This window comes from Hevea brasiliensis, chromosome 4 (genome assembly GCF_030052815.1).
Source record: "Hevea brasiliensis isolate MT/VB/25A 57/8 chromosome 4, ASM3005281v1, whole genome shotgun sequence".
NCBI classification, from domain to species: Eukaryota; Viridiplantae; Streptophyta; class Magnoliopsida; order Malpighiales; family Euphorbiaceae; genus Hevea; species Hevea brasiliensis.
In genome coordinates, this window is record NC_079496.1 from 38,459,941 (window position 1) to 38,604,119 (window position 144,179).

Below are 144,179 nucleotides of genomic sequence, written 5' to 3' on the forward strand. Positions count from 1 at the left end.
TTGCAGGAGGTCAAGAACGACCCCCTTCTGTGCTTGGAGCAACTGGAGGAGGTGGAGGCGGCTCTTCTCATCGAGGAGGAGATCGGACAGCTTCTGCGATCGGCGGTCCCGAAGGTCGAGGTGGGTCCCCTTGTATCTCCCCAGGTTCATGGCCGGGTGTTTGAAGTAGTGCCGAACGCTTCATCTCCTTTATTTTCCAGGAAATCTCTCTTTCTTTCTTGCGCTTCCTGGAACTTTCACCACCCGCCATACCTGCACAAAAAAGAGGTCAGTGAGATCGCTAAGGTCCAAAGATCTGAGAAATAGAAAATACTGATGCCAAGATCAGAGAGCTGAAGCCCGCGATTTTCGCCCGTGATGAACTCCATCGTCCAATGATGCAGCTCGGCAGTCACCACATCTAAACAGGAGTACTTTTGAGTGGCAGCTTGATTCTTCAGTTCCATCACTATTAGGCTTTCCTCCTTGTTCAGGGTAATACGCTTCGGAATCAAGGGCCCCTGATGCCACCAGCTACGGGGGAAGTCCTCAAAGCAGGTCAGATTTTTGCTCCTCAGAATGAAGAAGCGGTTCTTCCAATTCTTAAGGGAGGAGGGCAGGTCGGTGAAGAGCCCACAATGAGGCTTCGCCTAAAAGAACCAGTGCTCGTCATCCTTTCGGGGAGTTAGCCTGTGCAGTTCGGCGAACACCTTAGCCGTAGGTCTAATTCCCTTAGCTCGGCACAGGCCTCGGAAGGCTACCAAGATCCACCACGAGTTAGGGTGAATTTGGGCAATGCACACTCGATGAAATTTTAGGACCTCCTTGAAGAAGTCGTCCAGAGGGAACCAAAGACCGGCCTTTAACTGTTCCTCGTATACCATAACCATGTCATTCTCTTCAAAGAAGTGATCGGCTCGGTGATCGCCGTGACACCGGATAAGTTCATATGAATCGAGCTCAATGTTGTACTCCTGGCTAAACGACTGCAGATCGGTTTCTTGCAAGATCGATGGCAGCTCGTCCATAGGAAGATTCTCCCTCCCTGAGGATGGTACAAGCCTCGATGGTGCGGTTCGCCCCCGAGCTGGAACGGAGACCCTAGAAGGTTCTGGTCGTGCGCTTGGCCCAACCACCTCTACTTCATCAGACGACCATGAAACATGGACGGAAGGTGGGCTTGCCGCTCTCTGACCTTCGGTGCCGCTCATTTTTAAGGAAAACAAAGAACTTAAAGCTAAAAGAAGGATTAAAACCCTTACCGGAGCTTGAACGGAGTCGGAAGAGCTTGAAAATCGGGAGAGTTTTGGAATTGCTTGCGAGAGATAGAAAATGGCATAAGTAAGAAACTGGCTAACCCCTACCCCTATTTATACTCGTCTGAGCATTTAATGCTCACGATGTCCTAGGTAATGCATCGGTTAACGGGATTCGCCAGCTATTCTGACACGTCTCTCAAACACTCCAAATTCCATAAAGAGAACGGCTAATTAGAGATCGGCATATTAAGATAAATGTTTCGAATTGCGGATCAGTTAAGGGTTGTTCAGTTAGGAACCAGATCGGATAAACACATCAGAGATCGAAAAATAATCAATGCAATAATAATAAGATGATAATTGACTTTTATTTCCAAAAGATCGGATTACATCATTTGGGCAATCTCTAGGGATCGGAATAATAGAGATCGGAAGATGAGAGATCAGCATAAGAGATCGGAATAGGAGCGTGTCAAGAAGATCGAAAAGGGGGAGAGATCGGAAGACAAAAAGAATAAGACAAATCCCAAATAACCGTCGTCAGAATCAGAGCCGAGGTAGTTAAAGCGTGGCAGACAAGATCTCCACCGCACGCCTAAGAATCGCCCGCAATCTTTGACAGTGCGGTATGTCATGTGATCCTGTACATCCCAATCTCCACCGTTGATCTCACTTGTAAGGACAAACCCGGAACCCTTGGATTAAGAGAGAAGACGACAAGACCAGCGTCTTTCGCTCTTAGCCCTCAGATCACTCCGGACAAGAGGATTTGAGACCGTCAGATTGAAAGACGAAAAGGACGAATATTCTGAAGAATAATCTCAGCCGTTCATTTTGGTTCTCTTTAATTCTCAAGCATCAGATCATGTCCTTCAAAATCCAGACCCTCCATCTCCCTCAAAATAAATCCTGACCCTTCATGGGGAGCACCCGATTCCTATAAATACCTGCCTGAAAACTGTTCAAAAGAACGAAAAAAAAAAATATACAGACAAGAGGCAGTAACTATAGTGGAATAACTCTGAAACTTAATTCAGTTTGTTACTCTGCTATTTTTTGGAGTTTTCGTAGAAAAACTTTTGAAACTAGTTTTCTGAAGTGTTTTCTTGCAAAAGGGATTCTTGAATACTGAAATTTTTCATTTTCAGTTCGTTCATTATCCTGTGGCACTCTCACTTTCTGTCTTTGTTATCCTCTATTTCCCTTCATATTGTCTAAGCTCAACTCCACTCAAGCTTGGTTATTTTGACCCGTTTACATGTTAATAAAGAATACTTCATTTTGAGGCGAACCATAGTCCTCCGGCTGCCAACCTGTAATCTTGCTACTTTTTGCGATTCTGTAGTTAGTTCAATAGACTCGACTCCCTACAGGTCAGTGTTAATATCGTCATTTTATTAAGTGTAGTTCTCGTTTCACGTATTTCCTTTGTTCTTTTTCTTATGCCTGTTGTTTTCTTTAAGTTCATGTCACGCTAAAAAAAAATACAAAGAAAAGATATGCTCTAGTATACCCCCGTGCTGGCTAACCCACACTTTTGTTAATCGTTATTATTTCTGAACGCAAGTCATCTAGCCCCGAGTTATGTAGAAGCAGCTAGACAAAATGTAGGCAACTGTGTTTAAAGTGTCTCTTTGAAAAAAAGAGGGTCTAAATAACACGTCAGGAAAATAGCAAAATTGGATCACTAGGCTGACATGGGAGGCGATCCAGCATAATGCCATAAGGCGGAATAAAAAATCAAAACTCAGATAAGTAAAAGGGTACAGATAGGATACTGGTAAAGTGACCTTAGGGGAGGTCAGCAAAATTCAGTCCGGCGTCCCTTATTTAGTCTCAAAGTACCAACGAGTTAAAAGAAGTCTTATTTCGACCTTTGGCGCCTTTAAATACTAGAACTCTTAAACTTAGACTCCTATGATATATGGCTGTGTCCAAATTTCGAAGAGGTCGGAAGAGAGTCTTTATCCGTTCCTCAAACAAAATTTTTAACAAATAGTTTAAAAGAGATCGGAGGAGAGTTCTTATCCAGTTCTCAATCTAAAATTTAAAATAAATACTTAATAGAGATTGGAGGAGAGTTCTTATCCGGTCTCAACTCAAAATTTTAATAAATATTAAATAGAGATCGGAGGAGAGTTCTTATCCGGTCTCAACTCAAAATTTAAAATAAATATTAAATAGAGATCGGAGGAGAGTTCTTATCCGGTCTCAACTCAAAATTTTAATAAATATTAAATAGAGATCGGAGGAGAGTTCTTATCCGATCTCAACTCAAAATTTTAATAAATATTAAAGAGTTCGGAGAAGAGTTCTTATTCAATTCTTAAATTGAATTTTAATAAAATATTTCTTTCAAATAAAATTAACATACAACAGTAATTCACTAAGGTTGTCTCATTTACTTATGTATCTGGGTGATCCAAATTTAGTGAAAAATCAAATGTTCCTTTAGTCAAAAGGATTAACATGTCCATTCAAGCCCTCCTAACTGTTTCAAAATAAAATCTACTTACCCTTATTAAGGGACGAGGTGGGGTGCCTAACACCTTCCCCACCCGTTTACAGACCCCGAACCTAGAATCTCTGCCTAGAAGTGGTTTCATTTCAATCTATTTTCACAAATGGTTTTCTTTAGTTTCCCTCACAACTAAGGTGGTGACTCCTCACTCTTTCCCACTTCGGTGAGGGTTCGTTCAGGCAACCACAAAACTCCTTGCGACATACAGTACTGACTTGAGATTATTGTGTAGAGTTACATACTATCCGATAATGCACTAAGATAAGGATAGTTGCCAATGGCATCTATTTTTGATATAGTTATGTTAAGACAGAATTTTATTATTGGAAATGAGTTTGGAAATCCTACTTAGGGGTTTAAAACTCTAAAGTTAAAATATCGAAAGGTTATAGTTATAAGATAGCTAGAGTCATTGACTCAGTCATCTAACCCGAACTATGATACGTCAAGAATTGTTATAAGACTAGAGATTTCAGTATAGTCATAAATTAAAGATAACATTGATAGTGTAAGGTCATCCGATCTCGAATATGGGGTTATAATTATTTGATATTATCATGGATTTTTCACCTAAAGTTTAGCGAAAAATAGTATTATAATAGTATAACAGCAAGACACAAAGCAAAATTTTGTTCCCCTGAAGGAGACAGGATGCCATGGATGGAATAAATTGTGAAATGATATTCTAATTAAGACAAGGAAGGATGAAGATGGTAAAAAGGAATGGCATTAGGAAAAATATTTATGGTATAAAAGCGCAAATATCAAAATACGTTAAACAAAAGCAAACAATATGGTATAAAATGGCACATAGGCCTAGATTTAAAATAAGTGGCAAGATAAGATAACAGTTATGAATCTATGGCAAATGATAGATAAGTAATTCTAATACGACCTCAATGGTCATTCGATAAGGAAACATGAATCGAAATATTAAATAGAATAATAGTAAGAGAAGATTAGTGTTATACACACAAATTAAACGTTGTATTAGATTGTTAGAAGTCTTATATAGACTCAAAGATAAGAAGATTGCAAGAGAGAAAAACTAAGTTCTAACTTCATAGGATTATATGAGGTCTGAGAAAGAGTGGACCCGTCAGCACACAGAATTGCTTACCTCTAAAATTGAAAAGAATTCAAATTTAACTTATGATAGAAGCTCATAAGGAATTGGGCACATGAGGTGAGCAATCAATCCATAATATTATTGGCTAAAGTGCTACGGACCATCATTTAGATTATGAGGCTACATGGAAATGTGGGAGAGACATAAGAAAAAAACACATACGGATGATTAAGGACTGATAGTGGGCAAAATTTTGAGGTCAAAATTTCTTTTAAGGGGGGGGGGGGGGGAGAATTGTAACACCCCTATATGCATAGTCTTGTGCAAATCATTGTTCCGGTGACTGGTGTCTGTCCAGACAGCTGGCATGTCTGGAATTACACTTAAATGATATTGAGAAGACATAAAATGATGAAATATAAGATAAGAAAATACAATTAAAATTAATAGAAAATAAAAGAGATGAAGTGCAATTAGGTTAAACGAGTCAGAAACCGTAGCGATGGGTGACCGCACTGGGAAGTTATGGCGAAGGCAAATGCCAACCTCAGGACTGCGGGGAACCCTCGAAAATAATTTTCGAGACATAATTAAAGGCCTATAGAGGTGTAATTAACATTAGAAATGTCAAAGAAAATTAATGAATTAGTACAAAGAAAAATGAAAAATCAAGAAACCTATAAAAATTGGTGTTACCGAAAAATCGGGAATACAACTCGAATAGGGGCATTTTGGTCAACTGACACATAGAGTTGACTTTTGACCTCAATGTTCATTAAAAATAAGTGGCATTACACTTTGAAAATATCATGAAAATAAGAAATATGGTACATAATGTAAATAGTAGAAGAAATGAGGCAACTTTGCAAATTAAGTAACTTTAATTAATTAAGTCATTAATTTAGATGTTTAGGTTAAGGGAAGTTGATTGGTGATGAAATTTGAAAGAAATTGTTGAGTTAGCAAACTATCCAATTTTGGCAGGCATTAGAGGTGAAATTGCTTCAGTTTTTCTTACATTAAAATGATGGGAATTAGTGTTGATTGGGTGAATTTGATGTATTGGTAAATTATTTCCCATGTATGTATATTGAACAGATGAAGTTAGGAGTTTGGAAAGTGTAATGGAAAGCCTTAGTGTAACACCCCTATGTTCGGTAATGCGTTCTACTGTTCCGGTGACCAGTGTTGTCCGGACAGCTAGGATGCCTAGAACTACACTTCGATATGAGTAAGGAGACATTAAATAATGAAATACAAGAAAAGAAAATACAAGAAAAACAAAGGAAAAATAATAGTAAAGAAATGCAACCAAGTTAAGCGAGCCGAGAACCCTAGCGATGGGTGACTGCACCGGGAAGTCACGGCGTGGACCGTTGACTAGACCTGGACTGCGGGGAACCCTGGAAAATATTTTTAGGACTTAAAGAGACATCAATTGAAGTATAAATATCATTAGAAATATCAAAAAAAAAAAATTAAATAATTAGTATAAAGAAAAGTGAGAAATCGAAAAACGGACAAAACCCGGTGTTACCGAAAAATCGGGAATGCAACCCGAACAGGGGCATTGTGGTCATTTGACACCCCGAGTTGTCTTTTGACCTAAATTTCCATTAAAAATAAATAATATTACACTTGGAAAATGTCATGAAAAATTAAATTGGTGGTACCTAATGTAAATAGCAAAAATTGGGAGTTAAATGTGGAAAAATGAAACCTTAGAATAAACAATGATTTAATTCTTACATAGTGGTCCACTAACTCATTTAAGTGGACCACTAAAGCTTCATTTGGGCAGAATATACATCTTCATCTTCAACCTTAGAACCAGCAGAAAATTTGCTCCCAAAAAACTCCATTGACGCATGGTTGAAGCTCCATGCATATGAGATTCAAGCTTCTTTCCTTCTACCTTCCTTCATCAAAGTTAGTCTACACCACTTGGGCAGTAGATTGGCAGCAAGAAGACCAAGTTTTGGTGAAGATTTAAGAAGTCTCATCCATAGGTAAGTTTGTGTTTTTGAATGTTGCTTTGTTAAAGTTTGTAAGGGTGTTATGGGTGTTTGATTTCTGGAGAAAATTTTGAGTTTTGATGTGGAATGGGAATGTGCACTTTTAGCAGCCATGGGAACACCTTGAAGGCAGTTTAATTGTTCTTGTAAATGGTGAATTAAATGATTGATTAAATGTATATTGTGTAGGAAATTGTTTGGGTGATGTATACTTAGTATATGTAAATGTAAAATGAAATTTAAAGCTTGGAAAGTAATGGAATGTAAGTGTACCATTGTGGCAGTTTGTTAACTCTTGAGGAATGTTGGAATTCATGCTTGGTTTATGAAATAATGGTGTTGAAATGTGTTGGTTGTTATGGCAGTTTGAGTGTATGTATGGTGGTGTAAAGTGGGACATGTAAATGGGCATGAATTGGTGATTGAATTGTTGTAAATTGAGTTGGACAAATTCTGCACTTGTTGGTGCACATTGAATGTAATTGTAAGCTGCCAAAATGACCTATAATATGTTATAAATTATGTTTAGGTTGTGGTACAACCAGAATTGGTTTGAAGGTTAAGTTTGGTGAGTGTTAAAAGTGATGCTTGATGTGTATGCAAGAATTTCAATAAGGCAGTTTGAGTTTTAGGCCTATAACTTTAAGTGTGTGACTCCAATTGGTATGGGACCAATTGGAGGTGAAACTAGGCACAAAATGTGCCAACTTTCATGAAGAAAGCTTGCCAAAATTCTACTTGCAAGGTAGCTTGAAAAATGACCAAATCCGGATTAAGTGCAAATAAGGCCTGAAAATTGACCATTTGGGCAGCAGTTAGTATTTAGGCCATAACTCACTCAAAACAGGTCCAATTAACCTGAAATTTTAAACATGAATAGTTAAGACCCATATCTATAAGTCTTATGAAGACACCAAAGCCCAGATATGACCATAAGCAAGTCAAACAGCTTGCACAAGTTCGGGTCCAAAAACTGGCCGAACCTAAAATGACCTAAAGTGACCTAAAATGACCAATTTTGGTGCAATTTGACCAGCAATAGTAAAATGACCATAACTTGGTCTACATAACTCAGAATGACCTGAAATTTTGCCTCGCATTCCATAAGACATAGATCTACAAGTTTTTAGTTTTGACCAAAACCCGAAAACCGAGGGAACTAGGTCGTCCGGCTAGGTCAAACTAGTATCCCGGAATCCAGCAAATTGCAAAAAAATGCAGTATACACGGAAATGAACTTGGTAACATGTACCAACCCTAGAAGACTATCGAATGTGACATATTAGTAATGTTAAAACCTAATTTACCTAAAACGCATCGAGGGTCAATATATTAGGTTGTCTAAGCGAATAAATGAATTTAGTGAATTAATTATCAAGCATTATTGTTAGAGACAGTTTAAATGAGTACTGAAACACTTCAAATTATGTTTCTCAGTTAGCAAAGGCTCAGGGAGGGGAAGGAAACACTGAGTCAGAGCCAAGAGACAATTATCAGAGGTTTGTGCATAATAAGTATTTCTTTTGAAATTTTCAATTGAAATAAATTATGATTATTTCTATGTTTTTATTTTAAATTGTGTTTGTGCACAATAAGTTTGACTTCTCATTTTCTACTTAAAAATTTAATTCAACATTATAGTTTTAAATTGTGTCCGTGCACAATACTTTTATATTCACTGCTTTTACTAGCAAATTTATGTAGAGAAATGAGTTATGAATAAGTTTTGATTACTTTAGTTTTGGGAATATTATTTGGAACTTATTGTATTGCCAACTTTGCAAATGGAAATTTTGAGATAAAATGTGATTTATGGTTTGTATGAAATATTGTGATTTGAAATTGTTTTGATTCACATTTGGCATGACACTGTTGATATATTCCTTCCTCTTTGACTTATCAATCTGGGGTGAGTGTGATTATGTTCCTCCCTCTTTGACTTACCAGTCTTAGGTGAGTGTTGATGAGTACTCATTATTCAGCTAGCTTCCTCCCTCATTGATTTCGATTATTTGGGTGAGTGTGTCTTGTCGTGGTGTACAACACGACATGTGTGGAAAAATTATGTCATAGCCTAAATTGTGTTATTGATTGGCAACACTATATTCTTCAGTTATTTGATCGAATTGAGTTATTGATTGGCAAAACTGTATTATTCAGTTATTTGATCAAATTGTGTTATGGATTGGCAAAACCGTGTTATTCAGTTATTTGATCAAATTGTGTTATTGATTGGCAAAACTGTGTTACTCAGTTATTGGATCAAATTTATGTTATATGAACTTTGTAAATTGTGAAATGGAATTGTGAATCATTTGATTTGTGAACTGTCAATAAAAGATTTTTATATCGCATTTCAAATTGTTATTGTGCACCACTGAGTAAATTTTACTCAGCGATAGCTTTTCATTCTTTATCACAGTAGAAATGACAGTGAGCAGACTAGGCTGCTAGTACATTCAGCGAGAAATCATCGGGTATATTGAGTATACCATATTCTGCATTTTATATTGTAATGTATGTTCACTGTATGTATATAGTGTTCTTGGTTTTGAGCAGTTGTAAATTAAAATTGTAAATTAAAGTTGTAAAATAAATTATGAGTTATTTGGACTTGTAAAAATTGTATTACATTTCTTGTATCTCAGTCTTTGAAAAATTATTGTGGATATGTGTTGAATTATGCTAGAGTTTGAGATTGAGAAAAATATTGAAGTGTTTTTTACAGGTTTTTGAAGAACTGTTTTATCCAAATTACGGAGGGCACTCTGCCAAAATTTTTTTACAGAAATTACTAATAGTCTAAATGTGTTAGTTAATTCACCTCAGTTCAAAAAGGTTTTTAACACCTGTAAATAGTGCTCACCACTGTAAAAGAAGTAAGAAAAGTTTTTGAAAATCCCTTGTAGTGTATTTAATGGGTTATCAGTAGGTGAAGTTGGTAATTCATTAGGTATACTACGGGATCATGTTATGCCTTACAAAGGGGTAGGGTGTGACACTTAGCATATGGCCAATTTTGGTAGCCTTGAATTTTATGGATTAATGTTTGATTTCATGAATTCAAATAATGAATTATGGTATTGATGGATTAAGGGCAGTATATGTAAGTAATGGTTGGAATTATATGTAGTAAAAGTAAGTGATTTCATGTATATGTGAATGTTGAATTTAACCTTGAGAATTAGGGTTGTAATATGTGCTTTGAATACTTGTGTATTCTACCAAAATTGACATAATTGAGCTGTGATGAATGGTATAGAAGTGCCATGAATGCAGTATTGTAGTATTGGGAGGAGGAGATTTGTCAATTGGAAGTGCCTTGTTATGTGCAGGTTGTGTTTGTTGTTGGCAGTAGCTAAATTGACCATAAGTGAAAAATTATGACCCCAATTGGTATAAGGCTAATTGAAGGCAAAACTAGACATAAAATAGGCCAACTTTTATGTAGAAATATTGCCAAAATTCTGCCTAGAAATTGACATAAAAATCTACCAAATTCGAAATTGCCTAACATAGGAACCCATAATTTGACCATATGAACAGTAACCATTCAATTGGCCATAACTCACTCAAAACAGGCGCAAATGACCTAAAATTTATATCGTTGGAAAGCTTAGATATAGGGCTACAACTTTGGTAAAGACCATAGAGCACATAAATGCCATTAACTAAGTCAAATTGCTTGCATAAACTGAGGTATCAAAACTATCCGGAACCATTGCAACCCAGAATTTGCCAAATAAATGTAACTTGACCAGTTTTGGTAAAAAAACCATATCTTGGTCTATACAACTCCAAATGACATGAAATCAGTACCAAAATTTCAATAAGACATAGACCTACAAAATTGGTGATTGGACCAAAACCCATAAACTAAGAGAAATAGGTCAATTAGCTTGATCAAATTGATGTACAAAATCTAGAAATGGTATAATTGACCATTAAATCCAGCATATTCGTTTAAGCATATCTCCCACAAGAAGTCTTCAATTGAAAGGTGCTATACTATTCTAGAAAGCTAAGAAATAGAACTAAAACATTGCTTTAGACACTCTCCTCAAATTATGAATGCAAGAAGTCGGAATTATATGTCAATATTTCTGACCTAATTGAAGACTATGCCAATATAAGACCTTTGAGTCCAGCCCAATAAGTTGACCATAAGTAATTCTACAAGACTTGAAAAATTGCAACTAAAATTTTTAAGTGACCCTAAGACATAGGAAAACAAATCCTATGAAGGATACTAAGCCTAAATATTACTACAAACTATCCAAATAAATTTGTAAATTCTATACCCAAATTGCCTAGTAAGGAAACTAAAATTCAGATTTGACCTAGTTATGGTTAATTGGCCATAACTTGAGTTATACAACTCCAAATGGAGCGATTCAAAAAGGGAACTAAAGAAGACACAATAAGAAATTGATGAAGAGAATTTTGTTAAATTTTCACTGTAACATTGGTCCAATGGATAGTAAACATTGGCTATGAATTTGAAAATTTAAAATAACATACTCTGAGCTTTGAAATATGATTTGCAATTAAGGCCAACATGAGTTAAACTCAAATTGAGGGACCATAGTGCAACTAGAAATAATTATTAGCAATGGTTCGAATGGATACTGAAACACTTTAAAATTGTGTGCTTCAGTTGAAAAGGACATTGAGAAGCATAAGGAACATTGAGTCAAGGCCTAGAAGCGACTCAAATCAGGTTTGTGCACAACATTTTAAATTCATTGTTTTTACTAAAAAGCTAGTTGAATAAGAGTTATGAATAATTTTTTATTGTTTTGGTCTTGGATATTTTATTTGAAAAATTATGTGTTGCCTATGTTGTAAATAGAAATTTTGAGATAAAATGTGATTTGTGGTTTGTATGAAATATTTAAATATTGTGAATTGAAATTGGTTTTGATTCACACTTGGCATGGCAATATCACTATGTTCCTCCTCCATTTATGGGGTGAGTTTAACTATATTCCTCCCTCTTTAGTTGCCAGTCTAAGGTGAGTTTGGATGAGTACTCATTAGCTAGCCAGTCTGAGGTCTGCACCCCAAGTTATGGCCCAAAAATCGGGACTGGTTCAGACAGACTGTCCAGCCTATAGTGACGACTTCATTGCCATTTTTGACAATTTAAATGGCCTTATCTTGCTTCTAGCCCTTCATAGAAGTTGTAGAGGTGGCTCTAAAGGTTCAATTGGGCTTGGGCTTACTTCATTTGGATCTCTGGAACTCCAGATACAAAATAAATACTTAAATTGGTCGTGACAATCAAGTGTGGGATTTTGCTATAGATCCATAGCTCATTTTGTCAACCTTAGAGACTGATTTGGGCTTTGGTCCCTCTTTATCATTTGAAGTTCTCTATCTTAGCTTTTCAATGGATTAAACAGCAATCAATTTGAAGACTCACAACTTTAGAAACCTGAAAAATACAGCAAAGGTCAAATGCTAAAAGTTTCTCCATTTAACACAATTATTCCAACAATTATCTAAAAATATGCCTAAATGATAAATATACTCTAGTCAATTGAATTATGCATAAAAACATACTAGAAACACTAAATATTATGGGAGTAAAATTAATAAATTATGCACTTATCAAATTCCTCCACACTTATTCCATGCTTATCTTCAAGCATGACTTAAATTCTCAATCAACTCCAGTTAGAAGTTCATTCACTTCACCCTATCACAACATTTTCTAGCAAAAGATTAAAAGTTTGAAAGAAAAGGCAAGTAAGGTAATAACCATCACAACAAATTCCATCAACACTATACCAATATATCAACAATTTTTCTAACATAAAACAAAAGACTTGAAATCAATTAAGCTCACACAATTAAAGTTTCATAAAATTTTAAATTAATACACACCAAAACACAAGGCTAATTTATGAAGGCACAACAATTATAGCTCTTTGCAAATCATAGGGGAGATTTTTTTTTTTTATTTTGTAATTGGTACTTCTCTCTTGTCACAGTTACTACTTTTTTTTTTTTCAATCGTCACCTTCAGAAAAGTACCTTGCTCATACTTTAGCTAGCTTTTGGCCTGAGAATCGACATGGGGTTCATGAAGACCCCTGGTTAGTTTGCTTAATTAAAATAGCAGACTAATTTTTAAGTTCAATATTGTATTTCCCTCAATTTATGCATTTACATATTATAAAGTGCCTGATAGATTAAACAAAGTTCTGAATATGCATGATACTAGTTTAAAGCACACATAACTAATCATTTCACCATCAAATCAAGCCTAAATGATTTATGTAGAAAAAATTGCTATATGGTATGGAGAAGAGGGAAAATCCATCATTAAAGTTACTATTACCTTGCCTAAAATCTCAATAATTCAACCTAAAATAGAAAAGTCATTTCAAAGACAAAGCATTTTTCTCCGAGAGTTAATATAGAATCATGAATCCAGCTTATAAGAATAATTTTTTTTTTAAAACAATTAAAAAGATTGCAGCAACAAATTTCTCCTCCCCCACACTTAAAACTTACATTGTCCCCAATGTAAAGCCCAAATGCAAAAGAAAAGAAAAAATGCTAGAAAATAAAATAAAATAAGGAAAAGAAAACAAATCTGATTGTGGCTAACAAGCCACCCATGGGTTGCCTCCTAAGAAGTGCTTTTGTTTATCGTAATTAGCTCGACATGGCAAAGCTCCTTAATCCACTGAATACTCTTTAAACCCCTCATAAAATGCCTTGAGTTCATGACCATTGACCTTGAACACTTTGTTAGTTCCTAAACTTTGAATTTCAACTGCACCATAAGGAAACACATTAGTAACAACAAAGGGTCCAATCCAACGAGAACGCAACTTACCTGGCGTTAGCTTCAATATGGAATTATACAATAAAACTTTTTGCCCAATCACAAACTACTTTCTTAGTTTGTCATGGAATGCCTTTGTCTTTTCTTTATAGATCCTAGAATTCTCATAAGTCTTAAGGCGAATTTACTCTAATTCATGCAATTGTGATTTTTCTTTCTAACTCATCCTCCATGCTTAACTTAAAATTATCCTACACAAATGTATGAACAACATCAATAGAAAAGATAGAATAATTATCAGCAGGATACTTCATGGCATCAAAGATATTAAATATGACAGTCTTTCCATCAAACTCCATAGTTAAGGTACCCTCATCCACATAAATTTTTGTCTTGGCAGTTTTTTAAGAAAAGTCTTCCAAACAAAATCAAAGCTGAATTTGATGAGAGAGCACTATCATCCTCCATATCCAGAATGTAAAAATCTGTAGGAAAAATCAATCCTCCAATCTGCACCAACACATCCTCAACTACTCCCAATGGGTAAGCATTAGAATGATCAGCTAATTGAATAATGACACTGGTTTCTTTCAAAGGATCCAAATTTAAAGTTTGAAAAACTATATTTGACATAACATTAATAGATGCTCCTAAATCTGCCATTGCATATTCAAATTTAGAATCACCTATTATGCAAGGAATAGGAAATGAACCTGGATCCTTACACTTAGGGGGTAATTTTCACGGAATTAATGCTGGCACATTTTTCCTCAAACTGATCTTCTCATTATTCCTCAACTTGCGCTTTGTAGTGCATAATTCCTTAAGGAATTTAGCATACCTGGGGATTTGTTTGATCGCATCAAGTAAAGGTATATTGACCTCTACCTTCCTGAAAGTCTCTAAAATTTCTTTCTCTTGTCCTTTTTTCTTCGTCCTGGCTAACCTGCAGGGGAATGGAGGAAGAACAAAATTATTAACCTTATTTAGTTTAGGTTCAGTATTTACCTCAACTTTAGGAACTTCAAACTCTTTTTCTCCTTGCTTTTTCTATTTCATTGCCTCATGTGGAGTCTGGTTATCAACTTCTTTCCCACTCCGCAACACTATAGCACTCGCATTTTCTCTGAAGTTCATGACTGTTTGTGATGGAAGCTTTCCAGAACCTTGAGCTTCAAGTCTGCTCACAGATGAAGGTAATTGACCAATCTACCTCTTTATGTTTTAAATGTTATTTCTAGTCTCCTGTTTAAAATTTTGGGTATCGTTAGCCAAGGCCTTAACAATTTCATCAAGTGATATACCTTGATTTCAGGGAGGCAGAGGTGGTTGATTCACTTGTCTCTGCTATTGGTATCGGTTTTGTATAGGTTGATTCCCATAACTCAAATTGGGATGATCTCGCCATCCTGGATTATAAGTTTTATAAAAGGGATCATACATGCATTGTGGCTATCCATAATTTCCTACCGCATTAGCATGTTGCATTGATTCATCCTCTTGTAACGCAGGACACATGTCAGTAGTGTAACACCCCTATGTTTGATAGTGCGTTCTACTGTTTCGGTGACCAGTGTTTGTCCGGACAGCTAGAATGCCTAGAACTGCACTTAAATATTAATGAGGGGACATAAAATAATGAAATACAAGAAAAGAAAATACAAGAAAAACAAAGGAAAAATAATAGCAATGAAATGTAACCAAGTTAAATGAGCCGAAAACCATAGCGATGGGTGACCGCAATGGAAAGTTGCGGCGTGGACCGTTGACTAGCCCTGGGCCATGAGGAACCCTGGAAAATATTTTTAAGATATAATTAAAGACTTATTGAAGTATAAATATCATTATAAATATCAAAGAAAAATTAAATAATTAGTACAAAGAAAAATAAAAAATCGAGAAATAGACAAAAATCGGTGTTACCGAAAAATCGGGAATATAACCCGAAGTGGGGCATTTTGGTCATTTGACACCTAGATTTGCCTTTTGACCTCAATGTCAATTAAAAATAAATAATATTATACTTAGAAATGTCATGAAAAAAAAATTAAATGGTGATACATTATGTAAATAGTGAAAGAATTAAGCTAAATGTGCAAATTAGGGAAACTTTAAATCATTAAACATTAAATTATTGGTTAGTGCTCCACTATCCTTAAAAAAAATGAGATATACCAAAGTGGAAATGGGCAGAAACATCTTCTTCTTCAACCTCACTCTCACCAGCCGAATTGAATCCACCATGGAAACACCATGGCCAAAGCTTCCTAACCTCCATGCAAGCATGAAGTGAGCTTCTTTTCCACTTGATTTCTTCACTAAAGTTTGTCTATACAACTTGGGTAGTAGATAGGCAGCAAGAAAGTTAATTTTTGGTGAGGTTTTCAAGAATTTCAAAAGTGGTAAGTATGTATTTTTAATTCTTGTTTCATTAAACTTTGAATGGGTGTTGTGGGTAGTTGATTTGTGGAAGGATTTTTGAAGTTTGATGAATTAGTGGAAATGTACATTTTGGCAGCCATGGAACCTCAATAAGAACAGCTTATTCTTGCATGTAAATAGTGGTTTGAATGATGATTTAAATGTTTGGTTGTGTTGTAGTTGAATTCGATGTGTAAGGTTTGATTGGAAGCTTGAAAAATTGTTTAAATGGAAATTAATGGGTATGTGTAAACTTGTGGCAGCCTCATGAAGAAGATTGAAGTGTTTGAGTTCATGAAATATTGTTGAATTATGTTGTCATGGATGGCAACATGTGTGTGTGTTTAATTATTAGAATTTGGACATGGAAATGAGGTATGTTCATGTGGTTGAATTGTGGTAAATGGGACTTTAATTGTTGTAATTGGACTTGGAAAATTCTGTATTATAGTGTGTTTGTTGAGAGTGGTTACAAGCTGCCAAAATGACCAAAAATGTGTTGCTAAATGTGTTAATGTTATGGTACAAACCAGAATTGGCATGGAAAAGTGAACTTGGTAAGCATAGGATGTGTAATTGGTAAAGGATGAACAAAATGTAATAGGGCAGTGTATGTTTTGGCTTAGAACCTTAAGTGCGTGGCTCCAATTGCTATGAGACCAATTGGAGGTTAAACTAGGCACAAAATGTGCCAACATTCATGAAGGAAGCGTACCAAAATTCTGCCTAGAAGGTGACTTGAAAAATGACCAAATCTGGATTAGTGCTTTGAAAACCTGAAAATTGACCATTTGGACAGCAGTTAGTGTTTCGGCCATAACTCACTCAAAACAGGTCCAATTGACCTGAAATTTTTACCATTAAGAGTTGAGACATATATCTACAATTCTTATGAAGACACCAAAGCCCAAAAATGGCCAGAACCAAGCCAAATAGCTTGCACAATTTCAGGTCCAAAAATTGGCAGAACCAAAAGTGACCTAAAAATGACTTAAAGTTACCATTTTTGTACATTTTGTCCGGCATTGGTTGATTGACCATAACTTGGTCTACACAACTCAGAATGACCTGAAATTTTGCCCTGCGTGCAATAAGACATAGACATACAAGTTTATAGTTTGGACTGAAACCTGAAAACTGAGGGAACTAGGTCATCCGGCTAGGTCAAATTAGTATACTGAAATCCAGCAAATTGCAAAAAAATGCAATATACTTGGAAATGAATTTGGTAACATGTACCAATACTAAAAGGCTACAAATATGACATATTGGTAACATTAAAACCTAATTCACCTAGAGTGCATCGAGGGTCAACATCTTAGGTTGACTAAGGAAATAATAGAATTCAATAAGTTAATTATTAAGCTTTATTCTTAGAGACAGTTTAAATGAGTACTGAAACACTTCAAATTGTGTGTTTTTGTTAGCAAAGACTCAGGGAAGGTGAAGGAAACATTGAGTCAGGGCCAAGAGACATTTATCAGAGGTTTGTGCACAATAGTTATTTCTTTTGAATTTTCAATTGAAATAAATTATGAGAATTTTGTCAGTTATTATTTAAATTGTGAAAAATTGTCTTAATGATATTTGATGGATACTTATTGCTTGAAAAACATTGTAAATGGTTTGAAACCACAGCTATCATGTATATTGATTGAATTCCTCGCTAGCTTGTCTAGTGGGATGAATTGACTTTGAATTCCCTCTATGGCTGAAGTGTTGAGGTGTGTGCCTGTTGAGGACGAATAGAATGAGTACTCACATTTTTGCTAGCTAGCTATGTTATTCCTCATTAGCCATCGTCTGTTGGGATGAATTGGACTTTGGAACATGATTAAGCTGTGTGTGTGATTTATTGATAATTATTGTGATATTGTGAAATGGAGTTTAAATTCTTTATGACATTCACCGTCTTATGAATTTAACTATGGTTTTAAGTATCCATTATTTATATGACTTATGATTTGTGATTTAAAGTTGCATTTTGTTAATGTTGTGCACCACTGAGACGTTGGCTCAGTGATAGCTTTTCATTGCTATCGCAGGTAGACAGACTGATAGGATAGCAGACTAGGCTGCTAGTGCTACAATGAGAGATCATCGGGTATATTGAGTATACCATATTTTGCATTTTGTATTGTAATGTATGTTCACTGTATGTATATAGTGTTCTTGGTTTTGAGCAGTTGTAAATTAAAATTGTACATTAAAGTTGTAAACTAAATTTGTAAATTATTTTGGTTTGTAAATATTGTGATATATTTCTTTTATCTCAGCTTTTGAAAGCACTAGAAAATCATTGTGGATTTGAGTTGACAATTGTTGAGAAACTTATTCTGTTGATTAAATATTGGAGTTTGGGGATTGAACAAAATAATTGAAGTGCTTTTTTACAGGTTTTTGAAGAACTGCTTTATTCAAAATACAGATGGCACTCTGCTAAAATTTTTGCAAAAATTATTAATTATTCAAATGTATTAGCTATTTCACTTCAGTTCAAAAAAATTTTTAACACCTGTAAATTGTGCTCACCACTGTAAAAAGAAGTAAGAGAAGGTTTAAAATCCCTTGTAGTGTATTTAATGGGTTATCAGTAGACGAAGTTGGTAATTCATTAGGTATACTACGGGATCATGTTATGCCTTACGGAGGGGTAGGGTGTGACATGTTTAAGTGGTATCAGAGCTAGTTTTTAAATTCTGTTTTCACCTGGAATTTGAATATTCTTTCTTCATAGTACAACTGCTCAATGTCATTGTTTGATACATACAGTACATTACATTATAAATATGCACTAACGGGAGGAAATCTCCTTGTGTTATTGTTTAGGAGGTCTAAGATCCTCAAATTGACTATGGAAGAGGGTGATCGTTCAGTCTATCAATCTATAGAGGCTGAGGTACGAGGGGATGCCCCAGCCCTGCATCATGTCAGTGGATCAGCCATGCCAGCCCCCTTAGCACTGCAGTTTCCTGCTCAGTTCGCTCAGCAGATGGCTGGTAACATGCCTACTCAAGTCCCATTACAAGTCCCACTACAAGTCCCACTACAGACAAAAGAGATGCAACCACAGTCTTCTGCTAGGTAGTATGAAAAATTGATGAAATATGGGGCTACTGAGTTCAAGGGGACAGTCGATCCTCTAGAGGCAGAACAGTGGTTAGAAAGAATGGGTAGGGTATTCAAGAAGCTACAATGTACATAGGAGATCAGATTCAAATATTCAGTATCTCTGCTACAGGGGGATGCATATGACTGGTGGAAAACCATTCCCCATAGTCTGGTAGAACCTTCAGTACTAACATGGAATGATTTTCTACGGGAGTTCAGACAAAAATATGTCCCTGATGCTTATGTGGACCAGAAGTTGCAAGAGTTCCAAAGTCTGAAACAGGGGAGTAGATCGGTAGCTAAATATGTAAGGGAATTTTCTCGCCTGAGCCATTATGCAGTAAGTCTACTTTTTACTAGCAGGGAGAGATGTAAGAGGTTTGAAACCAGCTTAAAGCCTAGTATCAGATTATAAGTGGTCGGATTCAAACATACTAACTTCTTTGAACTTATTTCTTAAGCACTAGAATTAGAAAGAATTGAGTTAGAAGCAGCCCCAAAGAAAAAGAAATCAGAGAAGACAGAAAAAAAGGGAAAGTGAGTAGAACAGAGTTGTAGTGGTCCTACTGGAAAGAGGAAGAACCATGGGGGACACAGCAGAGGTGGTAAGAAGTCTGGTAGGTGAAGATATTCAGGACAGAAACCTCCTCTATCTAGTCAGCAGAGTACCAGAAGTTCCTACCCTCCCTGCCAATGTGAAACTTGTGGAAGAAATCATGGAGTGTGCTACAAGGCCATAGGAGCCTGTTATAACTGTGGAGGCACAGGGCGCTTTGCCAAAGACTGCACCAGTACTCGTAGAGTTGGACTACCTTCTACTACTGCAGAAGGTTCAGTTCAGAGTCCTGCCACCAGAGGTTCACAACCACCTAGCAGAGGTAGAGGCAGGGGTAGAGGTAGTCCAACAGGCAGCTAAGGCACTATGAATCAATCAGAGCAAGGTAGTGCTCCATTCAGAGTCTACGCAATGAGACAGATAGAAGAGGCCGAGACATCTGATGTTGTGGCTGGTACCTTCTCAACTTTTAATCAAGATGTATTTGTGTTATTTGATCCGGGTTCTACCCATTCTTATGTGAGTACTAGCATCATTGATTGCATTGCTATTCTGTGTGTGAAAATAGACCTTGAGGTGCTAGTAACAAGTCCGCTAGGATAAGAGGTTAGGGTTAATAGAATGTATAGGGATTGTCCTTTGGTGATCCAAGGACATACCTTTCTGTTTGATCTATTTGAAATGCCCTTCAGAGATTATGATATCATCTTGGGCATGGATTGGTTAGCCAGGCATCACGCCATGATTGATCAGAGATCAAGATCACTTTTGGTCTCCTCAAGCATGTTGATGTGGTATTACATGGGGAGAGGCAGCTATTGCCATCAAACATCATTTCGGCTACACTAGCCAGAAAAATAATCAAAAAAGGGTGTGAAGCATACTTGGCACATGTGGTAGACACCCAAGTGGGGAGTCCAGCATTGAGGGACATCCCTATAGTATATGACTTTCCAGATGTGTTTCCTAATGAATTGCCAGGATTACCTCCGGAAAGAGAAGTGCAGTTTGAGATTAATGTTATGCCTAGTGTGGATCCAATCTCCATAACACCATACAGAATGGCACCAGCAGAGTTGAAGGAGTTGAAGGTATAGTTACAAGAACTACTTGAAAAGGGCTTCATCCGCCCTAGTGTGTCACCTTGGGGAATGCCAGTATTGTTTATTAAGAAGAAAGATGGCACCCTCCGCTTATGTATCGACTACCAGTAGTTGAATAAGGTGACAATGAAGAACAGATATCCATTGCCTCGCATTGATGATCTATTTGATCAGTTGAAGGGTGCAGCTATATTCTCCAAAATTGATTTGCGATCTGGTTATTATGAGTTGAAAGTACAAGAGCAGAGTATTCCAAAAACTGCTTTCAGAACTCGGTATGGCCACTATCAGTTTCTAGTGATGCCATTCGGGTTAACTAGTGCTCCAACTGCTTTTATGGATCTGATGAACACTATCTTCAGACTATATCTTGACCAGTTTGTGGTAGTGTTTATTGATGACATATTGATATATTCGAGGAATGCAGAGGAGCATGACAGACATTTGCGGATTGTACTGCAGACTTTAAGGGAGAAACAGCTATACGCCAAATTGTCGAAATGTGAATTTTAGTTGAAAGAAATCTCTTTCTTGGGACATGTTGTATCAGCTGAAGGGATCAAGGTAGATTCCAGCAAGGTGGAAGCTATCCTTAATTGGAAGCCGCCCTGGAATATCACAGAAATTCGCAGTTTTCTGGGTTTAGCTGGATATTATCGTTGGTTTGTGAAAGGATTTTCTATGTTAGCTTCTCCACTAACCAAGCTGCTTCAGAAAGATGTAAAATTTCAGTGGATAGATAAATAAATGTCAGTAGAGTTTTAATGAGTTGAAGAGGTGTTTGACTGAAGCTCCAGCCCTTACTTTACTTGCCCCGGGTAAAGCATACACAGTTTATAGTGATGCTTCTCACAATGGGTTAGGCTGTGTACTGATGCAAGATCGAAATGTCATTGCTTATGCATCACGCCAGCTGAAACTGCATGAGAGGAACTACCCAACACATTAATTGGAGCTAGTAGCTATTGTTTTTGTTCTAAAGATCTGGAGACATTATTTGTATGGAGAGAAATGCTACATTTACACAGATCACAAGAGCTTGAAGTATTTAGGCACCCAGAAGGAATTGAATTTGAGGCAGAGGAGATGGTTAGAACTGATTAAAGACTATGATTGCTTAATAGACTATCAGCCAGGGAAAGCAAATGTGGTGGCTGACGCCTTAAGTCGCAAGACTATGGCAAATCTCAGAGTTTCTCCTTTGCCCATGGTACATGAATTGAAAGCACAACATGCCAGTTTGGAGATTGATGATGAGGGACAGACAGTAGTTGCATGGCATGTACAGCCAGTGTTGATTAATCATATTAGAATGGCTGTTCAGAATGATGAAAAATATCAGAAGCTACTGAAAGAAGTCCAGCTGGGCAAGAAACCTGAATTCTCTGTGAGGGATGATGGTTTACTACTACATTAGGGCAGAATGTGCGTTCCTAGTGATGTGGAATTGAGACAGATCATTATGAAGGAAGCACAAGAGCCTCCTTTTACTATGCACCCTGGTGGAACTAAAATGTACAGAGGGCTGAAAGAGCATTACTGGTGGATGGGTATGAAGAAAGATATAGCTGAATTTGTTTCCAAATGCCTAACTTGTCAGCAAGTAAAGGCAGAACATTAAGTACCAGCAGGTTTTTTACATCCATTGCCAGTACCAGAGTGGAAATGGGAACGGATAACTATGGATTTTGTGATGGGACTTCCAAGGACACAGAATAGTCATGATGCAGTATGGGTTATAGTTGATAGACTAACCAAATCTGCTCACTTTTACCAGTCTGGATGGACTATAGCCTAGAGAGATTGGCCAGATTGTACATAAATTGTCACACCCTACCCCTCTGTAAGGCATAACATGATCCCGTAGTATACCTAATGAATTACCAACTCCGTCTACTGATAACCCATTAAATACACTATAAGGGATTTTAAAAAAAACTTTTCTTACTTCTTTTACAGTGGTGAGCACTATTTACAGGTGTTAAAGACTTTGGTGAACTGAAGTGAAACAACTAACTCATTTGGTTTATTTGGAATTTCTGTAAAAATTTTGGCAGAGTGCCATCTGTATTTTGGACAAAACAGTTCTTCAGAAAACCTGTAAAAAGCACTTCAATAATTTTCCAAATCTCAACTTCAATACATTTCTCAACACAACAATTTATCAACTCAATTCCATATAAATTTTTCAAAGTCTGAGATAAGGAAATATAATACAATTTTCACAAGTCAAATAACTCATAATTAGTTTACAACTTCAAGGTACAATTTGAATTTACAACTGCTCAAAACCAAAAACAAAATGTACATACAGTGTCATACATTACAGTACAAAATGTCACATGTGGTATACTCACTATACCCAAAAATCTCTCGCTGGCGGTATTAGCAGCCTAGTCTCAGACTGCTTGTCATCTACTGCGACAAAGAATAAAGCTATCATTTGAGACAATGTCTCAGTGGTGCACAACATTAACCAAATACAATTTAAATCACAATTCATAAGTCATGTAAATAGTGGATACTTAAAATCATAGTTAAATTCAAGACAATAAATGTCAACAAGAATTTAAACTCCATTTGTCAATATCACAATAATTTTCCATAAGTCAGATCATGTTTGCATTCAAAAGACAGTATATGTCAATGAGAGTTTAAATCAATTTCACAATCTCACAATACATAATAACGCAATTTAGTCGAATAATTTAAGAATACAGTGTTGCCAATTCATTCACAACTTAAGCCATGACACAAATTTCCGATCAATGCCGTGTTGTACACCACGACAAAGCAATCACAACCTCACTAATCGAAATCAATGAGGAAGGGGAGCTAGCTATATAATGAGTACTCATCCGATCACCTCAACTGGTAAACCAGAGAGGGAGAAAAATAAACGATCACAACTCCATAAATGGAGAAGGAAAATAAACGATCACAACCCCATAAATGGAGAAGGAATGATACGATACTGTCATGCTAAGTGTGAACACAAAATCAATTCCAAACATTTTATTCAAATGATTCGTGAGAATCCAATAAATTTCAAAACTCATAGTTTCATTCATAAAATGGCAACCCAATTCATAATTAACTTCAATTTCCACAAAAACCATTTATAGTGCTTTTCAATCAATAAGTTTCCATCAATATCATTCAAACAATTTTTCACAGTTTCAAACCATTCACAATATTTTTCAATCAATAAGTGTCCACCAAACACATTTCCACAATTTAAAACAATGATATGCAAATAGTCAATATTTATTTCCATTGAAAATAATTCAAAAGAAACAGTTGTTGTGCACAAACACAATTTAAAACAATAATATACAAATATTCAATATTTATTTCAATTGAAAAATTCAAAAGCAATAGCCGTTGTGCACAAACCTCTGATGACTCTCTCCCTGGTCTGGACTCAGTGTTTCCTTCTCTTTTCCTGAGTCTTTAGTAACTGAGAAACACAATTTGAAGTGTTTCAGTACTAAATTAAATTGTCTCTAACGATAATGTTTGGTAAATAATGCACTGAACTCAATTTTTCACTTAATCACCTAATATACCGACCCTCGTTGCGTTTTAGGTACATTAGGTTTTAGTATCATTAATATGTCACATTCGATAAGGTTTTAGGTTTGGTATGTTTTACCAAAGTCATTTCCTTGCTTAGTGCATTTTAATGCAAATTGCTGGATTCCGGGACACTGGTTTGACCTAGCCGGACGGCCTAGTTCCCTCGGTTTTCGGGTCTCGGTCGAAACTACAAACTTGTAGATCTAGGTCTTATTGCACGCGGGGCAAAATTTCAGGTCAATCCGAGTTAAGTAGACCAAGTTATGGTCATTACACTCTTGCTGGTCAATTGGTATCAAATTAGGTCATTTTTAGGTCAAATTGGTCAATTCTGGTTCGGCCAGTTTTTGGACCCGAACTTGTGCAAGATTTTTGACTTGCTTCTGGTCATTTCTGGGTTTTGGTGTCTTCATAAGACTTGTAGGTATGGGTCTTAACTATCCATGGTTAAAATTTCAGGTCAATTGGACCTGTTTTGAGTGAGTTATGGCCTAAATACTCACTGCTGCCCAAATGGTCAGTTTTTAGGTCTCAAGTGTACCTAATCCGAATTGGTCATTTTCTTAGGTCACCTTGCAAGCAGAATTTTGGTATGGTTTCTCAATGAAAGTTGGCACATTTTGTGCCTAGTTTCACCTCAAATTGGTCTCATACCAATTGAGGTTACACATTTAAGGTTATAGGCTAAAATGTACACTGCCCTTGATTACTTAGCTCAACACACATCAACTACACACATTTACTTTGCAATTTGTTTACTTCCCTACCAATCTGTTTTGGTACATTAACCACAGTATAATCTACTTTACATTGACATTATTTTGGGCAGATTACCATTACCCTCAACACACCAAATATAATTCACATTTACAATATCTCAATACCATTACATACACACCTAAACACCACTAATTCTCACATACACTTTACACAATAATTTCGTACACATATCCTTCATTCCTTAATGCCACAATTCTGCCAACACTCCCATGAATATACACATTTATTCAAGTGTCCCTAAGGCTGCTGAAATTTGTCCTTCAACACCACATTGCCCTACAATCCATCAATTCTCATCCAAGTGCCAAAATCACCATGTATATGTGAAACAATTCATTAGGATATTAATTTACCATGATCAACATTATTTCTCATCAATTATATGCATAATAAATCATCAAATGTGTGACCCCATGGCTGTCCAAAATTGGCTATCTTAATAACTATTTAAACTTCAAAATTTCCTTCACAAAACTAACACCCATAACATAAACATAAAGTTTAACAAGAAAATCCTCAAAAATGCAAACTTACCTTTAATTGTAACTTGCTAAACCTTCACCAAACTTCTCAAAATTGGTATCAATATCTTCCTTGTGATGTGTAGACCATTTTTTGTGAAGGAACTTAAAGGATTGGAGTTGAAATGGAGAGTTAAGAAAGCTTGCATGAAAAATGGCTATGGAGTTTCCTCTCACCTCATTCACGGCAATGTTGAATGCAAATGAGGAAGATGAATTATTCAGCTTCATTTTAAGTGTACACATGTCCCACTATGTGTTTAATTAATTCCCTTAGTGGTCCACTAAAAATTAAATCATTTTATAAGTTAAACTTTCACTTAATCCCACATTAACCCATGATTTTAGCTATTTACTTTAGGTACCACCAAATTAATTTTTCATTTCATTTTCTAAGTGTAATATTATTTATTTTTAATGGACATTTAGGTCAAAAGACAATTCGGGATGTCAAATGACCATAATGCCCCTGTTCGGATTACGTTCCCGATTTTTCGGTAACACCGTATTTTGTCTGTTTTTCGATTTCTCACTTTTCTTTGTACTAATTATTTAATTTTTCTTTGATCTTTCTAATGATATTTATTCTTCAATAAGGTTCTATTTATGTCCTAAAAATGTTTTCCAGGGTTCCCAGCTCAGTACCAACGGTCCACGCCGTGACTTCCCGGTGCGGTCACCCATCGCTAGGGTTCCCGGCTCGCTTAACTTGATCACATTTCTTTGCTATGATTTTTCCTTTGTTTTTCTTGTACTTTCTTTTCTTGTATTTCATTATTTTATGTCTCCTCACTCATATTGAAGTGTAGTTCTAAGCATCCTAGCTGTCCGGACAACACTGGTCACCGGTACAGCAGAACGCACTACTGAACTTAGGGGTGTTACATAAATGAGATTATAAGACTGCATGAAGTGCCAGTATCGATTGTATCTGACAGAGATCCTAGGTTCACTTCTAGATTTTGGGGTAGTCTTCAGAGATCCCTAGAAACTAGATTGAACTTCAGCACAACATTCCACCCACAAACAGATGGTTAGTCTGAAAGGGTAATTTAGATATTGGAGGATATGCTACGGGCTTGTGTGATTGAGTTTGAAGGTAATTGGGATACACACTTGCCTTTGATTGAGTTTGCTTATAACAACAACTACCAATCAAGCATTGGGATGCCTCCATATGAAGCTTTGTATGGCAGGAAGTGCAGAACTCCCCTATGTTGGGATGAAGTAGGTGAAAGGAAGATGATTGGATCTGAAATTGTTCAGCAGACAGAGGAAAAGATCAGATTGATCAAAGATCGATTCAAGGGTGCATCAGACCGTCAGAAGTCCTATGTGGATCTGAAGAGAAGAGATATTGAATATGCAGTGGGTGATAAGGTATTCCTCAAAGTTTCTCCTTATAAGAGAATTATGAGATTTGACAGAAAGGGTAAACTGAGTCCTCATTTCATCAGACCATATGAGATTCTGGAAAGAGTGGGTCCTTTGGCATATCGACTAGCATTACCTCCAGAGCTAGAAAGGATACACAGTGTCTTCCAAGTGTCCATGTTAAGGAGGTACAGATCTGACCCATCTCATAGACTATCAGTTGAAGAGATTAAGGTAAATCCAGACCTCTCATATGAGGAAGAACCCATAGAAATTCTGGCATATGAGGTGAAGCAGCTGAGGAATAAACAGATACACCTGGTTAAAGTGCTGTGGAACCATCATTCGGGCCCGGAACCTACTTGGGAACGTGAAGAGGACATGAGAAGACAGCACCCACAGCTGTTCAGAAACTGATGCCAGGTAAAATTTTGAGACAAAATTTATTTTAAGAGGGGAAGAATTGTAACACCCCTATGTTCGGTAGTGCGTTCTACTGTTTTGGTGACTAGTGTATGTCCGGACAACTAAAATGCCTAGAACTACACTTAAATGTTGATGAGGAGACATAAAATAATGAAATACAAGAAAATAAAATACAAAAAAATAAAGGAAAAGTAATAGCAATGAAATGTGACCAAGTTAAACGAGCCGAAAATCATAGCAATGGGTGATCGCACCGGGAAGTTGCGGCGTGGACCGTTGACTAGCTCTGGACCACGGGAAACCCTGAAAAATATTTTTAAGACATAATTAAAGACTTATTGAAGTATAAATATCATTAGAAATATCAAAGAAAAATTAAATAATTAGTACAAAGAAAAACGAAAAATTGAAAAATAGACAAAAATCGGTGTTACTGAAAAATCAGGAATATAACCCGAAGTGGGGCATTTTGGTCATTTGACACCTAGGTTTGCCTTTTGACCTCAATGTCCATTAAAAATAAATGATATTACACTAAGAAATGTCATGAAAAATAATTAAATGGTGATACATTATATAAATAGTGAAAGAATTGAGCTAAATGTGCAAATTAGGGAAACTTTAAATCATTAAACATTAAATTATTGGTTAGTGCTCCACTATCCTTTAAAAAAAAATGAGATATATCAAAGTGGAATTGGGCAGAAACATCTTCTTCTTCAACCTCGCTCTCACCAGCCGAATTGAATCCACCATGGAAACACCATGGCCAAAGCTTCCTAACCTCCATGCAAGCATGAAGTGAGCTCCTTTTCCACTTGATTTCTTCACTAAAGTTTGTCTATACAACTTGGGCAGTAGATAGGCAGCAAGAAAGTTAAGTTTTGGTGAGGTATTGAAGAATTTCAAAAGTGGTAAGTATGTATTTTTAATTCTTGTTTCATTAAACTTTGAATGGGTGTTGTGGGTAGTTGATTTGTAGAAGGATTTTTGAAGTTTGATGAATTAGTGGAAATGTACATTTTGGTAGCCATGGAACCTCAATAAGAACAGCTTATTCTTGCATGTAAATAGTGGTTTGAATGATGATTTAAATGTTTGGTTGTGTTGTAGTTGAATTCGATGTGTAAGGTTTGATTGGAAGCTTGAAAAATTGTTTAAATGGAAATTGATGGGTATGTGTAAACTTGTGGCAGCCTCATGAAGAAGATTGAAATGTTTGAGTTCATGAAATATTGTTGAATTATGTTGTCATGGATGGCAACATGTGTGTGTGTTTAATTGTTAGAATTTGGACATGGAAATAAGGTATGTTCATGTGGTTGAATTGTGGTAAATTGGACTTTAATTGTTGTAATTGGACTTGAAAAATTCTGTATTATAGTGTGTTTGTTGAGAGTAGTTACAAGCTGCAAAAATGACCAAAAATGTGTTGCTAAATGTGTTAATGTTATGGTACAAACCAGAATTGGCATGGAAAAGTGAACTTAGTAAGCATAGGATGTGTAATTAGTAAAGGATGAACAAATTGTAATAAGGTAGTGTATGTTTTTGCTTAGAACCTTAAGTTTGTGGCTCCAATTGGTATGAGACCAATTGGAGGTGAAACTAGGCACAAAAATGTGCCAACTTACATGAAGGAAGCTTACCAAAATTCTGCCTAGAAGGTGACTTGAAAAATGACCAAATCTGGATTAGTGCTTAGAAAACCTGAAAATTGACCATTTGGGCAGCAGTTAGTGTTTTGGCCATAACTCACTCAAAACAGGTCCAATTGACCTAAAAGTTTTACCATGAATAGTTGAGACATATATCTACAATTCTTATGAAGAACCAAAGCCCAGAAACGGCCAGAACCAAGCCAAATAGCTTGCAAAATTTCAGTACCAAAAACTGGCCGAACTAAAAGTGTCCTAAAAATGACCTAAAGTTACCATTTTGGTACATTCTGTCCAGCATTGGTAGATTGACCATAACTTGGTCTACACAACTCAGAATGACTTGAAAATTTTCCCTGCATGCAATAAGACATAGACCTACAAGTTTGTTTTTTGGACCGAAACCTGAAAACTGAGGTAACTATGTCATCCGGCTAGGTCAAATTAGTATACCAAAATCTGGCAAATTGCAATAAAATGCAATATACTTGGGAATGAATTTGGTAACATGTATCGATACTAAAAGGCTACAAATGTGATATATTGGTAACATTAAAACCTAATTCACCTAGAGTGCATCGAGGGTCAACATCTTAGGTTAACTAAGGAAATAATAGAATTCAATAAGTTAATTATTAAGCTTTATTCTTAGAGACAGTTTAAATGAGTACTGAACACTTCAAATTGTGTGTTTTAGTTAGCAAAGACTCAGGGAAGGGGAAGGAAATACTGAGTCAGGGCCAAGAGACATTTATCAGAGGTTTGTACACATCAGTTATTTCTTTTAACTTTTCAATTGAAATAAATTATGAGAATTTTGTCTGTTATTGTTTAAATAGTGAAAAATTGTCTTAATGATATTTGATGGATACTTATTGCTTGAAAAACATTGTAAATGGTTTGAAACCACAGCTATCATGTATATTGATTGAATTCCTCGCTAGCTTGTCTAGTGAGATGAATTGACTTTAAATTCCCTCTCTGGCTGATGTGTTGAAGTGTGTGCCTATTGAGGACGAATAGAATGAGTACTCATATTTTTGCTAGCTAGCTATGTTATTCCTCATTAACCATCGACTTTTGGTATGAATTGGAATTTGGAACATGATTAAGCTGTGTGTGTGATTTATTAATAATTATTGTGATATTATAAATTGAAGTTTAAATTCTTTATGACATTCACTGTTTTATGAATTTAACTATGGTTTTATGTATCCATTATTTATATGACTTATGATTTGTGATTTAAAGTTGCATTTTGTTAATGTTGTGCACCACTGAGACATTGGCTCAGTGATAGCTTTTCATTGCTGTCGCTGGTAGACAGATTGACAGGACAGCAGACTAGGCTGCTAGTGCTACACTGAGAGATCATCGGGTATATTGAGTATACCATATTTTGCATTTTGTATTGTAATGTATGTTCACTGTATGTATATAGTGTTCTTGGTTTTGAACAATTGTAAATTAAAATTGTACATTAAAGTTGTAAACTAAATTTGTAAATTATTTTGGTTTGTAAATATTGTGATATATTTCTTTTATCTCAGCTTTTGAAAACACTAGAAAATCATTGTGGATTTGAGTTAACAATTGTTGAGAAACTTATTGTGTTGATTGAATATTGGAGTTTGGGGATTGAAGAAAATAATTAAAGTGCTTTTTTACAGGTTTTTGAAGAACTGCTTTATTCAAAATACAGATGGCACTCTGCCAAAATTTTTGCAGAAATTGTTAATTCTTCAAATGTGTTAGCTATTTCACTTCAGTTCAAAAAAATTTTTAACACCTGTAAATAGTGCTCACCACTGTAAAAAGAAGTAAGAAAAGGTTTAAAATCCCTTGTAGTGTATTTAATGTGTTATCAGTAGACGAAGTTGATAATTCATTAGGTATACTACGGGATCATGTTATGCCTTACGGAGGGGTAGATGTGACAAGTAGCATGACCCGAACCCGAATAAATCCCACATACCTTAACAATTTGCATATTCCCTACGGCTAACTGCCTCACCAAAGAAGTTAAATCAAAAATCTGTTTCTCAAGGTTAGATGTACTTACCTCATTACTTTCTTCGGTGCGTGATCCATTCTCATTCCAAAGTGCTGAGTGTTTGCTGCCATGTTAGCAATCAGCCTCCTTACTTCTTCTGGTGTCTTGTCAACCAAAGCCCCTCCACTGGCAGCATCTATCATATTGCAGTCCATTGGTAGAAATCCCTCATAGAAATACTGAATCTACAGCTGCTCACTAATTTGATGATGGGGATAGCTTGCACACAGTTTCTTAAATTGTTACCAATACTCATACAAACTCTCTCTATTGTACTACCGGATGCCACAAAATTCTTTTCTTATGTTGGCAACACGGGAAGCAGGAAAATACTTCTCCAAAAATATCTACTTCATCCCATTCCATGAGTTGACAGATCCGAAAGGAAGGCAATACAACCAATCCTTAACTGCGCCTTCCAGTGAGAAAGGGAAAGCTCGAAGCTTGATTTGATCCTTTGAAACTCCTTGAGTTTTCATGCTCGAACACACAACATGAAATTCTTTTAAATTCTTATGTGGATCCTCACCTGCAAGACCATGAAACTTAGGCAATAAATGGATTAGTCCAGATTTCAACTTAAAAGCAATATTTAAAGCAGAGTATTGAATACACAAAGGTTGTTGGTTTAGATCAGGAGCAGCCAACTCTTTCAAGGATCTAGCAACCATGGTTTCATTTTCAGAATTTGAATCCAAATCTAAATCCGAACTCAACTCCCTTGGAAACTAGACTCCTTCAGATGTACTCAGAAACTGCTTAGCCTGCTTAGCCAATTTTCTCAAGTGTTTAGCTGCTTTTTCTACTTCTGGATCAAAGATCAACTCACCAGATTGAGAAGTTCTTGTCAAAAACAAAAAGAATTCAAAGTAAAAATAGAAAAATGCCTCAAAACCCTAGAAAACAATGGAATTTGGCCTCAAGAGGGTGGGGCCATGAATCCTCTTGATCAGAACATCGTTTCCTTCAAAATAGGTATGGGCCACCCGCCTAATTCAACCAAAATTCTAATGAATAGTAACACCTTAATTTTTTTTTTCAAAAACCTAAAAACAGCAACAACTGACAAACAAACTTAATAACAGAATATCCTAACACCAAAAATGTGAATTCCAATAAACTTCAGTTCCCGGCAATGACGCCAAAATTCTTAATGGTTGTCAATTTCACCAGAAATTAAATTAACTGAAATTACCAGCTATAAAATATTTTCTGCAATAAGTGGTAAATCCAGGTCGAATTTGTGTAATGGAAAAAAAAAGCAAAGGATATGGGGGGGGGGGTAATTCGCAGTCTAAAGAAGAAATCAGAAATCAGAAATTAAGAACTAAAATTAAATATGAAACTCTTAAATTAAACAAACTTCAGTCTAAGGTAATTCGCATTGCAATGCATTGATTCGATCATAGACAAATGAAATACAATTATATCTTATTGAATACTTAACGTAGATTTACCAAATAGCAAGGTAAACCCCTGACTTTCCTATACTCATCAATTCGAGCCCAGCACTCTTATTGACTCTAATTATTAACTGAATTGATATTAAGCAATCCTCATCAAATTAATAACTGCTTTAAGAATAGGAAGTAGTTAAGCTGAACAACAATTTATAAAGCATAAATCATTTAATTCACCCTATTATTTCCTTAGGTTATTATCAAAAACTTGGATTATAATCAATAAAATCTAATTGCTACTCCCGTTCAATCTTACACAATAATTACAGATTATGAAGATGAACTAGCAATTGATCACATCAAACAATTAACTAATAGGCCTTTTTAGCAAATCATTAAATAGATCAAAGACAATGAAATAAAAAAATAATAGATATTCAAAAAGACAAATTAAATTAAGAACCTAGTCTCACAAATCACGCATAAGAACTAGAATTCCTTGAACCGAATTAAAAACGTAGCCACTCATGTTCATGGCTTACAGAAAAATAAAGAAAAATAAAGAAGAAATCTAAAAAGAGAATAGAGAACGAAGGTCTGAATTGGATGTGTTTTAGCTGCTGCCTAATAACGCATTTATAATAAAAAAAAACCTAATCCCAAAGATAGGAACCAAACTAGGAAAAGTTTTGAAATTCAAAAGATAGATTTTCAGTATGCATTCACATCTCTGAAATCAAGGCCAATTTTCAGTGACTTCATTTCCGAATCTGTCTCTGCCCTCTTCAAGAAAGTTGTAGCCCTATTTATTAGGTTTCCAATGGGTACTCATTTGCCCAAGTTATGGCCCAAAAATCGAAACTGGTTCAGATAAACGGTCCAGCCTATAGTGACAACTTCATTGCCATTTTTGACAATTGAAATGGCCTTATCTTGTAACACCCCTATGTTTGGTAGTGCGTTCTACTGTTCTGGTGACCAGCGTCTGTCCGGACAGCTAGAATGCCTAGAACTATATTTAAATATTAGTGAGGAGACATAGAATAATGAAATACAAGAAAAGGAAAGACAAGAAAAATAAAGGAAAAATAATAGCAATGACGTGTAACCAAGTTAAACGAGCCGAGAACCCTAGCGATGGGTGACAGCATCGGGAAGTTGCGGCGTGGACCGTTGACTAGCCCTGGACCGTAGGGAACCCTGGAAAATATTTTTAGGACTTAAATAAAGACCTATTGAAGTATAAATATCATTAGAAATATCAAAAAAAATTAGTTAATTAGTACAAAGAAAAAGTGAGAAATCGAAAAACAGACAAAATCGGTGTTACCGAAAAATCAGGAATGCAACCCGAACAGGGGTATTGTGGTTATTTGACACCCCGAGTTGTATTTTGACCTAAATTTCCATTAAAAATACATGATATTACACTTGAAAAATGTCATGAAAAATTAAATTAGTGGTACCTAATGTAAATAGCAAAAATGAGAAGCTTAATGTGGAAAAATGAAACTTATGAAAAAACTAATATTAAACAACCCTTAGTGCTCCACTCACCCACCAAAGTGGACCACTTATTCATCAATTTGGACAGTAGATTCAACTTCATCTTCAAGCTCTCAAATTCAGCCGAAATTGCTCACAACAAACCTCCGTTGCCGCATGACTTGAAAGCTCCACGCAAGTGAGATTCAAGCTACTTTCTTGGCACTTTCCTTCATTAAAAGTTGTTTATACACCTTGGGCAGTAGGTAGGCAACAAGAAGACCAAGTTTTGGAGAGGTTTTGAAGAGTTTCCTAAGTGGTAAGTATGTGTTTTTGGTTATTGCTTCATTAAAGTTTGTAAGGATGTTATGGGTACTTGAATTGTGGAGAGATTTTTGTGGTTTGATGTTTAAAGGGAGATGTGTACTTTTGCCAGCCATGGAAACTCCTTAAGGATAGTTTATTCTTTCTTGTAAATGGTAGATTAAAGGGTTGATTATGCGTTTATATGTGTAGGAATAAATTGGGTGATGTATACTAAGTATATGTGAATGTATACTTGAATTTGGAAGCTTGGAATTTTATTCAAAGTGAGGTACAAATCGGCAGCTTGAATTGTGAACCATAAAAATGTTGTTTCATGATTTGGTTTATGGAATATTATGGTTGAATTATGGCACTGATTGTGGTAGCTTGTACATGTGTATAAGGGTTTGAGTTTGGACATGTGAATGAGATTGGTTATATAGTTAAATTGTTGTAATTTAGACTTGATAAATTCTGTACTATAAGGAGCATATTGAGTGTGACTATAAGCTGCCAAAATGACCAACAATGTGAAGTATAATGTGTTTAGGTTATGGTACAAACCAGAATTGGCATGAATGTTGTGACACCCCTTACCCGTGTACAGTATACCCGAGTAAGTAATGCCACACGGTGTACCGGCACACTCTAATATTCCTTAATTAATTTATATCATGCTTTTGAATATAACTTGTAAAATATAACTCATTTAAGTCATTTATTAAAATCATAATTTATTTGAGGTTCCGTAAATTTTAAAGAAAATTCGGCAGAGTACCGGCTAAAAATGGAGAAAACAGTTCTTCGGAACCTGTTAAAAACACTTCCAATGAACAAATTCATTCATTCTCAACTCCAATATCATCACAAAGCTCAATATCAAGATCTCAACATTTTTTTCAATTTCAGGTCTCAACAACCTTTTCATTTCTCAAACATCCATTTCTCAAGGTTCTCATATATATACAACAATTAAATACTCAAATTATTTCCATACATAACCATAAATCTTTATTATTTACATGAACCTCAAAATACATTACATAAATCTCAAATACATATGAGAAAACAAATATTTAATTACAAAATGACAAAATGACATCTAATGTCCTACCAATGCACTGCAGGTGATGAGGTGACACGGACACTGTGCAGAACTGCAGGATGGACTCACCCAGTCTGCGGTCTACTGGGCTCACGATCTGTATCTCCAGTACCTACGCGTGGCAAAAGCAACGCGCTAAGCAATAATGCTTAGTGGTGCAATAATATAATAAAAGAAAATAGCAAGAAATTAAATGTGTAGTGAATGTATATGTTTCATTTGCTTGGTATTTGTATATTATTTACTTTGTCCACTTTTATTCATTTGGTTGCCCCAAGTAACCTACACTAGACGACTGGGCTGGATAACGGGTAAACTGGCACTGGGTATCTAGTACCTCGGGCCGTCACACCATCGGTCACATATGCATCTCCCGGCAGTAAATGTAAGCCTACCAAGTCAGAATAATCTCAGGCACAAGGCCAAATCTCAATGCAAAGTCAGAATGGCTAAAAGCCATGAAATCATAGAATGGCATATTGCCATATGCGATCGCTAATCGAACCCTATTGGCATGCCAAACTATCCAAACCAATCATGTTAGGTATACTAGGGCATTTGAAACTTTTAAATTCTTCAATTTGTGCATTTCAAGTTTTGGTGTCACTATTCACCTCTTTGGTCAACAAAAATGTTGACTTTTGGATAGAAAATATGTACATTGACTTTGGCACTCCCAACATACCACATTTTACATTTAAAACTTGTTAGAATTGGTCACCATTACCATTTCTAACTTAAAACCAAGAGGGCAGAAAATTTCAGTTTTTGAGACCCAACTTCACTGTTCCATTAGACACTGTTGCAGTGAGAATTTGAAGAAATGGAAAACATGAAAGTTGTTCCTTATTTTGTCTAGTTGAATTTCCTTTTTTGAATCACTCCATTTGGAGTTTTGTAACTCCAGATATGTTCCAAAAACCACAGCTGGCCGGATTTGCATTCTGCAGAAATTACCATATCTACAGTAACATGAACAGTGACTTCCACTGCCATTTGGGTTAGGTTATGGCCATAATTTGGGGTAGGTTGCTTCATGAAAGTTGTTTGTCTATGTCCTAACTTGTTGCTGTAAAACTTTCAGGTCAATTGACCAAATCTACAGTGAGTTATGGCCAAATGAACAGTTACTGTTCATTTGGTCCATTCTGCAGGGGCTGTTGCAGAGTGTCCGGATTCGGGCCAATTTTTGGTCCTCTTGCTTTGGTCTTTTGGGCATGGTTTCTTCAGCAAAAATGTGCCATTATAAGCCTAGTTTCATGTCCAATTGGCCAAACACCAATTGGACCAACACATCCAAAGTTATGGTAGTGCAAGTGGACTGAATTTTCAGTCCTTCTGCTGCTGTCCTAGGGCAGCCTGCAACTTCACTTTGCAATCCTATTTTTCAGTCCATTTGATGGTCAACTTACCTAAAATGGTCACTAATTGACCATTAAAATGTGCTCTAACAATTTCCTAAGCCAAGTCAATTTTTCACCCTCAAAACCCTAGTTTCCATTCCAATTTACCCATGCACCTTGGTTAAGCACACTAAATCATTATCTATGTAAATATATAGCTTAAACATAATCTCCAATTCATTCTAAGTCCATTAAAATCATCAAGACACTCCATTATTGTTCCCTCATTAGGGCTGCCGAAATTCAAGGCATGCATAAACATAAATTTCATTCATTTAAGTTACAAATTCTTGCTCACTTTAAGGCTTTAACATGGAATAAAGGAGATTTAAGTATATATATGCACTAACCTTGAATAGGGCAGATTTTTCCCCACTTAAAACTTCACTTTCCTTCACTTTCTAGGCTGCCAAACACTTCCCCAAGAGGTGTGATTAAGTTTTAATGAAGGGGTTTAGGGTTTAGTGGTGGAAACAAAGGAGAAAGGGAGCTTGGGAAGTGAGGTTTAATGGAGGTTGAGAGAGAGAGAGATTTCGGCTGGAATTGGAGAGGAAGAAGGCAGCTGCAATTTAATTATTTTTGTCTTAATTTTTTCTCTTTTAAGTATTTAAGAAAGTTTATTAGCTTGTGATTGGTTGGTGAGTTTTAAATGACATCACAATGATGTCATAAATAAGTTTTTCTTTGATTTTTCTTTTCTTTTCATCACTACTCAATTTCAATTTAATTTCTAGTAATGTTTATTCATATTTTATGTCATATTAATTATTTACTCAACTGGACAAGTCGGCCAAAAATCACCTCTGAAGGCGAAATGACCAAAATGCCCTCCGTTTGGCTTAACGGGTCAAAATTGTCTGTACCGATTGAAAAAATTTTCTAAGTATTTTCTTGGCATTCTAATGCCATGGGAACCTCAATAACCCTTCTCTGGAGTCCCAAAAATTATTTTCTAATTTTTACCCCTGGTATAGGGCTCCTCGTTATAGAACCGCAACTTCCTCCTGCTTACCCATCGCTTGGGCACCGGCTCATTTGACTTGGTTGTATTTTATTTTTAAAATTTTTACTAAGTGTTTCTTATTAATATTTGAGTTAATTATGATCCCTCACTTAAGTTTAATTATTTTTCCGGACGTTCTAGCTGTTCGGACCGACACCGGTCACTGGAATAGTAGAATGTACGGAGTTGTTATCGGGAGGGTGTTACAACTCTTCCCCTCTAATTTAAATTTCGTCCTCAAAATTTACCTGATGCAAACAGTTGAGGGAACTGTTGCCTCATCGTCTCTTCACTTTCCCAAGTTGCCCCCTCAGTGTTGTGGTGCCTCCAAAGCACTTTCACCAGTGGAATCTGCTTGTTCCTCAACTCTTTTACTTCCCGAGCTAGGATTCGTAGAGGTTCTTCTTCATATGTCAAATCCGGTTGTATTTCAATTTCTTCTCTGGAGATGACATGTGAAGGGTTTGAGCGGTATCTTCTGTGCATGGATACGTGGAACACATTGTGGATCTTGTCCACTGTGGTAAAGCTAGCCTATAGGCCATCGGACCCACACGTTCAATGACTTCATATGGGCCAATGAACCTAGGGCTTAACTTACCTTTCCTTCCAAACCTCAATACTTTCCTCCATGGTGACACCTTGAGGAACACCTTGTCACCAACCACATATTCTATTTCTTTTCTCTTCAGGTTGGCATAGGATTTCTGTTTGTCTGAGGCAACCTTGAGATTTGCTTTGATTAGTTTTACCTTTTCCTCACTGCTTTCACTGTGTCCGCCCCACTAATTTGTCTTCGCCAATTCAATCCAAAGACACCGAGTTCTACATTTTCTCCCATACATAGCTTCATACGGGCCATTTGGATACTAGCTTGGTAGCTATTGTTGTATGCAAATTCCGCGCTGGGAGGTATCTATCCCAACTTCCTCAAACTCAATGACACAACTCCTCAAAGATATCCTCAAGGACCCGACATATATTTCACGTTATTGTTATCATTTTAATTCAATATTTGTATCAATTTCATTGGTTTCAATTGTTTACCCGATTACTCTTTATGATTGCCCATCCGTCTCGAGGATGGAAAGTCAGGCCGAAATGGAGTTGTGTACCCAAGGACTCATGCAACTTCTTCCGTAATCTCGATGTAAACCTTGGGTCTCGATCGATATGATGGAAAGTGGAATTCCATGTAGTCTAACTATCTCACCGATATACACTCGCTAACTTCTCCAAAGGAGTAGTCACCCTAATCGGCAGAAAAGTGTGCCGACTTTGTCAATCTATCAACTATCACCCATGCTGCATCATGTTTCTTCCGTGTGAGAGGTAGACCACTTACTAAATCCATGGTGACCCTATCCCATTTCCATTCATGTATGCGTATAGGATGTAGCAAACCCGATGGAACTTGATGTTCGCCTTGACTTGCCGACATGTCAAGCATTTAGTCACATAGTCGCCTATATCCTCTTCATACTGTGCCACCAATATCAAGCTTCAGATCATGATACATCTTTGTACTTCCTAGGTGCATAGCATATACACCGGTGTGTGCCTCTTTTAGAATACTGGTCTTCAATTCCCCATCATCCGTACACACGCCTTCCTTTGTAGTACAGCACCCATCCGCTTTCACCCCATAATCGCTTGCTTTTCCTCCGAGATCTTGCTCATAATGGCCATTAACTTTTCATCCGCTTTGCCCATCTAAAATCTGGCCAGAGCAGTTTGGCCTCACTTGCAACTCAGCCAAAATAGCTCCATCTCGAATCAAAGATAGACGGGCATTCAATGATCTCAAGGTCGTCATGGATTTTCTCGCTCAAAGCATCAAGAACTACATTTGCCTTCCTGTGATGGTAGTCAATTACACATCATAATCCTTCAGAACTCAATCCATCGCCTCTGTCTAAGGTTGAGCTCCTTCCGGGTTGGCAAGTATTTCGTGCTTTTGTGGTCCGTGTAAATGTAGCACTTTTCCCCATACAAGTAATGCCTCCATATCTTCAGCAGAAGATAATTGCCGCAAGCTCTAGATCATGGGTAGGGTAGTTCTGCTCATGTGGCCTTAGCTGCCTGCAAGCATAGGCGATCACTTTCCCTCTTGCATCAATACACACCCTAACCCATTATGAGAGGCATCACCAGAGACCACAAAGTCCTTTCCTCGACATGGTTGTGTTAACACACCGGTGCCTCACAACATAGCCTTCAACTTCTCAAACCGGTCCGACACTTGTCATTCCAGTCAAATCGACATTCTTGTGTAATAACTTGGTCATTGGAGCGGCTATTAGGAAAATCCTTCACAAATCTTCTCAGAATACCCACTAGCCCCAAGAAGCTTCGACCTCGCTTTATTCCCGGGAGGCTTCCATTCCAAAGATCGCTTCTATTTTCTTGGGATCCACCCTAATCCTATCACCGACACTACGTGTCCAAGGAATGCAATCTCATTCACCAAAAGTCACACTTGGACAACTTAGCATACGCTTTATTTTCTCTCGTGGTTTGCGTAACAATCCTCAAATGCTCATCATGTTCTTCCTCGGTCTTGGAATACACCAAAATATCATCAATAAAGACCACTACGAACCGATCTAAGTGTGGATGAAAGATACGGTTCATAAGGTCCATGAATGCGCTGTGCATTTGTTAGGCCAAAGGGCATCACTAGGAACTCATAATGCCCATACGGGTCCTGAATGCGCCTTGGGCACATCTACATCCTTTACCCTCAATCGACGATACTCGACCGAGATCAATCTTAGAAAATACTCGCTTCCCTTCAATCGATCAAACAGATCATCAATTCTAGGCAACGGATATTTGTTCTTCACTGTCACTTTATTCAACTGCCGGTAATCAATGCATAGCCTCAAAGTCCCATCCTTCTTCTTCACAAATAGCACTGGAGCTCCCCATGGTGACACACTGGGGCGTATGAACCCCTTATCTAGCAACACTTGCAACCGAAGTTTTCAACTCCTCAATTCTGGGTGACATCCTATAGGGAGCAATGGAAATGGGTGCTGTACCCTGCAGTGTCTCAATAGCAAATTCAACTTCCCTTTCTGGTGGCAAACCAGGCAACTCTTCAGGGAATACCTATGGTAAGTCTCTCACTGTGGGTATGTCACTGTGTTTGGCTTAGCTCGCCTAGTATCCACCACATGTGCTAGGTAGGCTTCACACCCTTTTCTCATCATTCTTCTTGCAATCGTGGTCGAGATGACATTGACAAGAAATCGCCCTTTCCCCCACAACTGTGATCTCATTACCCACTGAAGTTTTTAGAGAAATTCTCTTCAATTTGCAATCAACTATTGCCTGATGACGTGACAACCAGTCCATTCCCAAAATCACGTCAAACTCATGGAAAGGCAACTCAATAAGGTCTGCCAAGAATTCATACCTCAATCCTCAACGGCAACCCTTGTATACTTTGTTCTCTACCACACTGTGGCCCAATGGATTAGTGACAATCATGTCTTGGTCACTCTCCACTACCAAAATCCCCCTTTCTACGGTAAGGTTGATGGAAATGAAGGAATGAGTTGATGCTGGATCCACCAATGCATGCACAGGTGTAGTGTAGACGTCCGGGGCATCTTGCTCCTCCTGAGCTCTCAAGGAATAATTTTTGGCAGGTGGTCCGTTATCCGCCTTCTCTGGCTCGATGCAGCCTCGAGATGGTCCCACGCCGGGATTTACTGCACCTTCTAGCCCTTGGTGGTGCAGGAGTAGGTCTGTCTGCTTGTGTTGGAGCAGCTGTAGTAGTTCTGCGTGGACAGTTCTTCAACTGATGCTCTATTGACCCACACCTCAAGCAAGCACCGCCATTACTCCAACATTCCCTTGTGCCATTTCGTGCAATGCGACATGCAGAAGATGTTGGGGCTGGTCCTCGAACCCCATCCTCGAGAGCCGCCACCGATGGTGTGGACCGACCTCTCCTAGGGGTGAATCGTGGCTCGCCTCGAGATCGACCACGACTCGTGGTTGACCCAACTCGTGCAGAGGACCCTTGAACTTCTTCCCAAATGCAGGGCGAACTAGACCGACTGGTCCCCTCTTCTCGCTGTCTCTCTTCTAGTCCGCCACCGATTCTTACTTTTTCCACCTTTATTGCAGCCTTCCACTAACTTGGTAAATTCGTGATTCCCAAGGCGTGAGCTGGATCTTGATGTTGTCATTTAGTCCTCTTCAAATCTCTTGCACCTTTCAGCTTCATTAGGACTATCTCCTTCCATAACGGCTTAATCGAACAAACTCCTTCTCATATTTGGCCACCGATACTGTCTCGCCTCAGTTAATAAACTCTCTTCTTCTCTCTTCCGTATATACAAGACTACATATTTCTTCTTAAATTCTCAAAGAAAGAAGTCCCAAGTTACCTTCTATTTGTACTTCATCGACACGGTGTCCCACCACTCATATGCATCATCTTGCAAGAAAGAGATGGCACTTTCTGTGTTTTGCTCGAGTGCAGTGAAGTTGTTTTAGTACTCACTGCTCTATTCAACTAATTCTCGATCGCAATGCAGTCATCTTCTCTCTTGCCATAGAAGTCCACACTCCAAACTTCCTTAGCCTTTCCAGTGTGATTTACTGTGGAGCCGGTGGTGGTGGTGGTGGTGCTGCATTACCCGGCCATTTGTCCAAGAAGTCGGCCATTTGTTGGAACATGGCTCGTGAAGGCCGAGCAGCTCGCTTGAATGGCGGAGCAGATTCTCTCATGCCCCGCCTCACCGCCGCAGTGGAGCATGACTCTCCACTTCCTCCTCAACGGCTCTCTGAGATAAAGGATCCATATCCTATTCAAAATAAGAAAGATAAACAGATATGCGTTAGTGTCACCTCGACTCTTACAAATGCAATGCATGGTATGGACTCAATCTAGGCCCAAAAACGCCTAAACCGTGCTCTGATACCACTAAATGTGACACCCCTTACCCGTACAATATACCCGAGTAAGTAATGCCACACGGTGTACCGGCACACTCTAATATTCCTTAATTAATTTATATCATGCTTTTGAATATAACTTGTAAAATATAACTCATTTAAGTCATTTATTAAAATCATAATTTATTTGAGGTTCCGTAAATTTTAAAGAAAATCCGGCAGAGTACCGGCTAAAAATGGAGAAAACAGTTCTTCGGAACCTGTTAAAAACACTTCCAATGAACAAATTCATTCATTCTCAACTCCAATATCATCACAAAGCTCAATATCAAGATCTCAACATTTTTTTCAATTTCAGGTCTCAACAACCTTTTCATTTCTCAAACATCCATTTCTCAGGGTTCTCATATATATACAACAATTAAATACTCAAATTATTTCCATACATAACCATAAATCTTTATTATTTACATGAACCTCAAAATACATTACATAAATCCCAAATACATATGAGAAAACAAATATTTAATTACAAAATGACAAAATGACATCTAATGTCCTACCAATGCACTGCAGGTGATGAGGTGACACGGACACTGTGCATAACTACAGGATGGACTCACCCAGTCTACGGTCTACTAGGCTCACGATCTGTATCTCCAGCACTACGCTGCGTGGCAAAGCAACGCACTTAGCAATAAGACTTAGTGGTGCAATAATATAATAAAAGAAAATAGCAAGAAATTAAATGTGTAGTGAATGTATATGTTTCATTTGCTTGGTATTTGTATATTATTTACTTTGTCCACTTTTATTCATTTGGTTGCCCCAAGTAACCTACACTAGACGATCGGGCTGGATAACGTAACCGCACCGGGTATCTAGTACCTCGGCCGTCACACCATCGGTCACATATGCATCTCCCGGCAGGCAATGTAGCCTACCAAGTCAGAATAATCTCGTGCACAAGGCCAAATCTCAATGCAAAGTCGAATGGCTAAAAGCCATGAAATCATAGAATGGCATATTGCCATATGCGATCGCTAACTGAACCCTATTGGCATGCCAAACTATCCAAACCAATCATGTTAGGTATACTAGGGCATTTGAAACTTTTAAATTCTTCAATTTGTGCATTTCAAGTTTTGGTGTCACTATTCACCTCTTTGGTCAACAAAAATGTTGACTTTTGGATAGAAAATATGTACATTGACTTTGGCACTCCCAACATACCACATTTTACATTTAAAACTTGTTAGAATTGGTCACCATTACCATTTCTAACTTAAAACCAAGAGGGCAGAAAATTTCAGTTTTTGAGACCCAACTTCACTGTTCCATTGGACACTGTTGCAGTGAGAATTTGAAGAAATGGAAAACATGAAAGTTGTTCCTTATTTTGTCTAGTTGAATTTCCTTTTTTGAATCACTCCATTTGGAGTTTTGTAGCTCCAGATATGGTCCAAAAACCACAGCTGGCCGGATTTGCATTCTGCAGAAATTACCATATCTACAGTAACATGAACAGTGACTGCCACTGCCATTTGGGTTAGGTTCTGGCCATAATTTGGGGTAGGTTCCTTCATGAAAGTTGTTTGTCTATGTCTTAACTTGTTTCTGTAAAAATTTCAGGTCAATTGACCAAATCTACAGTGAGTTATGGCCAAATGAACAGTTACTGTTCATTTGGTCAATTCTGCAGGGGCTGTTGCAGAGTGTCCGGATTGGGGCCAAGTTTTGGTCCTCTTGCTTTGGTCTTTTGGGCATGGTTTCTTCAGCAAAAATGTGCCATTATAAGCCTAGTTTCATGTCCAATTGGCCAAACACCAATTGGACCAACACAGCCAAAGTTATGGCAGTGCAAGTGGACTGAATTTTCAGTCCTTCTGCTGCTGTCCTAGGGCAGCCTGCAACTTCACTTTGCAATCCTATTTTTCAGTCCATTTGATGGTCAACTTACCTAAAATGGTCACTAATTGACCATTAAAATGTGCTCTAACAATTTCCTAAGCCAAGTCAATTTTTCACCCTCAAAAACCCTAGTTTCCATTCCAATTTACCCATGCACCTTGGTTAAGCACACTAAATCATTATCTATGTAAATATATAGCTTAAACATAATCTCCAATTCATTCTAAGTCCATTAAAATCATCAAGACACTCCATTATTGTTCCCTCATTAGGGCTGCCGAAATTCAAGGCATGCATAAACATAAATTTCATTCATTTAAGTTACAAATTCTTGCTCACTTTAAGGCTTTAACATGGAATAAAGGAGATTTAAGTATATATATGCACTAACCTTGAATAGGGCAGATTTTTCCCCATAAAACTTCACTTTCCTTCACTTTCTAGGCTGCCAAACACTTCCCAAGAGGTGTGATTAAGTTTTAATGAAGGGGTTTAGGGTTTAGTGGTGGAAACAAAGGAGAAAGGGAGCTTGGGAAGTGAGGTTTAATGGAGGTTGAGAGAGAGAGATTTCGGCTGGAATTGGAGAGGAAGAAGGCAGCTGCAATTTAATTATTTTTGTCTTAATTTTTTCTCTTTTAAGTATTTAAGAAAGTTTATTAGCTTGTGATTGGTTGGTGAGTTTTAAATGACATCACAATGATGTCATAAATAAGTTTTTCTTTGATTTTTCTTTTCTTTTCATCACTACTCAATTTCAATTTAATTTCTAGTAATGTTTATTCATATTTTATGTCATATTAATTATTTACTCAACTGGACAAGTCGGCCAAAAATCACCTCTGAAGGCGAAATGACCAAAATGCCCTCCGTTTGGCTTAACGGGTCAAAATTGTCTGTACCGATTGAAAAAATTTTCTAAGTATTTTCTTGGCATTCTAATGCCATGGGAACCTCAATAACCCTTCTCTGGAGTCCCAAAAATTATTTTCTAATTTTTCCCCGGGTCTAGGGCTCCTCGTTGCGAGAACCGCAACTTCCCTCCGGTTACCCATCGCTTGGGCACCGGCTCATTTGACTTGGTTGTATTTTATTTTTAAAATTTTTACTAAGTGTTTCTTATTAATATTTGAGTTAATTATGATCCCTCACTTAAGTTTAATTATTTTTCCGGATGTTCCAGCTGTTCGGACCGACACCGGTCACCGGAACAGTAGAATGTACGGAGTTGTTACCGGGAGGGTGTTACAACTCTTCCCCTCTAATTTAAATTTCATCCTCGAAATTTACCTGATGCAAACAGTTGAGGGAACTGTTGCCTCATCGTCTCTTCACTTTCCCAAGTTGCCCCCTCAGTGTTGTGGTGCCTCCAAAGCACTTTCACCAGTGGAATCTGCTTGTTCCTCAACTCTTTTACTTCCCGAGCTAGGATTCGTAGAGGTTCTTCTTCATATGTCAAATCCGGTTGTATTTCAATTTCTTCTCTGGAGATGACATGTGAAGGGTTTGAGCGGTATCTTCTGTGCATGGATACGTGGAACACATTGTGGATCTTGTCCAGCTCTGGTGGTAAAGCTAGCCTATAGGCCACTGGACCCACACGTTCAATGACTTCATATGGGCCAATGAACCTAGGGCTTAACTTACCTTTCCTTCCAAACCTCAATACTTTCCTCCATGGTGACACCTTGAGGAACACCTTGTCACCAACCACATATTCTATTTCTTTTCTCTTCAGGTTGGCATAGGATTTCTGTTTGTCTGAGGCAACCTTGAGATTTGCTTTGATTAGTTTTACCTTTTCCTCAGTCTGTTTCACCAGGTCTGGCCCCACTAATTTGTCTTCGCCCAATTCAATCCAGCACACTGGAGTTCTACATTTTCTCCCATACAGCGCTTCATACGGGGCCATTTGGATACTAGCTTGGTAGCTATTGTTGTATGCAAATTCTGCCAGTGGGAGGTATCTATCCCAACTTCCCTCAAACTCAATGACACAACTCCTCAGCATATCCTCAAGGACCTGACATATATTTCACGTTATTGTTATCATTTTAATTCAATATTTGTATCAATTTCATTGGTTTCAATTGTTTACCTGGATTACTCTTTATGATTGCCCATCCGTCTGAGGATGGAAAGCTGTGCTGAAATGGAGTTGTGTACCCAAGGACTCATGCAACTTCTTCCAGAATCTCGATGTAAACCTTGGGTCTCGATCAGATATGATGGAAAGTGGAATTCCATGTAGTCTAACTATCTCACTGATATACAATTCTGCTAACTTCTCCAGTGAGTAGTCAGTCCTAACTGGCAGAAAGTGTGCTGACTTTGTCAATCTATCAACTATCACCCATGCTGCATCATGTTTCTTCTGGGTGAGAGGTAGACCACTTACAAAATCCATGGTGACCCGATCCCATTTCCATTCAGGTATGCGTATAGGCTGTAGCAAACCTGATGGAACTTGATGTTCTGCCTTGACTTGCTGACATGTCAAGCATTTAGTCACATAGTCAGCTATATCCCTCTTCATACTGTGCCACCAATCTGAAGCTTGGATCATGATACATCTTTGTACTTCCTGGGTGCATAGCATATACACTGGTGTGTGCCTCTTTTAGAATACTGGTCTTCAATTCCCCATCATCTGGTACACACAGTCTTCCTTTGTAGTACAGGCACCCATCTGCTTTCACCCCATAATCAGTTGCTTTTCCCTCTGAGATCTTGCTCATAATAGCCATTAACTTTTCATCTGCCTTTTGCCCATCTAAAATCTGCTGTAGCAGTTTTGGACTCACTTGCAACTCAGCCAAAATAGCTCCATCTCGAATCAAAGATAGACGGGCATTCAATGATCTCAAGGTCATGGATTTTTCGCTCAAAGCATCAAGAACTACATTTGCCTTCCCGGATGGTAGTCAATTACAGTCATAATCCTTCAGGAACTCAATCCATCGCCTCTGTCTAAGGTTGAGCTCCTTCTGGGTTGGCAAGTATTTCAGGCTTTTGTGGTCTGTGTAAATGTAGCACTTTTCCCCATACAAGTAATGCCTCCATATCTTCAGTGCGAAGATAATTGCTGCAAGCTCTAGATCATGGGTAGGGTAGTTCTGTTCATGTGGCCTTAGCTGTCTGCAAGCATAGGCGATCACTTTCCCCTCTTGCATCAATACACACCCTAACCCATTATGAGAGGCATCACTGTAGACCACAAAGTCCTTTCCTGACACTGGTTGTGTTAACACTGGTGCCTCTGTCAACATAGCCTTCAACTTCTCAAAACTGGTCTGACACTTGTCATTCCAGTCAAATCTGACATTCTTGTGTAATAACTTGGTCATTGGAGCAGCTATTAGGGAAAATCCCTTCACAAATCTTCTGTAATACCCACTAGCCCCAAGAAGCTTCTCGACCTTTTATTCTGGGAGGCTTCCATTCCAAAGATCGCTTCTATTTTCTTGGGATCCACCCTAATCCTATCAGCTGACACTACGTGTCCAAGGAATGCAATCTCATTCAGCCAAAAGTCACACTTGGACAACTTAGCATACAGTTTATTTTCTCTCAGGGTTTGCAGAACAATCCTCAAATGCTCATCATGTTCTTCCCTGGTCTTGGAATACACCAAAATATCATCAATAAAGACCACTACGAACCGATCTAAGTGTGGATGAAAGATACGGTTCATAAGGTCCATGAATGCATTGGTGCATTTGTTAGGCCAAAGGGCATCACTAGGAACTCATAATGCCCATACGGGTCTGAATGCGATCTTGGGCACATCTACATCCTTTACCCTCAATCGACGATACCTCGACCGAGATCAATCTTAGAAAATACTCCTGCTCCCTTCAACTGATCAAACAGATCATCAATTCTAGGCAACGGATATTTGTTCTTCACTGTCACTTTATTCAACTGCCGGTAATCAATGCATAGCCTCAAAGTCCCATCCTTCTTCTTCACAAACAGCACTGGAGCTCCCCATGGTGACACACTGGGGCGTATGAACCCCTTATCTAGCAACTCTTGCAACTGAGTTTTCAACTCCCTCAATTCAGTGGGTGCCATCCTATAGGGAGCAATGGAAATGGGTGCTGTACCCGGCAGTGTCTCAATAGCAAATTCAACTTCCCTTTCTGGTGGCAAACCAGGCAACTCTTCAGGGAATACCTCTGGGAAGTCTCTCACTGTGGGTATGTCACTCAGGTTTGGCTTAGCCTGCCTAGTATCCACCACATGTGCTAGGTAGGCTTCACAGCCTTTTCTCATCATTCTTCTTGCAACTGGTGAGATGACATTGGAAAAGAAATCATTCCTTTCCCAACAACTGTGATCTCATTACCCACTGAAGTTTTTAGAGAAATTCTCTTCAATTTGCAATCAACTATTGCCTGATGACGTGACAACCAGTCCATTCCCAAAATCACGTCAAACTCATGGAAAGGCAACTCAATAAGGTCTGCCAAGAATTCATACCCCTGAATCCTCAACGGGCAACCCTTGTATACTTTGTTCACTACCACACTGTGGCCCAATGGATTAGTGACCAGAATGTCTTGGTCACTCTCCCCTACCAATATCCCCCTTTCTACGGGTAGGTTGATGCAAATGTAGGAATGAGTGGATCCTGGATCCACCAATGCATGCACAGGTGTAGTGTAGACGTCCGGGGCATCTTGCTCCTCCTGAGCTCTCAAGGAATAATTTTTGGCAGGTGGTCTGTTATCTGGCCTCTCTGCTGGCTCAGATGCAGGCCTCTGAGATGGTCCCACAGCTTCGGATTTACCAGACCTTCTAGCCCTTGGTGGTGCAGGAGTAGGTCTGTCTGCTTGTGTTGGAGCAGCTGTAGTAGTTCTGCGTGGACAGTTCTTCAACTGATGCTCTATTGACCCACACCTCAAGCAAGCACCAGTTACTCTCCAACATTCCCCCTTGTGCCATTTCAGGCAATGCGGACATGCAGAAGATGTTGGGGCTGGTCCCCTGAACCCCATCCCTGGAGAGCTGCTCACTGATGGTGTGGACTGACCTCTCCTAGGGGTGAACTGTGGCCTGGGCCCCTGAGACTGACCCTGACCCTGTGGCTGACCCGAACTCTGTGCAGGAGGACCCTTGAACTTCTTCCCAAATGCAGGGGCCGAACTAGACTGACCTGGTCCCCTCTTCTGCTGTCTCTCTCTTCTAGTCTGCTCACTGATTCTTACTTTTTCCACCTTTATTGCAGCTTCCACTAACTTGGTAAATTCTGTGATTCCCAAGGCAGTGAGCTGGATCTTGATGTTGTCATTTAGTCCCTCTTCAAATCTCTTGCACCTTTCAGCTTCATTAGGGACTATCTCCCTTCCATAACGGCTTAATCGAACAAACTCCTTCTCATATTTGGCCACTGACAGCTGTCTCTGCCTCAGGTTAATAAACTCTCTTCTTCTCTCTTCCAGATATACAGTACCCACATATTTCTTCTTAAATTCTGAAAGAAAGAAGTCCCAAGTTACAGCTTCTATTTGTACTTCACTGGACACGGTGTCCCACCACTCATATGCATCATCTTGCAGTAAAGAGATGGCAGCTTTCAGGTTTTGCTCTGGAGTGCAGTGAAGTTGTTTTAGTACTCTGCCTGTTCTATTCAACTAATTCTCGACTGCAACAGAGTCATCTTCTCTCTTGCCATAGAAGTCCACAGCTCCAAACTTCCTTAGCCTTTCCAGGTGTGATTTCTGCTGTGGAGCTGGTGGTGGTGGTGGTGGTGCTGGCATTACCCCGGCCATTTGTCTGAAGAAGTCGGCCATTTGTTGGAACATGGCCTGTGGAGGCTGAAAGCTCTCGCTTGAATGGCGGAGCAGATTCTCTCATGCCCCAGGGCCTCACCGCAGTGGAGCATGACTCTCCACTTCCTCCTCAACGGCTCTCTGAGATAAAGGATCCATATCCTATTCAAAATAAGAAAGATAAACAGATCTGCGTTAGTGTCACCTCGACTCTTACAAATGCAATGCATGGTATGGACTCAATCTAGGCCCAGAAACGCCTAAACCGTGCTCTGATACCACTAAATGTGACACCCCTTACCCGTGTACAGTATACCCGAGTAAGTAATGCCACACGGTGTACCGGCACACTCTAATATTCCTTAATTAATTTATATCATGCTTTTGAATATAACTTGTAAAATATAACTCATTTAAGTCATTTATTAAAATCATAATTTATTTGAGGTTCCGTAAATTTTAAAGAAAATCCGGCAGAGTACCGGCTAAAAATGGAGAAAACAGTTCTTCGGAACCTGTTAAAAACACTTCCAATGAACAAATTCATTCATTCTCAACTCCAATATCATCACAAAGCTCAATATCAAGATCTCAACATTTTTTTCAATTTCAGGTCTCAACAACCTTTTCATTTCTCAAACATCCATTTCTCAGGGTTCTCATATATAAACAACAATTAAATACTCAAATTATTTCCATACATAACCATAAATCTTTATTATTTACATGAACCTCAAAATACATTACATAAATCCCAAATACATATGAGAAAACAAATATTTAATTACAAAATGACAAAATGACATCTAATGTCCTACCAATGCACTGCAGGTGATGAGGTGACACGGACACTGTGCAGAACTACAGGATGGACTCACCCAGTCTACGGTCTACTAGGCTCACGATCTGTATCTCCAGTACCTACGCGTGGCAAAAGCAACGCGCTAAGCAATAATGCTTAGTGGTGCAATAATATAATAAAAGAAAATAGCAAGAAATTAAATGTGTAGTGAATGTATATGTTTCATTTGCTTGGTATTTGTATATTATTTACTTTGTCCACTTTTATTCATTTGGTTGCCCCAAGTAACCTACACTAGACGCATCTGGCCGATAACGGTAACCGCACCGGGTATCTAGTACCTCGGGCCGTCACACCATCGGTCACATATGCATCTCCCGGTGTGCAACAGCGACTACCAAGTCAGAATAATCTCGAGCACAAGGCCAAATCTCAATGCAAAGTCGAATGGCTAAAAGCCATGAAATCACTGAATGGCATATTGCCATATGCGATCGCTAATCGAACCCTATTGGCATGCCAAACTATCCAAACCAATCATGTTAGGTATACTAGGGCATTTGAAACTTTTAAATTCTTCAATTTGTGCATTTCAAGTTTTGGTGTCACTATTCACCTCTTTGGTCAACAAAAATGTTGACTTTTGGATAGAAAATATGTACATTGACTTTGGCACTCCCAACATACCACATTTTACATTTAAAACTTGTTAGAATTGGTCACCATTACCATTTCTAACTTAAAACCAAGAGGGTAGAAAATTTCAGTTTTTGAGACCCAAATTCACTGTTCCATTGGATACTGTTGCAGTGAGAATTTGAAGAAATGGAAAACATGAAAGTTGTTCCTTATTTTGTCTAGTTAAATTTCCTTTTTTGAATCACTCCATTTTGAGTTTTGTAGCTCCAGATATGGTCCAAAAACCACAGCTGGCCGGATTTGCATTCTGCAGAAATTACTATATCTACAGTAACATGAACAGTGACTGCCACTGCCATTCGGGTTAGGTTCTGGCCATAATTTAGGGTAGGTTCCTTCATGAAAGTTGTTTGTCTATGTCTTAACTTGTTTCTGTAAAAATTTCAGGTCAATTGACCAAATCTACAGTGAGTTATGGCCAAATGAATAGTTACTGTTCATTTGGTCCATTCTGCAGGGGCTGTTGCAGAGTGTCCGGATTGGGGCCAAGTTTTGGTCCTCTTGCTTTGGTCTTTTGGGCATGGTTTCTTCAGCAAAAATGTGCCATTATAAGCCTAGTTTCATTTCCAATTGGCCAAACACCAATTGGACCAACACATCCAAAGTTATGGTAGTGCAAGTGGACTGAATTTTCAGTCCTTCTGCTGCTATCCTAGGGCAGCCTGCAACTTCACTTTGCAATCCTATTTTTCAGTCCATTTGATGGTCAACTTACCTAAAATGGTCACTAATTGACCATTAAAATGTGCTCTAACAATTTCCTAAGCCAAGTCAATTTTTCACCCTCAAAAACCCTAGTTTCCATTCCAATTTACCCATGCACCTTGGTTAAGCACACTAAATCATTATCTATGTAAATATATAGCTTAAACATAATCTCCAATTCATTCTAAGTCCATTAAAATCATCAAGACACTCCATTATTGTTCCCTCATTAGGGCTGCCGAAATTCAAGGCATGCATAAACATAAATTTCATTCATTTAAGTTATAAATTCTTGCTCACTTTAAGGCTTTAACATGGAATAAAGGAGATTTAAGTATATATATGCACTAACCTTGAATAGGGCAGATTTTTCCCCACTTAAAACTTCACTTTCCTTCACTTTCTAGGCTGCCAAACACTTCCCCAAGAGGTGTGATTAAGTTTTAATGAAGGGGTTTAGGGTTTAGTGGTGGAAACAAAGGAGAAAGGGAGCTTGGGATGTGAGGTTTAATGGAGGTTGAGAGAGAGAGAGATTTCGGCTGGAATTGGAGAGGAAGAAGGCAGCTGCAATTTAATTATTTTTGTCTTAATTTTGTCTCTTTTAAGTATTTAAGAAAGTTTATTAGCTTGTGATTGGTTGGTGAGTTTTAAATGACATCACAATGATGTCATAAATAAGCTTTTCTTTGATTTTTCTTTTCTTTTCATCACTACTCAATTTCAATTTAATTTCTAGTAATGTTTATTCATATTTTATGTCATATTAATTATTTACTCAACTGGACAAGTCGGCCAAAAATCACCTCTGAAGGCGAAATGACCAAAATGCCCTCCGTTTGGCTTAACGGGTCAAAATTATCTGTACCGATTGAAAAAATTTTTTAGGTATTTTCTTGGCATTCTAATGCCATGGGAACCTCAATAACCCTTCTCTAGAGTCCAAAAAATTATTTTCTAATTTTTCCCCGGGTCTAGGGCTCCTCGTTGCGAGAACCGCAACTTCCCTCCGGTTACCCATCGCTTGGGCACCGGCTCATTTGACTTGGTTGTATTTTATTTTTAAAATTTTTACTAAGTGTTTCTTATTAATATTTGAGTTAATTATGGTCCCTCACTTAAGTTTAATTATTTTTCCGGACGTTCTAGCTGTCCGGACCGACACCGGTCACCGGAACAGTAGAATGTACGGAGTTGTTATCGGGAGGGTGTTACAAATGTGTAGTTTGGTAAGTGTTAAATGTATCCTTTAATGAGTAATGAACAAAATGCAATAGGACAGTTTATGTTTTGGGCCTAGAACCTTAAGTGTGTGGCTCCAATTGGTATGAGACCAATTGGAGTGAAACTAGGCACAAAAAGTGCCAACTTTCATGGAGGAAGCTTACCAAAATTCTGATTGTATGGTAACTTGAAAAACGACCAAATCCGGATTAGTGCATTTAAGGCCTGAAAATTGACCATTTAGGCAGTAGTTAGTGTTTTGGCCATAACTCTCTCAAAACAGGTCCAATTGACCTGAAAGTTTTACCATGAATAGTTGAGACATATATCTACAAGTCTTATGAAGACATCAAAGCCCAGAAATGACCATAAGCAAGTCAAATAGCTTGCACAAATTCGGGTCCAAAAACTGGCTGAACCTAAAATGACCTAAAGTGACCAATTTTGGTACATTCTGATCAGCAATAGCAAAATGACCATAACTTGGTCTACATAACTCAGAATGACTTGAAATTTTGCCCCGCATGCAATAAGACACAGATTTACAAGTTTGTAGTTCTGATCGAAACCCGAAAACCGAGGGAACTAGGTCATCCGGTTAGGTCAAGTTAGTATACCGGAATCCGATAAATTGCAATAAAGTGCAATATACGTGGAAATGAATTTGGTAACATGTACCAATACTAAAAGGCTAAAAATGTGACATATTGGTAACATTAAAACCTAATTCACCTAGATTGCATCGAGGGTCAACATCTAAGGTTGACAAAGGAAATAATAGTATTCAATAAATTAATTATTAAGCATTATCGTTAGAGACAGTTTAAATGAGTACTGAAACACTTTAAATTGTGTGTTTCAGTTAGCAAAGACTCAGGGAAGGGGAAGGAACCACTGAGTCAGAGCCAAGAGGCAAATATCAGAGGTTTGTGCACAATAGTTATTTCTTTTGAATTTTTCAATTGAAAAAAATTATGATTATTTGTATGTTATTGTTTTAAATTGTGTTTGTGCACAATAGTTATTTCTTTTGAATTTTTCAATTGAAATAAATTATAATTATTTGTATGTTATTATTTTAAATTGTGTTTGTGCACAATAATTTTGATTTCTTATTTTCTACTTAAAAATTTATTTGAACATTTTAGTTTTAAATTGTGTCTGTGCACAATACTTTTTATATTCACTGCTTTTACTAGAAAATTTATTTGGAGAAATGAGTTATGAATAATTTTTTTTTATTGTTTTGGCTTTGAGAATCTTATTTGGAAATTATTGTGTTGCTTACTTTGCAAATGGAAATTTTGAGATAAATATGATTTGTGGTTTGTATGAAATATTTAAATATTGTGATTTGGAATTGTTTTGATTCACACTTGGCATGACACTGTTACTATGGTCCTCCTCCATTTATGAGGTGAGTGTGATTATTTTCCTCCCTCTCTAGTTTACCAGTTGAGGTTGTAGATCAGATGAGTACTCATTAGCTAGCTAGCCACCTCCCTCATTGATTTCGATTAGTAGGGTTGTAGATTACTTTGTCGTGGTGTACAACATGGTATTGATCAAAAATTTTGTGTCATGGCTTAAGTTGTGTATGAATTGGCAACACTGTGTTTATTAAATTATTTGACCCAAAATTTTTCTATAATGAGCTTTGATAATTTGTGAAATGTAATTGTGCAGCATTTTAATTGTGTTATTGATTTGCAAAATGGTATTATTCAGTTATTTGATCAAATTATGTTATTGATTTGCAAAACTGTGTTATTAAGTTATTTGATCAAATTGTATTATTGATTGACAAAACTGTATTATTTAGTTATTTAATCAAATTGTGTTATTGATTGGCAAAACTGTATTATTCAGTTATTTGATCAAATTGTGTTATTGATTTGCAAAACTGTACTATTCAATTATTTGATTAAATTGTGTTATCAATTGGCAACACTATGTTACTTAGTTATTTGATCAAATTGTGTTATTGATTGGCAAAACTGTATTGTTCAGTTATTTGATCAAATTGTGTTATTGATTGGCAAAACTGTGTTACTCGGTTATTTGATCAAATTTGTATTATATGAACTTTGTAAATTGTGAAATGGAATTGTGAACTATTCGATTTGTGAATTGTTAATAAAAGATTTATGTATCGCATTTTAAATTGTTATTGTGCACCACTGAGTAAATTTTACTCAGCGATAGCTTTTCATTGCTGTCGTAGGTAGACAGACTGACAGGGCAGCAGACTAGGCTGCTAGTACTACACTGAGAGATCATCGGGTATATTGAGTATATCATATTTTGCATTTTACATTGTAATGTTTGTTCACTGTATGTATATAGTGTTCTTGGTTTTGAGCAGTTGTAAATTAAAATTGTACATTGAAGTTGTAAAATAAATTATAAAATATTTTGGGCTTGTAAAATTTGTACTATATTTCTTTTATCTCAGCCTTTGAAAATACTAAAAAATTACTGTGCATTTGAGTTGAGAAACATATTGAGTTGATCAAATATTGGAGTTGAGATTGTGAAATATATTTGAAGCACTTTTTACAGGTTTTTGAAGAACTGTTTTATTCAAAATATAGATGGCACTACGCTAAAATTTTTACAGAAATTACTAATAATTCAAATGTGTTAGTTGTTTCACTTCAGTTCAAAAAAATTTTTAACACCTGTAAATAGTGCTCACCACTGTAAAAAGAAGTAAGAAAAGTTTTAAAATCCCTTGTTGTGTATTTAATGGGTTACCAGTAGACGAAGTTGGTAATTCATTAGGTATACTACGGGATCATGTTATGCCTTACAGAGGGGTAAGGTGTAACATGTTTTAGTGGTATCAGAGCGAAAGTTTTTAAATTCTATTTTCACCTGTAATTTCAATATTCTTTCTTCATAGTACAACTGCTCAATGTCATTGTTTGATACATACAGTACATTACATTATAAATATGCACTAACAGGAGAAAATCTCCTTGTGTTAATTGTTCAGGAGATCTAAGATCCTCGAATTGACTGTGTAAGAGGGTGATCGTTCAGTCGATCAATCTATAGAGGCTGAGGTACATGGGGATGCCCCAGCCCTACACAATGTCAGTGAATCAGCCACACCAGCCCCCTTAGTACAGCAGTTTCCTGCTCAGTTCGCTAAGCAGATGGCTGCAAAGTTCCAACAGATGGCTGGTAACGTGCCTACTCAGGTCCCACTATAGACACCAGTGGTACAACCACAGTCTTCTGCTAGGCAGTATGACAAATTGATGAAATATAGGGCTACTGAGTTCAAGGGGACAGTAGATCCTTTAGAGGCAGAACAGTGGTTAGAGAGAATGGATAGGATATTCAAGAAGCTACATTGCACAGAGGAGCTCAGATTTGAATATTTAGTGTCTCTGCTACAGGGGGATGCATATGACTAGTGGAAAACCATTCCCCATAGTTTGGTAGAACCTTCATTGCTAACATGGAATGATTTTCTATGGGAATTCAGACAAAAATATGTCCCTGATACTTATGTGGACAAGAAGCTGCAAGAGTTCCTAAGTTTGAAATAGGGGAGTAGATCAGTGCCTGAATATGAAAGGGAATTTTCCCACCTAAGCCATTATGCAGTAAGTCTACTTGCTACCGACAGGGAGAGATCTAAAAGGTTTGAAACCGGCTTGAAGCCTAGTATCAGATTATAAGTGGTCGGATTCAAATATAACAACTTCTCTTAACTTATTTTTCAAGCACTAGAGTTAGAAAGAATTGAATCTGAAGCGGCCCCTGAGAAAAAGAAATCAGAGAAGACAGAAAAAGAGGAAAAGTGAGTAGAACAGAGTTGCAGTGGTCCTACTGGAAAGAGGAAAAACTTTGGGAGACACAACAAAGGTAGTAAGAAGTCCGGTAGAGATAGATCTTCTAGACAGAAACCACCTCGATCCGATTAGCAAACTCAACAGAAACCCAGAAATGCGCTGTCAGATCGACTTTATGAAACTTGTGGTAAACCACATAGTGGGTTATGTTATAGAGCCGTAGGAGCATGTTTTAATTGTGGAGAGACTGGTCATTTTGCTAGGGATTGTATAAATCCATGTCATTCTGAATCATTTACTACACTAAAAGGATCAACCCAAGTTTCTACCCCAAAGAGTTCACCATCAGTTAGTAGAGGCAGAGGTAGAGGTAGGGGTAGTACACCGAGAAGTCAGAGTACTGTGAATCAGCCAGAACAGGGTGATGCTTCAGCTGAAGTATATGCTATACGGCAAAGAGAAGAGGCTTAGAATTTTGACATTGTTGCTGGTACTTTCTCAATTAGTAATTAAGATTGTTAGTAGCATGCCCTAGAGCATATCATTTAGTATGTATCTTGTACATATTTTTATTAATAAAAGGCATTTCCACTTTTCCGTTTACATAATATATTTATGTGTAATAGAAAAGGTCCATTGATATTTTGTTAGAAATATTATTCTTAAGTTGTTAAGAATATGAGCAACAATATTTCTAGCACAAAGTATCATAAATAGGTTTACAATCGAGGATACTTCATAATAAGGACATGACTTATCCAGAAAGATTGTATTCATATTTGTGCCCAAGTTATTTATATGAGATATAAATAAGATGGAAAGGTGAGTCTTATGCCATATAACAAACATGATAGGCACTTATAAATGATAAATAGGCCGAACCAGTGACACTTATGACAAGCACATGGAGTTTACTCTTGTCAATGTTTTGTCATAAATCATATCAGTGCATATAATCTTTAGACCTGAGATAGCACATTTATCTTGTATATAGGTAGTTTGAGTTTGATACTGCTTTCATACTTGTACTATGTATGGGTATATGGGCATCTGTTGGCTCCTACTAGTTATATATGGAGGTAGGTGTTGATCAAGATGGAATCTGTTCCTCTAAGTAAATAGAGATAAAATCCTATGTTCATTTAATTGTTCTTGATGTTTCAAGTTCCTGGCCAGGACAGATAGATTTATTCAGAAAATAGTTTATGATGAGAAAATCGTTTTAATCAAGAACTGGAATTAAAAGAGAACATAATATTTGTAACACCCCTAAGTTCGGTAGTGCGTTCTGCTGTTCCGATGACCAGTGCTGTCCGGACAGCTAGGATGCCTAGAACTACACCTTGATATGAGTGAGGAGACATAAAATAATGAAATACAAGAAAAGAAAATGCAAGAAAAACAAAGGAAAAATCATAGCAAAGAAATGTAACCAAGTTAAGCGAGCCGGGAACCCTAGCGATGGGTGATCATGACGGAAATACCACGTGGACCGTTGACTAGCTCCTGATCGGGGAACCCTGGAAAACATTTTTAGGACTTAAATAGACCCTTGTTGAAGAATAAATATCATTAGAAAGATCAAAGAAAAATTAAATAATTAGTACAAAAAAAAGTGAGAAATCGAAAAATAGACAAAATACGGTTATTAAAAATCGAACGAATCGAACAGGGGCATTATAGTCATTTGACATCCTGAAGTGTCTTTTGACCTAAATGTCCATTAAAAATAAATAATATTACACTTAGAAAATGAAATGAAAAATTAATTTGGTGGTACCTAAAGTAAATAGCTAAAATCATGGGTTAATGTGGGATTAAGTGAAAGTTTAACTTATAAAATGATTTAATTTTTTAGTGGACCACTAAGGGAATTAATTAAACACATAGTGGGACATGTGTACACTTAAAATGCAGCTGAAACTCCATCTTCTCCACATGAATTCAACATTGCCGTGAATGAGGTGAGAGGAAACTCCATAGCCATTTTTCATGCAAGCTTGATTTCCTCTCTCCATTTCAACTCCAATCCTTTAAGTTCCTTCACAAAAAATGGTCTACACATCACAAGGAAGATATTGATACCAATTTTGAGAAGTTTGGTGAAGGTTTGGCAAGTTACAATTAAAGGTAAGTTTGCATTTTTGAGAATTTTCTTGTTAAACTTTATGTTTATGTTATGGGTGTTAGTTTTGTGAAGGAAATTTTGAAGTTTAAATAGTTATTGAGATAGCCATTTTTGGACAGCCATGGGGTCACACATTTGATGATTTATTATGCATATAATTGATGAGAAATAATGTTGATCATGGTAAATTAATATCCTAATGAATTGTTTCACATATACATGGTGATTTTGGCACTTGGATGAGAATTGATGGATTGTAGGGCAATGTGGTGTTGAAGGACAATTTTGGCAGCCTTGGGGACACTTGAATAAATGTGTATATTCATGGGAGTGTTGGCAGAATTGTGGCATTAAGGAATGAAGGATATGTGTATGAAATTATTGTGTAAAGTGTATGTGAGAATTAGTGGTGTTTAGGTGTGTATGTAATGGTATTGAGATATTGTAAATGTGAATTATATTTGGTGTGTTGAGGGTAATGGTAATCTGCCCAAAATAATGTTAATGTAAAGTAGATTATACTGTGGTTAATGTACCAAAACAGATTGGTATGGAAGTAAACTTTGCAAGGTAAATATGTGTTTGAAGTGGGGTGTGAAAGGCATAGTGAGGGCAGTGTACATTTTAGCCTATAACCTTAAATGTGTAACCTCAATTGGTATGAGACCAATTTGAGGTGAAACTAGGCACAAAATGTGCCAACTTTCATTGAGAAACCATACCAAAATTCTGCTTGCAAGGTGACCTAAGAAAATGACCAATTCGGATTAGGTACACTTGAGACCTAAAAACTGACCATTTGGGCAGCAGTGAGTATTTAGGCCATAACTCACTCAAAACAGGTCCAATTGACCTGAAATTTTGACCAAGAATAGTTAAGACCCATACCTACAAGTCTTATGAAGACACCAAAGCTCATAAATGACCATAAGCAAGTCAACCAACTTGCACAAGTTCGGGTCCAAAAACTGGCCGAACCAGAGTTGACCAAATTGACCTAAAATTGACCTAAAATGGTACCATTTGACCAGCAATAGTATAATGACCATAACTTGGTCTACTTAACTCTGATTGACATGAAATTTTGCCCCGCGTGCAATAAGACCTAGATCTACAAGTTTGTAGTTTCGACCGAGACCCGAAAACCGAGGGAACTAGATCGTCCGGTTAGGTCAAACCAGTATCCCGAAATCCAGCAATTTGCACTAAAATGCACTAAACAAGGAAATGACTTTGGTAAAACGTACCAAACCTAAAACCCTATCGAATGTGACATATTAACGACAATAAGACCTAATTTACCTAAAACGCAATGAGGGTTGGTATATTAGGTGATTAAGTGAATAATTGAGTTCAGTGCATTATTTACCAAACACCATCGATAGAGACAGTTTAGTTTAGCACTGAAACACTTCAAATTGTGTTTCTCAGTTAACAAGGACTCAAAGAAAAGGGAAGGAAACACCGAGTCCGATCGGAGACAAATCATCAGAGGTTTGTGCACAACGGCTATTTCTTTTGAATTTTTCAATTGAAATGAATTATGACTATTGTACATTATTGTTTTAAATTGTGTTTGTGCACAACGAGTTTTTAACTGATTTTGTTTTGAATATTTCATATGATTAAATGACATATTTTTCTTATGTATTATGTTTAACAAGCATTGGATTTAATTCAATGATTATTGAAATTGTTATAGTATGTATGAATTTAGCTTTGTGAAATGGTATTTCCACAATTATTAAGCATTGTTATGGATTGAATAAATTATGTTTTGGAAAATTGTGATATAACATGTTTTGAATTGTGATGGTAATTTTCATGGAAAAATGTAAATTATGATTTGAATTGTGATGAGCATAAAAAATTATTGGATATTGGAATTAAATTTGAATCGAATTATATTGTGATTTATGCTCACTAAATGGATTGTAATATTATTTTATATCTCACTATAGATGCTTGACTAGGTTATTACCCGTCTCTCTCATTTGTTGAGAAGACAATGGAGTTAGTTGTGTTTTGATTACCATGGTACGTGCACAGGCTTAGATTTTCCTCTGATTTGAGGTTAGATCTAAGTTTATTTTATCGTTATGGCCCTTGCGGAAGATTCATTATTGTGATGGTATTGTGCACGATGATTCGACCTCCCCGACCATAGGGAGTTAGAATCACATCGAATATGACCCTTTCGGATTAGTCTTGCATGGTTAGTGAGATAAAGAATGATTTTTGAGATAAAGAATGAGTTTTGAGATACAATATGATTTTTGAGATACAGTATGATTTTTGAAATACATAATGATTTTTGAGATACAGAATGGCTTTTGAATGGTAAGGAATTTTGATTTCAATTATGGTTTATGTATAATTGATTTCGTTAGAATTATTTAAATGGATAGTTATGATTTGATAAATTGAATTTTGTGATCAAAGTCATTTATACAAATGATTTACATTATTGGCAATGAGTATTTTGAGTTGTGAAATTTGATCAGTATTCAGATTCTCAAATTATTTACTGTAAAATTTGTCAATGTATATTGTACTATGTTTTAAATTATAGTTGTGCACCACTGAGTTCACCACTCAGCGATAGCTTTGTATGCTGTCGCAAGTAAGCAGAGCATAGAGCAGTGATTAAATTGCTTTGAGGATACATTCAGATCAGGTCCAGGTATATCATAGATATACCCATGTACATAGGTTTTGATGTAAGCATCTAATAATATGTATGTAAATTATTTGAGCAGTTGTATAGAAACTCTTGTAAAATATTTTGGTATGTAATTAAATGTAAATTATCGTGAATGTAAATTTGGGATTTCAATTATCTGAATGGTTTGTAATATAAATTTTGAGTCTTGAAATGAATGAGATATTTCTTTATGATGGGATTAGTTTGAAAATGAATTGATTGTGTATTGAGAATTGAATTGTGAATTGAATTGAAGTTACTGAAGTTGTATTTGAGAAAACATATTGGGAGCATTTTTCTTTTGCAGGATTGAAGAACTGTTTTCTCAAAATACAGCCGGCACTTTGCCGAAATTTTGAAAAAAAATTTTATAACACCAGATTTTAATCGATGATTTAAATTGCACGAAATTGTTTTAAAATCCCTTGTAGTGTACTTAATGGGTTATCAGTAGACGGAGTTGGTAATTCATTAGGTATACTACGGGATCATGTTATGCCTTACAGAGGGGTAGGGTGTGACATGTTTTGTGGTATCAGAGCAATGGTTTTAAAGTAAATTTGAATCGTGAATTTGAAATCTTTTGTCGGTAACTACAACTGCTCAAATGTTTGATACATATAGTACATTTACATCATAAATATGAACTAATGGAGAGGAATCTCCTTATGTTGGTTGTACAGGAATAGAGAATCTTGTAGAAAGATATGGAAGAGAAAAATGAGACCATAGAACAGTCCATGATGGCAGAAGTACAAGTTGAGGCCCCAGCTCCACAAAGTGTCGAAGGCTGTTGTACAGCTTTACCAAGTACAAATTCTTGCACAAATGGCCCAACAAATGGCCACTTTCTTCCAACAAATGGTCGATAATCATGCCCAAGCCCAATCTGCACTCCAACCCCCACAAGGGCTGTGTGAAATGGAAAAGAGGGAGAAACCTATGGGTCAGAGCTCGAACAGTAATTTGAGAAAGAGAAAAGAATTTGAGGAACCCCGAGCTCAGGGATACGATAGAGGTGGATCATTAAGACAGAGACCACCAAGGTCCAGTCGTCAAACAACTAGAAGTTTCTACCCTTCCCGCCAATGTGAAACTTGTGGAAGATATCATGGTGGGATATGCTATAAGGCCTCTGGAGCCTGCTACAGTTGTGGAAAACTTGGACACTTTGCTAAAGATTGTACTAAACCACCTCGATCTGCTCCCCAGATTTCACAGACCGTCAGTCAGAGTCAAGATAGAAATAGAGTTAGTACTCCTCACCACTATAACACAGTGAATCAACCCGAATATGGTAGTGCACCAGTCAGAGCGTCCACTGTGCGCCAAGGAGAAAGAGCAGAAACTTCAGATGTAGCTACTGGTAAGTTCTTAAATTTTGAAAGAAACAATTAGTTATTATTTGATCCCAGCACTACTTAGTTGTGTGTTAGTGTCAGAACTATATGTTATGTTGTTATTCCTTTACATGGAAATGAATTTTGATGTATTAGTGACTAGTCCTTTAGGATAATAACTACAATAACAAGTATGGTTGACATTAATTTTGGAAGAATTGTTAGCTAAAAGTATTTTCTAACATACCATAAATTATAAGGCTAATTGGCAAGCCTACTTAATGTAAGGCAAGAGGACCTAAAAGTAAGTTACAGTAATAGAATTGCTCTAGATGAGGGCAAAAATGTTACTATTAGTAATTGTCAAAGGAAATTGTAATCAGAATCAGTTTGGGATATTAGTGGATTCGAGAAGGATAAGATGTTAGAAAACCTAGTCCATGAGGTTATAACGTAGTGACTATGTAATGTTCTCGATGTTTGTATTGTAAGCTGCAGATTACAGTACCGACACGAGATTATTGTGTAGAGCTACATGCTTCCTCGTGGTATAATAAATTAAGAATAATTGTAAGTAATCTATAAATTGATACAGTTACACCCGAATAGGGTACTATTACTGGAAATAAATGTGGAAATTTTAGTCAGAAATTTAAAACTTCAGAACTAGCCTATCACACGACTACACTTGTAAGGTAGCTAGAGTCAGTGACTCAGTTACATTAGTGTGAATTACCTGTACCACAGTAATTGCTATAAGCTTAGAGATATCAGTACGACTTATTATCCTCAGATGGATGGACAGTCAAAACAAGTGATTCAGGTAAATTTTGAAACTCATTGGATTTCTGTAAATAATGAAATGAAATGATAATAATAACCTGTAAAATGTAATAAACCCTCGAGAATATACTGAGAACTTCTGTCATTTAATCCGTGGGGAGATGGGACAGATACATTCCACTAATAGAATTTGTATACATTAATAAGTGTCAAGCTAGCATACAAGTGGCACCCTATGAAACATTGTAAGGGAACAGATAACTATGGATTTTGTGATGAGATTTCTGAGGACACAGAATAGTCATGATGCGGTATAGGTCATAATTGACAAACTAACCAAGTCTGCTCACTTTTTGCCAGTCCGGATGGACTATAGCCTGGAAAGATTGGCCAGATTATACATATGAGATTGTAAAATTGCATGGAGTGCCAGTATCAATTGTATTTGACAGGGATCCTAGGTTCACTTCTAGATTCTGGGGTAGTCTTCAGAGAGCCCTAAGAACTAGATTGAACTTTAGCATGGCATTCCACCACAGACAGATGGCCAGTCTGAGAGGGTTATTCAGATACTGGAGGATATGCTACGGGCTTTTGTGATTGAATTTGAAGGTAGTTGGGATACACACTTGCCTTTGATTGAGTTTGCTTATAACAACAGCTACCAATCAAGCATTGGGATGCCTCCATATGAAGCTTTATATGGCAGAAAGTGCAAAACTCCTTTATGTTGGGATGAAGTAGGTGAAAGGAAGATGATTGGGTCTGAAATTGTTCAGCAGACAGAGGAAAAGATTAGATTGATTAGAGAAAGACTTAAGGCTGCATCAGACCGTCAGAAGTCCTATGTTGATCTGAAGAGAAGAGATATTGAGTATGCAGTGGGTGATAAGGTATTCCTCAAAGTTTCTCCTTGGAAGAGGATTATGAGATTTGGCAGAAAGAGGAAACTGAGTCCTCGTTTCATCGGACCATATGAAGTTTTGGAAAGAGTGGGTCCTTTGGCATATCGGTTGGCATTACCTCCAGAGTTAGCAAGGATACACAATGTCTTCCATGTGTCCATGTTAAGGAGGTACAGATGAGACCCATCTTATGTACTATCAGTTGAAGAGATTGAGGTAAATCCAGACCTCTCATATGAGGAAGAACCCATAAAAATTCTGGCATATGAGGTGAAGCAGCTGAGGAACAAACAAATACACCTGGTTAAAGTGCTGTGGAACCATCATTTAGGCCAGGAAGCTACTTGGAAACGTGAAGAGGATATGAGGAGACAGCACCCACAACTGTTCAGAGACTAATGCCAGGTAAAATTTCGAGACGAAATTTATTTAAGGGGGGGAGAATTGTAACACCCCTAAGTTCGGTAGTGCGTTCTGCTGTTCCGATGACCAGTGCTGTCCGGACAGCTAGGATGCCTAGAACTACACCTTGATATGAGTGAGGAGACATAAAATAATGAAATACAAGAAAAGAAAATGCAAGAAAAACAAAGGAAAAATCATAGCAAAGAAATGTAACCAAGTTAAGCGAGCCGGGAACCCTAGCGATGGGTGACCGCACCGGGAAGCCACGGCGTGGACCGTTGACTAGCCCTGGACTGCGGGGAACCCTGGAAAACATTTTTAGGACTTAAATAGACCCTTGTTGAAGAATAAATATCATTAGAAAGATCAAAGAAAAATTAAATAATTAGTACAAAAAAAAGTGAGAAATCGAAAAATAGACAAAATACGGTGTTACCGAAAAATCGGGAACGTAACCCGAACAGGGGCATTATGGTCATTTGACATCCTGAAGTGTCTTTTGACCTAAATGTCCATTAAAAATAAATAATATTACACTTAGAAAATGAAATGAAAAATTAATTTGGCGGTACCTAAAGTAAATAGCTAAAATCATGGGTTAATGTGGGATTAAATGAAAGTTTAACTTATAAAATGATTTAATTTTTTAGTGGACCACTAAGGGAATTAATTAAACACATAGTGGGACATGTGTACACTTAAAATGCAGCTGAAACTCCATCTTCTCCACATGAATTCAACATTGCCGTGAATGAGGTGAGAGGAAACTCCATAGCCATTTTTCATGCAAGCTTGATTTCCTCTCTCCATTTCAACTCCAATCCTTTAAGTTCCTTCACAAAAAATGGTCTACACATCACAAGGAAGATATTGATACCAATTTTGAGAAGTTTGGTGAAGGTTTGGCAAGTTACAATTAAAGGTAAGTTTGCATTTTTGAGAATTTTCTTGTTAAACTTTATGTTTATGTTATGGGTGTTAGTTTTGTGAAGGAAATTTTGAAGTTTAAATAGTTATTGAGATAGCCATTTTTGGACAGCCATGGGGTCACACATTTGATGATTTATTATGCATATAATTGATGAGAAATAATGTTGATCATGGTAAATTAATATCCTAATGAATTGTTTCACATATACATGGTGATTTTGGCACTTGGATGAGAATTGATGGATTGTAGGGCAATGTGGTGTTGAAGGACAATTTTGGCAGCCTTGGGGACACTTGAATAAATGTGTATATTCATGGGAGTGTTGGCAGAATTGTGGCATTAAGGAATGAAGGATATGTGTATGAAATTATTGTGTAAAGTGTATGTGAGAATTAGTGGTGTTTAGGTGTGTATGTATTGGTATTGAGATATTGTAAATGTGAATTATATTTGGTGTGTTGAGGGTAATGGTAATCTGCCCAAAATAATGTTAATGTAAAGTAGATTATACTGTGGTTAATGTACCAAAACAAATTGGTATGGAAGTAAACTTTGCAAGGTAAATATGTGTTTGAAGTGGGGTGTGAAAGGCATAGTGAGGGCAGTGTACATTTTAGCCTATAACCTTAAATGTGTAACCTCAATTGGTATGAGACCAATTTGAGGTGAAACTAGGCACAAAATGTGCCAACTTTCATTGAGAAACCATACCAAAATTCTGCTTGCAAGGTGACCTAAGAAAATGACCAATTCGGATTAGGTACACTTGAGACCTAAAAACTGACCATTTGGGCAGCAGTGAGTATTTAGGCCATAACTCACTCAAAACAGGTCCAATTGGCCTGAAATTTTGACCAAGAATAGTTAAGACCCATACCTACAAGTCTTATGAAGGCACCAAAGCCCATAAATGACCATAAGCAAGTCAACCAACTTGCACAAGTTCGGGTCCAAAAACTGGCCGAACCAGAGTTGACCAAATTGACCTAAAATTGACCTAAAATGGTACCATTTGACCAGCAATAGTATAATGACCATAACTTGGTCTACTTAACTCGGATTGACCTGAAATTTTGCCCCGCGTGCAATAAGACCTAGATCTACAAGTTTGTAGTTTTGACCGAGACCCGAAAACCGAGGGAACTAGATCGTCCGGTTAGGTCAAACCAGTATCCCGGAATCCAGCAATTTGCACTAAAATGCACTAAACAAGGAAATGACTTTGGTAAAACGTACCAAACCTAAAACCCTATCGAATGTGACATATTAATGACACTAAGACCTAATTTACCTAAAACGCAATGAGGGTTGGTATATTAGGTGATTAAGTGAATAATTGAGTTCAGTGCATTATTTACCAAACACCATCGATAGAGACAGTTTAGTTTAGCACTGAAACACTTCAAATTGTGTTTCTTAGTTAACAAGGACTCAGCAAAAGGGAAGGAAACACTGAGTCCAGATCAGGGAGACAGTCATCAGAGGTTTGTGCACAACAGCTATTTCTTTTGAATTTTTCAATTGAAATGAATTATGACTATTGTACATTATTGTTTTAAATTGTGTTTGTGCACAACGAGTTTTTAACTGATTTTGTTTTGAATATTTCATATGATTAAATGACATATTTTTCTTATGTATTATGTTTAACAAGCATTGGATTTAATTCAATGATTATTGAAATTGTTATAGTATGTATGAATTTAGCTTTGTGAAATGGTATTTCCACAATTATTAAGCATTGTTATGGATTGAATAAATTATGTTTTGGAAAATTGAGATATAACATGTTTTGAATTGTGATGGTAATTTTCATGGAAAAATGTAAATTATGATTTGAATTGTGATGAGCATAAAAAATTATTGGATATTGGAATTGAATTTGAATCGAATTATATTGTGATTTATGCTCACTAAATGGATTGTAATATTATTTTATATCTCACTATAGATGCTTGACTAGGTTATTACCCGTCTCTCTCATTTGTTGAGAAGACAATGGAGTTAGTTGTGTTTTGAATACCATGGTACGTGCACAGGCTTAGATTTTCCTCTGATTTGATGGTAGATCTAAGATTATATTATCGTTATGGCACTAGCGGAAGAATCATTATTGTGATGGTATCAGGCACGATGATTCGACCTCCCCGACCATAGGGAGTTAGAATCACATCGAATATGACCCTTTCGGATTAGTCTTGCATGGTTAGTGAGATAAAGAATGATTTTTGAGATAAAGAATGAGTTTTGAGATACAATATGATTTTTGAGATACAGTATGATTTTTGAAATACATAATGATTTTTGAGATACAGAATGGCTTTTGAATGGTAAGGAATTTTGATTTCAATTATGGTTTATGTATAATTGATTTCGTTAGAATTATTTAAATGGATAGTCATGATTTGATAAATTGAATTTTGTGATCAAAGTCATTTATACAAATGATTTACATTATTGGCAATGAGTATTTTGAGTTGTGAAATTTGATCAGTATTCAGATTCTCAAATTATTTACTGTAAAATTTGTCAATGTATATTGTACTATGTTTTAAATTATAGTTGTGTACCACTGAGTTCACCACTCAGCGATAGCTTTGTATCTTTATCAGTAAGTGAGCATAGAGCAGTGATTAAATTGCTTTGAGGATACATTCAGATCAGCTCCAGGTATATCATAGATATACCCATGTACATAGGTTTTGATGTAAGCATGTAATAATATGTATGTAAATTATTTGAGCAGTTGTATAGAAACTCTTGTAAAATATTTTGGTATGTAATTAAATGTAAATTATCGTGAATGTAAATATGAGATTTCATTTACTTAAATAGTTTTGTATTATATTTCTTGTATCTCAGTCTTTGAAAAATCACTATGGATTTGAATTGAGAAATATGTTGTGTTGAGAAATATATTGGAGTTGAGATTTGCAAATACATATTGAAGTGCTTTTTACAGGTTTTCTGAAGAACTGTTTTATCCAAAATATAGATGGCACTCTGCCAAAATTTTTACAGAAATTCCAAATAAACCAAATGAGTTAGTTGTTTCACTTCAGTTCATCAAAGTCTTTAACACCTGTAAATAGTGCTCACCACTGTAAAAGAAGTAAGAAAAGTTTTTAAAATCCCTTGTAGTGTACTTAATGGGTTATCAGTAGACGGAGTTGGTAATTCATTAGGTATACTACGGGATCATGTTATGCCTTACAGAGGGGTAGGGTGTGACAATATTCATAGCAAATGAACTTTGACATAAACCATGATTCCAGCTTGAGTTGGGATTTTGTAACAGAGAGATTCTAGTGCATGGTAACATATGATTATAGGTTCATTTAAGGTAAACCTTATTACTAATTGGGTGGCCACGACATGCTATGCTAGGTGTTAACCATGGTCTATGAGGTTCATAAAATGATTTAGAGAAATCATTTATGGTAAGAAAGAGTTCTGATGATATTAAGAGTTGATATCATGTCTCATTGCCAATTAGTGATGAGCCTAGTAAGTCACACACATACACAAGTTATCACCTATTTAAATATGATTTAATTAATTAATTAAAGAGTTTAATTGATTAATTAAATAGGTTTGGTTTGCAATTAAATTGCAAAGTCCCTAGCATGACTTGAAACCAAATCTAGATTATTTGATGTATAGCATAAGTTAAATTTATATTTAAAGTGTTTAAATATGAATTTAATTAATGAGAAATTAATTAATAGAGATTAATTAATTAATTTATTTTTGATATAAATTAGAAGAAGAAAAATAATTATTTTGGGTTAAGAACTCAAAATTAAGACACAGGGGCATTTTGGTCATTTCATAGTGTGACACGTGGCACCATGAGATGGTGACATATGGGATTACACATAAGCTTGCCAAATATTTTTTAATCATGTAAGATGATTAAAATCAAGATTAAATATAGGTTTGACACTTGGCACAATGTGATTGGGTCACTTAAACCTAGAGCTAATCAAAGGGTGATATGTGGCAAGGGTTTAATGTGTTAACCTAGCTATATAAGTGTTGTTATAAAAAAGAAAAACAACCAGCAGCCACTCCTCTCCTTTGTCACGCCATTTTGAGGCTCTCCATCTATTCTTCTTCATCTCTCATCAATTTAAAGAGATTAGCCATCAATCTCTTGAATTAAGAACACTAGAAATTGTTTATAGTGTCCTGTTTACATCTCTAATCTCTTAAAAGGCAGAACTTGAATTTCTAATTAATAGAAAAAGCTTTAGAAGCTGTTCAAGGGCTGCCATAGGTGTTCTTGGTGTGGACAAGCTAGAGGGACAACATTTGGTGTCCTGAAGATGAATCTCAAAGGCGCAAATACGCTGCAGTGCATCAAGAGGTTAATGTAATCATTCTTGATTTAATCTAGGGTTCTAAAATTAATCTGATTAATTTTAAAATCTTAAATGGAAAATACAGATCCAAAAACATATTAAAAGATTTTTAATATGTTGTTTATCATTGAAATCAAATAGATAAAAATAAATCTTATATGATGCATGTGACCCTAGGTAAAAATTTTTGAATTCAATGGTATAAACTTGTGTTTTTCATGCTTCCGTTCCTTCAATTGGTATCAGAGCCACTATATTTGCCATTTAGATTGATGTTTATATGATTTAATTATGTGTTTGATCATGAGATCAAAAGTTCATTGCTGGTTGCAAAGCCAAGGTGGCGGCACAAATGATGAACACCATGGTGCACATGGTTGATGCACCACAATGGTGTGCAAAGGTAAATGGATGGTGAATGTGCAATTGTTGTATGATCTAATATCCATTTTATGTCTAATTAAATTTTTTAATTAGAATTTTTATCACACAATTAAATTATGATTCAAATCAGAATTTTAAAAATTGTTTGAATGTGATTCAAATCTGAATTTTAAAAGTTGTTTGAATGAACTCCAACATGGTGCGCATGGCTTGGGAAGATCATGGTGCACATGGTTGTTATTAAATTCTGCAATTGTTGCATGATGAAAGGTTCATCATATGACTAATTAAAATGTTTAATTAGGATTTTTAATAACACAATTAAATTATGATTCAAATCAGATTTTTAAAAATTGTTTGAATGTGATTCAAATTTGAATTTTAAAAGTTGTTTGAATGTGATTCAAATCTGAATTTTTAAAGTTGTTTTAATCATATTTAAATCTGATTTTTTAAAATTGATTGAATAAATTCATATCTGATTTTTTTAAAAATGTTTGAATGTGATTCAAATCTGATTTTTTAAAAAATGTTTGAATGTGATTCAAATCTGAATTTTTAAAGTTGTTTGAATGTGATTCAAATCTGAATTTTTAAATTTGTTTGAATGAGATTCAAATCTGAATTTTTAAATTTATTTGAATCATATTCAAATCTGGATTTTTAAGTTGAATATGAGATATTGAATTTAATTTAAGTATGTATTTTTATTTAATTGTTAAATAGTGATATGCATGATGGATGATCATGGACTATAAAAGACCAATGTGATTGGATTTATTTCTTTTATGTTTCTTTGGGATTGTAAATTAATTAATTTATTTTAAGCATGTATTATTAAGTTTGTAATAATTTTTGGGTTGTAATTTCATTTATTTAAGTTCTTGTAAATTCGCCTTGGTATGCCAAGGATTACTATGTAATATTGGATTGCAAGAAGTTCAAGGAGGTTAAGAGCATTAGTGGGACCAGTGGGAGAAATTCAAGATCAGGTATTGATTATGTACTCCTTCAGCAACTCTTGTAAAATGAATGAATGAAATGCACCTAGGAATGCCCTGATTCAATTCTTGGTGGCTCAGAATTAAATCCATTAGAAAGTCCATGATCATGCCATATTTATTGCTTATCCATGAATGCATGAGATGTATGGGAATGTATGCTATTATATGATATATGCATACTAATTGGATAATGTGCAAAGTGAGACCTTAATAGTAATTAGAATAGCCATAAAATCTTCCAAACAAATGATTAAGTTGGAAATGCTATAATTAAAATAATTATAATATAGGCCTTCCATTGGGGCAATTATTTTAAGAAATTTTAAATAGTTGCATAAGATGCAATTAATTTAAGAGATTTTCTTAAGAATAATTGTTAAGCATGAGATGTTGTAAATATATAAATAGTTTGGTGGCCAATATTGGATGTACCTGAGGACATTAAAATTATTTGCATAATTACTGGCTCAATGGGATCAACTTAACTAATGCAAGATAAGTCAATAATGGATGTACCTGAGATTTTGAGCATTAGGGGCTAGGTAAATGATTGAACCTCACATGAGATGTGATGGGCAAGGAGTTGCTCACTTATAGTTTATTGTAATTCCAATAATGGATGTACCTGAGGATGATCAATAGAATTATAAGAATTCAATCACCCACTAGAAATCCATCCAACTAGGATTTCCGTTTTCTACTTTGGAAGTATAGGATTCGCTAAGTTAGTGGGAGGACCAATTTGATTAAAAGGCCATAATCATTTTGGTTAATTACATGATGCATTTACTAATTAATCTGGTTATTTTCTGCAGTTAACTTTCTGATAAAAATTAGCACAGAACAACCACCACCATCCAATATCCTTGCAAGCATACTTGATCGTAATAGGTTGACATGACCTAATCTGTCTGATTGGCTAAGAAATTTGAAACTTGTCCTGTACCTTGAACATATAGGATATGTTCTAGATTTAAATGTTTCTGGTCCCTTACCTCTAGAGGCCACTCAAGAGGAACATGAAACTTTGGATAAGTGGAAGGAGCATGATATGAGAGCTAAGTGTTACATGCTTGCTTCCATGAGTAATGAGTTACAAAAGCAGCATGAGAACATATGGAGTGCGAGTGAGATCCTCCTTCACCCACAAGAGTTGTATGGTGAGCACAGCAGGAATGCTAGGTATGAGATATCTAGACAGCTATTCCGCATGAAAATGTCTGAGGGACAGAATGTTGGGGATCATGTCCACAAGATGATTCGGCTGATTGAGCAGTTGGAACATCTTGACTTCAACATGGATTTCCAACTACAGACGGATTTGATCCTTCAGTCCCTTCTTGAGTCTTTTGGGAATTTTGTGACAAATTTCCATTTGACTCAACAGGAATGCACCTTAGCTGGTTTACTCAACATGCTGGTTATTGCCCAAAAGAATATGCCAGGCAATAAAGGAAAAGATGTAGCTTTGATTGCATCTTCTTCTGCTGGAAAGTCCAACAAGAAGAAGGGCAATAAGAAAAAGAAACCTCAGATTTCTGGTCCTTCCAAGAAAATAGCTAAACAAAAAAGGAAGACTAAAGCTGATGGAGGCAAAGGAAAGTGTTTCCACTGCCAAAAGGATGGGCACTAGAAAAGGAACTGCCCAGAGTATCTTGCTTCTCTGAAGGACAAGAAGGATACACCTTTCGAAGGTATGTCCATATCTTATTATTTAGATTCTGATGATACCCATAGTTCATCTACAGCTTGGGTTTTAGATACTGGTGCCAGTTCTCACATTTCTAATGATATGCAGGAACTAGCAAATAGTAGTAGCTTGCGTTCTCAAGATATTAGAGTCCGGATTGGTAATGGCTCAACTGTTAAAGCTTTAGCCATAGGATCTAAATCTTTTTACATGTTTGGATATGTTTTGTGTCTGGATAATATTTTATATGTACCTGATGCTTTTAAGAACATCATTTCTATATCTAGTTTGACTAGAAATGGCTATGAATTTCAGTTCACAGATGATGTTTGCAATATTTATTTTGGAAATAAATATGTTGGTTCGGGTTGTACGAATGATGGTCTTTATTATTTGGATGATAATGACAAACACAAATTGAATGCAAGTGATCAAAAAGAATGCAATGCCATGGTGAAAACCAACTCAAGTTCAAAATATATTTGGCACTTAAGGTTATGTCATGTTGCAGAAGATAGGATTGCAAAACTGGAGAAAATGGGGATTCTATCCTTATTGGGCTGTGAGCCTACTCCAACTTGTGAATCTTGCCTTCAGGGCAAAATGACTAGATCACCCTTTGTTGGACAAGGGCTAAGAGCTGAAAATGTTTTGGAGCTAATACATAATGATGTATGTGGTCCATTTAAAGAAATGGCTAGAGGGGGCTTTCAATATTTTGTTACCTTTACTGATGATAAATCAAGGTTTGGGTATTTGTATTTGATGAAATACAAACATGAATCCTTTGAAAAGTTTAAAGGATTTAAATCTGAAGTAGAAAATCAAACAGGAAAGAGTATTAAAGCTCTTTCATCAGATCGTAGAGGTGAATATTTGAGTACTGAATTTGATGAATACTTGAGAGAGCATGGCATTGTTTCTCAGCTGACTCCTCCAGGAATGCCACAGCTGAATGGTGTATCTGAAAGGAAAAATCATACCCTATTGGATATGGTACGTAATATGATGAGCTATACTGATATGCTAATCTTCTTTTGGGGATTTGCATTAGAATTAGCTTTGTATATTCTGAATAGGATTCCATCAAAATCAGTTTCTTCCACACCTTATGAGATATGGCATGGAAGAAAGCCAAGTCTTAAGCATGTTAAGATTTGGGGTTGTCCAGCTTATATCAAAAAGCTGAACACTGATAAATTGGAGACCATATCAGAAAAAGGTCGATTTGTTAGATATCCAAAAGATAGTTTTGGATATTATTTTTATTTGCCTACTTCACAAAAGGTTGTGATAAGTAGAGATGCCACATTTCTTGAACAACTGTTTGTTTAAGAAGGAGGCAAAGGAAGGCAAATAAAGTTAGAATTGGAGAATTCTGACCAACCAACATATCATATGGATATAGATCCATCTAGTCAACCTATACCCGTTGATGAAACATCTACAGTTGTTCCTCGTAGAACAACCAGGGTATCTCACCCACCAGTGAGATATGGTTTTCTTTATAAAAAAGAACAAGAGTTGTCTATTTATGAAGAAGTAGATCATGGAGATGATCCACTTACATATGAAGAAGCTATATTAGATATAGACTCTTCAAAATGGATTGATGCTGTGAAATCCAAGATTGATTCCATGTATAAGAATCAAGTTTGGGATCTTGTTGACCCACCTGAAGGTATTGTACCTATAGGGAACAAATGGGTTTTCAAGAAGAAAATTGGTTCTGATGGAAAGGTAGATACCTATAAGGTAAGGCTAGTAGCGAAAGGGTTTCGCCAAAGGCAAGGAATCGACTATGAGCAGACTTTCTCGCCTGTTGCCATGCTTAAATCAATTAGGATTCTATTAGCAATAGCTGCATACTATGGTTACTTAAACCTAGAGCTAATCAAAGGGTGACATGTGGCAAGGGTTTAATGTGTTAACCTAGCTATATAAGTGTTGTTATGAAAAAGAAAAACAACCAGCAGCCACTCCTCTCCTTTGTCACACCATTTTGAGGCTCTCCATCTATTCTTCTTCATCTCTCATCAATTCAAAGAGATTAGCCATCAATCTCTTGAATTAAGAACACTAGAAATTGTTTCTAGTGTCCTGTTTACATCTTTAATCTCTTAAAAGGCAGAACTTGAATTTCTAATTAATAGAAAAAGCTTTAAAAGCTGTTCAGGACTGTCATAGGTGTTCTTGGTGTGGACAAGCTAGAGGGACAACATTTGGTGTCCTGAAGACGAATCTCAAAGGCGCAAATACGCTGCAGTGCATCAAGAGGTTAGTGTAATCATTCTTGATTTAATCTAGGGTTCTAAAATTAATCTGATTAATTTTAAAATCTTAAATGGCAAATACAGATCCAAAAACATATTAAAAGAGTTTTAATATGTTGTTTATCATTGAAATCAAATAGATAAAAATAAATCTTGCATGATACATGTGACCCTAAGTAAAAATTTTTGAATTCAATGGTATAAACTTGTGTTTTTCACGCTTCCATTCCTTCAAAGATATATATATGTATTGTTTGACATGGACTCTGCATACTTTTATGTTAGTGTTAAAACTGCATGTTTTGTTGTTATTCCTTTACAGGGGAATAAATTTTCATGCATTAGTGATTAGTCCTTTAAGATAAGAATTGTGATAATAAGTGAAATTAGTTTTAGAAGAGTTTATCGGCGAAAAGTATTTTCTAACACACCATAAATTATAAAGCTAATTGGCAAGCCTACTTAATGTAAGGCAAGAGGACGTAAAAGTAAGTTACAGTAATAGAATTGCTCTAAATGAGGGCAAGGATGTTACTGTTAGTAATTATTAATGGATATTGTAATTAGAATAAGATTCGAATATCAGTAAATTCGAAAAGGATAAAATATCAGAAAATTTGATCTATTAGTATGTATCGTAGTAACTATGCAATGTTCTTGATGTTTATACCGTGTCGCAGACACTGAGACTAACTTGAGATTATTGTGCAGAGCTACGTACTACTCGATAGTACACCTAGATGAGAATAGTTGCTAAGGGCATCTGTTTTGGTATAATTATGCCAGGAAAGAATTTAATTGTTAGAAATAAGTTTGAAAATCCTACTTAGTGATCTAAAACTCAAAAGTTAGAGTATCGAAAGGTTATAGTTTAGTACAAAAGGAGGTAAGTTATAGAATATTGATAGATAAAAAGAGTTATGGAAGTAAAAAATTTGAATAGTTGGTTCAGATATAACAAAGAAATGTTACAAATGTGAGGAAGACTATTGACTAGAATAGTCAGAGGACCAATGACTAGATAAATCATTCTAACATGACCTCAAGGGTCATTCAAGAAGGAACATGAACCAAAATATTAGACAGCATAATAGTAAGAGAAGATTGGTGTTATACAAACAAATTAAATGTTGTATTAGATTGTTAAAAGTCTTATACAAATGCGAGGGAAAGAAGATTATACGATCACATAGAAGCGAGAAAATAAACGTATGACTATTGTAAGATGGTTATTGGGTAAAATTTCGTGGACGAAATTTATTTTAAGGGGGGGAGAATTGTAACACCCCTATGTTCGGTAGTGCGTTCTACTGTTCCGGTGACCAGTGTCTGTCCGGACAGCTAGAATGCCTAGAACTATATTTAAATATTAGTGAGGAGACATAGAATAATGAAATACAAGAAAAAGAAAGACAAGAAAAATAAAGGAAAAATAATAGCAATGAAGTGTAACCAAGTTAAACGAGCCGAGAACCCTAGCGATGGGTGACCGCACCGGGAAGTTGCGGCGTGGACGGTTGACTAGCCCTGGACCGCGGGGAACCCTAGAAAATATTTTTAGGACTTAAATAAAAACCTATTGAAGTATAAATATCATTAGAAATATCAAAGAAAAATTAATTAATTAGTACAAAGAAAAAGTGAGAAATCAAAAAACGGACAAAATCGGTGTTACCGAAAAATCGAGAATGCAACCCGAAAAGGGGCATTGTGGTCATTTGACACCCTGAGTTGTCTTTTGGCCTAAATGTCCATTAAAAATACATGATATTACACTTGGAAAATGTCATGAAAAATTAAATTAGTGGTACCTAATGTAAATAGCAAAAATAGGAAGCTTAATGTGGGAAATGAAACTTATGAATAAACTAATATTAAACAACCCTTAGTGCTCCACTCACCCACCAAAGTGGACCACTTATTCATCAATTTGGACAGCAGATTCAACTTCATCTTCAAGCTCTCAAATTCAGCCGAAATTGCTCCCAACAAACCTCCATTGCCGCATGACTTGAAAGCTCCATGCAAGTGAGATTCAAGCTCCTTTCTTTGCACTTTCCTTCATTAAAAGTTGTCCATACACCTTGGGCAGTAGATAGGCAACAAGAAGACCAAGTTTTGGAGAGGTTTTGAAGAGTTTCCTAAGTGGTAAGTATGTGTTTTTTATTATTGCTTCATTAAAGTTTGTAAGGATGTTATGGGTACTTGAATTGTGGAGAGATTTTTTAGGTTTGATGTTTAAAGGGAGATGTGTACTTTTGGCAGCCATGGAAACTCCTTAAGGACAGTTTATTCTTGCATGTAAATGGTAGATTAAAGGGTTGATCATGTGTTTATATGTGTAGGAATAAATTGGGTGATGTATACAAAGTATATGTGAATGTATACTTGAATTTGGAAGCTTGGAAATTTATTCAAAGTGAGGTGCAAATTCGCAGCTTGAATTGTGAACCATAAAAATGTTGTTTCATGGTTTGGTTTATGGAATATTATGGTTGAGTTATGGCACTTGTTGTGGCAGCTTGTACATGTGTATAAGGGTTTGAGTTTTGACATGTGAATGAGCTTGGTTATGCAGTTAAATTATTGTAATTTAGACCTGATAAATTATGTACTATAAGAAGCATATTGAGTGTAGTTATAAGCTGCCAAAATGACCAACAATGTGAAGTAAAATGTGTTTAGGTTACGGTACAAACCAGAATTGGCATGAATGTGTAGTTTGGTAAGTGTTAAATGTATCATTTAATGAGTAATGAACAAAATGCAATAGAGCAGTTTATGTTTTAGGCCTAGAACCTTAAGTGTGTGGCTCCAATTGGTATGAGACCAATTGGAGGTGAAATTAGGCACAAAAAGTGCCAACTTTCATGAAGGAAGCTTACCAAAATTCTGCTTGTAAGGTAACTTGAAAAATGACCAAATCCGGATTAGTGCATTTAAGGCCTGAAAATTGACCATTTGGGCAACAGTTAGTGTTTTGGCCATAACTCACTCAAAACAAGTCCAATTGACCTGAAAATTTTACCATGAATATTTGAGACATATATCTACAAGTCTTATGAAGACACCAAAGCCTAAAAATGACCATAAGCAAGTCAAATAGCTTGCACAAGTTCGGGTCCAAAAACTAGCTGAACCTAAAATGACCTAAAGTGACTAATTTTGGTACATTTTGAACAGCAATAGTAAAATGACCATAACTTGGCCTACATAACTCAGAATGACCTGAAATTTTGCCTCGCGTGGAACAAGACACAGATCTACAAGTTTTTAGTTTTGACCGAAACCCGAAAACTGAGGGAACTAGGTCATTCGGTTAGGTCAAATTAGTATACTAGAATCTGATAAATTGCAATAAAGTACAATATACATGGAAATGAATTTGGTAACATGTACCAATACTAAAATGCTACAAATATGACATATTGGTAACATTAAAACCTAATTCACCTAGATTGCATCGAGGGTCAACATCTTAGGTTGACTAAGAAAATAATAGTATTCAATAAATTAATTATTAAGCATTATCGTTAGAGATAGTTTAAATGAGTACTGAAACACTTCAAATTATGTGTTTCAGTTGGCAAAGACTCAGGGAAGAGGCAAATATCAGAGGTTTGTACACAATAGTTATTTCTTTTGAATTTTTCAATTGAAATAAATTATGATTATTTGTATGTTATTATTTTAAATTGTGTTTGTGCACAACAGTTATTTCTTTTCAATTTTTCAATTGAAATAAATTATGATTATTTGCATGTTATTGTTTTAAATTGTGTTTGTGCACAATAGTTATTTCTTTTGAATTTTTCAATTGAAATAAATTATGATTATTTGCATGTTATTGTTTTAAATTGTGTTTGTGCACAATAGTTATTTCTTTTGAATTTTTCAATTGAAATAAATTATGATTATTTGCATGTTATTGTTTTAAATTGTGTTTGTGCACAATAATTTTGATTTCTTATTTTCTACTTAAAAATTTATTTGAACATTTTAGTTTTAAATTGTGTCTGTGCACAATACTTTTTATATTCACTGCTTTTACTAGAAAATTTATTTGGAGAAATGAGTTATGAATAATTTTTTTTATTGTTTTGGCTTTGAGAATCTTATTTGGAAATTATTGTATTGCCTACTTTGCAAATGAAAATTTTGAGATAAATATGATTTGTGGTTTGTATGAAATATTTAAATATTGTGATTTGGAATTGTTTTGATTCGCACTTGGCATGACACTGTTACTATGTTCCTCCTCCATTTATGGGGTGAGTATGATTATATTTCTCCCTCTTTGACTTATCAGTCTGGGGTGAGTGATTATTTTCCTCCCTCTCTGGTTTACCAGTTGAGGTTATAGATCGGATGAGTACTCATTAGCTAGCTAACCACCTCCCTCATTGATTTTGATTAGTGGGGTTATAGATTGCTTTGTCTTGGTGTACAACACGGCATTGATCAGAAATTTTGTGTCATGGCTTAAGTTGTGTATGAATTGGTAACACTGTGTTTATTAAATTATTTGACCCAAAATTTTTCTATAATGAGCTTTGATAATTTGTGAAATGTAATTGTGTAGCATTTAAATTGTGTTATTGATTTGCAAAACGGTATTATTCAGTTATTTGATCAAATTGTGTTATTGATTTGCAAAACTGTGTTATTCAGTTATTTGATCAAATTGTATTATTGATTAGAAAAACTGTATTATTCAGTTATTTGATCAAATTGTATTATTGATTGGAAAAATTGTATTATTCAGTTATTTGATCAAATTGTGTTATTGATTTGCAAAACTGTATTATTCAGTTATTTGATTAAATTGTGTTATCAATTGGCAACACTGTGTTACTCAGTTATTTGATCAAATTGTGTTATTCATTGGCAAAATTGTGTTACTCAGTTATTTGATCAAATTGGCAAAACTGTATTGTTCAGTTATTTGATCAAATTGTGTATTGATTGGCAAAACTGTATTATTCAATTATTTGATCAAATTGTGTTATGTATTGGCAAAACTGTGTTACTCAGTTATTTGATCAAATTTGTATTATATGAACTTTGTAAATTGTGAAATGGAATTGTGAACTATTTGATTTGTGAATTGTCAATAAAAGATTTATGTACCGCATTTCAAATTGTTATTGTGCAATAATGAGTAAATTTTACTCAGTGATAGCTTTTCACTACTGTCGCAGTTAGACAGACTGATAGGGCAGCAGACTAGGCTACTAGTACTACATTGAGAGATCATCGGGTATATTGAGTATATCATATTTTGCATTTTATATTGTAATGTATGTTCACTATATGTATATAGTGTTCTTGGTTTTGAGCAGTTGTAAATTAAAATTGTACAATGAAGTTGTAAAATAAATTGTAAATTATTTTGGGCTTGTAAAATTTGTACTATATTCTTTTATCTCAGCCTTTGAAAATACTAGAAAATTACTGTGGATTTGAGTTGAGAAACATATTGAGTTGATCAAATATTGGAGTTGAGATTGTGAAATATATTTGAAGTGCTTTTTACAGGTTTTTGAAGAACTGTTTTATTCAAAATACAGATGGCACTTTGCCAAAATTTTTACAGAAATTAATAATAATTCAAATGTGTTAGCTGTTTCACTTTAGTTCAAAAAAGTTTTTAACACCTGTAAATAGTGCTCACCACTGTAAAAAGAAGTAAGAAAAGTTTTAAAATCCCTTGTAGTGTATTTAATGGGTTACCAATAGACGAAGTTGATAATTCATTAGGTATACTACGGGATCATGTTATGCCTTACAGAGGGATAGGGTGTGACATATCTTGCTTCCAGCCCTTCATAGAAGTTGTAGAGGTGACTCTTAAGGTTCAATTGGGCTTAGGCTTGCTTCATTTGGACCTATGGAACTCCAGATACAAAATAAATATTGAAACTAGTCATGACAATCAAGTTTGGGCCTTTGCAATAGATCCATAGCTCATTTTGTCAACCTTGGAGACTGATTTGGGCTTTGGTCCCTCTTTATCATTTGAAATGCTCTATCTTTGCTTTTCAATGGATTAAACATCAATTAATTTGGAGACCCACAACTTTAGAAACACCTGAAAAATACAGCAAAGGTCAAATGCTGAAAATTTCTCTATTTAACACAATTATTCCAACAACTATCTAAAAATATGTCTAAATGATAAATATACTTTAGTCAACTGAATTACGTATAAAAACATACTAGAAACACTAAATGTGATGGGAGTAAAATTAATAAATTATGCACTTATCAAATTCCCCCACACTTATTCCATGCTTGTCCTCAAGCATGACTTAAATTCTCAATTAACTCCACTTAGAAGTTCCTTAACTTCATCCTATCACAATATTTTCTAACAAAAGATTAAAAGTTTGAAAGAAGAGGAAAGTAAGGTAATAAACATCATAACAAATTCCATCAACACCACACCAATATATCAACAATTTTTCTAACATAAAGCAAAAGACTTGAAATCAATTAAGCTCACACAATTAAAGTTTCATAAAATTTTAAATTAATACACACCAAAACACAAGGCTAATTTATGAAGGCACAACAATTATAGCTCTTTGCAAATCTTAGGGAGATTTTTTTTTTAATTTTGAAATTGGTACTTCTATCTTGTCATAGTCACTACTTTTTTTTTTTTTTCAATCGTCACCTTTAGAAAAGTACCTTGCTCATATCCTAGCTAGCTTTTGCCCTAAGAATCGACATGGGGTTCATGAAGACCCCTGGTTAGTTTGCTTAATTAAAATAGCGGAGCAATTTTCAAGTTAAATATTTTATTTCCCCCAATTTATGCATCTACATATTATAAAGTGCCCTGCTAGATTAAACAAAATTCTGAAATATGCATGATACTAGTTTAAAGCATACATAACTAATCATTTCACCATTAAATCAAGCCTAAATGATTTATGCAGAAAAAATTGCTATATGGTATGGAGAAGAGGGAAAATCCATCATTAAAGTTACTATTACCTTGCCTAAAATCTCAAAAATTCAACCTAAAATAGAAAAGTCATTTCAAGGATAAAGCACTTCTCTCTGAGAGTTAATATAGAATCATGAATCCAGCTTATAAGAATAATTTTTTTTAAACAATTAAAAATATTGCAGTAACAAATTTCTCCTCCCCCACACTTAAAACTCACATTGTCCCCAATGCAAAAGAAAAGAAAACATGATAGAAAATAAAATAAAATAAGGAAAAGAAAACAAATCTGATTGTGGCTAAAAAGCCACCCATGGGTTACCTCCCAAGAAGCGCTTTTGTTTATTGTCGTTAGCTCGATATGGCAAAGCTCCTTAATCCACTGAATGCTCTTGAAACCCCTCACAAAATGGCTTGAGTTCAGGACCGTTGACCTTGAACACTTTGTTAGTTCCTAAACTTTAAATTTCAACTGCACCATAATGAAACGTATTAGTAACAACAAAGGGTCCAATCCAACGAGAACGCAACTTACCAGGCATTAGTGTCAATCTAGAATTATACAATAAAACTTTTTGCCCAATCACAAACTGCTTCCTTAGTTTGTCATAGAATGCATTTGTCTTTTCTTTATAGATTCTAGAATTCTCATAAGCCTTAAGGCGAATTTACTCTAATTCATGCAATTGTGATTTTCTTTCTAACTCATCCTCCATGCTTAACTCAAAATTATCCTGCACAAATGTATCAACAACATCAATAGAAAAGATAGAATGATTATCAGTAGGATACTTAATGGCATCAAAGATATTAAATTTGACAGTCTCTCCATCAAACTCCATAGTTAAGGTGCCCTCATCCACATTAATTTTTGTCTTGGCAGTTTTTAGGAACAGTCTTCCAAACAAAATCAAAGCTGAATTTGATAAAAGAGCACTGTCATCCTCCGTATCCAGAATGTAAAAATCTGCAGGAAAAATCAATCCTCTAACCTGCACCAACACATCCTCAACTACTCCCAATGGGTAAGCATTAGAACGATCAGCTAATTGAATAATGACATTGGTTTCTTTCAAAGGATCCAAATTTAAAGTTTGAAAAATTGAATTTGACATAACATTAATAGATGCTCCTAAATCTACCATTGCATATTCAAATTTAGAATCACCTATTCTATAGGGAATAGAAAACGAACATAGATCCTTACACTTAGGGGGTAGTTTTCACTGAATTAATGATGACACATTTGTCCCCACACTAATCTTCTCGTTATTCCTCAACTTGCACTTTGTAGTGCATAATTCCTTAAGGAATTTAGCATACCTAGGGATTTGTTTGATCACATCAAGTAAAGGCATATTGACCTCTAACTTCCTCAAAGTCTCCAAAATTTCTTTCTCTTGTCCTTCTTTCTTTGTCTTGGCCAACCTGTAGGGTAATGGAGGAAGAACAGAATTATTAACCTTATTTAGTTTAGGTTCAGTATTTACCTCAACTTTAGGAACTTTAGACTCTTTTTCTCCTTGCTTCTTCTTTTTCATTGCCTCATATGGAGTTTGGCTATCAACTTCTTTCCCACTCCGCAACACTATAGCACTCGTATTTTCTCTGAGGTTCATGACTGTTTGTGATGGAAGCTTTCCAGAACCTTGAGCTTCAAGTCTGCTCACAGATGAAGCTAATTGACCAATCTGCCTCTTTGTGTTTTGAATGCTATATCTGGTCTCCTGTTGAAGCTATTGGGTATTGTTAGCCAAGGCCTTAATAATTTCATCAAGTGACATACCTTGGTTTGAGGGAGGCGGAGGTGGTTGATTCACATGTCTCTGCTGTTGGTATCAGTTTTGCACAAGTTAATTCCCATAACTCAAATTGGGATGATCTTGCCATCCTGGATTATAAGTATTAAAATAGGGATCATACCTGCATTGTGGCTGTCCATAATTTCCTACTGCTTTAGCATGTTGCATTGATTCATCCTCTTATAACGCATGACACATGTCGGTAGCATGACTCGAACTCGAACAAATCCCACATACCTTAACAGTTTGCATATTCCCTACAGCTAACTGCCTCACCAAAGAAGTTAAATTAGAAATATATTTCTCAAGGTTATATGTACTTACCTCATTGACATTCTTAAGTGCATGATCCATTCTCATTCCAAACTGCTGAGAGTTTGCTGCCATGTAACACCCCTATTTGTATAGCCTGATATATTTCACTGTTCCGGTGACCGGTGTCGGTTCGGACAATTAAAGGGATTACAACCACACTTAAGACAACTAGATAAGACATAAACATAAACAATTAGTAATTGTCAATTAGTTAAGTATAAATAAGAAAAATAGAATATAAGAGGTTAAACGAGTCGAGAGTCACAGCAATAGGTGACCTTCTTGGGAATGACTGCGAAGTCGATTTAAACTCAAATTTCAAACCGTAAAATGTGATGCTACGGTCCTTAGGACTATTATAAACACAGTGGAAAAGAGAAAATCATGAAAAAGAACTATTAAGCCAGTCAAATAATTAGGTCAGGGAGCTGGAAGAAATATTGAATTAATTGCAAACCGGGATGAACCGCCGAGGGGCAATTTGGTCAATTGATCCCGAGAGCTGACTCCTGACCTAACTGTCAAATAAAATTGGAGAAAAGAAAATTTCAGAATCAATAATTAAATTAAAGAACTAATAGAAAAATTAAAAAAAAAAAGAAGGAAAATGAAAAAGTGAAGGGAGATGACATCATGCATGACATCGTGCATGATGCCATAAATCTTATAATTAATAAATTTGATTAAATGGATTTTTGGGTCTTCCATAAGACAAAATACATAAAAGAAGAAAAAAAAAAAGACAAAAAGTCATCTTCCTCACATGTTGCCGTCTCCCATCTCTCTCTCCCTCTCCATTATTACACCTCCATTAAAGCTTACACTCAAGCTTGAAATTCTTCACTAAACCTTAATAACTTCCATAAAAACCTCATTAGAACTTATTTTAGTCACTTGAGAAGAAGATTGAAAGAGGAAAGAAATGCAAAAGATAGAGATTTGAAGGAATTAGAGTTATAAGAAAGGTTAGTAAGCAAATTTGATAATTTTAGTTTGATTCTTACATTTCCAACTTATTGAGCTTGTAAATAAACTTTAAATGAAATGAAATAAATTGTTAAGGGACTATGAGTGAGTTTCGGCCAACATGTGTATGGGGGTTTTATTGCATGGTTTGATTGATTTGAATGGGTAGATGAACCTTAAGTAGTAAGATGGTTATGGTTAAAGGCTTGAATTAGCTAAATGCAACAATTAATGTGAATTAGGGTTTTAGACATTAGGGTTTAGAGACAAAAATGTGAGAAACTTGTAAATGATGACTTTGGCCTAGTTTAAGGAGAGAAATGGTCAATTGTGGCCTAATGAGGTGTGTTAGGAGTGTTTGAATCAAAAGGCAATTCGGATCAAGTTACATTTGAGGGACCAAAAATGAAATTTTACAAGTCCAATTGGTATCAGACCAATTGGGAATGAAAATAGACACTAAATGACAATTTTCATTCAGGAAGCATGCCCAAAAAGTTACCAAAACCTAGTGAACAAATTGACCAAACTTGGAAAATCACAGTCTGCCTTGTACAAACTGACCAAGTGAACAGTGTTTGTTCATTTGGCCATAACTTGAGCTAGGCAGGTCTGAATGATCTGAAATTTTGTCAGTGGTTAGATGAGATATACACCTAAAACTTTCATTTAGAATACAAATCCAAATTATGCCATTAACCATGTCATTTTGCCACCCAAGTTTGGTGACCTAAAACTGCCAGAACCAAAATTTGCCTAGAAAACTGGGTTGAATCCAATCTGGCAGCCATGGTTCAAATGGCTATAACTTGGGCTACAAAACTCCAATTGGAGTGATTCAAAAAGGATAATAAACTCAAGACAATAGGGAACATTTTCTATGAAGAAAGTTTTGCCAAATTCCAATAGAAAAGTGACCAATGGAACAGTGCAACCTTAGACACCAAAACTGAAAATTTATCAAATTCGCCTAAAAGACTTAGAATTTGAATAAACAACCAAAACCAACAAATTTAGTGACCAAAATGTGGTATGTGTGTGAAGTTGGAATTCCCATACTTATTAAGCCTTAGAAAGTCAATAATTTGACTTGAATAGTATAGTGAATAGTAACCCCGAAACACAAAATTTAAAGAAGGCCGAGTTTAGCACGTTAGAGCAAGGTAAAAGTGAAGTTAAATTTATTTTTGGATTTATGCTAAGTTATGATATTGATGAAGGAACGGAAGCGTGAAAACACAATTAAATACCATTGAAATTCAAAATTTTTCACCTAGGGTCACATGCATCATCCAAGATTTATTTTTATCTATTTGATTTCAATGATAAACAACATATTAAAACTCTTTTAATATGTTTTTGGATCTGTATTTGCTATTTAAGATTTTAAAATTAATCAGATTAATTTTAGAACCCTAGATTAAATCAAGAACGATTACACTAACCTCTTGATGCACTACAGCGTGTCTGCGCCTTTGAGATTCGTCTTCAGGACACCAGATGTTGTCCCTCTAGCTTGTCCACACCAAGAACACCTATGGCAGCCCTTGAATAGCTTCTAAAGCTTTTTCTATTAATTAGAAAATTAAGTTCTGCCTTTTAAGAGATTAAAGATGTAAACAGGACACTAGAAACAATTTCTAGCGTTCTTAATTCAAGAGATTGATGGCTAATCTCTTTGAATTGATGAGAGATGAAGAGAAATAGCTGGAGAGGCTCAAAGTGGCATGACAAATGAGAGGAGAGGCTGCTGGTTATTTTTTCTTTTCATAACCACACTTAAATAGCTAGGTTAACACATTAAACCCTAGCCACATGTCACCTTTTGATTAGCTCTAGGTTTAAGTGACCCAATCACATTGTGCCAAGTGTCAAACCTATATTTAATCTTGATTTTAATCATCTTACATGATTAAAAAAAAATTTGGCAAGCTTATGTGTAATCCCATGTGTCACCATCTCATGGTGCCACGTGTCACACTGTGAAATGACTAAAATGCCCCTGTGTCTTAATTTTGAGTTCTTAACCCAAAATAATTATTTTCTTCTTCTAATTAATTTATATCAAATATAAATTAATTAATTAATCTCTATTAATTAATTTCTCATCAATTAAATTCATATTTAAACACTTTAAATATAAATTTAATTTATACTACACATCAAATAATCTAGATTTGGTTTCAAGTCATGCTAGGGACTTTGCAATTTAATTGCAAATCTATTTAATTAATCAATTAAACTCTTTAATTAATTAATTAAATAATATTTAATTAGGTGATAACTTGTGTATGTGTGTGACTTACTAGGCTCATCACTAATTGGCAATGAGACATGATATCAACTCTTAATATCATCATAACTCTTTCTTACCATAAATGATTTCTCTAAATCATTTTATGAACCTCATAGACCATGGTTAACACCTAGCATAGCATGCCATGGCCACCCAATTAGTAATAAGGTTTACCTTAAATGAACCTATAATCATATGTTACCATGCACTAGAATCTCTCTGTTACAAAATCCCAACTCAAGCTGGAGTCATGGTTTATGTCAAACTCCATTTGCTATGAATATTATGTTCTCTTTTAATTCCAGTTCTTGATTAAAAGATTTTTCTCATCGAAACTCTTTTACGAATAAATCTATCTGTCTGCCAGAACTTGAAACATCAAGAACAATTAAATGAACATAGGATTTTATCTCTATTTACTTAGAGGAACAGATTCCATCTTGATCAACACCTACCTCCATATATAACTAGTAGGAGCCAACACATGCCCATATACCCATACACAGTACAAGTATGAAAGCAGTATCAAACTCAAACTACCTATATACAAGATAAATGTGCTATCTCAGGTCTAAAATTATATGCACTGATATGATTTATGACAAAACATTGACAAGAGTAAACTCCATGTGCTTGTCATAAGTGTCACTGGTTCGGCCTACTTATCATTTATAAGTGCCTATCATGTTGGTCATATGGCATGAGACTCACCATTCCATCTTATTTATATCTCATATAAATAACTTGGGAACAAACATGAATACAATCTTTCTGGATAAGTCATGTCCTTATTATGAAGTATCCTCGATTGTGAACCTATTTATGATACTTTGTGCTAGAAATATTGTCACTCATATTCTTAACAACTTAAGAATAATATTTCTAACAAAATATCAATGGACCTTTTCTATTACACATAAATATATTATGTAAACGGAAAAGTGGAAATGCTTTTTATTAATAAAATTATGTACAAGATACATACTAAATGATATGCTCTAGGGCATACTACTAACAATCTCCCACTAGCACTAGAGCCATTCATTACAATATCTTAGACCTATCTTCTCAAGATGTCGGTCTAACTGAGTCTGTGACATAGGCTTAGTGAATGGATCAGCTGGATTTTCAGCTGATGCTATTTTCTGCATGGCTACATTGCCTCGCTCAACTATTTCTCTGATAATGTGGTAGCGCCTTTCTATGTGTTTGGATTTCTGGTGAGTCCTTGGTTCCTTAGCCTGTATGACTGCTCCATTATTGTCACAGTGTAGTGGAACTGCTGACTCAATGGAAGGAACTACTGTAAGTTCTGTCACGAACTTCTTTATCCAAACAGCTTCTTTTGCAAAGATTCGATGCAAAGCAATATACTCAGCCTCTGTAGTGGAATCTGCAATCGTGCTCTGTTTGGAACTCTTCCAACTGACTGCACCTCCATTACAAATGAACACATATCTAGAGGTAGACTTTCTATCATCGATATATGATTGGAAGTCAGAATTAGTATAACCATCTAATTGCAAGTCTCCACCTCCATAAATTAAGAATAAATCCTTAGTTCTTTTCAAGTACTTAAGGATATTCTTAATAGCTATCCAGTGTTCCAAACCTGGATTGGATTGATACCTGCTAGTCAAACTAACAGCATATGCGATATCCGGCCTAGTACACAACATTGCATACATTATACTTCCAATAGCCGAAGCATATGGAATCCTGGCCATCTTATCTCTTTCTTCAGGTGTCTTTGAAGACATCTCTTTAGAAAGATGGATACCATGTCTCACTGGTAACAATCCTCTCTTGGAATCAAGCATGTTAAACCTCTTTAACACCTTTTCCAAGTATAGACTTTGGGATAAACCAATTATTCTTTTCGCTCTATCTCTATAGATGCGAATCCCAAGAATATAGGTTGCCTCCCCTAAGTCTTTCATGGAGAATGTATTTGACAACCATACCTTTATAGTCGTCAACATACCTATGTCATTACCTATCAACAGTATGTCATCCACATATAAGACAAGGAAAGTGATAGCTCTGTCACTAACCTTCTTATATACACATGACTCATCCTCATTTTTGATAAAACCAAAGGATTTAATGGCTTCATCAAAACGGATGTTCCAACTCCTCGAAGCTTGTTTCAACCCATAAATGGATCGCTTTAGCTTGCATACCTTGGAACCATCTTGGGATTCAAATCCCCTAGGTTGTTCCATGAAAATGTTTTCTTCAATGTATCCATTGAGAAAAGTCGCTTTGACATCCATCCGCCAAATCTCATAATCATAGTATGCACTATTGCTAATAAAATCCTAATTGATTTAAGCATGGCAACAAAGTAGAAAGTCTCCTCATAGTCTATTCCTTGCCTTTGGCGAAACCCTTTCACTACTAGCCTTGCCTTATAGGTCTCTACCTTTCCATCAGAACCAATTTTCTTCTTGAAAACCCATTTGTTCCCTATAGGTACAATACCTTCAGGTGGGTCAATAAGATCCCAAACTTGATTCTTATACATGGAATCAATCTCGGATTTCATAGCATCAATCCATTTTGAAGAGTCTATATCTGATATAGCTTCTTCATAGGTAAGTGGATCATCTCCATGATCTACTTCTTCATGAGTAGACAACTCTTGTTCTTCTTCATGAAGAAAACCATATCTCACTGGTGGGTGAGATACCCTGGTTGTTCTACAAGGAACAGCTGTAGATGTTTCATCAATGGGTATAGGTTGACTAGATGGATTTATATCCATCTGATCTGTTGGTTGGTCAGAATTCTCCAATTCTAACTCTATTTGCCTTCCTTTGCCTCCTTCTTGAACAAACTGTTGTTCAAGAAATGTGGCATCTCTACTTATCATAACCTTTTGTGAAGTAGGCAAATAAAAATAATATCCAAAACTATCTTTTGGATATCCAACAAATCGACCTTTTTCTGATCTGGTCTCCAATTTATCAGTGTTCAGCTTTTTGATATAAGCTGGACAACCCCAAATCTTAACATGCTTCAAACTTGGTTTTCTTCCATGCCATATCTCATAAGGTGTGGAAGAAACTGATTTTGATGGAATCCTATTCAGAATATACAACGCTGATTCTTATGCAAATCCCCAAAAGAAGATTGGCATATCAGTATAGCTCATCATACTACGTACCATATCCAATAGGGTACGATTTCTCCTTTCAGATACACCATTCAGTTGTGGCGTTCCTGGTGGAGTCAGCTGAGAAACAATGCCATGCTCTCTCAAGTATTCATCAAATTCAGGACTCAAATATTCACCTCCACGATCTGATCGAAGAGCTTTAATACTCTTTCCTGTTTGATTTTCTACTTCAGATTTAAATTCTTTGAACTTTTCAAAAGATTCATGTTTGTATTTCATCAAATACAAATACCCAAACCTTGATTTATCATCAGTAAAGGTAATAAAATAATGAAAGCCCCCTCTAGCCATTTCTTTAAATGGACCACATACATCACTATGTATTAATTCCAAAATATTTTCAGCTCTTAGCCCTTGTCCAACAAAGGGTGATCTAGTCATTTTGCCCTAAAGGCAAGATTCACAAGTTAGAGTAGGCTCAGAGCCCAATGAGGATAGAATCCCCATTTTCTCCAATTTTGCAATCCTATCTTCTGCAACATGACATAACCTTAAGTGCCAAATATATTTTGAACTTGAATTGGTTTTCACCATGGCATTGCATTCTTTTAGATTGCTATACTCTAGCCAGTGGAAACACTTTCTTACTGGCAATGGAAACACTTTCCTATTGGCAGTGGAAACACTTTCCTTTGCCTTTGTCAGCTTTGGTCTTCCCTTTCTGTTTAGCTATTTTCTTGGATAGACCAGGAATCTGAAGTTTCTTTTTCTTATTGCCCTTCTTCTTGTTGGACTTTCCAGCAGAAGAAGATGCAACCAAAGCTGCCTCTTTTCCTTTATTGCCTGGCATATTCTTTTGGGCAATAACCAGCATGTTGAGTAAACCAGCTAAGGTGTATTCCTGTTTAGTCATATGGAAATTTGTCACAAAATTCCCAAAAGATTCAGGAAGGGACTGAAGGATCAAATCCGTTTGTAGTTGGAAATCCATGTTGAAGTCAATATGTTCTAACTGCTCAATCAGCCGAATCATCTTGTGGACATGATCGCCAACATTCTGTCCCTCAGACATCCTCATACGGAATAGCTGTCTAGATATCCCATACCTAGCATTCCTGCTGTGCTCACCATACAACTCTTGTAGGTGAAGGAGGATCTCACTCGCACTCTGCATGTTCTCATGTTGCTTCTGTAACTCATTACTCATGGAAGCAAGCATGTAACACTTAGCTCTCATATCATGCTCCTTCCACTTGTCCAAAGTTTCATGTTCCTCTTGTGTGGCCTCTGGAGGTAAGGGACCAGGAACATTTGAATCTAGAACATATCCTATATGTTCAAGGTTGAGACAAGTTTCAAATTTCTTAGCCAATCGCATGATTAGGTCCTGTCAACTGTTGTGATCAAGTATGCTTACAAGGATATTGGATGGTGGTGGTTGTTTTGTGCTCATTTTTATCGAAAATTAATCGCAGAAAATAACCAGATTAATTAGTAAATGTATCATGTAATTAACCAAAATGATTATGGTCTTTTAATCAAATTGGTCCTCGCACTAACTTAACGAATCCTACACTTCCAGAGTAGAAAACGGAAATCCTAGTTGGATAGATTTCTAGTGGGTGATTGAATTCTTATAATTCTATTGATCATCCTCAGGTACATCCATTATTAGAATTACAATAAACTATAAGTGAGCAACTCCTTGCCCATCACATCTCATGTGAGGTTCAATCCTTTACCTAGCCCCTAATGCTCAAAATCTCAGGTACATCCATTATTGACTTATCTTGCATTAGTTAAGTTGATCCCATTGAGTCAGTAATTATGCAAATAATTTTAATGTCCTCAGGTACATCCAATATTGGCCACCAAACCATTTACATATTTACAACATCTCATGCTTAACAATTATTCTTAAGAAAATCTCTTAAATTAATTGCATCTCATGCAACTATTTAAAATTTCTTAAAATAATTGCCCCAATGGAGGGCTTATGTTATAATTACTTTAATTATAGCATTTCCAACTTAATCATTTGTTTGGAAGATTTTATAGCCATCCTTATTACTATTAAGGTCTCACTTTGCACATTATCCATTTAGCATTCATATATCATATAATTGCATACATGGATAAGCAGTAAATATGGTATGATCATGGACTTTCTAAGGGATTCAATTCTGAGCCACCAAGAATTGGATCAGGGCATTCCTAGGTGCATTTCATTCATTCATTTTACAAGAGTTGCTGAAGGAGTACATAATCAACACTTGATATTGAATTCCTCCCACTGGTCCCACCAATGCTCTTGACCTCCTTGAACTTCTTACAATCCAATATGACATAGTAATCCTTGGCATACCAAGGTGAATTTACAAGAACTTAAATAAATGAAATTACAACCCAAAAATATTACAAACTTAATAATACATGCCCAAAATAAATTAAAATAAATTAATTAATTTACAATCCCAAAGAAACATAAAAGAAATAAATCCAATCACATTGGTCTTTTATAGTCCATGATCATCCATCATGCATATCACTATTTAACAATTAAATAAAACATACATACTTAAATTAAATTGAATATCTCATATTCAACTTAAAAATCCAGATTTGAATATGATTCAAATAAATTTAAAAATTAAGATTTGAATCTCATTCAAACAAATTTAAAAATTCAGATTTGAATCACATTCAAACAACTTCAAAAATTCAGATTTGAATCACATTCAAACATTTTTTAAAAAATCAGATTTGAATCACATTCAAATATTTTTTAAAAAATCAGATCTGAATTTTATTGAATCAATTTTAAAAAATCAGATTTAAATATGATTCAAACAACTTTAAAAATTCAGATTTGAATCACATTCAAACAACTTTTAAAATTCAGATTTGAATCACATTCAAACAATTTTTAAAATTATGATTTGAATCATAATTTAATTGTGTGATTAAAACTACTAATTAAACACTTTAATTAGTCAAAGAATAGGCCTTAGATCATACAACAATTGCAGAATTAAAAGCCAAACCTTGAACCACCCATGGAACCATTGTTGCCGCCACCAATGGTGGCTTCACCATGTGTGCCGCCACACCTCTTGATCCAACCAGCAATGAATCAATCATCTCATGATCAAATCACACAATTAAATCATATAATCAACAATCTAAATGGCAAATATAGTGGCTCTGATACCAATTGAAGGAACGGAAGCGTGAAAACACAATTAAATACCATTGAAATTCAAAATTTTTCACCTAGGGTCACATGCATCATGCAAGAATTATTTTTATCTATTTGATTTCAATGATAAACAACATATTAAAACTCTTTTAATATGTTTCTGGATCTGTATTTGCCATTTAAGATTTTAAAATTAATCAGATTAATTTTAGAACCCTAGATTAAATCAAGAATGATTACACTAACCTCTTGATGTACTGCAGCGTGTCTGCGCCTTTGAGATTTGTCTTCAGGACACCAGATGTTGTCCCTCTAGCTTGTCCACACCAAGAACACCTATGGCAGCCCTTGAATAGCTTCTAAAGCTTTTTTTATTAATTAGAAAATCAAGTTCTGCCTTTTAAGAGATTAAAGATGTAAACAGGATACTAGAAACAATTTCTAGTGTTCCTAATTCAAGAGATTGATGGCTAATCTCTTTGAATTGATGAGAGATGAAGAGAAATAGCTGGAGAGGCTCAAAGTGGCGTGACAAATGAGAGGAGAGGCTGCTGGTTATTTTTTCTTTTCATAACCACACTTAAATAGCTAGGTTAACACATTAAACCCTAGCCACATGTCACCTTTTGATTAGCTCTAGGTTTAAGTGACCCAATCACATTGTGCCAAGTGTCACACTGTGAAATGACCAAAATGCCCCTGTGTCTTAATTTTGAGTTCTTAACCCAAAATAATTATTTTCTTCTTCTAATTAATTTATATCAAATATAAATTAATTAATTAATCTCTATTAATTAATTTCTCATCAATTAAATTCATATTTAAACACTTTAAATATAAATTTAATTTATACTACACATCCAATAATCTAGATTTGGTTTCAAGTCATGCTAGGGACTTTGCAATTTAATTGCAAACCAAACCTATTTAATTAATCAATTAAACTCTTTAATTAATTAATTAAATCATATTTAAATAGGTGATAACTTGTGTATGTATGTGACTTACTAGGCTCATCACTAATTGGCAATGAGACATGATATCAACTCTTAATATCATCAGAACTATTTCTAACCATAAATGATTTCTCTAAATCATTTTATGAACCTCATAGACCATGGTTAACACCTAGCATAGCATGCCATGGCCACCCAATTAGTAATAAGGTTTACCTTAAATGAACCTATAATCATATGTTACCATGCACTAGAATCTCTCTCATACAAAATCCCAACTCAAGCCGAGTCATGGTTTATGTCAAACTCCATTTGCTATGAATATTATGTTCTCTTTTAATTCCAGTTCTTGATTAAAAGATTTTTCTCATCGAAACTCTTTTACGAATAAATCTATCTGTCTGGCCAGAACTTGAAACATCAAGAACAATTAAATGAACATAGGATTTTATCTCTATTTACTTAGAGGAACAGATTCCATCTTGATCAACACCTACCTCCATATATAACTAGTAGGAGCCAACACATGCCCATATACCCATACACAGTACAAGTATGAAAGCAGTATCAAACTCAAACTACCTATATACAAGATAACTATGCTATCTCAGGTCTAAAGATTATATGCACTGATATGATTTATGACAAAACATTGACAAGAGTAAACTCCATGTGCTTGTCATAAGTGTCACTGGTTCGGCCTACTTATCATTTATAAGTGCCTATCATGTTTATCATATGGCATGAGACTCACCATTCCATCTTATTTATATCTCATATAAATAACTTGGGAACAAACATGAATACAATCTTTCTGGATAAGTCATGTCCTTATTATGAAGTATCCTCGAATGTGAACCTATTTATGATACTTTGTGCTAGAAATATTGTCACTCATATTCTTAACAACTTAAGAATAATATTTCTAACAAAATATCAATGGACCTTTTCTATTACACATAAATATATTATGTAAACGGAAAAGTGGAAATGCCTTTTATTAATAAAATTATGTACAAGATACATACTAAATGATATGCTCTAGGGCATACTACTAACAATTGAAACACTGTAAAATTGTGTGTTTCAGTTGAAAAGAATACTGGGAAAGAACTCGAGGAACTGAGTCAAGGCCAAGAGGTGACTCACTTGAGGTTTGTGCACAACATCACTATGCTTTAAAATTCATTGACAAAGTGAATGAAATATGTCTTTTACTTTTGCTTTGAATTGTTGAAAGTTTATTTGTGACATTATTTATGATGTTTTGATTTAAATTGTGAAAGTTATTGTGTATATTTGAAATAGCAATGTTTAGCAAATTGTTAAGATAAGTTTTGAAACCACAGTGTCATAACCATATGTTTGAACACCTCACTAGCATGACTAGTGGGGGTAATTAGTTTCGAATTTTGATTCCTTATATGGAGAAGTGTTGAGGTGTGCCAGTAAAAGAGGATGTGAATGGATATCCATATATTTGAGCTAGCTAGCCTTGTGATGTGATTTCTCTTTAGCCTCTGGCTATTGAGATTCTATTTGTTTCGAATAACATGATTTAACTGTGGGTTTTATGAAATGTGTTTTGATACTTCGAAATGAACTTGTTTGGATTAAAATCTCATATTTCATGTTTTGAATTTAATTCTCGTGTTCAGTCCAATTTTCGAATAAATGTGATTTAAATTCTGCATAAAGATTATTTTAGTACGTTGTACACCACTGAGTCCTAGTACTCAGCGATAGCTTTTATTGCTGTCGCAGATATAGAGACTAGAAGAGCAGCAGACTGAGCTGCTGAGGATTGAGGATTTATCAGCTTGAAGTTATCGGGTATAATTTATACCCTGCCTGTAAATATTTATTTTGATGTATGTATTGCACATAAATGTATGGACATGTAAATCAGACTTGAGCAATTTGTACAAAGTTTGTATAAAGTTGTAATAAAATTTAGTTTGAATTTTCATACTATAGATTTTGGTATGATGTATATATATAGATTGTTGTCTTTAATGAATGGAAATATTTTATTTTAATTTGAATGAAATTGATAGATATTATTTTACTGATGCTTGAATTTTGGAAATTGAGAAATGTTGACTATTGAATTTTGAGATTTGAGAAATTATTGAGATTGATTGAGAAATTGAAGTAGTGGTTGAGAAAATTTTTGGAAGTGCTTTTTTTCAGGTATTTGAAGAATTATTTTCTCAAAATACAGACGGAACTCTGGCAAAATTTTTATAAAATTTGCGGAAAAATAAAATGGACCAAAAATATTAACTAGTTTTAAATTTAATTAAATGTTTTAAATACCCATTAGAAAATGCTCACCACTTATCAAAAATAAGAAAGTTGTTTTAAAATCCCTTGTAGGGTACTTAATGAGTTATCGGTAGGTGAAGCTCGGTAGTTCATTAGGTATTCTACGGGATCACGTTATGCCTTACAGAGGGGTAAGGTGTGACATATTTTAGTGGTATCAGAGCAAATTTTTGAAGTATGTTTTAACTTGAGAATTTGTGTCTTTTCTTTGTTAAGTACAACTGGTCAATGTCCATACTTGTTACATGCAGTGCATTACATCATAAATATGAACTAACGGAGGGAAATCTCCATGTGTTACTTGTTCAAGAGATACCCTAACTTCAGATTGAAATGGAAGAAGGGAATCACTCAGTTGAGCAGTCTGTTGAAGCTGAGGCACAAGGAGAGGCCCCAGCTCTATAGAATATTAGTGGATCAGTAGCACTAGCAAATGCCACAGTTTCCTACACAGTTCGCACAGCAGATGGCTGTGATGTTTCAACAAATGGTCAGGGGTATGCTCGCCAAGCTCCACCTGCACACTGTGGCACAACCATTGCCTCCAACCAGATAGTATGATAAATTACTGAAGTATAGGGCTGCAAAATTTAAGGGTACTGTGGACCTTTTAGAGGCAGAGCAATGGCTTGAAAGAATGGACAGAGTATTTAAGAAGCTGCACTGCCAAGATGAATTGAATTTTGAATACTCTGTGTCTCTATTGCAAGGAGATTTGTATGATTGGTGAAAGACCATCCCCCACAGCTTGGCTGAACCACCAGTGCTGACCTGGGATGACTTTATCAAAGAGTTCAGACAGAAATACATCCCAGATGCATATGTTGATCAGAAGTTACAAGAGTTTCTGAGTTTAAAACAAAGCAACAGAACAGTGGCAGAGTATGAGAGGGAGTTCTCCCGCTTAAGTCATTATGCTGGGAGTCTCCTTTCTACCAGCAAGGCAAGGTGCAAAAGATTTGAGACGGGTTTGAAGCCCAGCATAAGGATGCAAGTTATGGGATTCTGACACAGTAACTTCTCAGAGCTCATGTCTCAAGCACTTGAGTTGGAAAGAATTGAATCAGAAGCAACCCCAGTAAAAGAAAAATCAGAGAAAGCTGAAAAATCAGAGAAAGACAAAGGGGAAAAATCAGTTGAATAAAGTTCTGGTGGTACCTCTGAAAAGAAGAAGAAATTTAGTGGACCCGGCAGGGGTCGAGGTGGAAGATTTGGTAGGGGCAGATTTTCCGAACAGAGACCTCCTAGGTCCAGTCAGCAGTCAAGCAGAGGTTCACATTCTGCCCGCCCCTGTGAGACTTGTGGCAAGATTCATGGGGGGGGGGGGGGAATGCTATTGGGCCACTGGAGCCTGTTTTAACTGTGGAGGCAAGGGCCATATAGCTAAAGACTGCATTAGTGCTCCGAGATATGATCCAGCTCCTACTACTGCCGAGGGATCTATTTAGAGTCCTGCTCTTAGAGGTTGACAGTCAGTTGGCAGAGGAAGAGGCAGAGGTAGAGGCACTGCTTTAGGCAGTCAGGGCACAGTTGGTCAATCAGCACAAGGAAGTGCTTCAGCTAGAGTTTACATGATGAGACAGCGAGAAGAGGCTGAGACTTCTGATGTGGTAGCTGGTACATTCTCTATCTCTGATCAAGAAGTATTTGTATTGTTTGATTCTGGTTCAACCCATTCATATGTTAGTGCTAGCATAGTTTGTTCACTTGCTGTTCCATGTGTGCAAATGGGTTTTCAAGTGCTAGTAACTAGTCCATTAGGACAAGAGGTTTGGGTCAACAGAATTTATAGAGACTGTCCTTTGGTGATCCAAGGACATGTTTTCCAGTCAGACTTGATTGAAAATGCCCTTCAGAGAGTATGGTATCATCTTGGGGCATGGATTGGTTAACTAGGCATCACGCCATGATTGACTGTAAACTAAAGACAGTCACTTTTGGTCTCCCTTTGTACGGTGATGTGGTAATACATGGGGAGAGGCATTTACTGCCATCAAACATCATTTCGGCTGCACTAGCCAGAGGGATGATCAGAAAGGGGTGTGAAGCATACTTGGCACATGTGATAGACACCCAAGTGGGGAGTCCAGCACTAAGGGACATCCCTACTGTATGTGATTTTCCGGATGTATTTCCTGATGAATTGCCAGGATTACCTTTAGAAAGAGAGGTGCAGTTTGAGATTAATGTTATGCCTGGTGTGGATCCAATCTCCATAACGCCATATCGAATGGCACCTGCAGAACTGAAAGAGTTGAAAGTGCAGTTGCAAGAATTGCTTGACAAGGGCTTTATTCGCCCTAGTGTGTCACCTTGGAGAGCGCCAGTGTTGTTTGTTAAGAAGAAAGATGGCAATCTCCGTTTGTGTATTGATTATCGATAGTTGAATAAGGTGACAATAAAGAATAGATATCCATTGCCCCGCATTGATGACTTGTTTGATTAGTTGAGGGGTGCAGTTGTGTTCTCCAAAATTGACCTGAAATCAGGTTATTATCAGCTGAAAGTACAAGAGCAGAGTATTCTTAAAACTGCCTTCAGAACCCGCTATGGCCATTATGAGTTCCAAGTTATGCCATTCGGGTTAACTAATGCTATAGCTGCTTTTATGGATATGATGAACACTATCTTCAAACCATACCTTGACCAGTTTGTTGTGGTATTTATTGACGATATATTGGTTTATTCGAGGAATGCAGAAGAGCATGATAGACATCTGCGGATTGTACTACAGACTTTGAGGGAGAAACAGCTATATGCCAAATTGTCGAAGTGTGAATTTTGGCTAAAGGAAATATCTTTTTTGGGGCATGTAGTGTCAGAAAAGGGCATCAAGGTAGATCCAAGTAAGATTGAAGCTGTCCTTAATTGGAGGCCACCCAGAAATGTTCTGAGTCGCAGATTTTAGGTTTAGCTGGATACTACCGTAGATTTGTGAAGGGATTCTCCATGTTGGCATCTCCATTGACTAAGCTGCTTAGAAAAGATGTGAAATTTCAGTGGAAGGATAAATGCTAATAGAGTTTTGATGAATTGAAGAAATGTTTGACTGAAGCTCCAGTCCTGACTTTACTTACTTTGGGTAAAGAATACACAGTTTATAATGATGCTTCTCACAATGGGTTAGGCTGTGTACTGATGCAAGATCGAAATGTCATTACCTATGCATCACGCCAGCTAAAACTGCATGAGAGGAACTATCCGACACATGATTTGGAGCTTGCAGCTATAGTGTTTGCTCTTAAGATCTGGAGACACTATTTGTATGGGGAAAAGTGTTACATCTACACAGATCATAAGAGTTTGAAGTGTTTGGGCACTCAGAAGGAGTTGAATTTGAGACAGAGGAGATGGTTAGAGTTGATAAAAGACTACAATTGTCTGATAGACTATCAGCCAGGGAAAGCTAATGTTGTGGCTGATGCCTTAAGTCGCAAGACTACGATAAGTCTACGGGTTACTCCTTTATCTATGGTAAATGAGTTGAGATTATTACATGCCAGCTTAGAGATTAATGATGAGGGGCAGACAGCAGTTGCATGGCATGTATAGCCAGTGTTGATTGATCAGATCAGGATGGTTGCTCAGAATGATGAAAGGTATCAGAAGCTGATGGAAGAAGTCCAACAGGGCAAGAAACCAGAATTCTCAATCAGAGATGATGGTCTACTACTACACCAGGGCAGAATGTGTGTTCCTAATGATGTCGATTTGAGGCAAATCATTTTGAAGGAAACACATGAGTCTTATTTTGCCATGCACCCTAGTGGCACAAAAATGTATAGAGGGCCAAAGGAGCATTACCAGTGGATGGGTATGAAAAGGGATGTGGCAGAGTTTGTATCTAAATGCCTAACTTGTCAGCAAGTAAAGGCAAAGCATCAAGTACCCGCTGGGTTGTTACATCCACTACCAGTACCGAAATGGAAATGGGAGAGAATAACGATGGATTTTGTGATAGGACTTCCGAGGACACAAAAGAGTCATGATGCAGTATGGGTCATTGTTGACAGACTGACCAAGTCTGCTCAATTTTTGCCAGTTCAGATGGACTACAGTTTAGAAAAATTGGCCAAGTTGTACATTGATGAGATTGTAAGACTGCATGGAGTGTCAGTATCCATTGTATCAAACAGAGATCCTAGGTTCACTTATAGATTCTGGGGTAGTCTTTAGAGAGCCCTAGGAACTAGATTGAACTTTAGTACTGCATTCCACCCACAGACAGATGGCCAGTCTGAGAGGGTAATTCAGATCTTGGAGGACATGCTACGGGCTTGTGTGATTGAGTTTGAGGGCAGTTGGGATACACACATGTCTTTGATTGAGTTTGCTTACAACAACTATCAATCAAGCATTGGGATGCCTCCATATGAAGCTTTGTATGGCAGAAAATGTAGAACCCCATTATGTTGGGATGACGTGGGTGAAAGAAAGATGATTGGACCCAAATTTGTTCAGCAAACTGAAGAGAAAATCAGGGTGATTCGAGATCGACTTAAGACTGCATCAGACCATCAGAAGTCCTACATTGATTTGAAAAGAAGGGATATTGAGTATGCGATGGGTGAGAAAGTTTTCCTTAAGGTTTCCCCTTGGAAGAGGATTATGAGATTCGGTAGAAAGGGGAAACTGAGTCCTCGTTTCATTAGGCCATATGAGGTTCTGGAAAGAGTGGGTCATTTGGCATATTGTTTGGCACTACCTCCAGAGTTGGAGAAGACACAAAATGTCTTCCATGTGTCTATGTTGAGGAGGTATCGATCAGACCCATCTCATGTACTACTAGTAGAGGAAATTGAAGTGAATCCAGACCTCACAAATGAAAAAGAACCCATATAGATTCTGGCTTATGAGGTGAATCAGCTACAAAACAAGAAGATACTGTTGGTAAAAGTACTGTGGAACCATCATTCGGGCTAGGAGGGTACTTGGAAACGAGAGGAGGACATGAGGAGACAACACCCACAGCTGTTCAAAGATTGATACCAGGTAAAATTTCGAGACGAAATTTATTTTAAGGGGGGGAGAATTGTAACACCCCTATTTGTATAGCCTGGTATATTTCACTGTTCCGTGACCCGTGTCGGTCCGGACAATTAAGGGGATTAGAACCACACTTAAGACAACTAGATAAGCCATAAACATAAATAATTAGTAATTGTCAATTAGTTAAGTATAAATAAGAAAAACTGAGCATAAGAGGTTAAACAAGCCGAGAGTCACAGTGATGGGTGACCTTCTCAGGAACGACTACGAAATCGATTTAAACTCAAATTTCGAATCATAAAATGTGACGCTGCGGTCCTTAGGACTATTATAAAGACAGTGGAAAAGAGAAAATCATGAAAAGAACTGTTAAACCAGTCAAATAATTAGGTCAGGGAGCCGGAAGAAATATTGAATTAATTGCAAACCGGGATGAACCAGAGAGGGGCAATTTGGTCAATTGACCCCGAGAGCTGACTCCTGACCTAACTGTCAAATAAAATCGGAGAAAAGAAAATTTCAGAATCGAGAATTAAATTAAAGAAGTAAAAGAAAAATAAAAAAAAGAAGGAAAATGAAAAAGTGAAGGGAGATGACATCATGCATGACATCATGCATGATGCCATAAATTCTATAATTAATAAATTTGATTACATAGAATTTTGGGCCTTCCATAAGACAAAATACATAAAAGAATAAAGAAAAAAAAAAGAAAAAAAGTCATCTTCCTCACATGTTGCCGTCTCCCATCTCTCTCTCCCTCTCCATTGTTACACCTCCATTAAAGCTTGCACTTAAGCTTGAAATTCTTCACTAAACCTTAATAACTTCCATAAAAACCTCATTAGAGCTTGTTTTAGTCACTTGAGAAGAAGATTGAAAGAGGAAAGAAATATAAAAGATAGAGATTTGAAAGAATTGGAGTTCTAAGATAGGTTAGTAAGCAAATTTGATAATTTTAGTTTGATTCTTACATTTCTAACTTATTGAGCTTGTAAATAAACTTTAAATGAAATGAAATAAATTGTTGAGGGACTATGAGTGAGTTTCGGCCAGCATGTGTATGGGGGTTTTATTGCATGGTTTGATTGATTTGAATGGGTAGATGAACCTTAAGTAGTTAGATGGTTATGATTAAAGGCTTTAATTAGCTAAATGCAACAATTAATGTGAAATAGGGTTTTGGACATTAGGGTTTAGAGAAAAAATGTGAGAAACTTGTAAATGATGACTTTGGCCTAGTTTAAGGAGAGAAATGGTCAATTGTGACCTAATGAGGTGTGTAGTGTTTGAATCAAAAGCCAATTTGGATTGAGTGTGGTCATGCTGCTGGCAGCATGACCAAGTTACCTTTGAGGTACCAAAAATGAAATTTTCCAAGTCCAATTGGTATGAGACCAATTGGGAATAAAAATAAACACTAAATGACACAATTTTCATTAAGGAAGCATGCCCAAAAAGTGACCAAAACCTAGTGAACAAATTGACCTAACTTGGAAAATCACAGTCTGCCTTGTACAAATTGACCAAATGAACAGTGTTTGTTCATTTGGCCATAACTTGAGCTAGGCAGGTCTAAATAACCTGAAATCTTACCAGTGGTTAGATGAGATATAGACCTAAAACTTTCATTAAGAAAACAAACCTAAATTATGCCACTAACCAAGTCATTTGGCCACCCAAAGTTGGTGACCTAAAACTGCCAGAACCAAAATTTGCCCAGAAAGCTGGGTTGAATCCAATCGGGCAGCCATGGTTCAAATGGCTATAACTTGAGCTACAAAACTCCAATTGAAGTGATTCAAAAAGGAGAATTAACTCAAGAAAATAGGGAATATTTTCTGTGAAGAAAGTTTTGCCAAATTCCAATAGAAAAGTGACCAATGGAACAGTGCAACCTTAGACACCAAAACTGAAAATTTATCAAATTTGCCTAAAAGACTTAGAATTTGAATAAACAACCAAAACCAACAAATTTAGTGACCAAAATGTGGTATGTGGGTGAAGTGGGAATTCCCATACCTATTAAGCCTTAGAAAGTCAACAATTTGACTTGAATAGTGTAGTAAATAGTAACCCCGAAACACAAAATTTACAAAACGTCGAGTTTAACACGTTAGAGCTAGGTAAAAGTGAAGTTAAATTTATTTTTGGATTTATGCTAAGTTATGGTACTGAAACACTGTAAAATTGTGTGTTTCAGTTGAAAAGAATACTGGGAAAGAACTCGAGGAACTGAGTCAAGGCCAAGAGGCAACTCGCTTGAGGTTTGTGCACAACATCACTATGCTTTAAAATTCATTGACAAAGTGAATGAAATATGTATTTTACTTTTGCTTTGAATTGTTGAAAGTTTATTTGTGACATTATTTATGATGTTTTGATTTAAATTGTGAAAGTTATTGTGTATATTTGTAATAGCAATATTTAGCAAATTATTAAGATAAGTTTTGAAACCACAGTGTCACGACCATGTATTTGAACACCTCACTAGCATGACTAGTGGGGGTAATTAGTTTCGAATTTTGATTCCTTCTCTGGAAAAGTGTTGAGGTGTGCCAGTAGAAGAGGATGTGAATGGATATCCATATATTTGAGCTAGCTAGCCTTGTGATGTGATTTCTCTTTAGCCTCTGGCTATTGAGATTCTATTTGTTTCAAATGGCATGATTTAACTATGGATTTTATGAAATGTGTTTTGATACTTCGAAATGAACTTGTTTGGATTAAAATCTCATATTTCATGTTTTGAATTTAATTCTCATGTTCAGTCCAATTTTCGAATAAATGTGATTTAAATTCTACATAAACATTATTTTAGTATGTTGTGCACCATTGAGTCCTAGTACTCAGCGATAGCTTTTATTGCTGTCACAGATATAGAGACTAGAGGAGCAGCAGACTGAGCTGCTGAGGATTGAGGATTTATCAGCTTGAAGTTATTGAGTATAATTTATACCTTGCCTGTAAATATTTATTTTGATGTATGTATTGCACATAAATGTATGGACATATAAATCGATCTTGAGCAATTTGTACAAAGTTTGTATAAAGTTGTAATAAAATTTAGTTTGAATTTTCATACTGTAGATTTTGGTATGATGTATATATATAAATTGTTGTCTTTAATAAATGGAAATGTTTTATTTTAATTTGAATGAGATTGATAGATATTATTTTACTGATGATTGAATTTTGAAAATTGAGAAATGTTGACTGTTGAATTTTGAGATTTGAGAAATTGTTGAGATTGATTGTGAAATTGAAGTAGTGGTTGAGAAAATTTTTGGAAGTGCTTTTTCTCAGGTATTTGAAGAACTGTTTTCCCAAAATACAGATGAAACTCTGGCAAAATTTTTATAAAATTTGCTGAAAAATAAAATGGACCAAAAATATTAGCTAGTTTTAAATTTAATTAAATGTTTTAAATACCTATTAGAAAATGCTCACCACTTATCAAAAATAAGAAAATTGTTTTAAAATCTCTTGTAGGGTACTTAATGAGTTATCGGTAGGTGAAGTTCGATAGTTCATTAGGTATTCTATGGGATCATGTTATGCCTTATAGAGGGGTAAGGTGTGACATGCCATGTTAGCAATCAGCCTCCTTGCTTCTTCAGGTGTCTTGTCAACCAAAGCCTCTCTACTAGCAGCATCTATCATATTGCGGTTCATTGGTAGAAATCCCTCAAAGAAATACTGAATCAACAGCTGCTCACTGATTTGATGATGGGGACAGCTTGCACATAGTTTCTAAAATCATTCCCAATACTCATACAAACTCTCTCCATTGTACTGCCGAATGCCACAAATTTTGTCACACCCTACCCCTCTGTAAGGCATAACATGATCCCGTAGTATACCTAATAAATTACCAACTCCGTCTACTGATAACCCATTAAATATACTACAAGGGATTTTAAAAACTTTTCTTCTTGCTTTACTGATGGTGAGCACTATTTACAGTGTTAAAAACCTTTTTGAATCAAGTGATAGAACTAACACATTTGAATTATTTGGAGTTTCAGTAAAAATTTTGGCAGAGTGCCATCTGTATTTTGGATAAAGCAGTTCTTGTAAAACTCAGAAAAAGCACTTCAATAGATTTCCAAATCTCAACTCCAACATATTTCTCAACACAACACATTTCTCAACTCAAATCCACAGTGATTTTTCAAAGACTGAGATGAAAGAAATATAATACAATTTTTACAAGCCAAAATAACACATAATTATTTTACGACTTCAATGTACAATTTTTATTTACAACTGCTCAAAACCAACAACAATATGTACATACAGTGAACATTCATTACATTACAAAATATAAAATATTGGTATACTCATTATACCCGGTAGTCTCTCGCTGGAGGTACTAGCAACCTAGTCTCACGCCTTGTTCTGTCTGCTTCACCATAAAGAATAAAAGCTATCATTTGAGACAATGTCTCAATGGTGCACAACATTAACCAAATACAATTTAAATCACAATTCATAAGTCATGTAAATAGTGGATACTTAAAACTATAGTTAAATTCAAGACAATAATGTCATAAGGAGTTTAACACAATATTACAATAAATCTCAGTAATCAAAATATAGCTAAATTCAAAAGACAGTGAATGTCAATAAGAATTTAAACTCATTTTACAATCTTACAATATGCTTCAATAAATCACACACAGCTTTAATCATGTTCCCAAGTTCAATTCATCCCAAAAGCCGATGGCTAATGAGGTATTCAATTCATCCCAAAAGTCAATGACTAATGAGGAATAACACAGCTAGCTAGCAAAAATATGAGTACTCATTCTATTCGTCCTTAACAGGCACACACCTCAACATTTCAGCCAGAGAGGGAATTCAATTCATCCCACTAGACAAGCTAGCGAGGAATACAATCAATGTACATGATAGCTGTGGCTTCAAACCACCATGTTGCTTTTCAATCAATAAGTATCCATCAAATATCTTTCAAACCATTTTTCACAATTTCACAACTGAAAACAATAATATGCAAATAGTCATAATTTATTTCAATTGAAAATAATTCAAAAGAAATAGTTGTTGTGCACAAACACAATTTAAAACAATAACATACAATTAATCATATGAAATATTATTCAGAGCAAAATCAGTTGAAAACTAGTTGTGCACAAACCTCTGATAATTGTCTCCTGGTCTGGACTCAGTGTTTCCTTCCCTTTCCCTGAGTCTTTGGTAACTGAGAAACACAATTTGAAGTGTTTCAGTACTAAATTAAACTGTCTCTAACGATAATGTTCGATAAGTAATTCACTGAAGGCTATTATTTGCTCAATCACCTAATATACCGACCCTCGATGCGTTTTAGGTAAATTAGGTTTTAGTGTCATTAATATGTCACATTCGATAGGGTTTTAGGGTTGGTACGTTTTACCAAACTCATTTCCTTGTTTAGTGCATTTTAATGCAACTTGCTGGATTCCGGGATACTAGTTTGACCTAGCCGGACGACCTAGTTCCCTTGGTTTTCGCATTTCGGTCAAAACTACAAACTTGTAGATCTATGTCTTATGGAACGCAGGGTAAAATTTTAGGTCAATCTGAGTTATGTAGACCAAGTTATGGTCATTTTACTGTTGCTGGTCAAATGGCATCAAATTTGGTCAATTTTAGGTCAATTTGGTCAACTCTGGTTCGGCCAGTTTTTGGACCCGAACTTGTGCAAGCTGTTTGACTTGCTTATGGTCATTTCTGGGTTTTGGTGTCTTCATAAGACTTGTAGGTATGGGTCTTAACTATTCATGGATAAAATTTCAGGTCAATTGGACCTGTTTTGAGTGAGTTATGGCCTAAACACTAACTGCTGCCCAATTAGTAAATTTTTCAGGTCTCAATTGTACCTAATCCGAATTGGTCATTTTTCATATCACCTTGCAAGCAGAATTTTGGTATGCTTTCTCAATGAAAGTTGGCACATTTTGTGCCTAGTTTTACCTCCAATTGGTCTCATACCAATTGAGGTTACACATTTAAAGTTATAGGCTAAAATGTATACTGCCCTTAACTACCTTACTTATACATGTATCCATTACACATTTAATTGCTATATGTCCACTTCCCTTACCAATTCTGTTTTGGTACATTATCAAAACCACATACCTCTTCACTTTAAAGTTACTTTGGGCATATTACAATTATCCTCAATACACCAATTAAAACTCAAATTTACAAAGTCTAAGTACAATCACATATACACATAAACATTACTCATTCTTACATACACTTTACACAATCACTCTATATACATATCCATCAATCCTCAATGTCAATATTCTGCCAATACCTTCATAAACACATACATTTATCCAAGAGTCCTAAGGCTGCCGAAAATGTTCCTCAATACCAAAGTGTCCTACAATTCATCAATTTCCATTCCAAGTGCAAAATCACCATATACATATGGAATAATTTACTAGGATATTAAATCCCCTAATCAACATCATTTCTCATCAAATATATGTACAAATATTTCATTAAATACATAACTCCATGGCTGTGCAAAATGAACACATCAATAACTTCTCAAACTTGAAAATTTTCTTCACAAATCCAACACCCATAACATGAACACAAAGTTTAACAAAGCAATCTTCCAAAATACAAACTTACCTTATGGTTGGAACTTGGAAATGAAGGAACGGAAGCGTGAAAAACACAAGATTATACCATTGAATTCAAAAATTTTCACCTAGGGTCACATGCACCATGCAAGATTTATTTTTATCTATTTGATTTCAATGATAAACAACATATTAAAACTCTTTTAATATGTTTTTTGGATCTGTATTTGCCATTTAAGATTTTAAAATTAATCAGATTAATTTTAGAACCCTAGATTAAATCAAGAACGATTACACTAACCTCTTGATGTGCTGCAGCGTGTCTGCGCCTTTGAGATTCGTCTTCAGGACACCAGATGTTGTCCCTCTAGCTTGTCCACACCAAGAACACCTATGGCAGCCCTTGAAAAGCTTCTAAAGCCTTTTCTATTAATTAGAAATTCAAGTTCTGCCTTTTAAGAGATTAGAGATGTAAATAGGACACTAGAAACAATTTCTAGTGTTCTTAATTCAAGAGATTGATGGCTAATCTCTTTGAATTGATGAGAGATGAAGAGAAATAGCTGGAGAGGCTCAAAGTGGCGTGACAATTGAGAGGAGAGGCTGCTGGTTATGTTTTTTTTTCATAACCACACTTAAATAGCTAGGTTAACACATTAAACCCTAGCCACATGTCACCTTTTGATTAGCTCTAGGTTTAAGTGACCCAATCACATTGTGCCAAGTGTCAAACCTATATTTAATCTTGATTTTAATCATCTTACATGATTAAAAATATTTGGCAAGCTTATGTGTTATGCCATGTGTCACCATCTCATGGTGCCACGTGTCACACTGCAAAATGACCAAAATGCCCCTGTGTCTTAATTTTGAGTTCTTAACCCAAAATAATTATTTTCTTCTTCTAATTAATTTATATCAAATATAAATTAATTAATTAATCTCTATTAATTAATTTCTCATCAATTAAATTCATATTTAAACACTTTAAATATAAATTTAATTTATACTACACATCCAATAATCTAGATTTGGTTTCAAGTCATGCTAGGGACTTTGCAATTTAATTGCAAACCAAATCTATTTAATTAATCAATTAAACTCTTTAATTAATTAATTAAATCATATTTAAATAGGTGATAACTTGTGTATGTGTGTGACTTACTAGGCTCATCACTAATTGGCAATGAGACATGATATCAACTCTTAATATCATCGAACTCTTTCTTAACATAAATGATTTCTCTAAATCATTTTATGAACCTCATAGACCATGTTTAACACCTAGAATAGCATGCCATGGCCACCCCATTAGAAATAAGGTATACCTTAAATGAACCTATAATCATATGTTACAATGCACTAGAATCTCTGCATTACAAAATCCCAACTCAAGCCGGAGTCATGGTTTATGTCAAACTCCATTTGCTATGAATATTATGTTCTCTTTTAATTCCAGTTCTTGATTAAAAGATTTTCTCATCGAAACTATTTTACGAATAAATCTATCTGTCTGGCCAGGAACTTGAAACATCAAGAACAATTAAATGAACATAGGATTTTAACTCTATTTACTTAGAGAGCAGATTCCATCTTGATCAACACCTACCTCCATAGATAACTAGCCGGAGCCAACACATGCCCATATACACATTCATAGTACATGTATGAAAGCAGTTTCTAACTCTAACTACCTATAGACCAGAGAACTGGGCTATCTCAGGTCTAAAGATTATATGCACTTGATATGATTTATGACAAAACATTGACAAGAGTAAACTCCATGTGCTTGTCATAAGTGTCACTGTTGACCTACTTATCATTTATAAGTGCCTATCATGTTTGTTATATGGCATGAGACTCACCATTCCATCTTATTTATATCTCATATAAATAACTTGGGAACAAACATGAATACAATCTTTCTGGATAAGTCATGTCCTTATTATGAAGTATCCTCGATTGTGAACCTATTTATGATACTTTGTGCTAGAAATATTGTCACTCATATTCTTAACAACTTAAGAATAATATTTCTAACAAAATATCAATGGGCCTTTTCTATTACACATAAATATATTATGTAAACGGAAAAGTGGAAATGCCTTTTATTAATAAAATATGTACAAGATACATACTAAATGATATGCTCTAGGGCATACTACTAACAATCTCCCACTAGCACTAGAGCCATTCATTACAATATCTTAGACCTATCTTCTCAAGATGTCGGTCTAACTGAACTTGTGACAAAAGCTTAGTGAATGGATCAGCTGAATTTTTTAGCTGATGTTATTTTTCTGCATGGCTATATCGCCTTGCCCAACTATATCTCTGATAATGTGGTAGTGCCTTTCTATGTGTTTAGATTTTGGGTGAGACCTTGGTTCCTTAGCCTCTATGACTGCTCCATTGTTGTCACAGTGTAATGGAACTGCTGACTCAATGGAAGGAACTACTGTAAGTTCTGTCATGAACTTCTTTATCCAAAGCGACTTCCTTTGCGACATCGATGCAAAGAATATACTCAGCCTCAGTAATGGAATTTGCAGTCGTGCTCTGTTTGGAACTCTTCCAACTGACTGCACCTCCATTACAAATGAACACATATCCAGAGGTAGACTTTCTATCATCGATATCTGATTAAAAATCAGAATCAGTATAACCATCCAATTGCAAGTCTCCACCTCCATAAATCAAGAATAAATCCTTAGTTCTTCTCAAGTACTTAAGGATATTCTTGATGACTATCGATGTTCCAAACTGGATTGGATTGATACCGCTAGTCAAACTAACGACATATGCGATATCAGGCCTAATACACAACATTGCATACATTAAACTTCCAATAGCGAAGCATATGGAATCACGCCATCTTATCTCTTTCTTCAGGTTTCTTTGGTGACATCTCTTTATTAAGGTGGATACCATGTCTCACTGGTAACTATCCTCTCTTGGTATCAAGCATGTTAAACCTTTTTAACACCTTTTCCAAGTATAGACTTTGGGATAAACCAATTATTCTTTTCGCTCTATCTCTATAGATGCGAATCCCAAGAATATAGGTTGCCTCCCCTAAGTCTTTCATGGAGAATGTATTTGACAACCATACCTTTATAGTCGTCAACATACCTGTATCATTACCCATCAACAGTATGTCATCTACATATAAGACAAGGAAAGTGATAGCTTGTCAATAACCTTCTTATATACACATGGCTCATCCTCATTTTTGATAAAACCAAAAGATTTAATGGCTTCATCAAAACGGATGTTCCAACTCCTCGAAGCTTGTTTCAACCCATAAATGGATCGCTTTAGCTTGCATACCTTGGAACCATCTTGGGATTCAAATCCCTAGGTTGTTCCATGAAAATGTTTTCTTCAATGTATCCATTGAGAAAAGTCGCTTTTGACATCCATCCGCCAAATCTCATAATCATAGTATGCATTATTGCTTATAAATTCCTAATTTATTTAAGCATGGCAACAGTCTAGTAAGTCTCCTCATATTCTATTACTTTCATTTTGAGAAACACTTTAGCTAATAGCCTTGCCTTTTAGGTCTATACCTTTCCATCGTATCCAATTTTCTTCTTGAAAACCCATTTGTTCACTATAGGTACAATACCTTTTGGTGGGTAAACAATATCCAAAACTTGATTCTTATACATGGAATCAATCTCGGATTTCATAGCATCATTCCATTTTGAAGAGTATATATGTGATATAGCTTCTTCATAGGTAAGTGGATCATATCCATGATCTACTTCTTCATGAGTAGACAACTCTTGTTCTTCTTCATGAAGAAAACCATATCTCAGGTGGGTGAGATACCTGGTTGTTCTACGAGGAGCAGTGTAGATGTTTCATCAATGGGTATAGGTTGACTAGATGGATCTATATCCATCGATGCATTGGTTGGTCGAATTCTCCAATTCTAACTCTATTTGCCTTCCTTTGCCTCCTTCTTGAACAAATTTGTTCAAGAAATGTGGCATCTCTACTTATCACAACCTTTTGTGAAGTAGGCAAATAAAAATAATATCCAAAACTATCTTTTGGATATCCAACAAATCGACCTTTTACGATCTGGTCTCCAATTTATCGGTGTTGACTTTTTGATATAAGTTTGGACAACCCCAAATCTTAACATGCTTAAGACTTGGTTTTCTTCCATGCCATATCTCATAAGGTGTGGAAGAAAGCGATTTTGATGGAATCCTATTCAGAATATACAAAGCCGATTCTAATGCAAATCCCCAAAGGAGATTGGCATATCGGTATAGCTCATCATACTACGTACCATATCCAATAGGTACGATTTCTCCTTCGGATACACCATTCGGTTGTGGCGTTCTGGAGGAGTCGGTGAGAAACAATGCCATGCTCTCTCAAGTATTCATCAAATTCGATACTCAAATATTCACCTCCACGATCCGATCGAAGAGCTTTAATATTTTTCTGTTTGATTTACTACTTGATTTAAATTCCTTAAACTTTTCAAAGGATTCATGTTTGTATTTCATCAAATACAAATACCCAAACCTTGATTTATCATCATAAAGGTAATAAAATAATGAAAGCCCCCTCTAGCCATTTCTTTAAATGGACCACATACATCACTATGTATTAGCTCCAAAATATTTTCACTCTTAGCCCTTGTCCAACAAAGGGTGATCTAGTCATTTTGCCTGAAGGCAAGATTCACAAGTTGGAGTAGGCTCGAGCCCAATGAGGATAGAATCCCCATTTTCTCCAATTTTGCAATCCTATCTTCCGCAACATGACATAACCTTAAGTGCCAAATATATTTTGAACTTGAGTTGGTTTTCACCATGGCATTGCATTCATTTAGATTACTATACTGCGGCGGTGGAAACACTTTCTTCGACAATGGAAACACTTTCTGTTGGCGGTGGAGACACTTTCCTTTGCCTTTATCGACTTTAATCTTCCTTTTCTGTTTAGCTATTTTCTTGGAAGGACCAGGAATCGAGGTTTCTTTTTCTTATTGCCTTTCTTCTTGTTGGACTTTCCAGTGAAGAAGATGCAACCAAAGCTACCTCTTTTTCTTTATTGCACGGCATATTCTTTTGGGCAATAACCAGCATGTTGAGTAATTCAGCTAAGGTGCATTCTGTTTAGTCATATGGAAATTTGTCACAAAATTCCCAAAAGACTCGGGAAGGTGAAGGATCAAATCCGTTTGTAGTTGGAAATCCATGTTGAAGTCAAGATGTTCCAAGCTGCTCAATCACCGAATCATCTTGTGGACATGATCCCCAACATTACATCCCTCGGACATCCTCATACGGAATAAGCATTTAGATATCTCATACCTAGCATTCTCGCTGTGCTCACCATACAACTCTTGTAGGTGAAGGAGGATCTCACTAGCACTCTGCATGTTCTCATGTTGCTTCGTAACTCATTACTCATGGAAGCAAGCATGTAACACTTAGCTCTCATATCATGCTCCTTCCACTTGTCCAAAGTATCATGTTCCTCTTGTGTGGCCTCTGGAGGTAAGGGACCAGGAACATTTGAATATAGAACATATCCTATATGTTCAAGGTTGAGACAAGTTTCAAATTTCTTAGCCAATCAGATGATTAGGTCTGTCAACCTATTGTGATCAAGTATGCTTGCAAGGATATTGGATGGTGGTGGTTGTTTTGTGCTCATTTTTATCAGAAAATTAACTGCAGAAAATAACCAGATTAATTAGTAAATGTATCATGTAATTAACCAAAATGATTATGGTCTTTTAATCAAATTGGTCCTCCCACTAACTTAGCGAATCCTACACTTCCAAAGTAGAAAACGGAAATCCTAGTTGGATGGATTTCTAGTGGGTGATTGAATTCTTATAATTCTATTGATCATCCTCAGGTACATCCATTATTGGAATTACAATAAACTATAAGTGAGCAACTCCTTGCCCATCACATCTCATGTGAGGTTCAATCCTTTTACTAGCCCCTAATGCTCAAAATCTCAGGTACATCCAATATTGACTTATCTTGCATTAGTTAAGTTGATCCCATTGAGCCAGTAATTATGCAAATAATTTTAATGTCCTCAGGTACATCTAATATTGGCCACCAAACCATTTACATATTTACAACATCTCATGCTTAACAATTATTCTTAAGAAAATCTCTTAAATTAATTGCATCTCATGCAACTATTTAAAATTTCTTAAAATAATTGCCCCAATGGAGGGCTTATGTTATAATTACTTTAATTATAGCATTTCCAACTTAATCATTTGTTTGGAAGATTTTATAGCCATCCTAATTACTATTAAGGTCTCACTTTGCACATTATCCATTTAGCATGCATATATCATATAATTGCATACATTCCCATACATCTCATGCATTCATGGATAAGCAGTAAATATGGTATGATCATGGACTTTCTAAGGGATTCAATTCTGAGCCACCAAGAATTGAATCAGGGCATTCCTAGGTGCATTTCATTCATTCATTTTACAAGAGTTGCTGAAGGAGTACATAATCAACACTTGATCTTGAATTCCTCCCACTGGTCCCACCAATGCTCTTGACCTCCTTGAACTTCTTGCAATCCAATATTACATAGTAATCCTTGGCATACCAAGGCGAATTTACAAGAACTTAAATAAATGAAATTACAACCCAAAAATATTACAAACTTAATAATATATGCCCAAAATAAATTAAAATAAATTAATTTACAATCCCAAAGAAACATAAAAGAAATAAATCCAATCACATTGGTCTTTTATAGTCCATGATCATCCATCATGCATATCACTATTTAACAATTAAATAAAACATACATACTTATATTAAATTGAATATCTCATATTCAACTTAAAAATCAAGATTTGAATATGATTCAAATAAATTTAAAAATTCAGATTTGAATCTCATTCAAACAAATTTAAAAATTCAGATTTGAATCACATTCAAACAACTTCAAAAATTCAGATTTGAATCACATTCAAATATTTTTTAAAAAATCATATTTGAATCACATTCAAATATTTTTTAAAAAAAAAGATATTAATTTTATTTAATAAATTTTAAAAATCAGATTTAAATATGATTCAAACAACTTTAAAAATTCAGATTTGAATCACATTCAAACAACTTTTAAAATTCAGATTTGAATCACATTCAAACATTTTTTTAAAATTCTGATTTGAATCATAATTTAATTGTGTGATTAAAACAACTAATTAAACACTTTAATTAGTCAAAGAATAGGCCTTAGATCATACAACAATTGCAGAATTAAAAGCCAAACCTTCAATCACCCATGGAACCATTGTTGCCGCCACCATTGGTGGCTTCACCATGTGTGACGCCACACCTCTTAATCCAACCAGCAATGAATCAATCATCTTATGATCAAATCACACAATTAAATCATATAATCAACAATCTAAATGGCAAATATAGTGGCTCTGATACCAATTGAAGGAACGGAAGCGTGAAAAACACAAGATTATACCATTGAATTCAAAAATTTTCACCTAGGGTCACATGCACCATGCAAGATTTATTTTTATCTATTTGATTTCAATGATAAACAACATATTAAAACTCTTTTAATATGTTTTTGGATCTGTATTTGCCATTTAAGATTTTAAAATTAATCAGATTAATTTTAGAACCCTAGATTAAATCAAGAACGATTACACTAACCTCTTGATGTGCTGCAGCGTGTCTGCGCCTTTGAGATTCGTCTTCAGGACACCAGATGTTGTCCCTCTAGCTTGTCCACACCAAGAACACCTATGGCAGCCCTTGAAAAGCTTCTAAAGCCTTTTCTATTAATTAGAAATTCAAGTTCTGCCTTTTAAGAGATTAGAGATGTAAATAGGACACTAGAAACAATTTCTAGTGTTCTTAATTCAAGAGATTGATGGCTAATCTCTTTGAATTGATGAGAGATGAAGAGAAATAGCTGGAGAGGCTCAAAGTGGCGTGACAATTGAGAGGAGAGGCTGCTGGTTATGTTTTTTTTTCATAACCACACTTAAATAGCTAGGTTAACACATTAAACCCTAGCCACATGTCACCTTTTGATTAGCTCTAGGTTTAAGTGACCCAATCACATTGTGCCAAGTGTCAAACCTATATTTAATCTTGATTTTAATCATCTTACATGATTAAAAATATTTGGCAAGCTTATGTGTTATGCCATGTGTCACCATCTCATGGTGCCACGTGTCACACTGCAAAATGACCAAAATGCCCTCGTGTCTTAATTTTGAGTTCTTAACCCAAAATAATTATTTTCTTCTTCTAATTAATTTATATCAAATATAAATTAATTAATTAATCTCTATTAATTAATTTCTCATCAATTAAATTCATATTTAAACACTTTAAATATAAATTTAATTTATACTACACATCCAATAATCTAGATTTGGTTTCAAGTCATGCTAGGACTTTGCAATTTAATTGCAAACGAAATCTATTTAATTACTCAATTAAACTCTTTAATTAATTAATTAAATCATATTTAAATAGGTGATAACTGGTGTATGTGTGTGACTTACTAGGCTCATCACTAATTGGCAATGAGACATGATATCAACTCTTAATATCATCGAACTCTTTCTAACCATAAATGATTTCTCTAAATCATTTTATGAACATCATAGAACATGTTTAACACCAAGCATAGCATGCAATGGCAAACCAATTACTAATAAGATATAAATTAAATGAACCTATAATCATATGTTACCATGCACTAGAATCTCTCATTACAAAATCCCAACTCAAGCCGGAGTCATGGTTTATGTCAAACTCCATTTGCTATGAATATTATGTTCTCTTTTAATTCCAGTTCTTGATTAAAAGATTTTCTCATCGAAACTATTTTCTGAATAAATCTATCTGTCTGCCAGAACTTGAAACATCAAGAACAATTAAATGAACATAGGATTTTAACTCTATTTACTTAGAGGAACAGATTCCATCTTGATCAACACCTACCTCCATATATAACTAGCAGGAGCCAACACATGCCCATATACCCATACATAGTACAAGTATGAAAGCGATCAAACTCAAACTACCTATATACAAGATAAGCTGTGCTATCTCAGTCTAAAGATTATATGCACTGATATGATTTATGACAAAACATTGACAAGAGTAAACTCCATGTGCTTGTCATAAGTGTCACTGGTTCGGCCTACTTATCATTTATAAGTGCCTATCATGTTTGTTATATGGCATGAGACTCACCATTCCATCTTATTTATATCTCATATAAATAACTTGGGAACAAACATGAATACAATCTTTCTGGATAAGTCATGTCCTTATTATGAAGTATCCTCGATTGTGAACCTATTTATGATACTTTGTGCTAGAAATATTGTCACTCATATTCTTAACAACTTAAGAATAATATTTCTAACAAAATATCAATGGGCCTTTTCTATTACACATAAATATATTATGTAAACGGAAAAGTGGAAATGCCTTTTATTAATAAAATATGTACAAGATACATACTAAATGATATGCTCTAGGGCATACTACTAACAGGAAAACCTTGATTAAACTTCTTGATTTTGGTATCAAGCTCTTCCTTATGATGTATAGACAATCTTTAATGAAGGAACCTAAGTGTTTAGAAGTGAAGTGAGGGGTTAGATGAAGCTTGAATGAAAACGGCAATGGAGGTTTTCTTGGTTCTTCAATTCGGCTAGGTTTAGTGAAATGAAGAAGATGAAGTATTCAGCTTGGATAATGGAATTACAGCTGCCATTTAGTGTTTAATTAAATCCCTAGTGGTCCACTCACAAATTTTAAATCATATAATAAGCTTAATTCTCACTTATTCCACATTAAACCCTTAATTCTTACTATTTACTTTAGGTACCACCAAATTAATTTTTCATTTCATTTTCTAAGTGTAATATTATTTATTTTTAATGGAAATTTAGGTCAAAAGACAATTCGGTGTGTCAAATGACCATAATGCCCCTGTTCGGGTTGCATTCCCGATTTTTCGGTAACATCGGGTTTTGTCTGTTTTTCGATTTCTCATTTTTCTTTGTACTAATTATTTAATTTTTCTTTGATCTTCCTAATGATATTTATTCTTCAATAAGGGTCTATTTAAGTCCTAAAAATGTTTTTCAGGGTTCCCCGCAGTCCAGGGCCAGTCAACGGTCCACGTCGTGACTTCCCGGTGCGGTCACCCATCGCTAAGGTTCTCGGCTCGCTTAACTTGGTTACATTTCTTTACTATTATTTTTCCTTTGTTTTTCTTATATCTTCTTTTCTTGTATTTCATTATTTTATGTCTCGTCACTGACAACGAAGTTTAGTTCTAGGCATCCTAGCTGTCCGAACAACACTGGTCACCGGAGCAGCAGAACGCACTACCGAACTTAGGGGTGTTACAAAATTCTTTTCTTATGTTGGCAACACGGGAAGGAGGAAAATACTTCTCCAAAAATATCTACTTCATCCCATTCCATGAGTTGACAGATCCAGAAGGAAGGTAATACAACCAATCCTTAGCTACGCCTTCCAGTGAGAAAGGGAAAGCTCGAAGCTTGATTTGATCCTCTGAAACTCCTTGAGGTTTCATGCTCGAACACACAACATGAAATTCTTTTAAATGCTTATGTGGATCCTCACCTGCAAGACCATGAAACTTAGGCAATAAATGGATTAGTCTAGATTTCAACTCGAAAGCAACATTTAAAGCAGGGTATTGAATACACAAAGGCTGCTGGTTTAGATCAGGAGCAGCCAAACTCTTTTAAGGTTCTAGCAGCCATGATTTCATTTTCAAAATTTGAATCCAAATCCAAATCTGAACTGAACTTCCCTAGAGATTGGACTCCTTCAGATGTACTCAGAATCTACTTAGCCTGCTTAGCCAAATTTCTCAACTGTTTAGCTGTTTTTTCTACTTATGGATCAAAGATCAACTCACCAGATTGAGAAGTTCTTGTCATAAATAAAAAGAATTCAAAGTAAAAATAGAAAAATGCCTCAAAACCCTAGAAAACAATGGAATTTGGCCTCAAGAGTTTGGGGCCATGAATCCACTTGATCAGAGCGTCGTTTCCTTCGAAATAGGTATGGGCCACCCTCCTAATTCAACCAAAATTCTAATGAATAGTAACACCGTAATTTTTTTTTTCGAAAACCTGAAACAAAAGCTGACAAATAAACTTAATAACAGAATATCCTAACACCAAAAACACGAATTCCAATAAACTTCAGTCCTCGGCAACGGCACCAAAATTCTTGATGGTTGTTGATTCTACCAAAAATTAAATTAACTGAAATTACCAGCTATAAAATATTTGCTGCAGTAAGTGGTAAATCCAGGTCGAACCCTAGAGACTGAACTACTAAAATTTCGTGCACTTGTGTAATGGAAAAAGAAACAAAGGTTTGGGGGGGGGGGGGGTAATTCGCAGTCCAAAGAAGAAATCAGAAATCAGAAATTATGAACTAAAATTAAATATGAAACTCTCAACTTAAACAAACTTTAGTCTAAGGTAATTCGCATTCCAATACATTGATTCAATCATAGACAAAAGAAATACAATTATATCTTATTTAATACTTAACGTAGATTTATCAAACAGTGAGGTAAACCCCTGACTTCGCTATACTTATCAATTCGAGCCCAATACTCTTATTGACTCTAATTATTAACTAAATTGGTATTAAGCAATCCTCATTAAATTAATAACTGCTTTAAGATTAGGAAGTAGTTAAGCTGAACAGTAATTTATAAAGCATAAATCATTTAATTCACCCTATTATTTCCTTAGGTTATTATCAAAAACTTGGATCATAATCAATAAAACCTAATTACTACTCCCATTCAATCTTACACAAGAATTACGGATTATGAAGATGAACTAGCAATTGATCACATCAAACAATTAACTAATAGGCATTTTTTAGCAAATCATTCAGTAGATCAAAGACAATGAAAGTAGAAAATAATAGATATTCAAAAAGATATAAATTAAATTAAGAACCTAATCTCACAAATCACGTATAAGAACTAGAATTCCTTGGACTGAATTAAAAACTTAGCCACTCATGTTCATGGCTTACAGAAAAATAAAGAAGAAATCTAAAAGGAGAATGGAGAATGAAGGTCTGAATTGGATGTGTTCTAGCTGCTACCCAAAGACACATTTATAATAAAAAACCTAATCCTAAAGATAGGAACCAAACTAGGAAATGTTTTAAAATTCAAAAGACAGATTTTTAGCCTGCATTCACGTCTATGAAATCAAGGCCAATTTTCAGTGACTTCCTTTCCGAATCTATTTCTGCCCTCTTCAGGAAAGTTGTAGCCCTATTTATTAGCTTTCCAACGGGTACTCATTGCCTAAATCCAAGGTCTACAGCCCAAGTTATGGCCCAAAAACTAGGACTGGTTCAGACAAATGGTCCAGCCCATAGTGACGACTTCATTGCCATTTTTGATAATTAAAATGGCCTTATCTTGCTTCCAGCCCTTCATAGAAGTTGTAGAGGTGGCTCTTAAGGTTCAATTGGGCTTGGGCTTGCTTCATTTGGACCTCTAAAACTCCAGATACAAAATAAATAATGAAACTGGTCATGACAATCAAGTGTGGGCTTTTGCAATAGATCCATAGCTCATTTTGTCAACCTTGGAGACTGATTTGGGCTTTGGTCCCTCTTTATCATTTGAAGTGCTATAAGCTTTTCAACAGATTAAACAACAATCAATTGGGAGACCCTCAACTTTAGAAACACCTGAAAAATACAGCAAAGGTCAAATGCTGAAAATTTCTCCATTTAACATAATTATTCTAACAACTACCTAAAAATATGTCTAAATAATTAATATAATTTAGTCAACTAAATTATACATAAAAACATACTAGAAAAACTAAATGTGATGGGAGTAAAATTAATAAATTATGCACTTATCAAATTCTCCCACACTTATTACATGCTTGTCCTTAAGCATGACTTAAATTCTCAATCAACTCCACTTAGAAGTTCCTTAACTTCACCCTATCATAATATTTACTAACAAAATATTAAAAGTTTGAAAGAAGAAGTAAGTAAGGTAATAACCATCACAACAAATTCCATCAATACTATACCAATATATCAACAATTTTTCTAACATAAAACAAAAGACTTAAAATCAATTAAGCTCAGACAATTAAAGTTTCATAAAATTTTAAATTAATACACACCAAAACACAAGGCTAATTTATGAAGGAACAACAATTATAGTTCTTTGCAAATCTTAGGGGAGATTTTTTTTTTTATTTTGAAATTAGTACTTCTCTCTTGTCACAGTTATTACTTTTTTTTTTTTTCAACCGTCACCTACAAAAAAGTACCTTGCTCATATCCTAGCTAGCTTTTGGCCTGAGAATCGACATAGGGTTTATGAAGATCCCTGGTTAGTTTGCTTAATTAAAATAGCGGAGCAATTTTCAAGTTCAATATTTTATTTCCCCCAATTTATGCATCTATATATTATAAAGTGCCCTAATAGATTAAACAAAGTTCTGAAATATGCATGATACTAGTTTAAAGCATACATAACTAATAATTTCACCATTAAATCAAGCTTAAATGATTTATGCAGAAAAAATTGCCATATGGTATGGAGAAGAGGGAAAATCCATCATTAAAGTTACTATTACCTTGCCTAAAATCTCAAAAATTCAACCTAAAATAGAAAAGTCATTTCAAGGACAAAGCACTTCTCTCCAAGAGTTAATATAGAATCATGAATCTAGCTTATAAGAATAATTTTTTTTTTCAAAATAATTAAAAAGATTGCAGTAACAAATTTCTTCTTCCCTTCACTTAAAACTCACATTGTCCCCAATGTAATGCCCAAATGCAAAAGAAAAGAAAAAATAATAGAAAATAAAATAAAATAAGGAAAAGAAAACAAATCTGATTGTGGCTAAAAAGCCACCCATGGGTTGCCTCCCAAGAAGCGCTTTTGTTTATCGTCGTTAGCTTTATATGGCAAAGCTCCTTAGTCCACTAAATGCTCCTGAAACCCCTCATAAAATGGCTTGAGTTTAGGACCGTTGACCTTGAACACTTTGTTAGTTCCTAAACTTTGAATTTCAACTGCATCATAATGAAACACATTAGTAACAACAAAGGGTCCAATCCAACGAGAACGCAACTTACTAGGCATTAGCGTCAATCTAGAATTATACAATAAAACTTTTTGCCCAATCACAAACTGCTTCCTTAGTTTTTCATGGAATGCCTTTGTCTTTTCTTTATAGATCCTAGAATTCTCATAAGCCTTGAAGCGAATTTACTCTAATTCATGCAATTGTGATTATCTTTCTAACTCATCCTCCATGCTTAACTCAAAATTATCTTGCACAAATGTATCAACAACATTAATAGAAAAGACAGAATGATTATCAGCAGGATACTTCATGGCATCAAAGATATTAAATTTGACAGTCTCTCCATCAAACTCCATAGTTAAGGTACCCTCATCCACATCAAGTTTTGTCTTGGCAGTTTTTAGGAAAGGTCTTCCAAACAAAATCAAAGCTGAATTTGATGAGAGAGCACTATCACCCTCCATATCCAGAATGTAAAAATCTACAGGGAAAATCAATCCTCCAACCTGCACCAACACATCCTTAACTACTCCCAATGGGTAAGCATTAGAACGATCAACTAATTGAATAATGACACTGGTTTCTTTCAAAGGATCCAAATTTAAAGTTTAAAAAACTGAATTTGACATAACATTAATAGATACTCCTAAATTTTCCATTGCATATTCAAATTTAGAATCACCTATTCTATAGGGCAATTTTCGCTGAATTAATGCTGACACATTTTTCCCCACGCTGATCTTCTCATTTTTCCTCAACTTGCACTTTGTAGTGCATAATTCCTTAAGGAATTTAGCATACTTGGGGATTTGTTTGATCGCATCAAGTAAAGGTATATTGACCTCTACCTTCCTGAAAGTCTCTAAAATTTCTTTCTCTTGTCCTTCTTTCTTTGTCTTGGCCAACCTGCAGGGGAATGGAGGAAGAACATAATTATTAACCTTATTTAGTTTAGGTTCAGTATTTACCTCAACTTCAGGAACTTTAGACTCTTTTTCTCCTTGCTTCTTCTTTTTCATTGCCTCATATGGAGTCTGGCTATCAACTTTTTTCCTACTCCGCAACACTATAGCACTCGCATTTTCTCTGAGGTTCATGACTGTTTGTGATGAAAGCTTTCTAGAACCTTGAGCTTCAAGTCTGCTCACAGATGAAGCTAATTGACCAATCTGTCTCTTTATGTTTTAAATGCTATATCTGGTCTCCTGTTGAAGCTATTGGGTATTATTAGCCAAGGCCTTAACAATTTCATCAAGTGACATACCTTGATTTGAGGGAGGTGGAGTTGGTCTACCTCTTACCCAGAAGAAGCATGATGCAGTATGGGTGATAGTAGATAGATTGACGAAGTCAGCACACTTTCTGCCAGTTAGGACTGACTACTCACTGGAGAAGTTAGCAGAATTGTATATCAGTGAGATAGTTAGACTGCATGGAATTCCACTTTCCATCGTATCTGATCGAGACCCAAGGTGCACATCGAGATTTTGGAAGAAGTTGCATGAATCCTTGGGTACACAACTCCACTTTAGCACAGCTTTTCATCCTCAGACGGATGGGCAATCAGAAAGAGTAATCCAGGTAAATATTGAAACCAATTGAATTAATACAAATATTGAACTGAAATGATAATAATAACATGAAAAATGTGTTAGGTCCTTGAGGATATGCTGAGGAGTTATGTCATGGAGTTTGAGGAAAGTTTGGATAGATATCTCCCACTGGCAAAATTTGCATACAACAATAGCTACCAAGCTAGCATCCAAATGGCCCCGTATGATGCATTGTATGGGAGAAAATGTAGAACTCCAGTGTGTTGGATTGAATTGGGCAAAGATAAACTAGTAGGGCCAGACTTGGTGAAACAGACTAAGGAGAAAGTAAAATTTATCAAAGCCAATCTGAAGGTTGCCTCTGACAAACAGAAATCCTATGACGACCTGAAGAGAAAAGACATAGAATATGCAATTGGAGATAAGGTGTTTCTCAAAGTCTTACCATAGAAAAAAGTATCGAGGTTCAGAAGAAAGGGTAAGTTAAGCCCAAGTTTCATTGGCTCATATGAAGTCATTGAATCTGTGGGACCAGTGGCCTACAGGCTAGCTTTACCACTAGAGCTGGATAAGATCCACAATGTGTTTCATGTATCCATGCTGAGAAGATACCGCTCAGATCCTTCACATGTCATCCCCATGAAAGAAATTGAAGTACAACCAGATTTAACATATGAAGAAGAACCCATATGGATCCTGGCTCAGGAAGTGAAAGAGTTGAGGAATAAGCAGATTCTACTGGTGAAAGTACTTTGGAGGCACCATAACACAAAGGAGGCAACTTGGGAAAGTGAGGAGACGATGAGGCAACAGTTCCCTCAACTGTTTGCATCAGGTAAATTTCGAGGACAAAATTTAAATTAGAGGGGAAGAGTTGTAATTCCCTCACTGTAGCAATTCCGTACATTCTACTTTTTCGGTGACCGGTGTCGGTCCAGACAGTTAGAACGTCTAGAAAAACATTTAAACTAAAGTGAGGAGCCATAATTAACTCAAATATTAATAAAAGAAATTTAGGAAAAATTTTAGAAATAAAATACAACCAAGTTAAATGAGCTGGTGCCCTAGTGATGGGTAACCCAGTGGGAAGTTGCGGTCCTCGCAACTTGGAGCCCTAAACGTAGGAGAAAATTCATAAAATAATTTTTGGGACTCCAGAGAAGAGTCATTGAGGTTTTGATGGCATTAGAATGCCAAGAAAATGCTTAAAAATTTTTTGAGATCGGTACAGATGATTGGCTCCATAAGCCAAACGGAGGGCATTTTGGTCATTTCGTCTTCAGAGATGAGTTTTGGCCAACTTGTCCAGTTAAATAAATAATTTATATCAGATAAAAATATGAATAAATATTGCTAGAAGTGTAATTCAAAATGAGAAATGAAAATAAGAAAACAAAGTAAAAAGAAAATGGAATTAAATTAGATTTATGACATAGGATGATGTAATAAAATTTGTATTAGCCAATTAGAACTTGACAAGCATATTTATAATACATAAAAAGGGAAAAAGAAGTCGAAATTGGAAAGCAAAATCTATTCTTCTTCTTCTTTCTTGGCCAAACTCCTCTCCTCATCCACTCAACCATTTTTAACTCCTTTTTAAGCTTAATTTTCTTCAGATTCTCACTATCAAATTCCTAACCCCCAACATTACACCTTAATATTTCACCAAGGAGAAGAACTTGATGGGAAAAAGAAAGGGAAAAAGAGAAGATTTAGAGCTCTTGAAAACTACTACAAGAGGTAAGTGCTCTTAACTTCAAGATTTAGTGTTTAAATTGTGTGGATTAGTTGAATTGAGTTATAAATATGAAGAAAAATTGAAGAAATCATGGGTAATGGCTGAAAAGGAAATTTGGCTAGCTTGGAAGCAAGGGGAATTTCTATGTTTTATTTAGTTTAAACTTACCTCCTAATGTTATTTAACATGTATATGTATGAATTTTTAATGGGAGTAGTTGTTGCAAGATTAAGAGAATTGGAGAATTAGGGTTAGGGGTAATTAGAGTTTTGCTCAATTGATGATGAATCAGTGTTCTAATGGTCAATTAGTGACCATTTGAGATGAATTGACTTTGATTTAGACTGAAATGTGGCATTGGATTAGGAATTGGTATGTTGCCCTTTGCGATCAATTTTAGACTCTATGAGTCCAGTGTGTTCATGGGGTTATATCTTAAGCTATGTTACCCCAATTTGTAACGGCCCTAAGTTCGGCAGTGCGTTCTACTGTTCTGGTGACCAGTGTTGTCCAGACAGCTAGGATGCCTAGAACTACACTTCGATATGAGTGAGGAGACATAAAATAATGAAATACAAGAAAAGAAAACACAAGAAAAACAAAGGAAAAATAATAGCAAAGAAATGTAACCAAGTGAGCCGAGAACCCTAGCGATGGGTGACCGCACCGGGAAATCATGGCGTTGACCGTTGACTAGCTCTGGACTGCGGGGAACCCTGGAAAACATTTTTTAGACTTAAATAGACCCCTATTGAAGTATAAATTCCATTAGATATATCAAAGAAAAATTAATTAATTAGTACAAAGAAAAGTGAGAAATCGAAAAATAGACAAAAATCGGTGTCACCAAAAAATCGGGAATAGAACCCGAATAGGGGCATTTTGGTCATTTGACACTTAGAGTTGACTTTTAACCTAAATTTCCATGAAAAACATAAGTAGTGTTAAAATTTTTAAAATGCCATAAAAAAAATGAAATGAAATGAAATTTATGTATAAAGTGTCATTAAGGGAAATAAAGGGGGTATAATTAGAAACACTAAAAATTGATTATCATAATAATATTACCATTATTAGTGGGGGTATAAATACACATGTTAAGGCAGATTTCTCCACTAACTAACTCATTTCCTTTAAGCTTCCAACAATGTCCGATTGTCACTCCCAATTCTCCATGGAAAATTTTCCATGCAAAGCTTAATTCTCTCCCATTTTCAACATAAAACCATAAATTCTCTTCATTAAACTTGGTCCACACCTCTTGGGCAGATTATAAGGAACAAAAAGGAAGAAATTTGGTGAAGTTTTGTCAAGCTCAAATCAAGGTTAGTGTTAATTTTCCTTCCCTTTCTTAATTAATCTTTGAGTTAATGTTGTAATGAGTTGATTTATGGAGAAATTTGAAGAATTGGATGGGTAATTGTTGGACTTCAATTTCGGCAGCCATGGTGATTAAAAGAGTTTGGTTTGTTTTTACATGTATTTGTTGGGGAATGATGTTTATTAGAATGTTTAAATGTATAAGAGTTTGATTACCATAGGTATAGTTTGAATTGTGTATGTGAATTGAGGTTGTGAATTGAAATTGGAAGCTTGATGTATATGTGTAAATTTGGACAGCTTTGGGACAGCCTTGATATGATTAGGAAGACCTTAATTTCATGTATATTTAATGTTGATTAAGAACAATGGGCTATATGTTATTGATCTTGGTTAGTTGGATTAGGTTTGAGCAATTGAATTGTTGTTAGATATGGATTTGATTAATTGAATGTGATGGAGACTTACTTGAGTTGAATTTGTATTTGGACATTGATTAAATTTCTGGACACTTGATTAAGTATATTGTGGATGGATATTGGTTGTATTAAAGTATTGTTGGACTATTGACCTAGATACAATGTGTATGGTGTCCATTAGAAATGTAAAATTTTAATGCGAAGTGTGGTTAGTAAGGGCAGTATGCATTGTAGGTTATGAATGAATTTTTGGGGTTCCAATTGGTATGAGACCAATTGGATGTGAAACTAGGCACAAAATGTGCCAACTTTCATGAAGGAAGCTTACCAAAATTCTGCTGGTAAGATAACTTGAAAAGTAACCAAATTCGGATTAGTGCAATTAAGGCCTGAAAATTGACCATTTGGGCAGCAGTTAGTATTTTGGCCATAACTCACTCAAAACAGGTCCAATTGACCTGAAATTTTGACCATGAATAGTTAAGACCTATATCTACAAGTCTTATGAAGACACAAAAGCCCAGAAATGACCATAGGTAAGTCAAACAGCTTGCACAAGTTCGGGTCCAAAAACTGGCCGAACCTAAAATGACCTAAAGTGATTAATTGTGATGCATTTTGACCAGCAATAGTAAAATGACCATAACTTGGTCTACATAACTCAGAATGTCCTGAAATTTTGCCCCGCATGCAATAAGACACAGATCTAAAAGTTTGTAGTTTTGACCGAAACCCGAAAACCGAGGGAACTAGGTCGTCCAGCTAGGTCAAACTAGTATCCAGAATCCAGCAAATTGCAATAAAACGCAAAATACATGGAAATGAATTTGGTAACATGTACCAACCCTAAAAGACTATTGAATGTGACATATTAGTAACATTAAACCCTAATTTACCTAGAATGCAATGAGGGTCGGCATATTAGGTTGACTAAGCAAATAATAGAATTCAGTGAATTAATTATCAAGCATTACCGTTAGAGACAGTTTAAATGAGTACCGAAACACTTCAAATTGTGTTTCTCAGTTAGCAAAGACTCAGGGAAAGGGAATGAAACACTCAGTCAAGGCCAGGAGTTAGTTATCAGAGGTTTGTGCACAACAGTTATTTCTTTTGAATTTTTCAATTGAAATAAATTATGAGTATTTGTATATTATTGTTTTCAATTATGGAAATGTGTTTGAATGGATACTTATTGCTTGAAAAGCATTGTAAATGGTTTGAAACTGTGGAAAATTTTATTTAGTGTGATTTGTGAAAATTGAAGTTAATTATGAATTGTGTTGCCATCTTGTGAATAAAATTATGACTTTGGAAATTTATTGGATTTCTCACGAATCATTTGAATAAAATGTTTGGAATTGATTTTGTGTTCACACTTAGCATGACAGTATCACATTATCCCTCCTCCATTTATGGGGTTGAGATCATTTATTTTCCTCCCTCTTTAGCTTGCCAGTTGAGGTTGAGATCGGATGAGTACTCATTTTATAGCTAGCTTCCTCCCTCATTGATTTCGATTAGTGGGGTTGTAGATTGCTTTGTCATGGTGTACAACGCGGCATTGATCGGAAATTTGTGTCATGGCTTAAGTTGTGTGTGAATTGGCAACACTATGTTCTTGAACCATTTGACTAAATTGTGTTATTATGAGCTTTGATAAATTGTGAAATGGAGTTCAAATTCTTTATGACATTCATTGTCTTGAATTTAACTATGGTTTAAGTATCCACTATTTACATGACTTATGATTTGTGATTTAAAGTTGTATTTGGTTAATGTTGTGCACCACTGAGACATTGTCTCAGCGATAGCTTTTCATTGCTGTCGCAGGCAGAAAGACGGACGGGGCAGCAGATTAAGCTACTAGTGCATTCAGCGAGAGATCATCGGGTATATTGAGTATACCACATTTTGCATTTTGTACTGTAATGTATGTTCACTGTATGTATATATTGTTCTTGGTTTTGAGCAGTTGTAAATTAAAATTGTACATTGAAGTTGTAAAATAATTATGAGTTATTTTGACTTGTAAAAATTTGTACTATATTTCTTTTATCTCATCCTTTAAAAATATTGAAAAGTTATTGTGGATTTGAGTTGATAAATATATTGTGTTTATTAAATTTTGGAGTTTGAGATTGAGAAACATGTTTAAAGTGCTTTTTACAGGTTTTTGAAGATCTGTTTTATTCAAAATACAGAGGGCACTCCGTCAAAATTTTTATAGAAATTCCTAATAATTCAAATGTGTTAGCTTTTTCACTTAAGTTCAAAAAATTTTTTAACACCTGTAAATAGTGCTCACCACTGTAAAAAGAAGTAAGAAAAGTTTTAAAATCCCTTGTAGTGTATTTAATGGGTTATCAGTAGACGAAGTTGGTAATTCATTAGGTATACTACGGGATCACGTTATGCCTTACAGAGGGGTAGGGCGTGACATGTTTTAGTGGTATCAGAGCTAGTTTTTAAATTCTGTTTTCACATTTTATTTGAATATTCTTTCTTCATAGTACAACTGCTCAATATCATTGTTTGATACATACAGTACATTACATTATAAATATGCACTAACGGGAGGAAATCTCCTTGTGTTATTTGTTCAGGAGGTCTAAGATCGTCGCATTGATTATGGAAGAGGGTGATCGTTCAGTCGATCAATCTATAGAGGCTGAGGTGCAAGGGGATGCCCCAGCCCTACACAATGTCAGTGGTTCAAGACCACCCCGCAGATCCACGGTTTCTGCTCGATTCGCTCAGATGGCTGCAATGTTCCAACAAATGGCTGTTCCATCAGTACACAGCCCTTAATTGATCCGGGTTCTACCCATTCTTATGTGAGTGCTAGCATCATTGATTGCATTGCTGTTCCATGTACAAAAATGGACTTTGAGGTGCTAGTAACAAGTCTGCTAGGACAGGAGGTCAGAGTTAATAGAATGTATAGGGATTGTCCTTTGGTGATCCAAGGACACACTTTTCTATGTGATCTCATTGAAATGCCCTTTAGAGATTATGATATCATTTTGGGCATGGATTGGTTAGCCAGGCATCATGCCATGATTGACTATAGGCTGAAGACAGTCACTTTTGGTCTCCCTCAGTGCAGTGATGTGATAATACATGAGGAGAGGCAGCTATTACCATCAAACATCATTTCGGTTGCACTAGCTAGAAAAATGATCAGAAAGAGGTGTGAAGCATACTTGGCACATGTGGTAGACACCCAAGTGGAGAGTCCAGCATTGAGGGACATCCCTATAGTATATGACTTTCCAGATGTGTTTCCTGATGAATTGCTAGGATTACCTCCGAAAAGAGAAGTGCAGTTTGAAATTAATGTTCTGCCTGGTGTGGATCCAATCTCGATAACACCATATAGAATGGCACCAGCAGAGTTGAAGGAGTTGAAGATACAGTTACAAGAACTACTTGAAAAGGGCTTCATCCGCCCTAGTGTGTCACCTTGGGGAGCGCCAGTATTGTTTGTTAAGAAGAAAGATGGCACTCTTCGCTTATGTATTGACTACTGGCAATTAAATAAGGTGAAAATAAAGAACAGATATCCATTGCCATGCATTGATGATCTGTTTGATAAGTTGAAGGGTGTAGCTGTATTCTGCAAAATTGATTTGCGATCTAGTTATTATCAGTTGAAGGTACAAGAGCAGAGTGTTCCAAAAACTGCTTTCAGAACTCGGTATGGCCACTATGAGTTTCCAGTAATGCCATTCAGGTTAACAAATGCTCCAACTGCTTTTATGGATCTGATGAACACTATCTTCAGAACATTTCTCGATCAATTTGTGGTGGTGTTCATTGATGACATTTTGATATATTCAAGGAATGCAGAGGAGCATGACAGACATCTGCGAATTGTACTGCAGACTTTAAGGGAGAAACAGCTATACGCCAAATTATCGAAATGTGAATTTTGACTGAAAGAAATCTCTTTTTTGGAACATGTTATGTCAGCTGTAGGGATCAAGGTAGATTCCAGCAAGGTAGAAGCTATCCTTAATTGGAAGCCGCCCAGGAACATCACACAAATTCACAATTTTCTGGGTTTAGCTGGATATTACCGTCGGTTCGTGAAAGGGTTTTCTACGTTATCTTTTCCACTGACCAAGCTGCTTCGGAAAGATGTAAAATTTCAGTGGAAAGATAAATGCCAGCAAAGTTTTGATGAGTTGAAGAGGTTTTTGACTGAAGCTCTAGTCCTCACTTTACCTACTCTGGGTAAAGAATACACAGTTTATAGTGATGCTTCTCACAATGGGTTAGGCTGTGTACTGATGCAAGATCGAAATGTCATTGCTTATGCATCAGCCAGCTGAAACTGCATGAGAGGAACTACCCAACACAAGATTTGGAGCTAGCAGCTATTATTTTTGCTCTGACGATCTGGAGACACTATTTGTATGGGGAGAAATGCTACATTTACATAGATCACAAGAGCTTGAAGTACTTAGGCACCCAGAAGGAATTGAATTTGAGGCAGAGGAGATGGTTAGAACTCATTAAAGATTATGATTGCTTAATAGACTATCAGCCAGGGAAAGCAAATGTGGTGGCTGACGCCTTAAGTTGCAAAACTATGGCAAGTCTCAGAGTTTCTCCTTTGTCCATAGTATATGAATTGAAAGCACAACATGCCAGTTTAGAGATTGATGATGAGGGACAGACAGTAGTTGCATGGCATGTATAGCCAGTATTGATTGATTAGATTAGAATGGCTGCTTAGAGTGATGATAAGTATCAGAAGCTACTGAAAGAAGTCCAGCAGGGCAAGAAACCTGAATTTTCTATGAGAGATGAAGGTTTATTGCTACATCAGGGCAGAATGTGCGTTCCTAGTGATGTGGAATTGAGACAGATCATTATGAAGGAAGCACATGAGTCTCCTTTTGCTATGCACCCTGGTGGAACTAAAATGTACAGAGGGCTGAAAGAGCATTACTAGTGGATGGGTATGAAGAGGGATATAGCTGAATTTGTTTCCAAATGCCTAACTTGACAGCAAGTAAAGGCAGAACATCAAGTTCTAGCTGGTTTGTTACATCCTTTATCAGTACCAGAGTGGAAATGGGAAAGGATAACTATGGATTTTGTTACAGGACTTCCGAGGACACAGAATAGTCATGATGCAGTATGGGTTATAGTTGATAAACTAACCAAGTTTACTCACTTTTTGTCAGTTCGGATGGACTATAGCCTAGAGTGATTGGCTAGATTGTACATATATGAGATTGTAAAACTGCATGGAGTGCCAGTATCGATTGTATCTAATAGAGATCCTAGGTTCACTTCTAGATTCTGGGGTAGTCTACGGAGAGCCCTAGGAACTAGATTGAACTTCAGCACAGCATTCCACCCACAGACAGATAGCCAGTCTGAAAGGGTTATTTAGATATTGGAGGATATGCTACGAGCTTGTGTGATTGAGTTTGAAGGTAGTTGGGATACAAACTTGCCTTTGATTGTGTTTGCTTATAACAACAGCTACCAATCAAGCATTGGGATGCCTCCATATGAAGCTTTGTATGGCAGAAAGTGTAGAACTCCCCTATGTTGGGATGAAGTAGGTGAAAGGAAGATGATTCGGCCAAAAATTGTTCAGCAGACAGAGGAAAAGATCAGATTGATCAGAGATAGACTCAAGGCTGCATCAGACCGTCAGAAGTCCTATGTTGATCTGAAGAGAAGAGATATTGAATGTGCAGTGGGTGATAAGGTATTCCTCAAAGTTTCTCCTTGGAAGAGGATTATGAGATTTGGCAAAAAGGGGAAACCGAGTCCTCGTTTCATCGGACCATATGAGGTTCTGGAAAGAGTGGGTCCTTTGGCATATCGGTTGGCATTACCTCTGGAGTTAGCAAGGATACACAGTGTCTTCCATGTGTCCATGTTAAGGAGGTATAGATCTGACCCATCTCATGTGCTATCAGTTGAAGAGATTGAGGTAAATTTAGACCTCCTAATTGAGGTAAATTTAGACCTCCCATATGAGGAAGAACCCATAGAAATTCTGGCTTATGAGGTGAAGCAGCTAAGGAACAAACAGATACACCTGGTTAAAGTGCTGCGGAACCATCATTCAGGCCAGGAAGCTACTTGGGAACGTGAAGAGGATATGAAGAGACAGCACCCACAGCTATTCAGAGACTAATGCCAGGTAAAATTTTGAGACGAAATTTATTTTAAGGGAGGGAGAATTGTAACGCCCGTAAGTTCGGTAGTGCGTTCTACTGTTCCGGTGACCAATGCTGTCCGGACAGCTAGGATGCCTAGAACTACACTTTGATATGAGTGAGGAGACATAAAATAATGAAATACAAGAAAAAAAATACAAGAAAAACAAAGGAAAAATAATAGCAAAGAAATGTAACCAAGTTATGTGAGCCGAGAACCCTAGCATTGGGTGACCGCACCGGGAAGTCATGGCGTGGACCGTTGACTAGCCCTGGGCTGCGGGGAACCTTGGAAAATATTTTTTGGACTTAAATAGACCCCTATTGAAGTATAAATGCCACTAGATATATCAAAGAAAAATTAATTAATTAGTACAAAGAAAAGTGAGAAATCAAAAAACGGACAAAAATCAGTGTTACCGAAAAATCGAGAATACAACCCGAATAGGGGCATTTTGGTCATTTGACACTTAGAGTTGAGTTTTGACCTAAATGTCCATGAAAAACGTTAGTAGTGTTAAAATTTTGAAAATGCCATAAAAAAATGAAATGAATTGAAATTTATGTATAAAGTGTCATTAAGGGAAATAAAGGGGGTATAATTAGAAATACTAAAACTTGATTATTATAATAATATTACCATTATTAGTGGGGGTATAAATACACATGTTAAGGCAGATTTCTCCAATAACTAACGCATTTCCTTCAAGCTTCCAACAATGGCCGATTGTCACTCCCAATTCTCCATGGAAAATTTTCCATGCAAAGCTTAATTCTCTCCCATTTTCAACATAAAACCATAAATTCTCTTCATTAAACTTGGTCCACACCTCTTGGGAAGATTATAGGGAACAAAAAGGAAGAAATTTGGTGAAGTTTTGTCAAGCTCAAATCAAGGTTAGTGTTAATTTTCCTTCCCTTTCTTAATTAATCTTTGAGTTAATGTTGTAATGAGTTGATTTATTGAGAAATTTGAAGAATTGGATGGGTAATTGGTGGACTTCAATTTCAACAGCCATGGTGATTAAAAGAGTTTGGTTTTTTTTTTACATGTATTTGTTGGGGAATGATGTATATTAGAGTGTTTAAATGTATAAGAGTTTCATTACCATAGGTATAGTTTGAATTGTGTATGTGAAGTGAGGTTGTGAATTGAAATTGGAAGCTTGATGTATATATGTAAATTTGGACAGCTTTGGGACAGCCTTGATATGATTAGGAAGACCTTAATTTCATGTATATTTAATGTTGATTAACAACAATGGGCTGTATGTTATTAGGTTTGAGCAATTGAATTGTTGTTAGATATGGATTTGATTAATTGAATGTGATGGAGACTTACTTGAGTTGAATTGGTATTTGGACATTGATTAAATTGCTGGACACTTGATTAAGTATATTGTGGATGGATATTGGTTGTATTAAAGTATTTTTGGACAATTGACCTAGATACAATGTGTATGGTGTCCATTAGAAATGTAAAATTTTAATGCAAAGTGTGGTTACTAAGGGCAATATGCATTATAGGTTATGAATGAATTTTTGTGGCTCCAATTGGTATGAGACCAATTAAAGGTGAAACTAAGCACAAAATGCGCCAACTTTCATAAAGGAAGCTTACTAAAATTCTGCTTGTAAGATAACTTGAAAAGTGATCAAATTCGGATTAGTGCAATTAAGGCCTGAAAATTGACCATTTAGGCAGTAGTTAGTATTTTGGCCATAACTCACTCAAAACAGGTCCAATTGACCTGAAATTTTGACCATGAATAGTTAAGACCTATATCTAAAAGTCTTATGAAGACACCAAAGCCCAGAAATGACCATAGGCAAGTCAAAAAGCTTGCAAAAATTCGGGTCCAAAAACTGGCCGAACCTAAAATGACCCAAAATGACCTAAAGTGACCAACTGTAATGCATTTTGACCAGCAGTAGTAAAATGACCATAACTTGGTCTACATAACTCAGAATGACCTAAAATTTTGCCCCGCATGCAATAAGACATAGATCTGCAAGTTTGTAGTTTTGACCGAAACCCAAAAACCGAGGGAACTAGGTCGTCCGGCTAGGTCAAACTAGTATCCCGGAATCTAGCAAATTGTAATAAAACGCAAAATACATGGAAATGAATTTGGTAACATGTACCAACCCTAAAAGACTATTGAATGTGACATATTAGTAACATTAAAACCTAATTTACCTAAAATGCAACGAGGGTCGACATATTAGGTTAACTAAGCAAATAATAGAATTCAGTGAATTAATTATCAAGCATTATCGTTAGAGATAGTTTAAATGAGTACTGAAACACTTCAAATTGTGTTTCTCAGTTAGTAAAGACTCAGGGAAAGGGAAGGAAACATTGAGTCAAGGCCAGGAGACGGTTATCAGAGGTTTGTGCACAATAGTTATTTCTTTTTAATTTTTCAATTGAAATAAATTATGAGTATTTGTATATTATTGTTTTCAATTATGGAAATGTGTTTGAATGGATACTTATTGCTTGAAAAGCATTGTAAATGGTTTGAAACTGTGGAAAAATTTATTTAGTGTGATTTATGAAAATTGAAGTTAATTATGAATTGTATTGCCATCTTGTTAATGAAATTATGACTTTGGAAATTTATTGGATTTCTCACGAATCATTTGAATAAAATGTTTGGAATTGATTTTGTGTTCACACTTAGCATGACAGTATCACATTATCCCTTCTCCATTTATGGGGTTGAGATCATTTATTTTCCTCCCTCTCTGGCTTGCCAGTTGAGGTTGAGATTGGATGAGTACTCATTATATAGCTAGCTTCCTCCCTCATTGATTTCGATTAGTGGGGTTGTAGATTGCTTTATCGTGGTGTACAATGCGACATTAATCAAAAATTTGTGTCATGGCTTAAGTTGTGTGTGAATTGGCAACACTGTGTTCTTAACCCATTTGACTAAATTGTGTTATTGTGAGCTTTGATAAATTGTGAAATGGAGTTCAAATTCTTTATGACATTCATTGTCTTGAATTTAACTATGGTTTAAGTATCCACTATTTATATGACTTATGATTTGTGATTTAAAGTTGTATTTGGTTAATGTTGTGCACCACTGAGACATTGTCTCAGCGATAGCTTTTCATTGCTATCGTAGGTAGACAGACGGACAGGGCAGCTGATTAGGCTGCTAGTGCATTCAGCGAGAGATCATCAGGTATATTGAGTATACTACATTTTGCATTTTGTACTGTAATGTATGTTCACTGTATGTATATATTATCCTTGGTTTTGATCAGTTGTAAATTAAAATTGTACATTGAAGTTGTAAAATAATTATGAGTTATTTTGCCTTGTAAAAATTTGTACTATATTTCTTTTATCTCATCCTTTGGAAATATTGAAATGTTATTGTGGATTTGAGTTGATAAATATATTGTGTTGATTAAATTTTAGAGTTTGAGATTGAGAAATATATTTGAAGTGTTTTTTACAGGTTTTTGAAGATCTGTTTTATTCAAAATACAGAGGGCACTCCACCAAAATTTTTACAGAAATTCCTAATAATTCAAATGTGTTAGCCCTTTCACTTAAGTTTAAAAAATTTTTTAACACCTATAAATAGTGCTCACCACTGTAAAAAGAAGTACAAAAAGTTTCAAAATCCCTTGTAGTGTATTTAATGGGTTATCAGTAGACGAAGTTGGTAATTCATTAGATATACTACGGGATCATGTTATGCCTTACAGAGGGGTAGGGTGTGACACAATTGGTGCAAGGCCAATTGGAGGTTATATTGGACACATAATGCAACATTTTTTATGAAAAAACCCTGCCCAGAAAACCCACCTAAGTTGACCTAAAAAGTTCTTCAATCTGGGTAACACATAAGCTGTCCCTGGAAAATGACTAAATGAACAGTATTCATTCATTTAGTCATAACTCAGTGTAGAAAGGTCCAATTGACCTGAATTTTTACCAATAGAAATATGAGACATAGCCCTACAATATTCATGAAGAAAACAAACCCAAATTTTGACCGTAACATATCCAAAAACTGACTTGTAATCAGTGTACAAAAATTGTAGAATTGATTCTGCCCATAAATTCTAGAAAAATTGTAATCCAGCCAGTTATGGTGTTTAGGCCATAAATTGAGCTACAAAACTCCAAATGGAGTGATTTAAAAAAATAAATGTAACTAGACACAATAAAGAACAACTTTGATGAAAAACATTTGGCCAAATTCTCACTGTAGAATGGCCTAATGGAACAGTGAACTCTAGCACCCAAAACTGAAATTTCTGATTTATTCACCATTGGTTAGAAGTATGGATTGGCAACTAATGCCAACACTTTTGAGAACCAAAATGTGGTAAATTTATGTGATTAGGACTTATGTAGCTATATGCATTGGAAAGTCAATAATTTGACCTAAATAGTAAAATGAATTGTAACCTTACATGTAAAGCATGAAAATTCAATCAATAACTTGGTAATGTGCCCTAGTACACCTAGTAAGATTGGTTTGGATAGGTTGGCAAGCTAATAGGGTTCAGTTAGCAGTACTGCACATGGTATTATTCCATTCTGTGATTTTATGGCTTTTTAGCCATTCTGATATTATGATGATACTTGGCCTTGTGCCTAATGTTATTATAGCTTATCAGCTATTCTGTTGCACACTGGGAGATACATACGTGATCGATGGTGTGACTGCCCAAGGTACTTAGTACCCAGTGCCAGTTTACCTGTTTATCCAGTCCAGTCATCTAGTATAGGTTACTTGGGCAACCAAAAATGAATGTTGATAAATTTAATGAAATAATAAATATAACAAGTACCAAATAAATAAGACTATAAATAATTATCAAAAATTTGTCTGCATGAGACATCAATATACACACTGCATATTTATTTTCTTTTAGTTCTTTTTATTTTATTATCGGCACCACTAAGCAATATTGCTTAGCGCATTACTTTTTGCTACGCGTAGGTACTGGAGATACGGAGTGCGATCCCAGTAGACCTCAGTCAGGGTGAGAGTCAAATCTGCTAGTGTTCTGTGTCACCTCTCAGCTACAGTGCATTGGTAGGATGCTAGGCTACAATTTATATTTTGTGTTTTGTCTTTTTGTAAATTTTATAATTAAACTTTTATTTTGTCATGTATATTGAAACTTATGTGATTATGTATTAATGAAATTATCTATAAATGGTGCTCATAAATGAAAGTTGAGTATTTATTTATGATTTGAGTATAAATATGATGTGAATTGAATGATTGGAAAGTTTGAGAAATTATTGAAAATTGATGTGATAATTGGGAGTTGTGGAATAAAAATGATTATTGGAAGTGTTTTTCACAAGTTCCGAAGAACTGTTTTTCTTCATTAGCCAGTACTCTGCTGGATTTTCTATAAAATTTTTAGAACCTCAAATGAATTTATATTTTCAATAAATGACTTAAATGAGTCAAATCTCCCAAATTGCACTTCATCATCATAAAGGAATAAATTAAGGAAGGATAAAAATAATTGAGATAAAATATGGTGTTCCGGTACACAGTGTGGCATATCTTGCTCGGCTATATAGTAGACGGGTAAAGGGTGTCACAGAAGTACAAGGTGAGGCCCCAGCTCCTCAGAGTGTCGGAGGCCTGACTGTACCAGTTTCACCGGTAAAAATTACTGCACAAATGGCCAAGCAAATGGCCACTTTCTTTCAGCAAATGGCTGATAATCTGTCAGTCCAGGCTAAGTACAAACCCAACCCCCACAAGGGCAACATGAAATAGAGAAGAGTGAGAAACCTATGGGTTAGAGTTTGAGTAGTAATTTGGGAAAGAGAAAAGATTTTGAGGGACCCCAAGCTCCTATGTATGACAGAGACAGATCTTCAAGGCAGAAGCAATCAAGAACCATTCGTTAAAGAACTAGAAGTTCCTACCCTATCCGTATCTGTGACGTTTATGGAAAATTACATAGGGGCATTTGTCGTAATGTCACACCTTACCCCTCTGTAAGGCATAACATGATCCCGTAGAATACCTAATGAACTACCGAACTTCACCTACCGATAACTCATTAAGTACCCTACAAGGGATTTTAAAACAATTTTCTTATCTTTGACAAGTGGTGAGCATTTCTAATAAGTATTTAAAACATTTAGTTGAAATTAAAACTAATTAATATTTTTGGCCATTTTAGTTTTCCGCAAATCTTATAAAAATTTTGACAGAGTTTCCTCTGTATTTTGAGAAAACCGTTCTTCAAATACCTGAAATAAAAGCACTTCCAATAATTATCTAACCACTACTTCAAATTCATACTCAATCTCAACCAATTTCTCAAAATTCACAAGTTCAAAAATTCTCAAAATACTGTCCATCAATATCATTTATTCATATTCCATTCAAGATAAACAATTTATATATTCATCATACTAAAATTTACATTCAAAAAGTCCAAATTAAAATTTATTACAACTTTTATACAAACTTTGTACAAGCTGCTCAAGACCCATGTACATGTCTATACATTTATGTGCAATATATACATCAAAAGAAATATTTACAGTTAGGGTATAAATTATACCCGAAGACTTCAAGCTGATGACTTCACACACCACAAAGCCTCGGTCACGCTCCTCTAGTTCTCAGATCTGCATGACAAAGAATAAAGCTATCACGAGTACTAGGACTCGCAGTGCACAATATACTAAAATAATCTTTATGCAAAACTTAAAGCACATTCATTCAAAAATTTGACTAAACATGAAAATTAAATACAATCATGCATTGTAAGATTTTACATGTAAACCAAGTTTATTTCAAAGTATCAAAACACATTTCATAAAACCCACAGTTAGATCACGCCATTCGAAACAAATAGAATCTCAATAGCCAGAGGCTAAAGAGAAATCATATCACAAGGCTAGCTAGCTCAAATATATGGATATCCATTCACATCCTCTTCTACTGGCACACCTCAACACTTCTCCAGAGAAGGAATCAAAATTCGAAACTAATTACCTCCACTAGTCGTGCTAGTGAGGTGTTCAAATATATGGTCATGACACTGTGGTTTCAAAACTTATCTTAACAATTTGCTAAACATTGTCATTTCAAATATACACAATAACTTTCATAATTTAAATCAAACATCATAAAAATGCTATAATCTAATATTTCACATTATTCAAAACATTATGCAAAAGATGATTATAAAAGTATATGTTGTGCACAAACCTCAAACGAGTCGCCTGTTGGCCTTGACTCGACTCCTCGGTTCTCATTCCCAGATTATTTTCCACTGAAACACGAAATTTTCCAATGTTTCAGTACTAAAACTTAAAATAAATCCAAAATAAACTTAACTTCACATTTACCTAGCTCTAACGTGTTAAATTCGACGTTCTCGAAATTTTGTGTTCGGGTTACTATTCACTGCACTATTCAAGTCAAATTATTGACTTTCTAAGGCTTAATGGGTATGGGAACTCCAACTTCACCCACATACCACATTTTGGTCACCAAACTTGTTGGTTTTGGTCATTTGTTTAAAGCTTAGGTCATTTTGGCAAAATTGCCAATTTTCGGTTTTGGTTCTCCGAAGTTATACTGTTCCATTGGTCGATCTACTGTTGGAATTTGACAAAACTTCCTTCATAGAAAATGTTCCTTATTGTCTTAAGTGTATTTTCATTTTTGGATCACCCCAATCGGAGTTTTGTAGCTCAAGTTATGGCCAAAATCAGTTTACTCTTCACATGTAATTGTTCATACTGAGATTTTAGTGCTGGCAGATTTTTGGTCCAACTTTGGTTAATAATTTGACCAAGTTAAGTTCATAATTTGGTCTCACTTTCTTCATATGAAATGTTGTACTATGTCTTAGGTTTCCATCGGTTCAAGAATCGCCTAAATCCGAGTTTTCTAGAGAGAGTTATAGCCATCCAAACATTGCTGCTCAATGAAAATTCTGCAGAATCTCAGTACAGTAATTTAATTTTGCTCAATGATTTTGAAAGGGTTAATGGCCTAATTTGGGTTGGTGTTCTTCATGAAAGTTTTAGTTCTATATCATATCTAATTGCTGGTAATATTTCAGGTCAATTTGACCTACCTAGCTCGAGTTATGACCAAATAAACAGTTACTGTTCATTTGGTCAGTTTAGTGCAGTGGCAGCCTGCTATCAACTCACTTTGGTCAATTGTTTCACCAAGTTTTGGTCAGTTTTTGGCTATGGTTCCTTAATGAAAATTGTGCTCTTTTATGTCTATTTTCATCTCCAATTGGTGGCATATCAATTGGACTTGTAAAATTTGAGTTTTGGACCTTCAAAGTGGGTTTGGTCATGCTGCCGGCAGCATGACCATTTACCTCCGAATTTAGTTTTCATTCCTATCATTCCCACACAAGTTATTTGGTCATAATTGACCATTATTTCACTTCACAATAGGTCCAACATGTCATTTATGCATTTCTCCAAATTTTGGTTCATAAACCCTAGCATTGAAACCCTAATCTCACTAACTCTTGCATTTAACTACTTCTAATGATTTTAATGTTAATCATTTAACTAAGTAAGGTTTCTAAACTCATTCAATTGCATCAT